Below are 122,093 nucleotides of genomic sequence, written 5' to 3' on the forward strand. Positions count from 1 at the left end.
GTGGCACACTCCTAGCACATGGGAGGTTGGGGCAGGAGGAGCTGGAGTTCAAAGTCCTCTTGTGCTGCATGTCAAGTGCAAGCTCATCCCAAGCTACGTAAGACCGTGTGAACTTACACATATATATTTATATACATAAGTGCATACATAAATGCACACACGTATGCATCTATATACTAATCCATTGTGGTACCCGCTCCTTCACTGATGGCCTTCCTTTCTTTCCTCATCACTTCATACTTTTTTGCCCAGCAACACCTCAGTCCTATTTAAACCCCACTTTCCACTTGCACCCAGACAGCCATAGAAATAGGATGGGGAAAAGGTGGGATCATGCTTGTAGACTAATTGTACCTCACATTCATGATCTGAATTGTGTCTTTAAAATTAGCTGCCAGTGTAATCATACTACAATAATATATGTGTATAAAAATGTCATAACAAGTTCGTTGTTTTATATGCTAACTAAAAATAATAAAAAGGAAGAAATACCTATTGTTCTTCATAGCACCTTTTCCTGTGCTCTTTCCTATTTCACTGAGAAAATATATTTACAGGGCAAAAACAGTCATAAAAGAATGTCCACAGGTGATCACCATGTCTAACTTCCATTTGCATGGGTAGGCTGTGCCAGAGCCTGACCAGCGTTTTTGCCTGGGCACTAGCTTCCAGCCCTGTAACTCTCCAGTGATTCCTTCCCCTCTCCCACACCGTCAGCTTTTCTGCTCAAACACTGCTTGAGACCAGATCTCACTTTGCTGCCCAGACAGGCCTTGAATTCTTGATCTTCCTGCCTCTGCCCCCCAAGGACTGGGATTACAGAGGCATACCACCATGCTCTCCTCAATATCGTTCGTCTTTTTAGAAAATATGTTTGTATGTATATGTGGGGGTCAGGAAGGCATGCATGTGGTGTCAAATTCCCCCAGACCTGGGGTTTCAAGTGTTTACAAGCCACACATGGATGTTGGGAACCCAGCTTGGGTCCTCTGCAAAAGCAATATATACTCTTAACCACTGAGCCATCTCTCCAGTCCTTCATCTTAAAATAACCATTTCTTGGCTGTAGATTCCTTTATTCCTGCAGCCTAGAACCTCAAATGAGTGGCCTGGACTTGATGTCTTCAGTTTTCTGTTTTGTCCTCTACTCTCTCAAGCAAGTTCATGCAACAAGTGTGTTACCAAAGCCTCTGCCTGGGGTCACCCCAAGTTTCCACTGGGCCAAATCCAGCAGACAACTTTGCGCAAAGAAGAAAGCATTAGGGCCACTACAAAGCTTTATAAAATGTGATCTTTGTCTCTTGAGACAAGGTCTCACGTAGCCTAGACTGGCCTCAAACTCACCTTGTAGCTGAGGATGACTTGCCTGTCTAATCCTCCGCCTCCACCTCAGTAAACTTAAAACAGATGATGCTGCTGTTAGGACACCCTCTCCTTCTCTCCGTCCTTTCCCAGCCCCCAACCTACTCAAGCCCAAGGGTGGGGCCATCAGTGTGTCCCCACTCTGGCATGCAGTGTCCAGAAGCCTACAAGAGGGCAACACCCTTCACGACATAAACTCTTGCACGTAATAAGAACAGGGGCCATGGCTTGGGGTTGTACAACCGTATGGTATGTCTTTGCCTCTATTTCCTGGGTTAAAAGTGAGAAGTACCAGAGTTTTGTCTACAGTCCTGTTGAATGAGGTAGAGCTTTGTTCTTCACTATAAGCCCAGTGGGGATCATGGGAAGGCCCACGACAAGCCAATGGGTCCCGAGTTTGAAACAGAGGAGGGGGGCACCCTGGTAACATATAAATCTGTCACCAATCAAACTGTAAAATATATGCTGCTATAGGGCATTATGTAATTTCAAAGGAAAAGTTTGACAGAATAAAGCCCAGTGCCAACCACCTGGAATTCCTAAGTTTTCAGCATCTATCAACTGAGAAAACCCCTCAGCACCACCTGTGAATCTCCAAAGCTCTTCCTGTTCTGGGGACCTCCTAGGAGAGCCTTCTGGATACAGGCACACCCCAGCATGGTCTCTTGTAGAACTCAAGCCAGTCCTATGCAGGCAAGTGTACAGCAATAACTACAGTCAGATCAACAGGTGTTATTAAAAGGAATTTAATAATCTTAATTAAAAATCCATAACAGCGAATTCCGTCACAGGCCTTGGCAGCTGAAAGTAACTCCAGGGGCACAGGCCCCTTGGGGATATGGTCAGACTCCATCTTGGAGACATGGCGCTACTTCAGTACAATATCAAAGATCCATGAGAATTTTTTTTAAAAAAAAGTTTTAAATATATTAGACTCTTTTGATTGCCATTTTTACACAAAGCTGCTGATACAGTATACAGAGTTTTAACTTTTTTCACATAAAATACATTTTTTAAGTGTTCTCTGTACATCAGTGGCTTCTGGTCTGGTGAGTTATTGCGGAGGGCTGGGGGTCTGCAGACTTTTCCTGGGTGTGCAGAGCCAGGCCCCGCACAGTGGCACTTGAAAGCGCCCACAAGAAGCAGGCCCTCTGGCCAACAAGGGACTCCTGTGGAGGAGAGGCCAAAGGGTTTTCTAGGAAAGTGGTGGGTCACTTCAGTGGAGTTGTCCCCTGGCCATGTGACCCTTGGCTTTTCTGTGCCCTGGGGAAGGGGAGGCTATCACCAGGCTACAAACAGTGAGGGTTCAGACAGTCCTGGTGTCATGGAAGGATGGCCCCTCTGGAAAGCATTCTGATACCCTGCTTTGGGAGAGCAGTAGGAGAGAAAGCTCAGGATCCAAGAGTATCAGACACTAAGAACCAAGAATCTCACACTGTTACAAAGTGCGCTAGGTCAACCAGGAAGTCATATTTTACTTTTATTTATTTGATTTTTTTGAGACAAGATTTCTCTGTAGAGCCCTAACTGGCCTGGAACTCACTGTGCAGACCAGGCTGGTCTTGAATTCAGAAATACATTGCCTGCCTCTGTCTCTCTAGTACTGTGATTAAAGGTGTGTGCCACTATGTCCAGCTGGGTGCCACACTCTGGCAACCCTTCCAAGCATCTAAACATTCAGCGAATAATGCCAAGAAGCTTCATTAATGCTGAATATTTGATAAAGAATTATATCCCCAAAGTCTTCAGTAGACCTGGGCTTAAGAATCATTTCAATTCCCTGAGCTACTGGCCAGAAACTCACAATCTGGTGATAGCTACCAATTTCTAATTGTTTAGGGAGAATAGGGTGGGTGCAAATAGCACATTTCACAGGGAACCGCAGGGCACCAGTTTGGAAATAGATGTCTGCAGTTTGCCAAGAATGACTACTAAGACACGGGTTCCTAGTAGGAGTGGGACATCTGGTCAACCTTGCCAAGCTTCCCCTAGCCCCTGGATCCACACTTTTCAGGGAGAGAGGCTGACACACAGGAAAAGGTTTGCTATGAAAAGGAAAAAGTAGTTGTTCTCACTCCCAATATGCATTGGTTGGGTAGGAGAAAAGACTATATGATTTATGAGCAAAAATGAGCAAGAGATGACTGTAAAAGCTACGGATGCGTTTGACAGCAAATTGCAGGCTTCTAATTCTTCCAGGCTCTGACCTCAGACTGCCGTTATATTGTCCTCCAGGGATGCTGGCCTTAAGGTTACCTCTGAAGGCTCTAGATGGACTGGTGTGGTGTGTCTGCCTGGAACCCGAAATCTAGCATCTGCGCTTAGTAGCAAATGTTATCTTGGTGTGGTCATAAAGTTGCACCCCAGCTAAAGAGATTCACACTATGAACTGCAGGATCTGCAAAGCACAGGGGCACTGGTCTGGGATGCAGGCGCTCTTATCAGAATAATGGATGCGTCTGGGGATGCCCACAGTCCTCAAGGGATCCAAGTCCTTGCTGCCTGGCTGGTCCATTATCTGCAGAAACTACCACCACTATGTCTGGTGTGTCTCAGCACCTCAACAGGTTACATGAGTGAATGAGTGGGTGGCCCTGGCTCATGCACTGGAGGTTATTCCTCATCGTGACTCTCAATATTCCAAAGAGTCACAGGGAAAGTGCCCTGGGGACTGGGAGCCCAAACAAGGAACGTCTGTTTGTCCCTGGTGGATAACATGAACAAAATCTCATGAATCCACACTGTTTGAGACTAGCTCCCATGGAAGAGGCAGCTAAGTTTCCCATCCCTCAAGTAGACAGAAATGGCCCAGAGGGCAGGAAGAAGTGCTGGGGGTGAAGGAAGAATGGCCTGAATGGCTCAGAGAGGGCAATAAAGGCCTTCACTCTCTGGCCCCTGAGCAAAGAGCTCCATAACCCTGGGCAGCTGACTCCTGAGAGTATGTGGCTGGCTGCCTGGGCACTGCCCACCTTGTGGCTAAAGTCAGCTTCAGAAGCATCTCAGTGTCTGTCAGAGCCAAATACTAGTTTAAAGCCACACATGTGTGTTTTGATCATCCTCTTTCAGCCATGGGCTGCAGAACCTAGCTAAGGCCCCAGGGATTCAAGAAACTGACTTTGGTCTCCTATGTTGCCCCACCATGCCAGATTGCATTTGTCCTGGAGTTGGGGTGGGGGTGACCACCTTCTGCATCCAGCTCCCTCCCCATACCTCTGATCCTGATAAAGCATTACCCTGACCCAGTTAGGTCCTAACTCATCTCTAGCCTCCTGAGGTCCCAAGGCCACAGTGGGGACAGAGACCAATGGCAAGACTGACTACTAAGGTTTTGGCACAAGGGGCCATTACAACATGGGTATCTGTCCCTTAAATCTGAATCTAGACTTAGGGATCCTCTCAGGGCTCTAAGGAGGTAGTTTAAGGACAAATAAAAGGAGCACAGAGCAAGGAACAAACTTATAGCTTGCTAGTTACACCAGAAGATTAGAAGATTTTGGTGGAGCCTGTGTGTGGCACCCAAGGTATGGCACACAATTTCGGTGAGTTTGTGGGAGAGTGTGGTGGTGAAATGGTGTGGGCTTCCTTCCCCAACATCAGGGAGACTTGGGCAGCAAACCTGTACAGCTGGAAGGCAAGTCAACTCCAGCCATGCCACCCCTCTCCTGGACGTAGCACAGGACAGTGGTCACGGACACCTCCGTTTGCAGTTTTGAGCATTACTGCTCCAGCGAAAGTGGGCTGGGAGCTTTTAGACCTCCTGGCAGGAGCCAACAAGTGACCGTTGGCAAACAGGTCTTACATAGCAGTACAGAAAAGGCGAAGCGTGGAGGGGCGTGGGCCCGACAGTCACTCTGCACACTTGGCTGTGTAAGGCGGGAGGGTAGTGCACAGGCAAGCTGCAACTGCTCACTCAGACTGAGAAGAACTAGCTGAGATGGGCTGAACCCAAACAGCCCGGAAACCATAAGAGCCGGGGTGCTGTGTCCTATCAGTGTTAACCAGGGTGTCCTCAGCAATGCACTCACCCTTCCCCTCGGAGGCCCCCACAGACGCTCCTGATAAAATTCACTGACGATAAAACCCAGTTGTGACTCTGTCTCGGGAGAAGGCAAATTCAGTTGCCTCCCACCTGGAATTTTACAGCCTCAAAGAAGATTTCAACCAAACACAGTTTGGAAAATACCAATGTGTGGCACCCTACCCCACTCCTGTGCTTCCCCAGAAGACCAAAACAAGATTTGGTTTCTTCTAAGAGTGGATGGCCTGTTCTCAAGCGTGGCCCTTGAACAGTCAGACACCAGCCTATCGACATGTGCAAGACAGTGGCTCTCAGTGAGGCTGCTGGGAGCAGGCCTAGACCCACTGATCTGACCCATATTGATTCCTGGATCCCATGAAAACAGAGGAAGACTTCCTGTCCCTCCTAGGTGTGGGTGGTGGCCCAGCCTGATGTGACTCTAAGCAGAACTGTGCTCAGCTGAGCAGGTCAGAACCCCATGGAAGCCAAGTGGTGTGCCAAGACTTTCTTGAACTCATTCTTCTGGGAATACAAATTCTCAGCCCCACCAAGAGCTCAGGTGTAACATTCCCACACACTAAAGTGAAAAGTGTGTGTGAAGCCTTTTTAAAGTACAGAACTGAGATCCCAAGCTCAGCTTCCCTGAATCAGAGTGAGCTGGGGCCGCTATGCTTCAGATGCAGGCATTGAGGCGGGAAAGCAGCATGGAGGGGAATAGGGATGCTATGGGCAGCTGGGCATGAGGTGAGGTCAGCACTCCTCTGGAAAGCAGCTCCCACCTCTCCCTGGCTGCCCTCTGACACCTCCCCAGCCAGGGCTGGCGTGGATTCCAAGGGCACATCTCCGAGGCAGCTCTCTCCTCTAGCTCCCAGACACTAGGAGATCCGGCAACAGCCATGGACTTTCTCCTCCATCTCCTCCATGGGGGCCTTGAATTTCAAGAGCGGGGGATCTCCGCTGGTCACCGTGTAATACACCGAGGTCCCGTTGCTGCTGTAGGGGGAAGTTCTGCCTCCGATCAAGGGGGCCTTGCCTTCGCTGCTACTCTCCCCTGACCTGGCCACACTGCTGCCCAGGTGGGTACTTAAGAAAGGATGGCTGAGCAGCTTGGCTGCGGCCCGCTGCCTCTTCAGCTCCAGGAGCGTTTGGGGGCTCTGCTCCTTGAAGCCGCTCCAGGGCGGGGGGACATCAGCCACACCGGGGTTGCCATAGGCCATGCTGTAATCAGGCATCTCGTGCATCTTCCATATGTCCCCATTGGCCAGTGCGTACTGGTAGGTGCTGACAGGAGCCCGGAGGCCGTTCTCCACAGGCCCATCCAGTTCTCCCCGGGAAATCTTAGTAGAGAATTCTGAGAGTAGCACTGGCTTCTCCAACCTGGGGTTCTGGAGGGAGGGACGGAGGGAGAGAGGACAATGTCAGCATCACCCCTCAGCTAGAGGGCCTGCACCCACCAGTCACCTGCACCTCTCCCGAGGGACTTAAGTGCTGAAACCCATCCTGCATATGTTTCCCTACCTCTACTCAGTTTTGGGGCATCTAGGCCTGAGTTCTGGCAGGGCAGACCAAAGCCCACCCCAACCCCAGGGCTGAATCTAATGAACATATTTTATTGCCAGTGTCCTGGGATGAGTTAATATACAGGGCATCCGTGAAACTCAACTTTGAGAGTTTTGCTAGAACAACTGGAAAGACGTTCTGTAAGAACTACAATTGGTAAAGATGCTGCAAGCTGTGGGCTGCAGAAGCACAGAGTCAAAGGTGTCCTTTCTGCTTGTAAGAGAAGCTGACATCAAGGAACACTGATCACAGAGAGACTAACCTCCCTGTGTCTTCTGAACCCCTGCCATGAACACCAAGCAACACCTGCAAGTAATGTTACTTTAAAAGACTACGGATTAGACAATTACAGCTACATGACTGAAGTGAGAACCTAATTAGTGGGACACAGGATATTCATGTTTCATGACACGTAAAAGTGGCGTCCACAGACGGCGCAACACAGAACAAAGTCAGGTGTGACGTGTGCATCAGTACTGGCTCATTGGTGACAGCATAGGCAGTACACAAGTGCAAGACGGTAATGAAATAGAACCTAAGGGCAGTTTTCTACCTATTTTTTTGTATGAGTGTGTGTACAAGTATGGGTAGGGGTGTGTGTGTGTGTGTGTGTGTGTTGAGGTAGAGGTCTCTCCCTGAACCTGAAGCTTGTCAATTCAGCTAGAATGACTGACCAGAGAGTCCCAGCGGTCCTCCTGTCTCCATCTCCAAGGCACTAGGATTATAGGTATGTATATCATACCCAACTCTTTTTTTTAAAACAGAGTCCCACCATGTAGCTCTGGCTATCCTTTAGTTCAGTTTATAGACCAGGCTGGCCTTGTAGTCACAGAGATCCCTCTGCCTCTCTGCCTCTCTGCCTCTCTGCCTCTGCCTCCTGGGTTCTGGGATCAAAAGTGTGCACCACCACCCCTGGTTGGCTTTTTTTCCAGTGTGTGTGCTGGAGACCCACACTCATGTCCTCATTTTGCATGGCAAACACTTGACTGGCTGAGTCATCTCCCAACCACTCCACTTATTCTTCTATAAATATAAAACTGCTTCAAGTCTCAAAGTCTATTATCAAGAGGGCAGAAATATGTATTCAGTGTCTGCGTCCATTGATTCTCTTTGTAACTGTCATTAAATTAAGATGAGGGCTCTTTCCCTGCTATTGCTGATGCTTGGTGAATCCAAGATTCAGCTTCACCCCTGCCCCATCACCACGGCCAGGGAAGATGTTCCCAGCTGGAAGTGTAATAGATGTCAGTACTAAGGGTGCCGAAGACTGCTCTTATCCACAATGGCCCAGCCTGTGAAATTCAAGAAGCTGCCAAAGCCTTGGACAAGTGCCCAGGCCATCTTTATGTGCTTACACCGTCTGTGATGAGCTTACCTATGTAAGCACAGAGAGGCTCTTGTGCTGAGCACCAAACCAACCTGATTAGTGTTGGTGACAGGAAGAAACTGTAAGAACGGGCAAGCCTGTGCAAAACCCATCCAGATGTGAAGTCCTGTGGAGTGGTTGGCTACAGTTAGATAGTTACATTGTGGTTAGAGACTACTGAATAGAGTCAGAGCAGAGGTCACTGAAGAGTGCTTCAAATGCAAGCAATAAAATAATTTGACTCAAAAGTAACTATAAGAGTATATTAGATTGGGATGGGCCCTCAGCTAATGACTAGGGCCCTTAGAAGAAAAACAAAGGGGTCAGAAAAATGGCTTGGTTGATAAGAGTTAAGACCTGAGTTTGGACTCCCAGCATGCACTCAAAAATCTGAGTGTGGTCATTCATGTCTGCAATGCTAATGCAGAGTGGGCAGCGACCGGTGGACCTCTAGAGCTCATTGGCCAGCCAGTTTAGCTAATCAGTGAGCGTCAGGTTCAGTAAGAGAACCTGTCTCAAAAGAAATGGTGGAAGTGAGTGGTGGATATCACAGACATTGGCCTCTGGCCTACACAATACATGTACACTCACATGTATGTGCCCACATCTGTAAATACAATATAAACAAAAGTATGTTTTAAATTTAAAAAGTGGAAGTGTACACATACACAAGGAAGAAGGCTTGTGAAGACAGAGGCGAAGATCAAAGTCACACTAAAGGTGAAGGGACACCCAAGCCACTAGAAGCCTCAGCACAGATCTCTCTTTCAGAAGCACCAAGAGAAACAAAACCTGTCAACATCTTCATTTTAGACTTCTGGACTTCAGACCCCTAAGTATCTGCTATCTTTTTTTTAATGATGTATTTATTTATCATGTATACAGTGTTCTGCCTGCATGTATGCATGCAGGCCAGAAGAGGGCACCAGATTGCATCATAGATGGTTGTGAGCCGCCATGTGGTTGCTGGGAACTGACTCAGGACTTCTGCTCTTAACCTCTGAGCCATCTCTCCAGCCCCAGTGTCCGCCATCAAAAGTCCCCAGCATGACTTCTGGTACCACAGATGAAGAAGAAGACTATATATACCCCATCTTCTGAGAGTGCCTAGAACCCAGGGCCACTAGCTGCTGCTGGAGCAGCTTCTCAGAGACTGTCCCAGAGTCCTGCTACAGTTTTCAGAATACCCCCCTTCAACCAGACGGCATCTTGATAAATACCATTCTCAAACCTTACGTGCCTGCAAGAGAAGGTCTTAGCCCTTAGCTCCTAGGGTAACTATCATGCTGAGCCTCTCTTGTAGGGGATTCAGGATCAGATCTATTGGGGGACGAGCAGACCTATTACAGTCATTCTATCCCTGCTAAATACACCCAAGGGTCACCTCCTTAACAATATCAGCCACCACCCTCAGACAGGAGCCAGCTGTTTAAGGGTGCCACTCAGCTATTTCCTCAGATGAGGAGGTGGGTAGGACCAGGCTGGGCCCTGTACTCTTCGCAAGGCAGTGGCCAACACTGAAGGAAGGCAGGAGGTCCCTCACTGGGTCCTTGTTCTCCTGGTCTGTCCTGGTCTCCCTGATGTCTCCGTTGTAGGTGGAGGTACGCTGGTCCTCTGCTGCACTCCGCTGCTGCCACAGGATGGCCTCTCCCTCATACTCTTTCCGGTACAGGTTGGTTCTGTCTGACAGGCTGGCTCGACGCACCACCTTCCTGAGGGGGACAGAGGAGGTGCTGGGAAGCTGTGGCCAGGAGCCACAGGCAGGCAGGAGCAGGGGCCCCCAATTGCACCATACCACTCACCCACGGCTGCCTGCACTGGACGTCCTGCGGCTCAGGGATGACTTGTGCCTCAGCTGGGACTTCATGATGACGTCATGCTTGTGTTTAAGCTCCAACAGCAGGACCTTGAACTCCTCCTCCTCACACAGGTCTGAAGGAGTACAAGAGTCAGTTGCAGAAGGCAAGTTAGGGGCTCCATACCACAGGAGCCACCATGGGTACATACCAAAAACTCTGAGAACCTTCTGGGGCATACAGGGAGGGGAGAAAACAACCCCTGCTTATTTCCTCAGAAGAGGGTGGAAATGGGAGACCTGGGCCTCTGAACTCCTGAAGTTCCCAGCTAAGAAGACTGAGGAACTCATACTGTGCTGGTAGGCTTTGTCAACTTGACACAAACTTAGGCATATTTGGGAAGAGGGAATCTCAACTAAGGGCTTGCCTCTATCAGACTGTCCTGTGAGCAAGTCTGTGGGAGCATTTTCTTGATTAAGCTGGGAAAGGCCATGATGTGGGAGGTGTTGTATGCTGGGAATATGTTTTATTGTCATTGGTTAATAAAGAAGCTGCTTTCGGCCAATGGCTTAACAGAGTAGAGCCAGGCTGAAAGAAATATATAGAGAGAGTAGGTGGAGTCAGAGAGAAGCCATGTAGCTGCTAGAGGAGACAGATGCCTCCACCTGAGCCTGCCGAAACTTTGCTGGTAGGCCACAAATTCATGGTGATGCACAGATTAATGGAGATGGTTTAGTTTAGGATATAAGAGCTAGCTAGAAATACGCTTAAGCTATTGGTCAAACAGTATTGCAATTGATACATATTTCTATGTGATCATTTTGGTTCTGGGCAGCCTGGAATGCACAAGCAGCCTACGACTACAGGGTCAGCCCACTGTTGGTTGTGCCACCCTGAGCATGAAAGCCTGGGTTGAATAGCAAAGCAGAGGGAGCAAGCCAGTAAGCAGCATCCTTCCAGGGCTTCTCCTTCAGCTCCTGCTTTGAGTTTCCTCAATGAAGGACTATGACGTGGAAGTGTAAGTCAAATAAACTCATTCTTTCCCAAGTTGATTTTGGTCAGTGTTTTATCACAGCAACAGAAAGGAAACCAGGACACATAACCCTTGATGGTCTCTGGGAGAGTCATAGAGTCTCCCTGATGTGAGCATTGAGAGAAACAAGCAGAGCCCTCAAGAAGGAAATGAAGCAATGATGCTGAGAACTCCCCCTGACCCCACCAGCCATTCTACTGAGTCTATCAACTTGTCCATCTTCTGGATAACCTGGTCATCTGTCCATAGGTTCATCATCCTTAGCCCACCCATCTACTTATCTATCCATTCATCATTACATTACACATCACATTACCTGTCCACCCTATTCATCCATTCACCCATTGATCCTCTATCAATCCATTTATCCGTCCATCTATCTGTCTGTCTTTCTGTCTGTCTGTCTATCATCTATCTATCTATCTATCTATCTATCTCTATCATCTACTTGCCTACTTTCAGTATGCAGCCATATGTTCAACCATATGTCTATTCAGCATCAAAAAGCTGGTAAGTATGTACATACAAAGTACGAAGCTGTCTTACCTATTGGCATCTCATCCATGGACGTCCTGGCACTGAGACTAGCTCCATGGGACACTAACAGCTCTGCCATTGGCATCTGCAACACAGGAAGAAGTTCATGTTCCCCATACCCAGGCTTCAAGAAGCCCAGAAGCTGGATGTGACCCAAAGAATGGTGGAGGAAAGTTGCTACATGCTGTAGCCATGAGAGAGCCCTCTCAAATTTGACGGACTTGGCACCTTCTCCCAGCATGCCTGGGTTACTACAAGAAGGAGAAGCAGGAGGAGGAGGAATCAATTACGATGCCACAACTGTTGGGTGTCTATGGGTGGCTGCACAGGCTGCAATCAGATTTAGGAAAACACATTCTACAGAAACCATGCAAAGCAGAAATCAAGGGAATTTTCTATTGGGCAAATCTAAGTGTTTGCAACCTCCTTGAGTCTTCTCATCTCCCATACTTACTGTAGCCAGTGCCTTAAGTGGGTCCTTGTTCACTTACATCATTTGCCAGCCCAAAGGACTTTACATGGAGTGGGAAGTACCTGTCCCCAGAAGGCTGCTGCATGCAGAGGCTCCCAGCCATCCCAGTCCTTCACATCCACACGCACTCCATGGTCCAGGAGGAGTTCAGCTGCCCGCAGGTATCCGTTGGCCCCAGCTATGTGTAGCTGGAGGAAAGAAAAGAAGTGAGAATTCCGCGGGCGGTGGTAGCATACACCTGTAATCCCAGCACTCAGGAGGCAGAGACAGGCGGATCTCTGTGAGTTCAAGGCCAGCCTGGTCTACAGAGCAAGTTCCAGGGCCTTCCTCCTAAAAGAAGTGAGCTTTCCTAAAGGGATTGGTTCCACATTTGGAGGCAGGTGTCCTTTCTCACCCCCCAAGCCTCAGAGCATCCTCAGGGCCAGAGAATGGAACAGAATGAGGTTGTGATACCAGCCAGGAAGGTTGCAGGGGATTACTAAGTGTGAAATAGAAAAGGACAAGGGGAGGCAGAGATGAGCTCTTCACCTGAACCCTGGAGAAGGAGTCTCAGAGGTTCAATGCGGCAATTTGAAAATATACCTACCTAGTATTTGACACATCTTCTTTTAAAATCTGGAATCTGATTGCTCTGCCTTTGACTATAGACCACATCAAATGGCTCACTTGTAACCAAGAGGACATTATCAAGGGGCAGGATATGATTAAGAGATTGGGGCATGAGAGGCATTGCTGCTTCTACTTTATGCTTTCTTGGATCCATGGGGAGGAAGTAGCCGTCTCCTGGAGCCCCGAAGAGAAATAAGAAGGCAAGAAACAAGCCGGGCACGGTTACACACACCTTTAAGCTCAGCACTCAGGAGGCAGAGGCAGGTGGATCTCTGTGGGTTTGAGGCCAGTCTGGTCTACAGAGTGAGTTCCAGGACAGCTAAGGATACACAGTCTAAAAACACTGCCCCTACCCTCTCCAAAAGAAGAAGGCAAGAAACAGGCCTTCCGCTAACTGCCAATACTAACATCAGCTGTGCGAGGGAACCACAGGAAGAAGACCCACTTCAGACGTGACTACAACCCAGGTTACCCTCAGGGGAAATGCCAGGTCAGTCACCCAGCTAAGCAATTCCTAATTCCCTACTGCATAGAAATGCTGTGTTTACTATAAAGATTACCCTGGAGGGTCGATTGTCAGTGGTAGGTAACTGACACCCATCAGGAAGACTCACGCTGCCCTTGTTGAGGTCCCAACTAGTTTGTTTACTTATTTAGTTAGCTAATGAGAAAGGGTCTCATTCCGTAGCCCAAGACAGCCTCAACTTGCAACAGTCCTCCTGCACAAGTGCTGGGATTACCTGGGGTTACCGGCATGAGCCACCGCTGAGGCTGAGGCCCTAACTCTTCTCTTCAGCACCATTCAAGGCTGCCTGTCATGGCTGCCCCCTAAGCAGGCCTCAGTTGTTCCACTCGTCCAGTCACCCAGAAAAGGAAGTGCTTAGCGCTGGGTGGAAAGCATGACAGCAAGGTGTGTCATGAGAGTGAGGGAAGGAGGGGGCTGGAGAGATGGCTCAGAGGTTACGAGCACTGGCTGTTCTTTCCAGAGGTCCTGAGTTCAAGTCCCAACAACCACATGGTGGCTCACAGCCATCTGTAATGAGATCTGGTGCCCTCTTCTGGCGTGTGGGCACATATGCCAGGGGAATATTGTATGCATAATAAGTTTTAAAAAGAGAAAAAGAAAAGAATGAGTGAAGGAGAGAGAAGGAAGTGAGGCAAAGAAAAACTCCTGTTCAACCACAGAAGGGGACAGAAGTGACAGTCTCTAGAGCAGGCTGAAGACTGACTGGGAATGATGCAGAGGATGGAAAGGGTTTGGGATCCATGATGAGAGTCACGGGCACAGGTAAGTCACGGCTCAGGTTTGAATGGGACTCTGACGATCACTTGTTTGGTCACGTGTTTCCTCCGTGAGGAGGTTGCTCTGAGGTCTGATAAGGGCAGGTTTTCTTTGCTTCTTTAACTTTTCGGAATAAATCTAGGGTATGGTGTGAGTAAGTAGCACATGCAGATTAGCATAATCATGGGTTTTATACATCTGAAGCTTGTCAGCCGTGGAAAATGAAACCTGGCTGGCTAGCCAGATCCCTCAAAGTGCAGGGTCACAGGAGGTCCTTAACCAGGGAATAAAAAGCATAATTCATATCGGGATATTGCTAGTGAGGAGGAGGGTTGTCAGAGCCAGCATGGTGGCACTTGCCTGGAGTCCCATCACTTGGGAGTCCGAGGCAGGATCGTGGGCTCAATGTCAGTTTGAACTGGATTGCAAGACCCTGTCTCAAAGATAAATAAGTAAGCACTGGGGATATATCTCAGAAGTATAGCATTTGCATAGCGTGCATGAAGAGACACAGAGACAGAGATAGGGAGGAGATTATTATCAGTATATCCTGAGTTTTCAGACTGTGCTCAATGCCCTCTGAATGTCGTTCAGTCCTCCCAGCTGCCCTGTGAGGAAGACACCATTACCTCCAGTGTACTAGGAGGACTTAGTACATGCCTGGCACAGGCGGCTGGGGTCACCGTAAAGCCAGCAGCATTCAGTATCCCTACCTGACCCCATTCTTCAATGCTGAGCTGAGCAGAAGATCTGAGCAAGGACCTGTCATGACACTACATGTCATGTAGTGGACATGAAGCAGAGGTCAGAGCTCAAGAGTAAATGAGAGAAGCCCCATCAACAAATCTGAGGCCCGAAATCAGCATTAAGAGCAATGAGGTAAGCCTAATAATAGTGCTTAAGTCTGCTGAGCAACCATTGGGTCCCTGGATGCCCAAGACCTGCAAGGAGCCTAAACCTAGGACAGTGCCAAGACCTTGAAGAGGGGACTTCCATACCATATTTCAGTGTTCAGCTTAGAGACTGCAGAAGCAGACCCTCCCCTAGTACTGAGCCTGTGCTGTTGAGGGGCTGGAGGAGGGGCCAAGGTGTCCTCTCAAGCTACTGACAGTGACAGCTGAGTTACAAGGACCAGTGGAGGTAACTAGGTGGCTCTGAGAAAGAGCCATTTTGTCTCTCCAAGGACTAGTAAAGCATAGGGCACAGAGGTAGTCCTTATAACTGTGTGTTAACTGGATGGACAGACAGATGGATAAATGGGCAGAAAGATGGACAAAGCGATGGATGGATGGATGGATGGATGGATGGATGGATGGATGGATGGACGGACGGACTGATGGAGTGGCGGAGAGAATCTGTTACAGTAACCTCAGGGAGAGCTGAATAAGGAAGGCTGCGGTTTTCAAGGGCATAGCAGGCAGGGACTGGATGATACAATGCAAGACTGTGTGGGTGAGCGGGCGAAGGGCAGTCCTGAGGAGAGTGTAGGTGCTGCCATGGAGACAGAGCAGATGGGCATCAGAGCCCAGTCCCAGAGCTCCTGACTCCCAGCCCAGGTGAGAATGGCCAGGGTCAGAAGGAGGCTGGACCCCAGCCTTAATTGTCTATATTCGAGGAGCAGCGGGGGGTCCAGAGGAAGCCCAAGGACACAAATGTATAGGTTTTCACCATTGCTACGAACCAGACCCAATTCAGTCAGCCCCAGTTGGTCCTGGTTCTGGTACCTGCCTCCCACCCACACCAGCCTGACCTATCTCCTCACCAGCGTGGCCCCCTGGGCATCTATCCAGTCAAGGTCCTGGCCGGCAGCAATCATGCAGTGAATGTCCGCTATCATCTTCTGCTCAGGAGCTGCCCGCATCTCGTTGATTTTCTCCTGGGTGATTCCTGCAGGGGTGTGAGAGATTGGTTATTCAACTGCATCAGGCCTGGGTCCCAAGCAGTCAGGGAAGACATGGCTTCTGCTCCCCAAAGTCTGCCAGTCACCCAGCACAAAGATCATTGTCCCAGGCCTGTTGAACACAAACACCATGGGTTACCTCACAGGACAAGGGCCATTCCTTCCTGGCACCTAGAAGGCTCCTTATTGACATCACTCACTTTCTGCTTGCTGTTCTCCCTGATAGGCCGGAGCACCTGCCTGCTCACCTCCTGCTGCCCCAATTGCTACTCTGCCTTATTCTTTGGGTGTTAAGCTACGTCACCTCCCCAACTATTGCCCACTGGCCACCCTTTCTGACCAGAGTCTGTTGGTTTCCTTTCTCTTGTATACTACTGTGTTTTCAGCACCAAATGCAACAGTTAAGACATTTTTTGTTGTTGTAAGAATATCTAAATCAATGAATACATTACTTTCAAATAGAAAGTTGAGTAAGGCCCAGAAAGGCTTTCGTGTTTTGTTTTCTGAAACAGAGTCTCACTTTGTAGCTAGCCTCAGACTCGTGACAATTCTCCTGCCTCAGCCTCCCATATGCTAGCGGGCACAAGCCATTCTAGTTCCAGAAAGGCATGTTATAGCCCATATATTTCTCTGGCTAACAAAACTGTGCCTGTCACTGGTGCCTACTGATTAAAGAAGAGAACACAATGTCCCACTAAAAGAACAAAAACAAACCAATGGAATCAACTATCCTTGAGTACAATTCGGGGCAATCTGCAAACTTGACGGGAGGGGAAAAAAAAGGCTACATGCTTATGTTGCCTAGCCCTCACCTAAGTTAGTACTTCCCACCATCAGACCAATTATCTGTGCCTATGAGCCTATGGCCAAGAGAAACTCGGGGTAATTTCATACCCCAACATCTGATCATCAAAAGAATTCATGGTTTCTATGCAGCACATTTTAAAATATTTTCGCAGCTATATTGAAAGATGACCCAGATGGCTTCCTTCATACTCTGGCGACTTTATAACTCCATTGGGGAGTCTCTAGCTTCAGGTTGGTTGGCATAAAAATTATTAAAAACTTTCTATAGGAAATTAGTGGGGGAAATGCAGGTACCAGGAAATACAAAAGCCAAGTCAACAGGGGCCACAGAGAAGAGAGGTGAGGACCTGGCAGGACCTTGGGTGGCAGGACCTAGGGCTGCAGCTACAGGTCTGGATTTAAGACCCCTTTTACTAGAGAGTGCCCGCAGGCATACACGTAGGGAACTGGGACTGGCAGGTGTCTCTCGCTGTTACACATGCTTCCCTCTGAAGCTCACTGCGAGCCGAGAACAGCCCACATCTTGTTTATCTGGGCCCCTGGCAGCCAGCTTGGTGCCTGGCACCAAGCAGCACCCGCAAATGTTCTTGACTTCTTACCATGTTCCCAAATGGGGACACATCTTTATGGTGAGTGTTGTCTGAACTGGATTGTCACAGCTGACAAACAGAAGAGGAGGCCAGCTGAGGCCGCCTGCGTGTGTGGGTGACAGGGAGAACAATATCTCCCTCTACACGGCATGTGTTCCAAGGCTCTTTCATGTCCCTATCTTTTAATCAGACGGATGACAATAATAACAAGGACCTGTCCCAGTTATTGGGAGCTAAGCACGAGGCTGGCAGGTACAAAGCCAGCCATTCCCATCCATTGAAACCATGTTTGCTGCACTGTGCCCACGGTGTAACATGCTGCCCCCCCTTGCCTTGGTATGCCATGCAGGTCTCAATGACATCCAGGGTGGGTTCATCCTCGCAGAGGTCATATGGCATGTTCCCATCAGAGTTGACAGCAAGCAAGTCAGCCCCACTGCAGAGAGAGGGTCAGAATGAGAGCCAAGAAGGTGTGTCTGGATCGGTCTAGCTGTCTCCATCCTCTGGTTTTCCATCCACAGCCTCCTCCAGCAGCCATGACCCCACCTAGGTGCATCCTAGCTAAGCATTGCCCTTCCTTTCCCACCACATCCCAGGAATGCAGTGTTTCCACATCTCAGGGTCCCATCAGGAAGGGACCAAGGTCTCAGATGAGCTCCATCAGCGGATGGATGCCTCCAGGCAGATGTCAAAGCCCTCTCCGACAGCAATAATAAAAAAGGATGTAAACAGAAGCAGAACATCTCACCTTCTACCTGCTTGAAGCCAGGCTAGATAAAAGTCCTTTGCACACACTACCTTAAGGACTCTCCCACAAGGGGTACTACTGGGGGCCTCAGCTCACTCAAGAGGAGACAACGACTCAGAAAGGCTCAATCATGTGTCTCAGGCCACACAGTTTGGATATGACAGGATCAAGATCCAAGCCCAGGTCTCTCCTGTGTCAGCCCTTTTTACTCCATTCTCCCTATGACAACCTTCACCAATATGCATATTCATCCTCTTCAGTCCCTTATTCAAAGAACTGACCAGGACATGGGCATAACAGAGCCTTGGGGCCCCATGGGAGAACTCACCCTCCAGGCCAATAGAGCCTGTGAAGGGTAATTCTAATCTGACATAACCGAAAATTGCCTGGGAAGAATCTCAACGAAGCCTTGGCTAGGAAAGGTTGATTTGTAGGCATGTCTACGGGGGATTGTCTTGGTTGTTTTAACTATGTGGAAACACCCAGTTTAAAAGTGAGCAGTACCATTTTGGGGTTTTGGGCCCTGGATCATGTAAAGATAGAGAAAGCTAACTGAGTGCTAAGCGATATGTACAGTCATTTTTCTCTGCCCTTGACTGTGTAACTAGCTGCTTCAAGTTCTTGCCTTGATTTCCCCACAATGAGGGACTGAAACCAGAACGGAAAGTCATCAAATAGATCCTTTCTCCCCTAAGTTGTGTTCTGTTTTGATCACAGTGACAGAGACTAGAGCCGTATCCAGGTGTGGCTGTGGTATACTCTATGACAGAAAAATGAAATGTGGCTCCATGCATTCTTCCCACTACCCCCAAAGAACATGGGGGGGTGTGCTGGAAACATGTATTTTGCGCTCATGCCTCAGGTGCTTCCAATACAGACCAGCAGGAAAGTACATGAAGCCAGGTTGGCACCACTCCAACCTCAGGGCCCTCCTGGAAGGCACCTAATGGGGCTCTGATGCTCTGCCAGTACCTGTGTGATGGTTGCCTGCTCTTCATCTCTCCTCCTGACTCCCTGCGTCAGATACTGTCAGTCTCTAGGACCCCACCCACTGGTCTTGCTTTCCTGTCCCATGTGCCCAGGACCTATCGGTCAACATGTGAAATGGAAGGGGAATTGGGAAAGCAGTAAATAAATCCCTTTAAAACAGGAAACACACAGAGAAAGGGACTTTAGGGGAGGAAGACAGAGAAAAGGAAATTGATGGGGGGGGGAAGGAGATGGAGGGGAAATGGAAAGGCATGAAGGGGGGGAAGGAAGACTGAGGCACATGGGAAAGGCCATCTGTGGAGGGGGAGGGCAGGCTGCCCTGGAGAGGGAGGGGCACGTACTACTGAACGAGGATCTTCACCAGGTTGATGTGGCCGCAGGTGGCTGCAGCGTGCAGGGGTGTCCACAGCTCGTTGTCCTTGGCGTTCACATTTGCACCATGGGAAAGCAGCAGCTTGACGATTTCTTCAAAGTTGTCAATGCAGCACTGGGAGGGATACAGAGGTGGCAGAGTAAGGCCAGGCATGGCCTAGGACCCTGGTGGGGACACACTACGCTCCCCACAACAGACCATGAGAATGACAGTGGAGACAGACAGCTTGAGTTCGAATCCAGCTCTGTAACTTTGGGAAAGGCACTCTGCATCTTAGAATCTGTCTCCTTATTGAGAAGAAGAGAAGCTGATAATGTGCAAGATAAGAACAACCTCCGCAAACAGCCCCAGTCGGCTATAAAGGGTTTTTACTAGTGTTAGTGGAGCTGCATTCAACTTGAATGAGCTTTTAAGATCCCAGATGGCTTTCTCCAGGCAGCAACCTAAGGGGAACTCTTAAATCACCCCTCAGCTCAAGCAGGATTGCTCAGGTGTGTTTGGGTCCCTGCCCACACCCTCCTTTGGGGTAGTGGCCTCCAAAGTATCACCCTGCATGGCCGTTTGAAACTTTTAATGTGACCTGGGAATGCAAACCCTGCAGAGATTCCCAAGTGACTAAGACTCCTCCCAGCAGGTTCTGGGGCTCCTGGCACGGTCACTTCAAGGAGATAGACTGTTGGTGCTCCTACCTGGATGGAGTTGTGGGCATAGGTGGGTGAGGCTAAGTGAGGTGGGAGGGTCCAATTCTGCAGCTCCCCCAAGAGAACACAGGTCCCAGGGCCAAGGAGTGAAAGATTCCCCAAGGGACACAGCCTCACTCAGAGAGAATAGAGGTGGGGACTGAGGATGGTGTCAGTGGTCACTCTGTGGTATACTGGGGGACATGAGCTCACTCTTTTATCCAAGTAAACCAGGTTTGGTCTTCAGAGCAACGGGAGACAGGGGTGAGCTGCACTCATAAAGCTAGCACAACCTGACTTGTTTATTAAAAAACAAAGCCAAAATACATTTCACTCTTCTGGTTCCATGGGGGGGGGGAGACAGTGTATATGTGTGTGAGTGTGTGTGTGTGTCTATGTATCTGTGTGTGTCCGTGTATGCGCACGCACACTGGGAGGGACCGAAAGAAGCCATTTTGAAGTCACCTAGTTTAGGGATGGTGGTGGCCTAGCCAACATAAGCAAATGCATGAACACACAAAGAAGAGCATAGAGACCTGCAGAAGAATCGGAGGCATCTATGTGAGCTCATGACCCCAGATGGTTGTGGAGTGGGACACCACCATAGCTCCCAGCATCTCCAGCCAGGACACTACACCAGAAGAACACACAGGAAAGGAGCAGCCGTGTGCACAGATGGTGCTAGAGAGCCAGTGCTTTCTGCCAGCTGGTCTAGCATGTCTGGCTCCAAAGGTACTTTTCTGGACAGACAGGGAAAGAAAGGCACAGCCCATGGGGCTGTACTGTCTTAGGAGGGCAGGCGAACCATGCAGTGGCAGAACACAGTCAGTAGAGGGAGACACAGGCACTGGGGCCAGGCATAGGTAAGAAAGAAAGACTTGTGTGGGCAACCCTCTACAGGAAGGAGACAGGAGGACCAGGAGATTGACTGCATACCCAGAGCTGTGGAGTTGTGTGAGACCAATCCTAGGGCTGGCGCAGGGGCGCACATGCCAAGTGGTGTTGGAGGGGGGTAGGGGAGAGAACGGACGCAGGGAAGCAGGCCCTGTAGTCACTATAGAGCCACAGTGGGAAGTGGCACCTGCAGTGGCACCTGACTCCTCCTGCCTCTTCTCTTCCAATACAGAGCCAGCTGAGTGTTTGTCTTCCAAGTGTTTGTCCCCATCCCTGCCGCCCAGGGCGTACTGCCTCAGTTCCACCTCCAGATGCTCTCTGCTTCACTGTATCTAGCCTTGCAGCTTGATGTGTGCAAACCTCAGAAGCTTCCCCATGTCCAAGAGAAGCAGACCTGCTCTCCTTGGCTAGCCTTGGGAGGCTCTGCGGGTGCGCCAGCCTTCCCTGTTGCAGGCAACAATAATACACAGCTGGGTGATCCCAGCATGTCACCTCCTTATTAACAGAAGGAGCTGATACTTTCAGAACACATAGTAGAGTTGGGCACTAAGATTCGCTTTGGCCATTCACTGCAGCATTTAACCCTCAAAACGGGCCTGAGTGTCCTCTCTCCACCACTGGCCCAGAGAAGCAGAAAGCCACACACAGAGTAAGAAATAGATGCACTTAAGTTTGCAATCCAGCAACACCCAATTACTCAGTACTAACTAGGGATCATTGGTTCGAGACTAGCCTCAGCTGCACAGTAAGAGCCTACAAACTTTAAATAAATAAAAACACAAGGTGCCCACACAATAACAAAACCAATCTACAGTGTTTGATTAGAAGTCAAACGTCTGTCTCCAAGGGTCCTGTTCTTAGCCCGGCCAGTCCTGTCTCCTGCTATGCCTTCTAACTACTCCCTCCAAGTCACACAGGAAAGGGTGGGCTGTTCCCTCATGCCTCTGTGGGTGCTGCCTCTGCTCTCATGCTGTTCCTTTTCTTTCTGGAAAATTCTTTCTCACACTCATACATGCAAACTCTTACTTCAAGCCCGAGTGCAGGTATCCTTCCTCTTCGGAGCGTGTCTCAGTTCTCCTCTGAGGCAAGCCACCAGCCTCCCAGCTCCAAGCTGTCCAGAGACCTCTGCTCCCCCCCCCCCGCGTGAACGCTGACCACACTGTGTTACCTCGGTTGTGTGTTTCTGTGCCTGTGGCCACATCACACCACATAGTCTGTAAGCACAGACACGTCCTAACTCTGTGTCCCTAGCAGAGCATCAGACACAAGAGCAGGTGAGCAAAGAGGAATTGCTGGATGAGCGAGAATGAAGGTCTTTGGGCCAGTGGGGACCGGCGCCTACTAAGGACCATCCCACAATGGAGCCGGAGGCAAGTGGGGGGTGGTGGTAGAGCTGGGTAAGTTCTACACAGTTAGGCTCAGACCCTGGAGAGTTTTTCCCTCCTGACGTACTCAGAGGCCCAGTGGCCCCTAGGAGAAGCTAGACCTGAGGAAGTCATGTGATCAACAGGAAGAAGAGGAGGTGGAGTGTTGAGAAATGGAAGGAACCCCAAGCCCAAGGGAGGGCCCCACAAAAGAAGTTTAAGGAGGCAAGAATAGCACCTAGAGGGGGCCCCTGGGACTCTGCTGACCACTGTATCCAGAGAGTCAAGGCTGCTGATGTTAACCCTCGCTCAGTCACGGTTCACTGTTTGACTTAGAGCCCAGAGATTTCACATCTAACACAGCCAATCTGTATTTAAATTCACTAAAATTAAATAAGAGTTAGAATCCAATTCTTGTCACATTAGTCACATAACTCTGTGTCCACAAAGACACGTGGAACATTCATTCTCATCTTTGTGGAAAGTTCTACAGAATAGAACTGCCCCTGAGCCTCAGTTTTTTGAGATGTAAAATGGAAACACCAATGTTTTAGAGGGTCATTATGAGGATCAAAATGAGATAGACCACTGAAGTAGCCACGTGATAAACTGTAATCATAACTCAAATCTTTTTTTAAAAGATTATTGAAAATCTTTAATTATGTGTATGTGTAGGTATGTGCATGTAGGAGCTCGTGGAGGCCAGCAGAGGGAGCCAGATCACCCAGACTGGAGTTACATACAGGTCTGACACAGGAGCTGGGATTTGAACTCGGGTCCTCTGCAAGAGCAGTATGTGCTCTTAGCAGCAGCACCTTCTCTCCAACCCCATGACTGCATATTCTGTGCTGCTTACAGAGGGTTTCCAGATGATCATTTAATCCTCTCTACAACACAAGCAGTTGGATACTGTTTCTTTCTCACAAGTGAGGAATCTAAGGCACAGAGAGCTTAAGGAACTTGTCCAAGGTCACCTGTTAGTGAATGACAGTTCCAGGCCTCACATCTGACTCTATTCTGACGGCCATCCTATCCTTATGCCCCTAGCGAATGCTGCCCAGCCTCAGAAGTTGCCTTCCAGGTCTCAAATCTGGGGTGGACTGAGGGTCTTGCCTGTGGAGCAGCCTCAGCATTCCAGAGTGAATGAAGCTGGGGTTTGGGTGATTTCCATGAGATTACAGAAGCAGTGGCTTAAGTAGGGGTGCCTGAGGCCCTGGAGGACAGTGAGGGTGAAGAGCCCATGCAGACAGCCCTGAGGCTCAGAGCTGCAGGCTGTGGGCAAGGCCTTGTCCCAGATCTTATGGGCAGAGGACATGTGGCTTGTCTCTGTCCGTGGAGCTCCCGTTGCCTGGCTGCTCCCCACCAGGCTGCACTCAAGTCAATCTGTTCCCGGTGACGGCACAGGGGAGCTTCAGTGCGGCCATTCACCGACTTCAACGTGCACACGCTAAGTGCTACTGTACGTGAGCACAGAAAGACACACCGGAACACAACAGAGAGAAGAGGCAGGCTCATGAGGCGACCTCAGAGTGCCATCCTAGTGCCAAATGATTAGAGAGGAGGAGTTGTTGTAAAACAGCAGAGAGAGACTTTGGTGGGCCGAGGGGCCACATAGAGAGTCCACGGGAGGTGAGGGACAGACACGCCATGCAGGCAGAGCTTGTGTGAGAGTTTATTAAGATAAAGGGGGTGGTGGAGGGGAGAGAGAGATACAGAGAGAAAGAAGAGGCAAGGACCAGCCTACCTCTTCAGAAAAGCAGTGGGAAAAAGAGAGCGGGAATGGGTGGAGATTGTCTCTTAAAGGGACCTTTTGCCCCTGTGTACATACATAGTGGCATAGCAGCCACAGGACCCTGAGCTGGCCAGGATACTGCCTGGGTTCATCCTGCCAGGTGACAGGGACCAGCATAAGCCTGAGTCCTCACAGTGGTCACTTGGAAGACTAGAGAGCCTCTGTCACAGCCCAGCTCTCAAGCTCTTCCTGGGGACAAGAGCTAATAAGTGAACACACAGAGCAACATAAAACAAATGGTGGGGAGGAGACCACAGTGTGGGACAAGGCAGTGACTGGCCCTGGGAGCTGGGGGAGGCGCAGGGCCAGGACAGGGCAGGCCTTAAGGGTCCTGTGCAGAATAGCCAAGGTTTTTCCTTTTCCCTCAGGGTTAGGAAGAAGATACTAGAGAGCTCTGAACTTTCAGTCTTTGGAGAAGAAATTATGGCAGGACTCAGCTGAACATTGGGGCCAGTTAGGAGGCCGTGGAAGGCAAAGCTTCCGTGTGGGTGGGGCCAGCCAGGGAGCGCTGTCACCACACTCCTTTGGAATGAACATGCGTGCATTTGACAGCACGTGCTTCCTGGCCAAAGGTCTTGGCCACGTGACCTTAGACAACAGAAATCACTCAGCTTTGTCCTCAGGGTGAGTGGGATGTCCTGGTGGCTGTGAATGCACTCTGTCAGTTTTCAACTTCGACACAAATTTTCTCAGCTGGCTGTGAGGACACAGAGAACAAAGAACCCCTGTCCTCAGAGCCTGTCGCTGTACACGTGTGTACGTGCACCAGAGGCTCTAAGGGCCTGTTTGTGACAGACACACACATCTCCAAAGGACAAAAGCCTTTCAGCTGGGTTCTCTGTGCCTTTCTCTCATTGTCCCCTCTTCCCTGAGGATTTGGGGCACCAGTTACCAGGGAACAGAGAGGCCAGGGGACCCCAGAGTGGCCTACTTACCTGGTGCAAGGCTGTGAGGCCATCCTCGTTACACAAATCAGGGCTGACCTTGTTCTTCAGGAAGTAGCGTACTGCAAAAGGAAGGGACAGGAGTAAGGTTCCTGTCACACATATGTGGGAACCCAGCAAGACGCCCTCCCCTACACCCCAACACAAATGGTCTTGTTTACTCCCAACAGAAGGATAACAGGATGTCAACGGTGCCCCCATTTCACAGATGAGGAAACTGGCACAGAACCTAGGTCTTCGGTTGTCTGTCTTATCCTGGGTCACACATACTAGGGCTGACAACTGCCATGTCTTCCTTTGGGCCAGTCATTGATCTGAGCTGTTGGGGGCTTTGTTCTTGGCAGTGCTGGAGATGAGGCCTCGTGCATGCTAAGCAAATACTCTACCACTGAGCTACATCTCTGGCCTTGTTGTTGTTGTTGTTGTTGTTGTTGTTTTGAGAGAAAATCTTGCTAAATAGCCCATGCTAGTCTGGAACTTGCTATGCAGCCCAAGGAGGTCTCAAATTTACAATTCTTAGCTTCCATCCAGAAGAGTTGGAACACAAGAGGTACACTACTCCTGGCTGAGATGAAAAGCTGGCATGGGTTGTCAATAGGGAGCAATTTTTTGTCCCCAAAGCCACACCCTGGAGTCTTCCTGACAGGGCAAGCATGGTCAACACACATTCCTCTCCTGTAAGTGGAACGATGCTTACTCTACCTCTCACGGAATTACATGACATCGATTAAGCTATGTCAGGGACTTAGCATAGTGGCCAGCTCATGGTTTGTAGGTATTTCTGGCTATGCCTGGTTTTATTACCATAGCTGTATCCTGCCTGCACCCTTGATGGCTTGCCAATGGGGTGTCAAATGCCTTCTTTGGCTCCACTGAGCCTTGGGGAGGGATGGTAGAGGTTTAACTATCTCTGTCCTAGACTTTAGGTGCCCATATGCCCATCACATGCATGTGTATATGTATGTATTTGTGTGTGTGTGTGTGTGTGTGTGTGTGTGTCCAGAGGTGGTGGGTGCATCTGGGAAGTGAGGAAAACCAGAGTATACACATGGTATTAGAGAGCCCCCCCTCCCCTCCCTTCAGTGTCCTTTATCTTTGTCTTGTCCCACCCAGGATCTCAATATCAGCTAGAAGCCATGTGCAAAGGATAAAAAGGAGAGGCTGGCCTGCCTGCCTGCCTGCCTGCCTGCCTGCCTGTCTGTCTGTCTGTCTGCGGCTGCTTCCCAGGCTCAGCAATGAGGGCTTCACCCTGCTTAGCACAGAGGGATTCCCTCATTCCAGGCTTCAGCTATGTCTCTCTCCACGGAAGAAGCTGCTCATGAGGTGAACAGCAGAGTCCACTGGGATCCACAGCTCTCTCTTCTAGACTTTCTAAAATACTAAGTGGCCCTAGCCAGCAGGGCTGCCCCAGCTCCTCCCTGGACCCAGCTTCCCTGGTGGAAGTGAGTAGGAAATTGTGATTCTGGGCCAGAGGGCCAGACAAGGGGCAGCTCACATAGATGAGCTGTATATGCAAGCTGCTTTAGGGGAAATGCCACGGTCATGATGCTAAAGAAGAAGGGGCATGCGACCCTGCAAGAGAGAGGAGCAGGCTGGCCATGCCCTGCTGAACCTCCTCCCACCCATAGTAACAACGAGACAAGGCCACACACCAAATACCTAAGGGAGCCAGTGTCACTAGTCAGTGTTCATGCAGCCAGGTAGGGCTAAGGAAGTCTCTTCAATAATGTGCCTCTGGAGGAGGAAGCATGTTTAGGAGAAAGCTGTGGCATTCTTTAGGACAACTGTCAATCAACAGCCTCAAAGGTGCCAGGAAAAAGACAGGGATAGACACCAGGGCAGTCTTCAAGTCTTCAAGGAGCAGGGGGTGAGGTAGCTACTTAGCTCCATCCTCAAAGACCCTGCACCTAGACCACAGCCCACTGCACTCTGGCCTCAGAGTGGACAGAGAGGCCTATGTGAAGGGGAAGTTAAGGCTCAACCCAGCAAGAAAATGTCTCCAGCAGACTCGCCCAAGAATCACTGCACAGGTGTAACAGGACTTCTCCTGGTCCCAGACGGATCCTTCAGCTGCACTGCCCCCTACGGAGCCACGAGCCACATCAGGCCATGGCGGCTATTTCAATCGGAATTAACAAGCACATAAAAGCCAGTGTCCACCACTCTGCTCAGCAGCCACATGGGGTACAAAGTAGAAAGAATAGAAGTCATGCGTGCCTATCTTCATAGAAAGTTCTAGGGGGCAGCACTTTCTGAAATGCTTTCAGGCATTGCAAATGGAAAACAGTTTCATCACAAAATGCTCAAACCTTTCTCTGTCTCCCCTCCCCCACTGCTCTGAGACTAGCACCCTCGAGCCCTGCCTTGGATGCGAGGTCTTCAAGATACAATCCCTGCTTCAGGTCACTGCCTTGCCCAATTTCACGGGATGCCATTCATATTGTGGTTTGGAGACTTGCTCCTCCCGAAGCTGTGCAGCGAAGGGCTTGTGAGCTAATCCTGCCCATCTGCCTCTCCACCTTCATTTCTTGAACTCCTAACATTTTCTGCAACAGTAGTTCGTGTCAGCTACAATAACCACTCTTCCTCTGACTGCTGTGCTCCTGCATAGCCTATTCTGGTTACCTGGAAGACTCAACTACCTCTGCATCCTTGCATATATCCACCAATTCAGGCATGCATGCATGCATGCATGCATACATCTATGCACCATAATCTAGGCACCTCCCTAACATGCATCTGAGCACATGTGCAATGGTATACATACACGCATACACGTGTACACATATGTGCCCCATTCCTCATCCTTTAGGTCTTCACTCAAACTCTCTGGTCCCTTCCTGCTATACATACTCATGGATCCCAGCATCTCATGGACAACCATATCCCAGCCACATCTGTATAATCGGGAACTTACAGGTTTTGTATCTGTCTGCCTACTGAACACTAGGCCCAAGAAAGCAGGAATGTAACCTGGTGTTTATGACTCTCTTCCTAAAGCCTGACACACAGTGAACCTTGGAGAACTCCTCTAGGACTTTGACATCCTTGGCAGTTCCCTAGCTCAGTTCAAAGACAGTCTTGGGGTTGGAGAGATGGCTCAGTGATTAAAAAGCATTTGCTGCCCTTGCAGAGGATCCAGGTTCAGTTCCCAGCACCCACGAGGCCGCTCATAGCCATCTGTATTTCCAGTTCCAGGGGATCCAATGCTCTTCTAACCTTCTCAGATACCACGTACACATATGGTACACAGAGATACTTGTAGTCAAAATACTCACATAAAACATACATACATACATACATAAATAAATAAATAAATAAATAAATAAATAAATAAATAAATAGTAAGAAAATACAGGCTCTCCATCTGAGACCATCTTGAGTGCTAACCCCAGGGGGCAGACATTTGCTACAACGGGAAGCTTTGCCCACATGCAGGTGCCTCCTACAGAGCTTGGCAGAACCACTTAGTAGGTGGTTCTCGCCCAGGGCTACTTGAGGAGACAACGGCAAAGCCAGCTGAGATAGTTCTCTCCATTGCTGCCTAGAATCACCATGGACAGGCCGATGAGGACATTTCTAGAGATGTTTAACTGAAGTGGGAAGGACTAAGTGTGAATGAAGACAGCACTATCTCTTAGGCCGGGGGCCTGGACTGAATAAAACGGAGAAAGAGCTGAGGACCAGGGTTCATCACTCTGCCTCCTGGCTGCGGATGCGATGTGACCAGCCACCTTTCTCTCCGGCCATGCCTTCCCTTCCATGATAGACTGTACCCTGGAAGCCAACCCTTCTTTCCCTAAGGGGCTTAGTCAGACGTTTTCATCACAGTGATAAGAAATTACTAACACAGCCACTGACCACTCCAGGCCCAGCTTGTATCTGGGCTGGCAATGGTGTCCTGAGCCTAACAGGTGGTTCTGGGGAGAGAAGCGGCCTTTAATGACCCTGTCGGGGAAGTGTTTCTAGAAGGTTCTGCTCACATGAGCAGATTCAGGATGTCTAGAGTAGTTGATGGCTCAGAAGACTCTCTGAGGCAGGAAGTAGGCATCAGCCGCCAACAGCAGCATTTGCACAGTAATTATCGGGGGGCTCTCTGTACTGTGTGGGAGCCCAAGCCATGTAATTACCCTCAAGTCGGGCAGTTATTTTCATCCTAAGAAGTGGGACAAATCATCTCCAGCTCTAAGAAACCCTTAATACCCACGAGCCAAGGCTGCCTTGGCAGCTCTCACTAGGAGGCCAGAGCCTGGCTCTGAGCCCAGCTCTCTGGAGCAAAACCCCACTACCCTGCACACAGCCAGCTCCCCATTCTCTGTGCTCAGCAAGAAGAGGGACTCTGGGCTTGTCTGCTCAGTGGTTTTCTTGTTATTTTTTGAGGTGCTGGGATTAGAAGCCACGGTTCTACTCAGATCCATGAACCAAGCTGATGGTTGCCATGGGGAGGAGGGGATGCTTCTGAGGCCAGCTGAACATCAGATAACCCCTCTGCCTCCTAGACAACCGGGTTCCCATCCCCATAAGCAGGACAGAAGAAACGCAGCCTGGTGATGGGTCACTTACCCTGTGTTCATCCCAGAGCGGCAGAGCTGAGCGTCACAATAGACTGTGGAGCACCCATTGCCTGTGACATGTCCTGCGGCAAGGTCTGCAGAGGCTTAGCTTTCAAGGGCCTACAGAGTGTGGCCCCACATAGGGCTCTCGTCCCAACCAACTCAGAGGCCAGATTATTATTTTCATCATAGTCTGTGTGAATGGCATGCTTTAAAATTGCACATGGCCTGTTCCGCCATCTGAGATCTTCCATTTACCTCTCTGGGTTCATGTCTTACTCTAGGAGCATCCTGAACAATGTGGGAAGGCAGACTGGGGTCTTAGGGACGTGCTTTCTCCTCCAGCCAGGAGTGCCAGCTTCTCTCCTGCTTGCTGCACCTTGCTGCCCCCTGCCCAGCTTTCAGGCTTGGTCATCAGTTTATCAGAGTGAACCATCTGTTCTCAAGTACAAGTTTAGCTGTGGCCTTCAGCCTTCAGGTCCTTAGCTATATAAAGTGGGGGTCAAATGAGGGTTTCTTGTAAGGTGCTATGAGGATTTAGTAAGAGCAGGCCTAAGCACTACTGTGATCAGTTACTAAGAGAACAAACACTGTAACTGGTGAGCTACACCTGGTCCTACCCTGGCTGGGCACTGGGTACTGGGGCTGTTCCCATGGGCACTGAGAATCACCCACAAGCTTTCAAACCGTCCTCCCAGACGGAAGCAGCCTCTCTCGAGGGAGTTCTAACAAATGCAGGTTGAAGACCACAGAGAGGCCTTGGAGGACATCCCTGTTCCCCAGTGGGCAGAACATCAAGGAGATGGCAAGAGGTGGCTCCTGCTCCCCCCCCCCCCCATATCTTGCTCCTGGCACCCCGCTGCACTCCACCCACACCTCCCAGGCAATCTGGCTGGAATCTGGGCCAGAGGGACCATCTGCTCTTTCCCTTCTCCAGCTGCAGCTCAGGGCCGCATGGGGGCCTTCTCCGGAGGAAGCCGGGAGCAGCTGCCTTTGCAGGCAAAAAGCCTCACAGATTGCGAGATTGCGCTTTCCTTTGACTACTGACCCACCTTGTCCCCTAGAACTCACGGCTTGACCGCGAGCTGGCGAGTGACCTGCAAGCTCAGGGGTGAATCCTACTCCTGCACCTGAGGACTGATGCATGCGAGGAGACAGCAGGGTTTGCCCACAGCGGGTGGACCTTGGGCAAGATGCATCTCGCCAGGGTGCCCAGGCCCACCTGCTGCCATCTGACCTAACCAGATGGCTTGAAAAGGAGGATGCTCATGGTCACCATCTCCTCTCCCCCATGGCTTCTTTTCCACTGCCTCATGGTGCTGCATGGACCAGTCTTCACTTTACCCTCCGGATCCTACCTGTTTCTTCCCCCACTGCCTGCTGATCTACTGCCCCGGCTTCTGTCATTTTTCAAAGCAACCAAAGCCGGACTCCCAGGCCCCAGGCTCCACATGGAATCACCTGCATCTGAAGCCTTTTTCTTTCTACCCTGGGCCAGCAAATCCTTCTTTGTCCTTCAGATTGCAGTCAAATGTCACCTCTCTATGGCACCCTGCCCTTCCATACTGCAGGAGCCTCTACTTTATGCCTCACACAGACGCTTGCTCCTGAGCCCCGAGGATTATTTCTCATGTTGTCTTACAGACATGACCAAAAAAAAAAAAAAAAGAAGCAACAATTAGGGGTTAACAGACAGCAAGTGCCCTTCCACTGGCTTCCTTTATCCATGGGCGGGGGCGGTGGTCGGAAGGCTGGCCTCAGGAGTCATCAGCCTCAGCTCACATGGTCTCTACTTCAGCTGGAGATAGGTCATGTCATTTCTGCTCCCCGAAACAATACTTCTCTCTCTCTCTGACCCTGTGCCCTTACACACTCTTTATGTAATTCAGTGCTATAACAGTTATCTAAATTATCCTATTATTAATAAAAGCTTGGGAGTCAGATAGTAGGGTATGGACCTGGTAGATCCAAAAGAATCATGGAAAAAAGCCCAGCTGACCCTCCTCTATGCTTTTCCAAGATCCAAAATGGTCTGTGAAACCTCTAAGCCCCCTTTCTTCCTCCCTGTGTCCCTCTCGCTCCATCTGAGTCTTCTAAAAATTCTATGGTTTATTCTAGTCATCTGAGCATGGACTTCATCCTCTGAATCAAGGTTCAGTTTATTGACAGTTTCGGGGGATACAACGAACAAAAAACTCCTGCAACACAGAACCAGCTGTGCAGAGCCTTGTGCTCACTGTGTGTTTTCCAGGTATCATATCAACCAGTCCTCACAAGTCCAGTCAGGACGTTTTGTGACCCATGGCTACTGTATAGATGGGAAACAGACTAGGATTTGGGCATGTCAGATGATTTGCCCAAGAGTAGCAGGGAGGAGCGAAAGGCTTGATATTGAAAAGATCATTTTCTTCATTGTTATTATTATTATTGTGTGTGTGTGTGTGTGTGTGTGTGTGTGTGTGTGAAGGGAGAGGGCATGAATTCACCACAACATGCATGTGGAGGTCAGAGGACAACTCTGTGAGTTGGTCCTCTCCTTCTACCTTTACATGGGTTCCAGGGGTCCACCTCAGATTGTCAGGCTTGCGTTGCGAGCACCTCTACCCCCTAAGCAATCCTGCCATCCCAAGGCTTGGGAGTTGAACCAGACTTGTTCGACTCCAAAGCCTGCACACTGAACCACTGTGCCAAAACACTGCCAAATTAAAGCCATGGAATAGATGGCAAAAAAAGTGCAAGGAAAGGTTAAAACTGCTGCCAACAGCGCTTGGTGTTCTAGAACATCACGTGGGAAAGAAGACAGTAATGATGACAGCAGTCACTGCAATAGCCTTGTTATTACCATTTGCAAATGAGGTCCCCAGGCACAGAGGCTGACATTTAGCCTGAGGTCACATGGCAAAGGAGAGGCAGCTTCGCAAGGAGCTCCAACACACAGTGCATCCTCTTCTTGTTTTAGCCTGGTCAGACCCCACACAACCCCTAATCCCAAGCACCTTGGTGTCCTTCCTCCAGCTGTCACCTGCCGCCCTTAAGGACTTCACCTCCTCTGTGGAAAATCCTACCCAAAGCGATCCTGTTTTCCTTCCTCCACATGCTGACAGGATTGCAGTGGGTCCAGGCCTCAGCCCAGGACACTCAGAAAGCAAAGATACCCTAGTCTTTATTTTACTCTGCTTTTCAAAATCACTCCACTGAGCAATTTCAACTTCCCACCCACCATCGCTCATCCCTGGAGCAGAAATAGCCAGAAATAGTTGCTTCCAGGGAAGCATGGCTTCCGCAGGCTCCGGGCAGAGACTCAGTCAAGTGTAACGGTGGCTTCTCAGTGAGAGATTCAGTACAGCCTCTTTTGGCAGTTTCCCGGGGTCCTGGGTGATGAGTCAGTCTTAGTGCCAAGTAGCCCAATGTCTTAGGGATCCGACTGCTGTGAAGAGGCACCATGACTATGACAACTTTATTTTAAAAAGATTTGTGTATTTATTATGCATACAGTCTCCTGCCTGCAAGCGTGCATACACACTAGAAGAGGGCACCAGATCTCGTTATAGATGGCTGTGAGCCACCATGCGGTTGCTGGGAATCAAACTCAAACCTCTAGAAGAGCAGCCAAAGCTGTTAATCTCTGAACCATCTCTTCAGCCTGCCCATGGCAACTCTTATGAAGGAAAACATTTAACTGGATGGCTTACAGTTCAGAAGTTCAGCCCATGATCATGCAGATAGACACGGTGATGGAAAGAAGCTGAGAAGTCTACATCTTGACTCCAAGGCAACAGGAAGTGATCGAAGACATTGGGTATGGCTTGAGCATATATGAGATCTCAAAGCCCGCCCACACAGTGACACACTTCCTCCAACAAAGTGACATACCACAGTGCCATACCAACTCCAACAAAGTCGCACCTCCTAACAGGGCCATTCCTTATAGCTTATAGGGACCAATTACATTCAAACTGCTACACCTAGGAAGATTCTGGCTTCCCTCAGAGTCACATCCCTAGGCCCAGAAGCTAGCTCCTCTTCTCCCCAGACATCAGTCGTTCAAGGAGAGGAGATACCAGCGAACAGGTATCAGTGATTATATAGGGTGAATACAGCAGCTACTGGTGGGATGGGATAGGGTATGGCTGCTTTGGAATAAATATCAAATAGCTATGTGACCATATGACCCAACAACTATGCTCAGCGAAATGACCTTGTGTGTTCACACAGAAACTCACAGATATAGGCAAGGTGAAGCAACGACGTTCCAGTAACACCAGAATTCAGTCCGGGCCAGCCAGGACTACACACTGGAAGCCTATCTCAAACACCCCAAACAAGACAAACTTACACACCCACGTCTACAGCAGCAGTGTTCATACCAATCCCAAAGTGTGAATAACCTGCATGGCCACCAACAAATGAGGGGATACATGGAATCCCAGGCGACGGAATAGGATTCTGTCGCAAAAGGAATTCCGAAAGCATCATGGTAGACCACAAAAGCTGGACAGAAAAGACGTCATGTTACACAATGGTCCTGTGTCCATGTTGGGAGATGTCTGGAGCAGGCAGGGGTACAGAGGTGTGGCAGGATTGTGGGGCAGAAGGCAGAATGAAGCAACTGCTGGAGGCCAGAGTCTCCCTTGGAGATGATGCGCACAAACCAGAATTAGACAGTAATGACAGCTGTGGAAGGCCTTGTACTAGAGACCGCAGGAGCACACACTTCAAAAAGTCTGCCTTCGATGGTATATGAGCCATGCATCGGCTTGAAGACAAGAGGCAGGGGCTCCAAGTCAGGCCTGGGAGTTCGGTGAGATCTCAGTAGCATCTGTTCCCCTCATTATTGTACCCAGATGGCCAAGAAAGGCCCAGTCCACAATGTACTTGGTCCCCCCCGCCCCAAGCCTCCAAGATCTGGCCTCTGTCTGCATCTCCCAACATCATCCCGCCAACCACCATGGGCACCTTTCAGGACCATCCAGGCCCCACCATCTCTGGGCACCTCTGGGCCCTCAGGTGCTGTTCCCTCAACTTGCCTTTATTAACTTCCCTTAACTTTGTTAGTCATCGCTTAGCCTCCATGTACCAACATCTTAAATGTCACTGTCTTTGTGAGGACTCTGCCACTCCCTCCTCCCACCCCCTGGGTCCTGGGCTAGCCAGGTGACTTTCCAGTGTGCTGTTTCTGTCCAGTCCTTAGAAAACAATGCTAGAAGATACTGTGTATGGGTCCTTGTCTTTGCTAGGTTGTTAACTCCGGAGGTGGGCGGGGCAGGACAGCACTGGAGGCGGACAGGTAGGAGAGTCACCTTTTGCTACTGTAATGCAGTTCAGGCTCCCAGTCAGTAACTGAGCCTGCAAGAAGAAAGGCCCATGTAGTTTCTGCTCACGTTGCAGAACTGACTGGAAGCTGTTTTTAGGCTATTCTGCCTTCCCCGTGGGTCAGTAGTACCCCCCCAAAAAGGACCCAGACTCTTCCATCTCAGAGAGAATTTTCATCCCCTGACTTGTGCCAAGAGGGCTGTTTCTCTCTTAGCATCTCTGATACTGACTATATAATCAGGACAAGACAGCTAGGACCACACCAGGCACATAGCTACAATCTATTTTCTAGAACTTGCATGTCCAGGATATGTGGCTATTCTGAACAAAGGGTGTTGACAGACATTGATATTGGCTGCCAGAAAACTCTCCCCATGTGTGTCAGGGGTGTGCAAGGAAAGCATCCAAAGCCCCTGTAAGAAGTGATCTGGTCTATCTTCTGCTAGTGATCGATCAATTAATTGATTAAAACAGACTCTTGCTTTGTCTCCCAGACTAGTTTTGAACTCATTTTGTAGACTGAACTGGCTTTGAACTACTAATCCTTCCCCTCCCACGAGCTCAGATAATAGGTGTGCACTATGGCGCCACCCTTTGTTATATGGAGAACTAGCTTGTGGGGCTAAGGGCTCAGAAACACTTGTTGAGTTGAACAAATAAAATTCAATTTCTTTCTCAAAAAGGAAAGAAAAAGAAAAAGAAAAAAAGCACAGATGAAGATTTCCAGAACGCGGGAGTGCAAAGTTTGCAGTTCATCCTTCTTGGACATAGACATTCTCTCTGAAGTCCAGGATGGGGCAGCAGGGGAGATGGCAATGTGTGAACAGCCTGCACCAGCTCTCCTTAAGTGTGAGAACTGCATCCAGAAACTCAATAGACATGCAGAGCAGAGCTGTGAGTATGGCCTGTGCCCCCTTCCTCTCCCTTCCCCTCTCCCCCATCCCCCCCTGCTCCCTCACATTCTATCCATTGACTCCTCCCCACCCCCCCACCCCTGTAGATATCTCGCTCCCTACAGCACTTAATCTCCAAGAGGGAGCCATGAGTCCTCCAACACAAGCCCGAGGCTTTCCCCCGTCCCTACAGGAACACAGCCAACTTCAGCATCGCCAGCTCCTCACTGATTCCAGCCCCAGATTCCCACCCCCTCCCACAAGCAGCTGCTCAGCAGAAAACCTTTCTGCCCCAAGCCTGGTCTGCAGAACCTCCAGTCAGCAGCCAGGGAACTCTCCAAGGTTCTGCACTTGCTCAGCTCCCTTCTCTCGGGAGGCACCCACAGCAAATCCTCTTTCCTTGCTCCCTTTCGCTCTCCCAGTCCCATCTCTCTAGCACATGTCTCCTTCCATCTCTCCTGGACTTTTATTAAGTGATCCAATTATTTCATTTCTCCAGGCAAGGACTGGATAAAAATATCCTCTACCTTCCAGGTAGGAGATACATACATATAGATCCCTCTATGACCTTTGGCCACCATAACAACATCTAACACAGGCTGAGGACGTTCAGAGCATGAGACACCATGCTAAAATGCTATTACCCCAATCAGTCTCCAACATGGCCCCATGCATAGACTCTGCAATCAGCCCATCAGCAGAGGACTGGCATGATGTGTCCCAGCTTATTTTGCCAGGAAGTGTTGAGACTCGTTTTTCGTCTGGCCAACTCTATTGTCAATAGTGCCAATCTCCAAAACCCCAGGGGAAAAGCCAGGCACTGGGGCTGCGGAGATGGCTCGGCAATTAAGGGCACTTGCTATTCTTCTAGCCATCCGTGTCAGGGTTTAAGTGTAGGAAGCCACTGGCTTCTGAAGGGAGCCCCTTCTCCAGCTCCCATTGTCCACATGGAGTCGTGGCTCCGATTCCATTCTGCCATCCCCCTTGACATCTAGTCAGGCCCTCTTTGCTGTCTTTATGGACCTTAACTGTGTTCACTGCCTTGCATATCCATATTAGCACTGTGTTACGTGATCCACAAGCAGATCCCGCCCTGGGCTTCCACCTGTCTGGCTGAGAAATATAATTTCTAAAACCATTTAAAGTTAACCACACGAGGAATTGAAATCAAGATTTGTATCTTCCTTGTTACTTACAGAAAAGGTGAAAATAAAGAGCACAGAATCTGGCAAGGGGGATGTCTCAGCATGAGGGCCTGAGTTCATCCTTTAAAACCTACGTGGAAAAGCCAAGCACTGGGGCTGCAGGGACACTCTAGTGATCAAGAATACTTGCTACACATCCAGGGAGCTCAAGTTTGGTGGCCAGCACTTATGTGGGATAGCTCATGGCTGCCTGTAACTCTATGTCCAGTGGACCTGAAGCCCTCTTTTGGAGGACCCCCCCTCCACACACACACATACATGAGAGGGGGGATTTTAATTTTTAAAAATCTAAGCATGGTGGCATATACTTATAATCTCAAAACAGGAAAAACAGAGACAAGTAGATCTCTGGTGCATACTAGCCAGCCAGTCCAGTCAAAACCTGTTCGCCCCAGACCAGTGAGGGACCCTGTCTCAAAAATATGGTGGAAGGGGCCTGAGAGGTGGCTCAGCAGTGAAGGTCACTTGTTCTTTCAGAGGACTAGGTTCAATTCCCAGAACTTACATGGCCACGATGGTGGGGGATCTGACACCTTCTTCTAGTTCCTGTGGGCACTAGGCACGCACACATATATACATGGAGGCAAAACATTGGTACACATAATATATAAATATAAAACAAACAAGCAAAAGCCAAGGTGGCCAACTCACACACACATACACACAAGCACACAAGCACACACATACATCATAGACTTCACTGAAATCACAAAAAGAAAGAAGTAACAAAGAAACCCAAACACATCAAAGCATGGGCCATGATGACTCCAATTCAAATGTTCATATTAGCATAAATGAAGCAATCTTTCCTCCCCTCTGCTCTAAAGACAGTAGAGATTTGCTTACTGAGAAGGAAAATCGTTCAGCGTGTGCTGGTAACAAAGAGCAATGGCATAAACACAACAGAGGGGCTAAAAATAAAGGGATGTTCCAGTATAGAACAGGCGGCCACACACAGAGAAGGAGGGGGTGGCAACATTACTATGATGCAGAATGGAATTCTGGGAAAATAAGGAGGATATGAACTTGAGGTTGATCAAAACAGACACCACAAGGTGAGAGAGTCTCCCCTTGTGCTCCATGAGGCCAAGTTAAGTATAAACCAGAAAGCAGATCAAGGGCTGCCTGGGGCCACGGGTGGGGAAATGAGTCCTATCAGTTAGGAGATTCTGGGACTTGAACAGTCAGCCCATACACCAGAAGACAGCAAGGCAGAAATTGTGAGTGGTCAAGAGCAGGGCTATAGACACACACCCTGAAGAAAAGGTTAGAGAATGGGACTAGAGAAATGGCCTGGCTGTTAAGAGTAGGGGACCCAAGGTCAGTTTCAAGCAGTCAGGTCAGATAGCTCACAGCCTTCTGAAATCCCAGCTCTGAGGGATTTGACGCCCTCTTCTGGACTCTGCACGCATCTGCACATGTGTACATACCTACACACAAATACGCAAAATTAAAAATAAAAATAAGACCTTTAAGAATATAAAGTAGCAAGATTAGAGAATAGCCAGCTATGGGGCCAGTAAGACGACTTTGTGGATTAGGGAACTTGCCACCAAGCCTGATGACAGCTTTGATCCTGGGACCCACATGGTACAATGATGAAACTGACTGAGGAATGTTGTGCCCTGACCTCCGCATGTCCATGGCGTATTTATACACACTCCACAGATAACAGATAAATGCATAAGTGTATATGTAAATATAAAGAAAATCGTCAGAGCTGGACTGAAACAGCTGCTTACAGCTCTGACTGCTGTTTGCCTACATTGTTTATGATCAAGGCATCTTGGAAGCAACCTACATGTCTAAACAATTGGACACTGATGCCACAGCGTTTGGAACATCATGCGTTGGGATGTTCCAAGTTGATATCTGAGAGGTTTTTAATGGCCTAGGAAGATGTTGACACAGAATGGGAGAACGGGAATTCAAATACACACAGCACGGTCTCCGCTGGAGAAGCGGCATGTGTCTCGCACATTCACACATTCATCACTGGAAAAGATGAAGACACCAAGTCCTCGGTGACGTGTGTGCGACGGTTGCCAGTGTTTGGCTGAGCATTTTGAGATCTGTGGAGGTGCCCTTTAGAGTCAGAAACATTCATTTTCATGATGAATGACGAAAACCTTCACAGGATAGGCAAGAGCTCAGGACCGCTGCCGTCCTTACACATCGCTAGAGTAGAAACGACATTTCACGCTGACTGATCCCTCGGAGGAAGAGACAGAGCTGAGACTTCTGTGTTGGGCAGGAAACCCAACAGCGATGATAAAAGAACAGTAACAAAACCCTAATATGTCTGTACAGTGCAGGGGTCAGCAAACTGCTATTGCAAACTCAGGGCCTGGGAAGTTATGCTTTGCACCAACTGAAAAGTTAAGAATGAGGACCCCAGAGAGTTTAGCGGAACACTCAAGAGACTAGGGAAGAGGACTAGGAGTTGGAGGTCGGCCTGGGCTATGTGGTGACTTCAAGACCAATGAACCTACACAGGGAAGCCCCGTCTGAAATAAAACAGAGGAAAAATGAAAAATGACTTCCATTTGTATATCCATCTGTTTGTGCATGTGTGTTAGCCAGAGGACAACCTCAACTGTCATCCCTTTTGTTTTATTGAAACAGGGTCTCTTGCTGGCCTGGGCCTCTCCCATTAAGCTAGGTTGTCTGTTCAGAGAGCCCCAGGGATCTGCCTGTCTCTGCGAATGCCAGGCTTATGAGTGCATGCTACCATGGCCAGCACTTTTTAAGGGGGTTCTGGTGATAAAATTCAGGTCCTCCTGTTTGCAAGGCAAGTGACTGAGCTATCTCCCTGTCCCGGGTTGCTACTTTTGAAGTGGTTGAAAACATCAGAGTGCTGTGTGACATATGAGCAGTCTGTGAAAGTCACTGTGGTGAGCTAGCTGGAGCTAGGGCTGTAGGTTCTCACTGCCTTCCGTGGCTCTTCTGCCCCAGCAGCAGGCAGGGCTCAGGTAAACAGACACCGCATGGCACACACAGCCTAAAAGATTTCTTTTTTTTTTTTTTATTTTTTATTTTTCGAGACAAGGTTTCTCTATAGCTTTGAAACCTGTCCTGGAACTTGCTCTGTAGACCAGGCTGGCCTCGAACTCACAGAGTGCTGGGATTAAAGGAGTGTGCGACCACTGCCCAGCTTCTAAAAGATTCATCTGACCCTTTAGAAGAACTTGGTTGGTTCCAAGTGTAATGCTTCACGAGTAACAAAATAAGTTCAAAGCTATGGTCTAAGCTCTCAAGTACAACAATAGTCTCCCAGTTGCCAGTAGCGGGGAGAGAAATTGGCTACCTGTCCCGGATGAACCCAAGAGGGAAGGCAGGCAGGCACAGGAGGACCAGCCTTATTTCTTCACCTGCTAGGGAGAGCTGGGTTTGAGGGCCTCTGCTGTCACTTGCCTTTGTCACCCATCTCTCTACCCCAGGGCCCCTTAGCCGCCTCTCACCTCTGCAGCAGCCGCATTTCCTGTCAAGAGCATGGTTTTCTGACAGCTAGTGGCTCAGCTGCAGCTGCAGAGGACGGTATTTTTATCCGGCCTCTGTTTCCTGTTTGTCGGCTGGGGGGTTTTGTTTGCTGGGGTTAGGTTTAGCCATTTCTGATAAAGACTGGGCTTTCTTGTCACATCAGAACTGAGAAGTTGGCCTCCTAATCGAATCTGCTGCCAGCTCCCCGGGTCCCTGGCCCACGCATCTCCCCTCCTGCCACACAACCTCCTGTGGCTCTGAGACAGCCATGTCAGCCTGTGCAGGAGTAGAAACCAGGGCAGCTGGTGGGCAGAGGGGAAACCGGGGCATCTCTGCTGCAGGAAGTGGAAAAATCCACTCTTATCAGACAGGAACAGCTAAAGAGACACAGCAGCCTGGGGGTGCTGCTGCTGCCTTGGGGGGGTGAGCCGGGGGGGGGGCAGCCTGCAGTTTTCTGAGCTGCTGAATTCCATTGTCCTCAGCCTACCCTAGCTCAGAGACAACAGGAACCAAGATGCAGGCATAGTCAAGTGCAGGTCTTGGATGGGGTCTGAGAATGCCCTGAGCTCTGGAACCTGGAGGGTCTTTTGGGTGCTCCCAGCAACAAAGATGGCAGAGATCTCAGCCTTCGTGTCCTCACAGCACAGGCAGATGCGGAGACAAAGACAGAAACAGCAATGACTAACAAGAACCCACATTCATTGAGCACTTTCTGCAAGCTCAACCCCATGTCTAGCACATGGAGGGATGGTCTGCTTTAGTCCCTTCATCAACCTCAGGCAGGAGCTAGGCAGGAGCGAGGCAGGAGAGAGGCAGGTGTAGAATGTATCCCTGTTTTTAAGCAGGGAAACTGAGGCACAGGGAATCTAATTCACTTATTCCGATTTACTATCTAGCAGGAAACTCCAGCAACCCCCGCAGGGCTTAGAGCCCCAGACACCCCTGACTTTCTCCTTGCCCACAGTTTCCCGAATGGCCTTTAACTGGGAAATTCTTCTCTGAAGGCTCCAGCTGACTCAGGGTTTGTTTCCACCCACAAGGCTGAGTTGTCCACACTGCACCAGTGTCTTTCTGGTTTCAGCAGGATACCTCAGGTTTCCTACCCTCCTGAGCTTGGGGTCACTCTGGCCTGGCCTGAGAGAGAATGTCAGCAACTCGTAAGAGTTCCTGAAATCACAAGCCTGGCACATTTCTCTCCTGTCTAAATGCCCCTCGCAGCGTGTGTGGCGGGGGATGTCTCAGTGGGTAAAGGTACTTGCTGCCAAGCCTGACACACTGAGTTGGACCCCCAGAGCCCACAATGTAGAAGAAGAGAACTGACTTCTAAAAGTTGTCCTGACCTCGATACCCACACCATAGTACATGCGTGTATGCAAGTAGGTACACACACACATGCACACCAATAAACAAACAAACAAACAAATAAATAAGAAAAAACAGTTCGCGACTGCCTCTCCCTGCCCTGGGCTAGCTTTGGTAGTTCATACACAGATCATTTGTTTATGCCTTTGGGTGTTTTGCCTGCACACATGTGTACCACGTATGTGCCTGGTGCTCGAGGAGGCCAGAAGATGGCACTGGATCCCTAAAACTAGGGTTACAGACAGCATTAGCCCCGATGTGTGCTAGGACTTGAACCTGCGTCCTCTGCAGGGGCAGTAAGTGCTCTTAATGGCTGGGGCATCTCTCCAGGCCCTAACCTGTTAGTTCTTAAAACGGGGTCATTGGACCAGCAGCAGCAGCAGCATTTGGGAATTTGTTAGAAATACAAACCCTATGGTCCCACTCGAAACCATGAGCCAGGAACTCTTGAGGTGGGTCTACACTCAAGGTGAAGCCCTCGGTGATCTCATGCCATCAAGTCTAAGGACAATGGCCCTGCCTCTGCACTAACCAGTCCCCTCTGAGGGGCCCTCCTCCTCTTCACCTAGGAAGACCCTTCACCTCTCAGTGCAGCAGCCATTCAAACCACATCCGCTGGACATTAGGCAAGCGAGCGAGTAAATGGACGCACTCACGCACACCTCACACAATAAATATTCCTTGATCCTGACCTAGCACCCTCAGCCGGCAGGGTCCGGCTCATGTAGCACCTGTCACCCTCCACAGCATTGCCAAGACCCTGTGGGGCCACAGTGTGCTAGCTAAACATGATCCCCACAGGGATGGGCTGGGGGATTAAGCCTGTGCGGGACTTTGAAGATTTGCTACAGAAATAAATCAGTGCAGTGTGTGTCATTTACAGTCGTTCTCTGGCTGTGTGGGCCAGTTCCCTTTTCCCCACAGCCTGCCTGGCTAAGGCCAACTTTAAAGTTCCATATGAGGCCGATGCCACTTTTCTATTGGCCAGAGCTGAGCCAGAGGGTCACTTGATTTCGGGCACAACTACAGACTGGGTGAGGCCTCTCTGGCCTTCATCTGTCCCTCTTTCTGCCATCCCTCCCCTCCTTTCCGGTTCCCTTGCTCCCTCCTTCCTTCCTGTCCTCCTTCCCTTTCCTCCTCCTTTCTTTCCTCCCTTCCCCTCTTCCTTCCTGTCAACATTCAGTGGACAACTGCTCATGAACCCAGCAGCAGGCTGAGCGCAGAACAGATGCCAGCAGGGTTTGCTGAATGAATCAACCAACGCTCAGGATGCAGACTGACCCAGAAGCCACCTGAAGGTACTGCTTTCCTCTCCAGTTCTACCTGCCTGCCTGTTTGGATATCCTTTCCCCATTTTAGCTCAAAAGGAGCCAAGTTCCAGAGACACCTTATGTAACTCAGAAGTGGGGTCAGTTTTCTTCCTGTGCCCCGGGCCAGGTGCACTCATGTCCTGGGGCCTGGGCACTGTGGTAGAACACCTTGTTCTCCTAGAGCCAAGAGGTGGGCCAGGAAACTAGATGTGAACTCCATGCCCTGGGGCTAAGCTCTGCAGTGAGGAGGGACACCAGGCCCAGCCTGGGAAGAGGAGGCTCCAAAGATAACGGCTAAGGCTACGGGCCTCAGAGAGCACCTTAGGATAGACAAGAGCAACATCAGAGTCACACTGTATCCTGTGCTCTCTGAGACAACTGGCCCTGACCCACTCTCCAACCTTAGCTCTCAAGACTAAGATGCAACAAGATCCTGAGAGGAGCCACCCTGTCCCGGCCTGGCTGTCCCTCAGAGCTCTAGAGGCAACAAGGGAGTTGGTCTGGCATCCGTATATCCTAGGTTCCCTTGTGGCTCCCTGCCCGCTAGAGTCGCGCCTCCCAGACTAGTAAGGAATCACCAGGGACTCTCTCTACCCCAGGCCCTAACATGTGCCATTTATCTTCACGTCTGGACCCTTCTCTTTCTGCAGGAGCTCACATCACTCATGTGTCACTTCCTCAGAGGGGTCTGCTCTAACCTATGTCAGTCTCTTCGTTATTGACTGTTTTTTTTTTCCTTTAATGTCATGCTGGGGATCAAACTCAGAGCCTCCGGAATGCTGGGCACCTGTCCCAGTCCCCAATCACCTCTCAGTTCCTTACAGGCTATCAATTGTCCTACTGGTGATCAGCCAAAGTGACTCTGACTGTACACCCACAGGATGGTTATAGTAATCCTTTAAGGGCGACAAGCCAAGCATGGTACCATACACACACAATCCAGCACTAAGGAGGAAGAGGCAGGAGGATCAGCAGTTCAAGCTCCTTAGGTCTACAGTAGGTTTGAGGCCAGCCTGGGCTACATGAGACCCTAGAGAGAAGGGGTTAGGGGAGACTAATCAATCACAAGTGCTGATGAGGATGTGGGGAAACTGAAACTTTGGGTGTCTGGGTAAGAACAGATGGTGCGGCGTTCCCCCAGGTTAATAGGAAAGCCGCCACAGTGGCGAGAAACAGGGGCTCAGGCAAACACCTGGGTACCCAACCACAACCCTGCACAGCCACCAAGGACAGAGACAACGTGAGTCCCACAGTGACCACGGTCCTGGGTGAGATCAGTACACAGTGTGGCAGATGCAGGCCCAATTTTGGAGGGAAATGCCGACTGACAGCAGATGGTGACATGACTTGGAAGCTGTCTCTTTTTTAAATATTTATTTATTTATTATGTATACAATATTCTGTCTGTGTGTATATCTGCAGGCCATTACAGATGGTTGTGAGCCACCATGTGGTTGCTAGGAATTGAACTCAGGACCTTTGGAAGAGCAGGCAATGCTCTTCCATCTCTCCAGCCCTGGAAGCTGTCTTTCTGCCAAAAATTACTCTAGAGCAGAGCCTCCCTGAGTTCCGGTAGACCCCTTCCCAAAACAGGGAAACTGAGGCCAGAATGATCTTTTTGAGAGGTCACCAGGTGGAGCTGGGACTGTAGCTCAAATGGTCTCGCTCCAGAGCCCAGGCTCTGAACCATGTACCGTGGTGATTCCTGGGTGGACCCACAGGAAGCTGGTTTTTAGTACACGGGTAGATCTTTAACCAGCCCATCCCCCAGGGCCACACCCTCGCTCAGCCTCATCAGCCATGTATCTACATGTTAATGGCTGAGGAAGGCAGAGGAGCCAAGTACTGTGCCCTTTAGAAACATCATTTTGAACTGAGTAGACAGTTCTTAAAAAATACAAGTGCAGAGCCAGGAAGTGGTAGCGTACACCTTTTATCCCAGCAATCAGGAGGCAGAGGCAGGTGGATGTTTGTGAGTTCCAGGCCAGCTTGGTCTACACAGAGTTCCAGGCTAGCTAGTTCTAAATAGTGAAACCCTGTCAAAAAAAAAAAAAAACCCGCAAAAAACAAAACCAAAAAGTAAATGCTTCATCTCCGAGAAAACCAGAGACACTGCACCTTGGACCCAGAAGGTCCCTCCTCATACCCTCCACTTCCATAGTGAGAAAAAGTTGGTAGACTTGCAGAAGCCACTCACTCACTAAGGCCAAGATACCTTCTGTAGCATCCCAACCACCCCTCCCGAGAATGTCCCAGGACCCCAGTTCTAAGGGCTCAGCAAGCAAATGGTGGGGCCCACACATGTGCACTCTGCTGAAAGGATGGTACATTCGGACTTGAGGGACCCCTCTGTACAACGGGGGCCCATAACCTCTAATCACCTTCCTTCGAAAACCAGGAGCAAGAAGCAAACCTTACAGGCTTCTGAAAACCAGGCAAGATATGGTACCCTCACGATTGTGCCAGCATCCAGGAGCCCCGTAGGTCAAAGCCTGGTCTGTCACTTGCAGTCTGGGACCTGCCAGTGAGTGATGACCACAGCTATGAAGCTGCATTAGGAATGCAAGGTGACACACACACAAACAAGGTGTGGGTTTGGTCTGTGCCAGGCTCTGTGCTGAGGCCATGCACACTTTGGTGGAGCCTTGCAGGTGGGTCCCTCACAGCCCAGGGCCATCTCATGCTTGCCTTGCTCCACCCTGAATTTCTTGGGCTGGAAAGCAGGTAAAGTTGGCCTCCTGCTCCATGGTGGAAACTCAAGTCATTCTGAATAGCGACCCACTAAGGGGACAGAGCCCAAGAGGCAGACAGTCCTTAGAGACAGGAGCTGAGGCCACTGACACGGTTGCCGGGTGACCTAGCCCATTTAACGGTATCTTCTCAGGCAGAAGCAGGCCATACTAATTAAGTGGAAACCATCTTTCTGCAAATCGATTTCTGCAGTCTGACAGAAACCCTCAAACTGGGTCAGAGATGTCATCAGGACATGCCCACTTCTGGTCAACAGCTCAAAACCCAGCTCTCTGTGGGTTCACCGGTTCACCCTCCCCATCCCAGGCTAGCCAGGACAACCCTAAGAAGGGGGGACTAACAGTTGGCCTTTCTAGACTGAGGAGATTTCATGGCCCCCTTGGTCATGCCCAAAGTACAACTTTCCAGCTCTTGCAGTGGGGTGACTCTCTGCCTGTTAAACATTGGGTGACTCAGGACAGTGCTTCTCCTCTCTGGGCTTGTGTGCTGCAAACTGTCTAACTAACCACTCCTCATTCTCTTCCTTTCCCTGCTCCCTAAGTCACTGCTAATTTATTTTCTGATTTTCATAGTCTTGAAATACGTAAATTAAAATATAATCATTTACTAAGTGACCTTTCATGTCTGTCACGAAGCCAGGCTCAGACTCACTGTAGCATGTGTCAATACTTCATTATTTGCACGGTAGAATAATATTCCGTTGTCTGGATATACCACATTCATCGGCTGATAAGCATTTGGATTGGAGTTACCATGAAAAATGCAGATAAGTTTGCATATGGATATAAGTTATGGAAATAGCTGACAGCAAGACTGTTGGTTCATTATGCATTTGTTTAATAGTGGATCCTCATCCCTTCTCTCTTGCTGTAGGTGAGTGGCTGCTTCAAGCAGGCTTATGAAGTCATGGTTTTATCAAAATGGCTATAACCGATACCATCACCGCCACCACAAAAAAAAAAAAAAGCTGAGGTCCAGGGAGGCAAAGCTGATGTGAGAGGTGCCAAGAAACAAGCCAGCAAAGGTCCTTCTTCTTTCTGTTATCACCCTAGAGTCAGAGGGACAAGGCTGTAGCCAAGGATAAAGGAGGGAACAGAATTACGGGGACCCTAGTACTCCTCTGCTCTAGAGGCAAGGACTCATCTCTGCTCAGTCACAGGGGAGTTTAGCCTGTGACAGGAACATGGGAATGAGATAGCGTGACCACCAAGTTCATGCTTTGCAGACAGGAGAGGAAGTCAGAGGCACCAGGTCTCTGTGGTCAGACAAAGTGATCTAACCACTCCCCCACCCCATCCCCCATGCAAGCCACTGCTGGAAACACCCCCTCTGCACACCTTTGCCTTCCTGAGGTGTAAGTGCAGAGAAGCAGCTAGCATCAGAGAACAAGCTGATTGCTGGGCAGTGTGCCTCTGAGGGTCACCATGTCCTGAGCTGGCAGAGCACAGCAAGGCCCTCTGCATCAAGCTCCCGGGTACCAGTGAAAGCTCTTCGATCTGTCCACACTGAAGCTGGCTCCTCTCAGACCAGAAGGTCCCGCTTATCTTCCGCCCCTCTGAGCATCAGCCTGTCTGCAGCCATAGGGATGGATGGCAGGGCCTGGGTGAATGGCAGTGGGGCTGCTACTCAGGCTGCCTGAGATGGCAGCAGAGGAAGAAACCCTGAGCTCTCCACTCCGAAGGCAGACATAGCCCTGGCCTGGCCCCAGCCAGTCAGCTCCTCCCAGCCCCTCTTTATCAGACTGGTCATTTCTGAAGTTTGTTTAATCTTGCCTAGACCCAGAAGAAACCTTCACGATACCTAAGGACGGTCAGGGTCATCCATTGTGCTGGAATCTTCTGCACAAAGGTGCTAGACTCTTCTGTATTTCATGCCCCCAGCCTTGTGGGCTCTTCCCTGTGCCTCCTGGCACCAGGTCCGTTCACTGTGCTGGCTGTCAGTGTGTCCTTCCACTCTCTGCAGGGTGCTGGGCTGCACTGCAGTTATGAGTACAGACTTGGTACTCCTCAGACTTTAGGCCCAAATCCAACTTGAGCGAGAAGCCCCAGGTAGGTCTTTGCGCCTCTCTGTGCCCCGCTCTCTCCTGCAGCATCCCAGGATTTACCATCTGCCTCCTCCTTCTCACTGTGTCCCACCCAGTTCCACATCCAATCTCCCACTCATCTGTGTGGGGACTGGCTGAGGGTCAGTGGTCACCTGACATCCATTTTTCACTCCTCGTATAACTTTTCTGGGTGCTCTCAGGCTGCCAACCCAGCCCATGTGGTCCTGATGGGGCCAGGAGAGGGAGGCAGCAAGGTGGGGCTCTGCTCCAGCACAAACTGCATTTTAGCTTCCCTGCAGGAGTCCTGGGCTCAGTAGAGCTGGTATTGGCTTCCCAGGGTCCAGTACAAGACCTGGAGGGGCAGGGGGCAAGTGCAGATAGAAGGAGACCAGAGGCCACTGTCCTGTTGGGTGGGCAGAGACTGGTGGGAAGGGGAAGTTAAGCCCAGAATCATGGGTCTCATCAGAGCCAAGCTGGGCTTCTTCCAAGCAAACTCCCCAGCTAGGCAGTTAACCCTGGCTCTGAATGAGGCCATTGCGCTGGAGACACTCAGTTATGGGCCTGTGCCCACCTTCATCAGTGGGCATAGTCTGGCCTTTTAGCATCTACCCAGGTCAGGACTATCTCAAATAGCAATAGACTTTAGCCTGCAGCTGGACAGAAGAGACACGGGCACAGGCCACCATCCTCCAATAGCTCTGATTATCCCTACAAAGAAGAGGCTAGAGTCCAGGGAGGTCGAGTGACTTGCCCCAAGTCACACAACAGTCAATGAGTAGAACTTAGGCTTGAACCCTAGTCCAATGCTCTTCACCATGCCCCACCTATGCCATAAGAGCAGGGAGCAGCAACAGAGATACAAAGAATTGCAGAGAGGTGAGAGAAGGGTGGAGTGATGGCCTGGTGGGAGAAAGAAGCAAGACTGTTCAGCCACAGAGGACCACACGGTGTCATCCCCTGCCTTGAAGAGTCTTCCAGCTTATTCAACATTGTAGGAAGCCCTAGCCAGAGGTCATCAAGGAAGCCAGTGTTTGGACCAGCAGCATACTTGCTGAGACCTGTCTCTCCCAAAATCACATTTTAAGGTCCTAGCCCCCAGTATGATGGTATTCAGAGACATGTCTTTGCAAAGTGTTAGGTTTGGATTCAGAACGGATTTGTTTGTGGATCCCAAAGAGCTCACCCACCCACTCCTCATTTCATCAGCTAAACCATTCACTTCAGGAAGCTAGCGACTGGCAAAACTGTTTTAACTAAGAGAGTCTTAAGGTAAGCACTGATTAATGGAAGGGGGTTGGACCGGATGTAGGGGGTTGGACTCCCTAAAATGGGATTATCATCCCTGGTGGAAGAGATGCCAGAAGCTCTCTCTCCTGGCCATGCAAACACACCACAAGTAAGTGATAAGGCAGGAAAAGAGGCTTCCCCAGAAATTGCCTGAGACCCTGACTGTGAACGTGTAGCTTCTAGAACTTACAGAAAGACAATGTCTGTCACAGTACTCAGACTACAGCAGTTCCAGCTGACACAGACAGTGCCCAGATGCCTTAGCAGGTGCCTTAGCCAAATCCACCCAAAGACTGATAGACTCAAACCCCCTGGGGATGCTGGCTCCTGTTGGCTACGTCCTGAGGACACCCAGGTCAAGGCCATGATAGCCACCCAGTGCCATGACTCAGAAGCTACAGACTAGCTGGAGCACACTAAGACCAGAATATACTTGCCAAAAATGGAACTTTAAGGCATCGACAGAGTTGTGTGGGTTTTAAGGATGTATTTTCAGCTGCAGAGGCAAGGAGGGTGCGTGTGGCTCGTCCCCAAACCTACCTACTCGCTCTGTTTACATCCGGTCCAACCTCCTTCCATTAATCAGTGCTTAACCTTAAGACTCTCTTAGTTAAAACAGTTTTGCCAGTCGCTAGCTTCCTGAAGTGGATGGTTTAGCTGATGAAATGAGGAGTGGGTGGGTGGGCTCTTTGGGATCCACAAACAAATCCGTTCTGAATTAACATGCTTTGCTAAGGCCTGGGATTATTCTTATACAATGATTCCCAGAACCTGGTGTCTGAAGATGATATTTTGTTTTGTTTGAGACAGGGTCTCACGTAACCCAGGCTGGCTACATAGCCAAGGATAACTCTGAACTTCTGATCTTCCTGCCTCAGCCTGCCCAGTGTTGAGATTACAGGTCTGAACCATTACACCAGATTTATGCCACCCTGAGGATGGAATCCAAGGTTCATGCATGCTGGGCAATTGCTCTACCAATTGAGCTACATCTCAGCAGGAGATGATGGGGTTCAGCAGCCCAGGCCGGCCTCCAATTTGTGATCCCTCTGCCATAGACTCCCCAGGGCTGGAATTACAGTTGTGTGCCACAAAGACTGACTGAAGATGATTTTGAAAACGTCAGCTGAATGTGACCTTTGACATAGCATTCGTCTCGAGATGTTCGGAAGGACAATGTCAGACAGAAGGGAGATTGCCATCTCTCGGCTTCTGGTGATGGAAAGTCACCCAAGATTATAAACATCTCCATGCAAATGAGGTCTGAGGGAAGCCTGGCCAGAAACTGTGACTCTATGTGACAGGCCTCCCTGGGGATGGGTCTGGGTCAGTGGGGTCAGACCAGTGGGGCCAGATGACCGCACCTCTGGGCAGATGGGAGCCAGGACTGGGCTTGTTCCTCAGGCTCCTTACTTAGGCAAGAGGTTCATGCTGAGCCCTTACTAGTGGAGAGCTCGCCAAGTGCAGTGACTTAGAGAGGAGGGACGCTGGGCTTTAAAGAGTGAGAAATGTCCCATGTGGATATGACCAGAGCTGCAGTATTAGACTTAGCACAGACCCCAACAGCGGGTGTCTCCCAGCCTTAGTCTGTCCATCTGGAAAGTGGGGCCATCAGTGGGGTTTAGAGAGTTGCTAAGAGCATCAGTAGGCTAGTGTGCAGTGAAGTGCCCGGCCCTGGAACACCCAATAGACACTGGTACCTGGGTCTGGGAAGAAGCCCAGGGACAGAGTACTCGCCTGGCATCATGAACTCAAGGGTTCGATCACTAACACTACAAAATTCAGACACAGTGGCGCACACCTATAAAAACCAGTGGACGCAGGAGGATCATCCTGACTACTAGAGAGTTCAAGGCCAGTTTGTGCTAGTATCTTATCAAAAATAGATAGATAGATAGATAGATAGATAGATAGATAGATAGATAGATAGATGATAGATAGAGATAGATAGATAGATAAAATGGGACCAGATGTGGTACTGCACGCCTTTAATCCCAGTACTCAGGAGGCAGAGGCAGGAGGATCTCTGTGAGTTCAAGGCTGGACTGGTCTGCTCGTAGAGCCGAGCGAGTTCCAGGCCAGCCAGGCTGTGTAATGACCCTTGTCTCAAAAATAAATAAATAAATAAAGATAAAGGAAGAGGGAAGGAGGGAGGGGTCAAGGGAATGTTGAAGAAGTGAAGGTCATGACTGAACTGGAGGTGGTGCCAGGTCTTCAGAGCGCCTTCCCCAAGATGAGAGCCTCACCCAGGCACAACACATCCACTTTCCACAGCCACAATGCAGCCTGGGCCAGGAGAGCTGTACACCATAGACAGGTAGCACACTGGGTCCTGGGCACCAACTTTGATCCAGCAGTCAACCCTACAAAAGGAGGCCAATACACAAAACAGAGTAGCCTCGCTACCTGGGCTTTCTTCAGCCACCTTAGTTCACACTTAGCCATTCTCAAGTTACTCCCTCTCCCTAGCTATTCCCTTTCCCTAGCTACTCCCTCTTCCCTAGCTACTCCCCCAGCTACTCCCTCTTCGCCAGCTACTCCATCTCCCCAGCTCTTCTCCTCACCTTGTCTGTTCTTTCAGTGGCCAGTGCTATCACGTACCCCCACTGTCACTCATCAGCTACTCTGTCACCTCTAACTTTTCTTACCTGGGGCAGTTACCTTCTAGTTGAATGTGGCTTTGGAAGAACCAAATGAATCCTGCCTTTAGTGGGGACAAACATGTCCTAGTCTCTCCCTGTGTGGACAACATTGGCTCCTCCCCCCTGAGCCGCTGGTGTGAAGGGACATAATGTCCTGTCTGCTGTCTCTGAGGCCTTCAAGCTAGGTTACAGGGAGACCCACGTAGCATAGGCCACAAAACACCTGCAGGCCATCAGGGTCTGATTCAGGGCAGGAAGAGGCCCAGAGCTCCGGCAAGGCACCAGCTGTGGTGCTCTGACAGGGGGCTCCTCCCCCTTGCCAGGCCCCACCTCGAGGCAGCCCTTCAAGCTCTATAGGATTCCTCCAGAGATATGGAAAAGCTTTGCCACGGCTCTGATTAAATCAGAAGGAAGCTCTCATTTCAGGCTTGCGGGAAAACAAGCTACTTTCAGTAGCGTGGGTAGCAAGTGGAGAAGGAAGCCGTGAACCGGAAAGAGTGACTGCAGACGCGGAGCCCATCCAGGCAGCAGTGACCGCCACGCCCCCTCGACAACACACTAGATGCCAAGCGACTTGGGAGGAACTTTTATAGAACCGTCCAGGGTTGAGGGCTCTTTGATAATAAGAAAGCAGATAGCATTGGCTCCATAAGGTTCGAGAGACCAATTTAGAGATGCTAATTAGGGGCCTACCGAAGAACTTTTCTAATTAGGATAGGTTTTAAACATCTACACCGCTGGCCAAGCCAACCCAAACAGCCCCAACGAGCTCGACAGATCGGAAGAGTTCTATAGCATCAGTCAGAAGTAAGCTAAGGTGTGGGTCTTTTCACTTTGGGGACTCTGGAAGGACTCCAAGGTAAGCACATTTTAAGTGACATATTGAGGGGAAGGAATAGGGGGATCAAATCCTTTAACTTCTTTCATGTTTACAATGTAAACTGCTACAAAACAAAACAAAAGCTGCCTTTCACACCAACATGAAAATGACTATCATAAGAGTCCTTTCAACGTGAATGACTGGCAGGCAGTCGAGAGCAATAGATAGAGTAGCCACAGCGAGAAGGTGAACAGCAAAAGGAGGAGGGAGAGATGCTAATTGGCTTCAGGGCTCGAGTGACAGGGGCCAGCAGCGAAGAGCAGCCATAACTACCTTGACTATGCTTGCTACCCAGCCTTTGACTCTCAGCGTTTACAATGTCTCAGCATCTCTCTCTGGCGAGCAGAGGAATCTTGAATCCAAAAGAGGTGAGGTAAAATTTGCCCAGGGCCACAGAATAGATATTAAAACATAGATCCTCACGATTCCACAGTCTTGGCCAGATAGGCTACCCATGTGTGGCATTGCCCTCCCTTGCTGCAGGCCCTTCTGTGTTCACTTTCTGTCATCCCGTTCCTTGGAAGCTGCTTTGATTACCATGCGAATGGCATCTGTGAACTAATAACCCTTTCCATCTGGCTGTGGATTACTGCTTGGTCCTGTCTGTTTCATGCTGACCCAGCCTTTGACCCCAGATATTGCATGTTCAGTATAATAAATCTCTCCCTCAGTACCATAAATCACTACCCTGCTCTGCAACTAATAAGCAAGAAAATCAAATAAGTACGCGGCCCTGTTCAGTGCCGAGTCCTGACTGCCTCATGGTTTTAGATTGCATGTCATTTGTTCCCAACTTGGGATCATGGCGTTCAGATCACCCAGGAGATCCCAGACCTTCAGAGGCATCCGTGGTAGAGCACACCATTCGGCCAACTTGACCTCCAGAAGGATTCCAGTTGGAAGAAAAGCCACCAGTCTCCTTAGACTCAGCCTAGCTGTCCATCAAGGGAACCGACTGAGAAAGTGTCAGAAATGCACAGTGGAGATTGCTCAGCCATGAGAAGAACGAAGGCTGGGGAGATGGCTGGGCAGCTAAGAGCATTTGCTGCTCTTTCGGGGGATCTGAGATCAGTTCCCAGCATGCACATGGTGGCTCACAACTGTCTCTAACTCCTCACATGCATAAACACAAATATTAGATGAATAAATAAACTTTAAAAATAATTTAAACATTTCAAACAGAAGAAGAAAGTTATAGCATTTGCAGAAAAATAGGCTGAATTAGAGATTATCATGGTAAGCAAAACAAACCAGACCCAGAAAAACAAATAGTACATGTTTTCTCTCACATGTGTATATGTATATACATATACACATCTATACATATGCTTATGATATGAAAATATAAGGGCAACTATTTGGGAAGAGGGTGAAAGAGGCAGAAGAAGGGGACAGAGCAAGAATATGGTCAGAGTACATGACACATTTGAATAAAAATGCCATTATGAAGCCCATCACTCTGTATAAAACAAATATACACTAATAAGATCTTTTAAAGTCTAGGATGAATGGAGGATTATAACAATGATGGTCACCAGTGAATGATGCCTTTCAGCATATGTGAAATATCGAGACTCCTCCCATATTGGTGCTGAGCTTGGCCATGTGACCCATTCTGCCGAGGACATCAGCAGGCGTGATATAGACAAAGGCTGGGTAGACACTTGTGCACCAGGATTTGCCTTCTTAGAACCCTAAGAGCACCATGTTAAATGAAAACCACATGGAAGAAGAGGTCAAGTCATCCTAGCTGAGCCCAGAGCACAATGGTCCTGCAGCTAACTATAGCCAAGGCAAGTTGTGTGAATCAATGTTCCATTGCTATGAAAAAAATACCAGAGGGAAAAAAGTTAAAGAGGAAAGGGGTTAGCAAGATGGCTCAGTGTGTAAAGGGTAGCTTTTGCCAAGCCTCATGACCTGAGTTCAATCCCTGTAACTCACATGATAGACGAAGAAAATCAGCTCCTGTAAATTGTTTTCTGGCCTCTCTACATGTGTGTACGTGTGTGTGTGTGTGTGTGTGTGTGTGTGTACGCGCACACACACACATACACTAAACATGAATGTAATAATCTTTTTTAAGAAAGGAGCAAAGATCAACCTTGACTCATGTTCCATATTTGGCTGTTTCCATTGTGCCTGGGCCTGTGGTGAAGCCGAACATCATGGCAGATGGGTATGGTAGGACCAACCTGCTTACCTCATGCCTGCCAGAAAGCATCGAGAGGGACAGACAGATGAGCTTGTGTGAGAGCACAGAGGGTCAAGATCCTTTAAAAGCTCACCCCCCACAATGACCTACTTCCTCCAACAAGACTTTGCCTCCTACACTCTCCACTGCTTCTGAGAAGTCCATTCAACTATGAACCCACCTGTAAATTATTCTATCAATGAGATCAGAGCCCTCATGATCCAGCTACTTCCCCAAAGTCCCACCTCTAAACTATATCAAGTACTAAGCCTTCAGCATATGAGCCTTTGGGAGATGTGCCAAATCAAACCAAACCACAAGAACTGTTCAAGGAGTCGTCGAGCACCAAGAAACAGAGTTGGGGGAGGAACTGCTTGCACCAAGGGGTGACTCACCTGCAGCACTGCCATGACTACCTTTGTGGGGTCCAGGGCACTTACAGTACCTCAGCTAAAAAACCTGTGTGCAGAGTTTCTCTTGAGGCACTGGAGTCCTGGAGTCCTGTCCATCAGGGTGTGGAGTTTGATCTCGTTGTTTCTGGGTCTGTGAGAAGGGGCATTTCCCCTCCCTCCATCCTCAGCCATTTTTTCTTCTACATCCTTTCTCAGTCCTCACCATGGCTCTAGATGCAACTGCGTTCGCTAGACAGAGGACAGGTGGGGCCCAGCTCTGCTGACAAATATAAGTAGGATGGTTGTGCTGATGGTGGATACTCTAAGAGGAATCTAGAATATTCTTCTGTATTCTAAATCCTAGCTTTGCTTATTTTAAAAGTCTATGAGGGGCTTGACGGTGGGTGGAGTCAGCAGCCTCCTCTAGGGGTCACGCTCAGCATGAGGCACGGGGCCAACAGAGGCCCAAAGCAGCAGGACCCACTGACTGTGGATGGAAATCTCTGAAACTCAGGGGCCAAAATGAACATTTTCTCCTTTCAACCTGACTGTCTAAGATATTTTGTCATGGTAATGGAATGTCAACACAGGAACTATCTGGACTCTGTGTGCATGTGACAAGCCTTACACATGTGTCCTGGCTAACACCTGGGAGCAGGTGCTGGCTGTGGGTGGGGGGTCACAGTGATTTGAGTCTGAAACAGTACCAAGGAAGTTCCATTGGTTCAGTCTCCCCAAGGACCCGAGACATTACCTTGGTAACTGACTATGGTTTGTCAGATCACTGAAAGTGACTTCTTTTCCCATGAATAGCCTCCTATCACCCGGGGATGAGAGGCCACAGCACAGCACAAGGCCGGCATCACAGAAGGATGGGAATGACCTTGTGCACAGAAACTCATCCAAGCACAGTCAACCCACTCTGTGTGGGCAGAGCCGGCCAAGGGAACAAATCATAATCAGAAGGTTGCAGGGAGGTCCGTGTGCACCTTCGTGGAAGTGGCACAGAGCCAAGAAAGGCAGAAGGCTCCTTTCTCCAGTGAGCCTGTGCCTAGCAACAGGATGGACATCTTCAGAGGTGCTGGTCACAGCGTCCTCTCCTCTGGAAAGCACGCAGATGGCACTGCTCATGCGTAGCCTGCTGGCTTCCTTTCCCTGGGTGTCTGTTCCTGACAAGGTTCTCTACAACACCTCCATCCACAGGAAAGCATGTGGGTGCTTTATTCCGTTCAAGGTGACTCTGCTGGATGCTTAGCTCTAAAGGCTGGCACAGCTCACCACCAATGCGGCAGGGCCAGTTTGGTAACAGCCACAGAGTCCTTCTGTCCTGATGCTGTCAGCATACTGAACCCCTAGAGGGAACATGCCTGAGCTTTGGCCGGGAAGGAAGGGTCTTTTCAAAGTAGGATCTCTTGCTGTCTTCTCCATATATACCAGCTGCCAGTTGCTGACAGCATGCATGACAGCAGAAGACAGGCCACACACTGCCACTGCCACAGACTGAGCAGCTCCGGTCAACTGGCCTTCCCCACCAGCATTGACCGTGAGTCACACTAAGCCCTCGAGCCCTTAAAGGTGTTGCTGTCAGGTACTCTGATGCAGCAATGAGGAAATTAACTAACACAATATGCCGCTGTAGCCTGCTCGGCATCCACGTCTCTTCCTCGCTTCCAGACACAGCATCTCATTTTCTTGGCTTAGACATACCAGAGCCCTGATGTTAGTCCAGTACAGGAAGAATGGATGCCAGGGTTAGGCATATGGCTTAGACAGGGACAATCACAGCATTGCCATGATGAAATACTTTAGACAATCAGGTTGAAGGGAGAAAACGTTCATTTGGGCCCGTTTCGAAGATTTCCATGCATGGTCAGATGGCCCTGTTGCTTTGGGCCTATGTTGGCCCTGTGCCTCATGCAGGCAGTGACCCTAGAGGAGGCTGCTGACTCCATCCACCACCGAGACCCTTATAGGCTTTTAGTCTAGCCACTTGATTGGCCCAAAGACCACCCTAGCCAATGAGATTCGATTCTGGGATTTGCTGAGCCCAGGACAGTATGATAGCTGACTGGGCAGGATCTATACTTCTCGGGCTGCTGGGTCCATCTTCACTGACAGGGTTTGGTAATCCCATCTCCACGTGGCCCAAAATTGTGATCTTCATGAGCTTTTTGGTGACGTGAGCCCATTCTGCCTCTGTTGATTTGAGCTTTTGTCACTGGTGACACGGAAGTCTTAATTTATCATTCAATCTGAAATTATCTGAGCAGGTGGATAATGGGCTCAGAACTCAACAAGACAAATTTAGAGTCTTGACTTCAGTGTCAGAAATCAGGTGCACCCAGGAAGGTCTCTGGGTGCTTGTGTCACGGTGCTTAGCATATGAAAGCAGTCGGTCCATGCTTGCTTCCTGCATGAAAGGATCACTCACAGCTGGTTCTTAGAAAATCAGGATGGGAGGATGCTGAACTAATGGGAAACCAACTTGGAGGCGTATTCTGCTATAATTTAGAAGTCAACAGTAGCTATGAAAGAAGTAAGGAGTGGAGATGGAAGGGAAAGGAGGAAGGGGAGAGACAGAGGAAAGAGGGAGGGAGGAAGGGAGAGAGGGAGGGAGGGAGGGAGGAAGGGAGGGAGGGAGAGAGGGAGGGAGGGACTTATATAGGTCAGTCCTGGTGGCTCAGTCTCTATAGTCGCAGCTATTAGAGAGGCTGAGGAAGGGGGACTGCAAGTTCAAGGCCAGCCTGGGCATCAGTGAGTTCAAAGACAGATTAGGCAATTAAGCAAGACCCAGTCTCAAAATTAAAAAGTAAAGAGACAAAAAGTGCTTGCCTCATTTATATGAGCCATGCACACGCCTCTCTCTCTCTCTTCCTCTCTCTTCCTCTCTCTCTCTCTCTCTCTCTCTCTCTCTCTCTCACACACACACACACACACACACACACACAGGATGGGGGTAGAGAGAAGGGAACAGAGAGAGAGAAATATACCCCATCCTAAGAGACAACACACACATACATATAAATACATTTACACACACACACAAGGGGGGTAAGGAGGGGAGAGAGAGAGAGAGAAATATACACCATACTAAGAGACAAAGTCAACCAGAAAGAGAAAGGTGTCTATCACTCACTCCAAGGACAGCCAGATTAGATTCTGGGGAGGACACAGTCAGTAGAGGATATTCACAAGTCTCAAAGCCACATGTTCCTAAATATGTATGAATATCCTTATTAATTCAAATATATGAAAGTCAATATATTTACCATATACATAAGCAGGAGGAACAGAAGTCTGAGAAGAAGAGAAAGCCAATGGATATAGACTGGGCAGACTGTCTCCTGATCAAACAAGGTGATCAGACCTTACTGGCAAAGAATATTTTTTTTCTACATAGAAAACCCTGGGAAAATCTGGAAAAAAAAAAGAAAAAACCAAGATGGAGACAAGGGAACTTGATGTGACATTAATATACAAAGTCCAAAAGCTCTCCTTTCCGGAAGAAAATGATATTTCTACAAAAAAAAAGAAAGAAAAGAAAAAGAGAGAAAAAGAAGACCCTCTCTCCAGAATTCCTAACGAACACCTAGTGTTTCCAAGAGAGAAGTAGTCTTGCTTTCTTCCCTTACCCCACCCCTAGATCTATTTAGAAAACCTTACCATGGCAAACATGGGAGTTTGGTCCAAATTAAATTTATTGGTTATTATAGCACCAATAGATACCTTCAAATGTTTGATGTTTGGAGAGAAAGTTCACCAAAGAGTCCTAATGATTATATGAATGCCCAACAAGAACCAAGAGCTTTTTGAAAGAGACGACAGGAGAAGGACTAATGTGTCCATCAAGCAAGTTCTCTGAGACCTGTTTAAGGGACTGAAAGCAAAGGATAAGATAATGAGGGAACAAGGCAAGCATTCACAGATTTGCGACATAAAAATCAAAATTCTGAATCATGAAGACAAACTCCGCCATAACCATAACTTGGGATGTGGCTGAGTGGGAGAACCCCAGAACCCTTGCCTAGCATGTCCAAAGCCCTGGATTCGAGTTCCGGCACTGAAAGAATTTAACTGTACTATTAACCAGTTTTAAAGAGCACACAAATCAAGCATCATGCCGCAATGTAGAACTCCGGGGCTTGAATAATGAGCTTGGCAGGCTCCCATGTTTGCAGAGAAGGCCCTGGGACACAAAAGCGGTGTCATAATCCTGAGGAAAAGCAGGGGATGCTGGGGAATGGATAACTCTTGGGGAAGAAAATAGAGACAGATTTTCATTTACTACTTTATACTAAAATGAACTCCAGCAGCATCGCACATTTGATTTATTTAAAGAAGGTCACAGAGACCTAGAAGAAAGCACAAAGGTATTTCAAGATGAAGAGATGCTTTGTACTTGATTGGCATTTCCTAGGAAGGTCAAGAGATGAGTAAATAGTCTCATCTTTGTCAGTCATATGGTTTCAGCTACAGATTCAACTGTGTGACGGCAGCCACAGATGAGACGCAAGTGAGCGGTTGTGGCTGTGCTCCAACAAAACTCTGTGCTGGGAGAACTGGCCTTCAACTCAGTTTCTGAACTTCCCCTCCCTTCTAAAGATTTGTCTATTTTCTGTTTCATGTGTATGAGTATTTTGCCTACATGTATAGACATGTACCATGTGTGTACCTGTTGCTCAGGGAGATTCGAAGAGAGTGTTAAGATTCCTCAGAACTGGAGTTACAGATGATCATAAGCCACCAGGTGGATACTGGGAAACAAACTAGGATCCTCTGGAAGAGCCACAAGTACTCATAGCTTTTGAGCCAATTCTCCTGCTCCAAACCCCTGCTTTAAGTATGGTATAAAAGCAAAGAATAAAATAATAAGAGAATAAGGCAAGCAGTCAGGTTTTATTACATAAAATTAAGAACTTCGAGGCATAAACAAAATCTTTACCATAAGCACGACTTAGGGTGTGGCTTGGTGGAGGAGCCAATGCCTAACATGTACAAATCTCTGGCTTCAAGCTCTGGCACTGTGAAAAATAAACACCCTATGAACACAGTTTTAAAGTGAGCATACAAATGTATACTCTGCAGAAAATACATGAGCTATGCATGACAGCAGAAGGCTGGCATCCCCCCTTTACTGTTACTGACCGTCTTTCCCTTCCCAAACATCAACAGTCACTGAACCCAATCAAAGAAAAAACATGTTAGTAAAAAATATGAACAAAAAATAGGCAATTCAGAGAATCTAGGTAATTGGTATGATTAAGAATAGTTTCTCGACATTAAATAGGTTTTACAGCAGGATGAGCAAATTCCTACAGGTGAAGAAGGTCTTGGTTACTTTTCTATTGCTATGAAGAGAAACCATGGCCAAGGCAACTTATAGAACACAGAGTTGATTGGGGAGTACAGAGTCAGAGGGCTGGAGTCTGTGACCATCATGGCAGGGAGCATGGCAAGAAGCGGGCATGGCACCGGAGCAGTAGCTGAGAGCTCACATATTGATCCACAAGCACAAGGCAGAGAGAACTAACTAGAAAATAGCATCAACTTTTGAACCCCCAAAGCCTACCCCTACTGACACACTATCTCCAATGAGGTCACACTTTCTAATCCTTCCCAAACAGTTCCACCAAAAGAGGACCAGGAATTCAGACAGATGAGCCTCTGGGGGTCATTGTCATTCAAACCACTGTTGTGTTTGGTGGCTAACCACTGAGGATTTGCAAGGTAGAGCACAAGACAGGCCTGGCAGAGCATGGAAGGAAGACTTCACCAGAGAGAGACCCCATTGGAAACCTCACAGGATTTTACATCCTCACAGTCAATAAACCTATAAGAATCCACCCTAATTAATAACCCAAGCTGTGGCCAAATACTTCCATACATGATAGCATGTGTGGTTTACATTAGGAAAATAATCTGAGGGATAACTCAGAAGGCAGTAACAAGGGAGACTGTACTGACGATGTTACACTCAGGCCCCCCAGACAGAGGTCGGCACTAAAAATCTGTTTGCTGGAGGATGGGCTCAAAATTTATTATGTACATTTAAGAAGAAAAGCCCAAAAGTGGTAACTGGGGGAAGCTGGGCAGGGCTTGGCCTGTAAATCTCATTATGCTGACCACTAGAAAAAAAAAAGTCAATCCATTAAAAATCTGTTTTCAAAGACTCCATACAGACAAAACAGTATCTGACCACATCACTCAAGAGCATTTGGCTTAGATAATGACTTTTCCTTTTTAGAAAGGCCTCCACCTCCAGCTTCTAGAATGCTGATTTTATTCGCATCCCCGTGGCCATTCTTAGTCTGCCTTTGAATCTCCCTTAGGTAGAGTTTCTATTGCTGTGAAGAGACACCATGACCATAGCAACTCTTATAAAGGAGAACATTTAATTGGGGCTGGCTTACAGTTTCAGAGGTGTGGTCCATTATCGTCATGGTGAGAAGCATGGCAGTGGCATGCAGGCCCTCATAGTGCTGAGGAAGGAGCTGCGAGTTCTACATCTGAAGGCAGCAGGGGGAGACTGCCACACTAAGCCTAGTTTGAGCATAGATCTCAAAGCCCACTTTCACAGTGGCAAACTTCCTCCAACAGGGCCACGCCTCCTGTTAGTGCCACCCTCTATGGGCCTATGGGGAATCATTTTTTTCCAAACCACCACAGATCTCTTATTCACGCTGGGCTTAGGAGGCACCCTATTGAGGTGCCCTCAGCTTCCTCGCAGGCCGGTCCCTTGCTGTCTATTATGGCTGTATGGCTTTAGAAACGTCTTGCTGGGCACTAACATATAGTAACCCATGATTACTCTGCTGAGTGCCAGGCTTCCTTGCTCATCCGTCTCCCTAAGAACTTCCCTTGAGTAATGAGAGAACCCATCTCAGACGGTCCTCTAGAAGCCCTGGCTCTCTCCAAATCCAAGCCTCCCCTCTACCCCAGCCAGCCTCCCCTCTACCCCAGCCAGCCTCCCCCTACCCCAGCCAGCCTCCCCTCTACCCCAGCCAGACTCCCCTCTACCCCAGCCAGACTCCCCTCTACCCCAGCCAGCCTCCCCTTGTGGTGATATCTCCCTCTCAGAGGCACTACCACAGGGCACTACCAGCTATGTATGGTACACCTGTAATCACAACACTCAGGAGGCTGAGGCAGGAGGATTGCGAGTTTGAAGCCAGCTTGGACTACATAGCACAACCCTAAGTCCAGAGTAAACAAACTAAGCAAGAAAACAGCACTGCCATCCACTTGGACGCCACAGAACCAGGACTGAGTGGCTTAACTTAAGGTCCTACGGCTGGGGGCTTCTCCTCGCTACAGCGGCTATACTGTTGAAGCTAGCCAGCCTGGGTGACTGTGGCAGCTTCCTGTGAGGCCCCACTGCCCTCGTGCATACCCCTCTATCTCCGGGTCTTATTGGTGAGCTATAACCTCAACCACAATTTCTAGTTTCAGAATTTACATGGCCTGAGCCTGCAGTTTCTTAGGACCCGAACTTTCTGAAACGATTCACGCTGACGTCCTCAAATGTCCATCTAACAGAGTGAGATGTATTAACATCAGGAACCTGAGGACCAGGGCTTTGTAACAGATCAAGATGTGATGTCTTAAAAAAGTACACTTGGGTAAAGAGCCATTCAAGATGCAGGGCAGACCAACAAATTTAAAAATAAAAATGGTTTAAAAAAAAAAGAGAAGAAGAAGAAGAAATTGAAATTGAAATGGCTTCCAATTTCACCAACCAGGAAGTAGCCACCACTGATGGGTATAGATGCCACACTCCTTCAGAAGAGCAGTGCAAATACTTCACCCATTTTCCAAGGCTACCCCCCTGTAAAGTAAGATCTTCTGCGCTAACTTCACCTAGGAAAAAGGAGGCCATGTGAGCTGCGTCTTCAAGTGGATCTTCCAACCCCAGGTGAACCTCATAGTGACCACACCCTAAGGAAGGTTTTGGCCAGAACAGCCCAGGTAAGCTGGTCCTGGGTGCCCATGGAAGGTGCAGACACTTTTAGACAGGTAGGTGGTGGGATGCTATTGTGCAAAAGAAACAGAAAAACCAACAGGTACAGCTCTGACTTAATGACCAAAGAAATGACCTCTAAGTTTTAATTTCTTCATTTGTCTCAGATTTAGTTTCCTTTATTTTTTAATTACGTGTATCTCTCTGTGCGGGTAAGTACACATGAACAGAGGTGTTCAAAGGAGTCCCCGGAGAGGATGTTGGGTCCCCTGGAACTAGAGTTAATCTGACATGGGTGCGAAGAACTGAACTCAGGTCCTCTGCAAGAGCAGTCGGCACTCTTAACTGGTGGGCCATCTTTCCTTCCCATCTGTTTGTTTTTGAGCCAGGATCTCATTATATAGCCTAGGCTGGCCTCAAACTCATAATCCTTTAGTCCCAGACTTCCAGCACACTGGGATGGCAGGAGTATGCCTAATCTATAACGCAGTAGATAGTCATTAGCAGACTCCAGCTAAACACAAGCTCTTAGGGGTCTCAGCTTTTAAGAAAACAAAGAAACTCTGAGATCTTGGCCCCAAGCCCTTCATGTTCCACCCCTCACTTAAACTTTCCTCCAATCACCCCATGAGAAAGCAGCATGTAGCTCCTAGATAAAAGACCAGAACATTACCTGGGGCTGTCAGTAGTCATTGCAAGTGTGGATTTTATCTTCTTAGTGTTTTTGCTTTCTATAGTTTTGGAATATTCTACGAGGAGGCATTATTTTATTTTATTTTATTTTTTTGGTTTTTCGAGACAGAGTTTCTCTGTGGCTTTGGAGCCTGTCCTGGAACTAGCTCTTGTAGACCAGGCTGGCCTCGAACTCACAGAGATCCGTCTGCCTCTGCCTCCCGAGTGCTGGGATTAAAGGCGTGCGCCACCACCGCCCGGCTAAGGAGGCATTATTTTTAGAAGGAGAGGAAAAGAAACTTTCCTGTTCAGAAGTCACCAAAACTGAAAGTCAGAGCTATTTCCTTTAGATAAAGCCAGGACCCTGTGCGGTGCCTCACAGAGATGCTGAACAGGAGATGTTGACAGGGCTGAGTGGATGAGGGTCCTGCACCTCCAGCTAACTTATGCTAGACAGCCTTTTTTTTTTATCGTTGTTGTTACTGTCACATTATGGAGTGTGTGTGTGTGTGTGTGTGTGTGTGTGTGCTGTGTCATGGTCTATATGGGGAGGTCAGCTTGTGGATGCTGGTTCTTTCTTCCACCACGTGGGATCTGGAGATCAAACCCAGGCCATGAGGCTTGGCGACAAGTGCCCTCACCCTCTGAGCCAGTTTGCTGCCCCTGGCACAGAGCTTGTAACTATTTTACACATTTCTACATATCGTTTCATTGAATTGAGTTTCCGTTGCCTTGGTGGGTTGGAAAGCAGCTGAGCCGAGGCCATACAAGAAAGCACTTCAGGCTGAAGCAAAGGAGCAAGCACTCTCTTAAGCTGCAACCCGATGGTTCTCTAAAGCAGAGGCTGTATCATTATCTTCCCAAGCCCATTACAGGGCAGCTTTGGAAGAGGTTAAGTCACATGCAAGGCTTCATGGGACTCTCATGACAGACCCAGGACTCAGTTCAGTCTCTAAAGCCCACACCTTTAGCCACCAGACTGACCTGTACCTCTTGCTTTGGGTTTTTCCTATAAAACAGACTGACTTATCTGTGGTTGTGATCTGTGCTTCTCTGAGCTGTCTGGACCCTGGTGTTTCTGTTGTCCTTAGGGTCTTGACTTTTGGGGTCCCAAGATAGATCCCTTATCCCTAGCCATGATGGTTTTACCTGTTCTGAAACCTTTAGAAAGCCATTATTCTGTTTCTTTTTTTTTCTTTTTTTCTTTTTTTGGTTTTTCGAGACAGGGTTTCCCTGTAGTTTCTAGAACCTGTCCTGGAACTAGCTCTTGTAGACCAGGCTGGCCTCGAACTCAGAGATCCGCCTGCCTCTGCCTCCCGAGTGCTGGGATTAAAGGCATGCACCACCACCACCCGGCCATTATTCTGTTTCTTAGTAAGTTACATAGAAACATTCCATGTGACACAGCAACCCCATTCCTGAATAACTGCACCAAAATGACGGACAAATGTCCACATCAGGACTCAGACATCTGTTCTTAGCAGCATTGATCATCAATCCAAAAGGGCAAAGATCTACATGCTCAGCCCATGGTGAGTAGAAACGACTGTGGTACAGCCTTACAGTGGAGCACTAGAAGGCTGGAACAAGGGAGCAAGAGCTCACACACGCTACAACCTGGCTAAGCTCAAAACTGCCCTCCAGGATAAAAGAAGATGATCGCGAAGCTCACACACTGCATGATTTCAGATGGCGGAAACATCCAGAAAAGGCAGAAGGAGACTCGTGGTTACCTGAGACTGGGATTGGGGCCTGGGGATGATTTTGCAGGAGCAAGAGGTGATGAACAAGTTCTAAAACTAGACTGTGAAGATGGGCACACAGCTCTGGGGTTTGGTGGGAAACTCCTGAACAGTTAAAAAAAAAAGGGGGGGGGGCAGATCTTAGGATATGCAAATGAAGCTCCAAGTTACTTTTCCAAAATAGGGTTTGACTATCCCAACTTCAGCTTCTGAGAGTCACTGTAAGGATTAGATGAGATGGCGTATGCAAAGCAGCTGCCTGGTACCCGGTACCTGATAAATAATCATGAAGGTGAGAGTCAGAATATATAACAGGGAGAGCTTGCGCAAATGTGGAATAATAGATAGCACAGAAATAACAGCTTCTGCCTCTTCCCCACTTCTTACCACACGTCTTCAGCATTTACCAAGTCAAGTCAGCCCCTCGACTTTACATGGTAGGTGTATTAACATGCTCAAGTGAGGAAACTGAGGTCTGGGAAAGGTAGGTTACTGTCCCCACAATGCACAGGTAGTCAATGGTAGAGCTGAGCTCTCAACTCAGGGGGATGAACTGCAGTCTGCACGCCAACCCCCTGGCTCTCTGCAGCCTCTCAGGAAACAGTGAGGTGCACTGTTTCTATGCTAGTGATGGCTGAGGTGCCCAGAGGCCTGTGGAGAGCTCTCCTTGGGAACCTGAAGAGTTAGAGAAAGTGTGTCAGGTGAGGGAAGCATGCACCCAGAGGTGCCAAGGAGGCCAGAGAACTTAGGGGCCATGAGGAGAGCCTAGATGCTGAGGAGTGGTGAGGGAGGGGCTCAGGCAGGTCCTAGGTCAAGGACATTAGCCAGATCATCTTCCTCTGGGAACAAGTCTCACCCACCCCCACTGCAGGTGGGGAGGTTGACTCAGGATGCTGTGAGCTCAAGGGAGTGGGGAGCTGCCACCCATGCTCCCTCGCCACTGTGAGCTAACACCCCGGCAGCCTCCCAAACAGCAGCTCAGCCAGCAAGCAGAAGCCGTTCTCAGTCAGCCAGGCACAGGCGGGCTCTGTCAGGCTGCCAGGAAGCTGAGCAGAGATCAGCAAGTTCAAGGGCTGACGGACGGCAACCTCAAACACATACACCCTTGGACCCCAGGGTCCCCTTCACAAGGCCCCCACAGCTTTTCACAATGACACCAATCCAGAGGTCTTTCTTAATGACTTCCATCCAGCTCTCAAACATGTTTCCACATTTGTCCAAGATAAATACTTAGACATGTGCCCAAAAGTTCACTGTGCACAAAGAAAAACTACTGTGGAAATTGTATAGATCCTGGTGACACCAGCTATAAAACATTACACAGCGAACCATGCAAGTCGGCTGTGCTGCGTGTGGTTGGCACACGTAACTCCGAGATTTCATACTGGGGAGGGGGAGTGAACACTGGAGTCACGTGCCTGGGATCCCAAGATGCCTTTCCTTGCATAAAAGCTTAAGGAAATATGAAGGTCTATGTGCCTCCCGGTCCACAGAGAAAAGAGAAAAATTACTAGAAGGAAAGACAAGCAGGGACTAGAAGTGGGGGAAGGAAGAGAAGAAGGGACTTGTTATTCTGTACAACGCTATATCATTTGATTTAATAAGAATTATATTTTCTTAAACATTAAAGTCGTTTTATCTGGAGAACTATTTAAATCACTGCTGTTCTGCCACGGGGTTCAGGGTAACTTTCAAAGGTCTAGGATGTTTTTCTCTTCTCATGTAGCCCAGGCTGGGGCCTTGAACTCAGTATGTAGCTAAGGATGACACAGAATTTCTGACCTCCCTGCCTCAGGTACTGGGATCACAGGTGTGGGATATTATACCCAGTTTACATAGCACTGCAGACCAAATGCAGGGCCTCACAGGTGCTAGGCAACCCCTCTACCAGCTGAACTACATAAATCCAGAACCAATTCTAACTCCTGCCACACTCTCTCGAACCCAAGCCCTCCATGCTCCGTGATGAGGATTTTAATTGAAATTTAATTTCAATTTTAATTGAAAACAGAGAGGAAAAACAAATTGTTCAAGGTCAAAGGCTAGGGATGGGGTGGAGGAGCACCCTTGAATGGATGGGGTAGAGGACCACCCTTAAACTCTTAGGCTAGGGATGGAGTGGAGGAGCACCCTTGAACTCCTAGGCTAGGGATGGGGTGGAGGAGCACCCTTGAACTCCTAGGCTAGGGATGGAGTGGAGGAGCACCCTTGAACTCCTAGGCTAGGGATGGGGTGGAGGAGCACCCTTGAACTCCTAGGCTAGGGATGGGGTGGAGGAGCACCCTTGAACTCCTAGGCTAGGGATGGGGTGGAGGAGCACCCTTGAACGGATGGGGTGGAGGAGAACCCTTGAACTCCAAGCCGTGTTTCTTCTAAGCAGCGCACTTGACAGTCAACAAGAGATGATATTTGGGTAGCGGGCTGGGTAGGTGCCATCCACTGTTCCAAAACACACAACCAACTCTCAGAGCCTGCAGAGCCCCTTGGGAGGGGAAATGGGGTTCTCCAGAGAAGAAGAGCACAATTGACACGTGGAGAGAGAGGAGTTAGTGAACTGCCACCTCCACCAAAAATTAGACCTCGTCATGAGCCTGCCAGCCACCCCCTGAGTGGGATGGGGCCGCCACGTCACCCAGCACACCAAATCACACGTGGGAAGGAGCCTCGGGGCCACATCCCCAGCCTGAGCCATCATGCCTTTCAGGGGTTCACCCCAGCTCTCACCTGAGCCGTTTGAAACTCAGTGGATCTGGGAGCCTGTCCCTGCTCATGTCCTAGGACCCTGTATTAACCGGGATCAATGGTATGGTGCTTTGGGGGCAGTCCAGAAGTTGGAGGGTCAGAGGAGCAAAGATTTATATCTCTGATCTGAAAGGCTTGCGATGAGGTGTGTCTGACGTACTGAAATACGATGATAGCTCGAGGACAGAATGCAAGTGAATGTAAGTTCACTTCTGTGTCCTGCATACTACTGCAAGCAGCTTGGGTGTCATTTCTAGCCCACCCGTGCTTTACGACCCATCCCATGAGGTCAGGCGTGTTCGTTTCTATATGGGACATCTATGTAGGTGCCCCAAATGTTTCAGATTTCCATGATTAGGGATACTCGGCCTATGAACGTCCATGGTCTCTTACGTTCTCAGTGCCCCCAGCCCTCAGCTCTCACTAACTGTTCTAGTGCCTAATACCAGGAGAGGGTCCAGAGGGATCCAGGGGACATGCCAGGCTTCTCAATACCAGGAGAGGGTCCGTAGGGATCCTGGAGACATGCCAGGCTTCTCAATACCAGGAGAGGGTCCGTAGGGATCCTGGAGACATGCCAGGCTTCTCCAGGGGTAGTGCAGATGCTCCTGAGGGGTCAAAGGGCACGTGCACAAACTGCCGCTATAATGAGCAGACGTGAGTATATGCACACTGAGGGAGCATGGTCAAAGCCATTCTAGCTGTAGAAAGCAAACCTGAAAAGCCATGGGGTAGTATGCTACCTAGGGTTTCTGATCCTGTTATCCTACCTGAGTCAAAATTCTGAATCTCTCTGAATACAATATCCCTATCCTTTAAGTGGACGTTATTGAATGTAAGCAGTACAGGGTAACCTTGCAACCCAGAAACCATATGAACATGCATTCATTTATTTACACAGTTCAGAGAGTAAAACCATCCTGGACAACGTGGTGTATACTTGTCTCTGCTTCCAGACTTATGGAATCCATGACAATATGAACTACACATTGAAAGAAATAAAAGGTAGCAATATAATAAAACATGCTGATACATCAGCTGTGGGGGTTCATACCTGCCATCCTAGAATTTGGGAGGTGGAGGCAGAAGGATCAAGAATTCATGGTCATCTTCAACTACATAGACACTAGCTTGGGCTATCTGAGAGCCTGTCTCAAAAGTCAGAAAGCGAAATTTAAAAACAATCATAAGGATATAGTTAACATGAGGGCCATGTCCAAGATACTTCACGGGTATTACTCAACTGAATGCTCAGAAGGCCTTCATGAGGGTGCTACGGTCTCCCCATTTTGGACAAGTAAAGTCTAAGGACAGAAAAAAAAGAAGTTCTCTGTGTCACGGTCATATAGGGACCTGCACATCCAGTTTTAGACCCAGCTTCCACCTCCAGGGTCTAGATACACAAAAAAGTTATCACTTTATTTTATGTGTATGGGTGTTTTGCCTACATGCATGTGTATGCATCACTTTATGTCCGTGCATCCCATATGTGTGGTACCTGGAAGACCAGAAGAGTGGGTCAGATTCCCTGGAACTGGAGTTAACTGGAGCTGATTGTGAGCTGCTATGTGGGTACTAGGAATCAAACCCGGGTCCTCTGGAAGGACGGTTGGTGTTCTTAACCTCCGAGCTTAGCCACCAGCCTCCAGGGTCTAGCTCTTCATCACCCTCCAGCATGGATGTGGCAGTAATTCAGGGATATGGGCTCTGGAGAGAGTGCTGGATCCGTTTATAAGACCCTGAGTTCCCTCCCAGCATGAAAAAGAAGACCAGCATGCCACAGGCTGAGTAAGGACCAGAGAAAAGGATTCCAGAAATGCAACATCCTAGAGTAGCCAGCTTGGGTGGGTGGGGGGACAGGGGACACGGGATACCACGTGTTCATCATTCTGCACGGAGTGCCAGTGCCGCAGGAAGCAGGCTGTCAGTAAATATTTGTGGGAGGGAAGGGAAATTGTTATTGTATTCCTTAGCCAAAAGCTGGACTCATTGTCTCCAGCAATGAAAATAGCCGTCTAAGATAAAGCCAAGACTGGGGGTGGGAAGGGATGCACGATGGCACAGGCCAGCAATCCCCAGCTCCTGGGAAGTAGAGGCAGGAGGGTCAGAAGTTAAAGATCATACTCAGTTGTATGACAAGTGGAGGTCTCCCTGGGCTACATGAGACTGTCTCAGGAGTGGGGAAGAAGTCTTTCCTAGGGCCGTCTTCTTCCTAATGCGGACTGATGGGGTGGCCCACACATGACCTCAGGAGCAGCTCAGAATTTTCCTGACCCTGTACAGTCCGGGTTCTGGAGCTGGGGGGGGGGGGGGGCCTTACCTTCTTCGGCATCGTTCCTCAGTGAGGCCTCGAGCAGCGCCACACTGGCCTCAAAGGACACCTTCTTGCGACGGCCACCTGTGCTGCGCTTCCGCTCATGCTTGCGCTTACGATGAAGCAGGTCCTGTTCATACTGTGCCCACTTCTTCAGCTGCTGAGCCCGGCGCTTCTGGGCTGCGCGCAGGCGCTCTAACGTAGGTACCTTCTCCAGCAGCTGCAGCTCGGTGAGCAGGTCCACGTGGCTGGCCATGGCCCCCGCGCCTGCCCTTGCCCTCCTGGGGCTAGCACGGTGTGCCCGGGGCCAGGGGAGCGCAGGGGCTCCCGAGAGGCTGGGGCCTCATGGTGGGGCCTGAAGAGGGAAGACAGACACACAGATAGACTGATCAGCCCTGAGAATACACATCGTATAGTATAGAAACTCACCCAACCACCCTGCCCAGAGTTCAGAGATCCCTTGAGGTTTTCTTTCCATTTGTGCCAAGAGCAAAGTGCAGCTTCTTAAGAGTAGAGAGTGGGTCCCAGCAAGGCCTGGCTCTGCTGTGAGCCAGCGTTTGAATTAAAGGAAAACAGTGCGCTTTCATAGTCACATCTACGTGCACACTTCCTAGTGGTTCCCACGCTGGATACCCAAATAGAGACCATTCCATTACTCCTGAAAGTTCTGCTGCATGATGGTGCTTGCCCGCCTCTCAAGCCACAGTCAGCTAACAGAAGCCTGCCCTTTGCAGCAAGCATTCTTGTGCAAAGGTATCCTACTTCAAGAGGTAAGTCACATGCAGGGCGTTGGTGGCGCTCTCCTTTAATCCCAGCACTTGGGAGGCAGAGGCAGGCGGATCTCTGAGTTCGAGGCCAGCCTGGTCTACAAGAGCTAGTTCCAGGACAGACTCTACAAAATACAGGGAAACCCTGTCTCGAAAAACCAAAAAAAAAAAAAAAAAAAAAAAAGTAAGTCACGTGACAGTGGACCTAGGGGGTATCTTGGGGCTCAGGACAACATGGGGGCAACCAAACCCAGGAAACCCCAGGTTGTGCAGCATTCAAATAAAAGCCCTGGGGACTGAGAATAGGGTTCAGCTGGCTCCTTCCTTGCCTGGTGGGAACCAAGTCCGGGTTCCATCCACAGCACCCTATGACTAGGGTATGGAAGTGAACGCCTGTGATCTGAGCACTGAGGACGTTCAGGCAGGAGGATCAAAAGTTTGAGGTCATCCTTGGCTACATAGTGAGTTTGAGGCTAACCTGAGCCGGCAGAGAGGGAGAGGGAGAGGGGGAGGGGGAGGGGGAGTGGAGGGAAGGGGGAGGGGATGGGAGGGGAGGGGAGGGGAGGGGAGGGGGAGGGAGGTTACAAATAGAAGCCCAGTCCTCCAACACACGGATGCCAGGCACTTAAGCTCCCCACATTTTGCTCATTATGACACGCATGCTGCAGTGAGGATGGACAAACTAGGCTTGAAGGAAATAAGAGGATGTAAGGTTGCTTCTCAAAGTGTGGCCCGGGCACCCTGTGAAGGGACCCGCTGAGGCCCTTTCAAGGCACCCACAAAGTCAGAACTGTTTGCAGAAATGGAGAAGACACTGCTAACCTTTCCCACTCTCGTTTTGCTCCTAGTGCAAGCGTCCTAACGCTACACAACAGGTGACTTCTGTCACTCGGGTAAAGCCCAGCAGAGGGCCAGACTTACACAGCAACTCTCTTTCTCACTTTTTCTGTTTGTTTTAGGACAGTTATTTCTTTCTCATCAAAATATCCAGCAGAGTTATAACACATGATAGGTTTCTATTTTCCTTTTACATTTTATTTCTTTTGGGCTGTGGCACACAGCACCATGATGCACATGTGTAGGTCAAAGGGTAACCTGCAGGAGTCAATTCTCTCTTCCCATGATATTCTGGTTTCTGGAAATCAAACCCAGGTCATCAGACTTGGCAAGCACATTTATCACCTTGAGGCCAGCCTGGGCTATACAGTGAGACTGTGTCATAAAATCAAAGACAGTAAAAATAAACAATTTGCATAAACAAAGTACCTTTAGGATCCTGAATTTCAAGGGTTAAAGTGCCCCCCAACCCCAAAAGTTTATTAACTGCTGAACTATTAGACCTGGAATCTTTGGGCTGAAGTCCTCCCACATATACACCTTGGAGAACCTTCAAAGGAAAAGGACATACATCTGCTCTCAGAGATTGAAGCCAAGTGGGTTTCACATCGGCACAGACCCTGGGGGCTCTAAGACAGAGGAAAGGGGTCTTTGGACAATCACTTGAACCTCCCGAAGATTATATTCCCATCTGCAAAATGCTCTGTCACCTTCCAGAATTTCCAGGGTACTCAAGGAATAAAGGAGCTGGCTACGGTTGCACATCTACTAGCAAAGAAGGAGGCGTGAAGGCAGAGCACCCTCGACCCACCAGGCAAGGCTGTCTTCGGTTGCTGGGAAACATGGAAGGATGGGTGGGTCCACATTTGTGGGATGAAAAAAAGTTGCCTTCTTGGGGAATCAAGTCTGAACTTTAGGAAGACATTGCTATCTCCTGTGGCCTGTGCTTCAATGTCCTCCCTCCAGACTGCCTTTCCTTCAGAGGCTGACCATCAGGGATCCCAAGTCCAGCCCCTTAGGAGCCAAGGGGGGGCATGAAATGGGCCCATCTCCCTCAATCCCTGAATCCAGAAGACAAGCCAGCAGCAGAGGGGACTGACAGTGCCACAGGGCCAACTCCAGGGGTCTGAGCGGGTCCATCTCAGTGGTCGATAAATCAAGAGCAAGACACAATAGGAAACATGCAGCTTGGCTTTCACATTCTTTGGTTTGGTTTGGTTTTGGTTTTAAGTAACTCAGAGTTTCTGGGCCTGGTGGCAGCCTGTCATCCCAGCTGCTTGGGAGGTGGAGGCAGAAGGATTTCAAGTTCCAATCCTGTCTGAGCTAGAGTGAGTTCAAGGCCAGCCTAAGTCACTTATTGAGAGCCTGTCTCCAAATTAAACAAGCAGCAAACAACAGCATAAAGAAAGAAAGAGAGGAAGGGAGGGAGGGAGAGAGGAAAAGAGGGAAGAAGGAAGGAAGGAAGGAAGGAAGGAAGGAAGGAAGGAAGGAAGGAAGGAAGGAAAAGAGCTAGTATGGTGGCACACACCTTTAATCCCAGCACTGGGGAGGCAGAGGCAGGTGGATCTCTGAGTTTGAGGCCAGCCTGATCTACAGAGTGAGTTCCAGGGCATCCAGGGCTACACTGAGAAACTCTGTCTTGAAAAACCAAAAGGCGGAGGAGAAGAAAAAAAAAAAAGAAACCCTGGGGCTCTAGCTCGGGAGTAGAAGGCTTGTCAGGCATGCGTGGAACCTGGGTTCAATGCATAATATAACATGTTTAAAAAGTCTTGCAATCCTTTTGTAGTTAACTTTTTATTTTGAAAACAGGGACGTTACCAACTGTAACCCATACTCCCCAGATACAGTTCTAAAGTAATTTCACCAGTGCATAACACCACAGTAAAATATCAACCACTCCTCAGCTACAAGCACCCCTCCCGGCAACTTCCCAAGGGCTCCCCTATGCACCCCCAAACCCACCCACATCCCAGTCCTTGGCACTGATCTGCTCCCTGCCTCTAGGCTTTTGTTCAAACAACACTACAGAAACGAGTAGAAAGCAAGTAAAAACTGAGGGCTTTCTTCACACAGATCATTCCGTCGAGGTTCATCCCAATCACCATACGTGTCAATAGTTCATTCCTTTTTATTCTTATCTAGTATTCCATTGCGCATTCATTTGTCTCCCCATCCACCTACTGGAAAAGATCTGGGTTGCTTCCAGTTTGTGGCTTTTAAATCCATGGACAGGTTTTTGTGCAAGCATAAGTTTTCATTTCTCATGACGAATGTGCCCTCAAAGCACAGCTGTCGGGGTGATCTGGTAATTACCCCGGTTAGTTTGAAAGAAATCGCCAACCATGTGCTTGTGAGTCTACATAATAAATAAATCAGTCTTTAAAAGAAAAAGAAAGAAACCGCCACTCTCCTCTCCAGAGGGCTTGCACCTGTTTTCCCTCCCTGCAGCTAGGCCCAGTGAGACAGGCTCCCTGGCAGCTCCCAGTATTGTCCCCACTTTGTACTGCAGCCACGGAGACAGATACTGTGGCTGGGTGGTTTTGAGTGTATAGGATGGAGCTGGATGTCCTAACACGGTGCTATGATGGTCTCACTAGAGCTGGACAACCAGATGTTAGTTCTCCTTCTTCATGTGAACACCTGTGTCGTGTGAAACAGAGATGGATGGGAGACTAGCTCTCCTTTCTGGAAGGTTACTGCCTGTCAATTAAAAACCCACCCAATCCTCCCAGCAACTTAGAGAAGCAGGCACTATCATGTTTGTCTTGCAAGTAAAGAAAAAAGATGAAGTCATTTAACCAACATCACGGCTTAAAAAATAGAGGAGCTGTGGTCTAGGGATGTAGCTCAGTTGTTGGGCTGTTTGATAACATACATGAAGCCCTGGGTTTACACACACACACACACACACACACACACACACACACACACACACCCCACACCCTCTGGAGAGAACAGGGCTTCCCAGGCTGAAGAAATCAAGAACATCTAAGATCTGTAAGGTATGCTTTTGGACTACAGGCCAAACTTAATCAGCAAACCTCCTGTATTAGTCCATTCACGTTTACCAGTCTGCTTAGGTTTAGCCTATACTATCCTCAACATCTTAATTATGTACTCACATTTAAAACTTGGAGTTTTTATGTCCAGTATCAGATATAGAACATCTCAAGATCTGGCCACATGGACTCACGCGGCAGCCACCAAAAGGTGCAGAGAAAGGCTGTACCCTCTCGTGGAGCACACACCTTCTAATTTACCCCAGTCCCTACCAACATCCTACCCCACCTGACCTATGTTTGTGTCACCGACCACTAGCTCCTGTGGTCACTGAGTTTGGAGCCCTGTAGGAGGCAGAGGGACACAGCAGCATCCAAGCATCAGCGATCCAGTCAGCACAGAAAAGGAAGACTGTCCTGGAATCTCCATGACACGGAGCAGGGCACAGCCGTTTACACCTCATAGCATGCACAGGCCTGCAAGCTGCCCAGCAAGCCCTCAGCTAAGGTGTTTAGATTCCAGGGACTGGCAGTGGCCAGCATGCTCACATCACGCCCTGGAGGAAGAGTGTCGCCTGGCGTCCAGCTCACCTAAGTGTCCAATGTCTTACATCGCTCTGGCTGCACACACATCCCCTGGTCACACACTGGGTAGAGTGGCCCCAAGACACGCCAAGTGACGTCATGCCAGGCAGCTGCATGCCAACACGCTTTCCACTTCCCGAACACCTTCCTAGCGGAGGATGGTAGCTCAGGCCTGTGATCCAGCACTGGAGAGGCTGAGACACGCCGGCTCCAGTGAGTATGAGGCCAACCTGGGCTACACAGCAAGTTCCAAGGTTGTCTGGGCTAACAGTATTAGACCATGTGTCAAAGAAAAAATAAAAACCAAAAGAGAAACACTCCTCAGCCATCATTTCTACCAGGAGTTCTAAGCATGGAAAGAGAAATGACGCGAACGAAAGTCACTACTTTGTACATTTAACGCACACTAATAAAAAATTATTGAAACCAAACCTGGTAATACAGGCCTGTAGTCTCCTCCCCTCCCCTCTCTCCTCTTCTCTTCCCCTCCTCTCCTCTCCTCTCTCCTCCTCTCTCCTCCTCTCCCTCTTATCCCCTTCTCTGCCCTCCCCTCCCTTCCTCTCCCCTCCTCTCCCTCTTATCCCCTTCTCTGCCCTCCCCTCCCTTCCTCTCCCCTCCTCTCCCTCTTATCCCCTTCTCTGCCCTCCCCTCCCTTCCTCTCCCCTCCTCTCCCTCTTATCCCCTTCTCTCTCCCTCCCCTCCCTTCCTCTCCCCTCCTCTCCCTCTTATCCCCTTCTCTGCCCTCCCCTCCCTTCCTCTCCCCTCCTCTCCCTCTTACTCCCCTTCTCTGCCCTCCCCTCCCTTCCTCTCCCCTCCTCTCCCTCTTATCCCCTTCTCTGCCCTCCCCCTCCCTTCCTCTCCCCTCCTCTCCCCTTCTCTGCCCTCCCCTCCCTTCCTCTCCCCTCCTCTCCCCTTCTCTGCCCTCCCCTCCCTTCCTCTCCCCTCCTCTCCCCTTCTCTGCCCTCCCCTCCCTTCCTCTCCCCTCCTCAGTCTGATGCTCATAGATGGTAACATTAGAACCATGCCAGTCTCCCTTGTAAACCTACAGACAGTCGTCACACCCCCCACCCCAGGTTCCCAGCCTGGGGGAAGGGACAGCAGTGGTATTTAGATTAAAATGTAAAAACATCATTTGGTTTTCTGTAGATTTGTTTTCACAGCTACTGTTTATTTATGGAAGTGACATGAAATTTCCTTTTTTTATATAACTCCATTTCAATCTACAACTAGTAGCTTGGTAGTAAAGAAAAATGAAATAATGACAGAATTCAGTGTTGGCAGAATATGTAAGTCACTGACATTTGGGGAAGCCGCCTCACAATGACAACTGGTTCTCATGACAACAGTCTTAGAACGACTCACATGGGCTTTTTGCGAGGCGGGGGGTGGTGGTTTAGTTTTAGTGCTGGGGAGGGAACTCAAGGCTTTGCCTATGCTCAGCAGGGGCTCTACCACTGAGTTGCAGCCCCAGCCCCAGAAGCATCCATATGCACTCAACAAACACTTCTCAACATTTGCCACATGCCAGAACTGTGCTAAGGGATGAGGGCAAGACAGATGTGGCCCCTGCCCAGCTGATGGACGACAAAACAGGCAAGGGAGCACAAGATGGGTGACAGCTTGGTGGCAAGAGCCGGACTCCCCAACCCCCAAACTCCAGACAGACAGACAGACAGACCGTGCCACTGCTCTGCCCTCTTTGCTCTAGGCCAAGAAATTAAGAACAATCGCCCAGCCCCCAGAGAAAGATAAGGACACCATCTCCCCAGAGCCAGTAAAAGGGGCCAGGGCATATTTTCTGTGACTTTGCCTATCAGCCCCTCCTATCTCACCCCTTGGGTTCCCTGGAGCAGGGCCCCAGGACAGCTCCCTCCTGACTGCTAGTTTTCAGGTGACCTAGTTTCCCCCAATAGACCCACACACCTCCTCCGCCCCCATCTGAGAAAACCCTGCTCAGGCTAATTAAAGAATTGCCTGGTGCGGCCAGCAGCAGCCAGGCAGGCCCCCCGGGAAGGGCACTGGCCTGGGTGCTGGGAGAACCCAGGAATCCAGGACTCCACTGAGCTGGGAAGTAGCTTCTTCAAGAGATTCTTGCATCCCAAACCACACTTGGACAATGGAAACAGTGCAGGATAGCAGGCCCTGGGAGAATGATAGTCTCGGTACCTTAAGGGGATCTCCCAAGGAAGCCAGGCCTGGAGGTAAACCCATGGTGGAATAGAAATATTGAGAGTCCCAATGGACTATCTGCTCAAAAAGGGTCTGGGCTGGGGGTACAAGCTTGGGAGGAGTCTGCACAAGTCAAGGCAATGAAGTCATCCAGAAAGTATGTTGAGTGTGAGAAGAATCTGAGGCCAGGGGAAGTAGGGTGGGACATTGAATTTCCCCAACATCTGGGCCATGTACCAAAATAGTTCTATTGTGACCAACAGGAAGTTAAAGGCCAAGGCATTGGGCCCTGGGAGAAGCAGGAAAAGGCCACTAAAGTGTTATCACCTTGCCCCTCAAGACCTTGAGCTTGCCTGTCATCTAGCAGAGTCTAAACCTGGTTCTTCTTTGTGCACTTACTCAACATTGCTGCCCCGAGTACAAGGGACCAGTGTGTGAATCTAGGCTCCCACAGACCGGGCACCACGAGCCAGACCAATAAGGCAAAGGGCAAGAAAGTTGACCAGGGTCCTGAGGGGAGGTAGAGCTATAGGATGACAGGAAGCTCCTCGGGCGAAAGGCAATGTATGATGGGTTTGCTGCTGGGAATGACTGTACCCCTAGAGAAGAGAAGATTCATGGGGTCAGAGACCTCCTCCATCATCTCAGGCCCTGATTGGTCAGAGCTCTTCGTAAGCGCCTGAGCCCAAACACAGAGATTGGTTCTAGGGTAGGCACACATCCTAAGGAAGCCCAACCAGAAACCTTTCCTTCCCACTGAGCCAGAAACCAAAGGGAAGGTGCTGCTGAAGGCAATCTCCAGATGAAGCCAACAGCTGGATGGCACAGGAGATGAAGGGGGTCCTTAATCACTGAGTCTCTGGACTCCAACTGGCCAAGTCAACAAACTCCATTCATTATGTAAGGCAGTTACGATAACCCAGAACATCCTAACACTTGGCAAGGATATTTTTAAAGATGCAGGGTTAGTGAGCCGGGAAGGGTGGAGGTCTCTTGCAGGAGGCTACTACAGACATTACCATACTTTCTTCTACAACAGCCACTTCTGGTTCAACAGGTCTAAGTGGAAGGCTAGCCCTGAAGGAGGGCAGAAGGTCAAGGCTGGGTTCCTACAGTAGTCAGGGCTGTTGACTTGGGAGGGAGGACCCCCAACACACACACACACACAGGAGCAACTGATTGACATATCTTTGGAATCCAGCCTACTGGTTTGAGAAAAACAGCACGAGGTAAGGTGGATTTAAATTGAAGAGACTTTCAAACATGAGTCAGAGAGAAGAGAGTTTCAAAGTTCACACTGTTAAAGAAAATGTTCTGCATTTTTTCCCCCGGCTCCTCGGCTATTCTTCTCCACCGTCTTGGCAGCTCCGGAGGAAGGGCCATGAGCGCTTTTCTCCCATGTTTCCTGCACTGCTGAGCATAAGGGGAAAAGGAAAACAAAACAAACAGCCCTGGTGCCTCCTCCCAGCTCTCACCCAGGACTTGCTTTTTCTCTTAAAGGATGCACACCCCCGCCCACCCACAATCCTTCTGAATAACAGCATCAATAGAGAGGCTCCACTCGTGAGCAAAGAGACTTCTGGGCCCTGGGTGCTCCAGATAGCTGAGTTAGAAATTACCCCTGTCCTTCCGGCCCCATTTTCAGGGGACTTGGTACACTGATTGTCCTACTCCAGTAGGGATGACCCTTTTAGACTCTGGGCACAGTAACCATACACAGGCCTCTTGGTTCTAAATCTGATGAGGGACTAGGGCCCTCATGAGTCTGCTCCTTGACTCCCTTTCTCCCAGATACATTCCTTCATTCACATCTCTGCACTGTGGCCCTGACCCCTTTGCCTGAAGCCCATTTACAGGCTTTCAAATTTATGAGCAGGATCCATAATCCATAGGAATGAAGAGTGGCCAGACAATCCATGAATCGAGCTCGCTTGGGAAACAAAGCATGGTAACCCTGAGGCACTAATGACCTTCATCTGGACCCCTGAGGGAGGATCCTGGCTGCTCCAGCTTCAGGCAGAGTCAGGCTCGTGGAAAGGCAGTGGAAGGAAGCAGCTTCAGTTTGGCATAAGGAGAAAACCTTCTAATGCAAAAACACAGGCCAGCCCTGGAACAATGCCGGGGGCCCCCGGGAACTCAATAAGCACCCATCAGACTGCAAAGAGACAAGACACAGTGGGGTGGCAGACAGTTGCCCAGGAACCCCAACCCTGGCTGGACTGGGAAACCATCCCATCAGGAGAAAGAATTCTGCTGAGCGTGTCTGGAGCCCCACAGGTGGCAACACAACCTGCCAGGTCCATTTCAAGCAGATGACTCTTCGATGCTTGGAGCTGGTTCTCATGTAAAGGTGACAAGGCCTCCTTAGGCTTCCAAAACAACTTCAAAGGGGTCAATGAACACAGGAAGCCCATGAACATATCAATCTTCCACACTGAGCTTCTCAGTAGACACTTGAACCCAGAGGAGCCAGACCACTTGTACATAAGAATGCCAGTGTGGGGAGGGGCTCAGAGGACAGACACAAAAGTACAAAGGCAGGGGACACACAGACCTAATATAATGCCCGCAACATCCCGTGTGGCCCTGTCAACCACAGTCACCAGTTTCCCAAAGAAGCTTATATAATAGCTAAGTACAGGGAAATGGGAGTCATATTACAAACACAGTTCCTCCAGGATTGGGGGTGTGGAACCCCCACCCCTGTGCAGGAACAGAAAAACTCCCTCGAAGCTAGAGGGATCATTTTCAAAGCAGGCCACCCGTGGCCACAGAACATCCTCCTGGATCACGGATCATTAAGCAAGGGATGGCTGTTAGTCTTGTCTCGATCATCTCCTCTGCGCCTCTCTCCCTTTCCCTCCCCTACTTAAGACCGTAGTCCTCAGTGTGGGGACATGGCTGAGGGAGCAACACACTCTCTGCACAAGCATACCAGAGTTCTGATCCCTAGAACTCACATAAACAGCACTCTGGAGGGGAAGACAGGAAGACAGGGGACCCCCCTATATCAAATTGACAAGATACCGGAAAGCTCAAAGTTCAAGAGGCCCTGTCTCCATATATGAAGTGGAGGATGACAGAGGAAGACACTCAGCACCAACCTCTAGCTTCCACTTGCACCCACATACACATTAGCATGCGTGCACACACATGCGTGCACACATATACATGCAAAACCAGTTTAATCCTCTAGCCTTAAACACAAATGTCCAGAATGTTATCAAACCAGACAGAAGGGCCTCTCGGACCCCAGGACATCACTTGAACAACACAGAATCGCTGTCACTTCAGAGACGGACAAGAACCAAAGGTATCTGCAGCTCATCTACCCCTGGTGGTAGATGGACCTAGGCTCCATCGTGCTAAGGTGTTGAAGGCCAGGTTCAAGAAAGTGACATCTTGAGCCAGCTATAGCAAAATGGCAGTGTGTACAGCTGTCTGTCCCCTCTCCCTGTACTGTCCCAGAGACACAGTATGTTGTTGAGGGCCCACCTGCACCTGAATCCCTCCTCCATCTGGATACAGAGATTCCTGATTTGTCCATCCCCGGCACTGAGGGCAGCACAGACTTTCTAGCAAAGAGAAAGAGCATTCCAATCACTAACAGGACTCGTCTCTCCACCGCAGACTTCTGAGAAACAGCCCTAGTGAGCTGTGACACCCCCACTTCCCCTGCAGCCAGGGGCAGGCTCAGCCAGTTAGGAAGTTGCCGGGATGGCGATTTTACAAGACTTTCCATATGAACCATTTGCTGAGGTGTTAGAATAACGCTAAGGAAGCAACTGAGTTTAAAGATGGCCCTACCTGGAGGACAGGGTGAAAGAGGGTGGGGCCAGAGTGAATCCTAGTGATTCCAGCTCTCTGCCAGCCAGTGGCCTATCTGGGATTAAAATGCAAGGTTTATGCACAAAAAAACAACAGAAGAAGAACAGAGGAGAGACTCCCAAAGCACCCTAAGGGTTTTTAAAAGCTCTTCCACGGGAAGAGTCTACAGCGTTAGCAAAGAGACAACTAAGAAGACATATTGGATAAGAAAGCAGACAGACCAATTCGCAGGAGAGAAGGTAACTGTCAAGATCCTTACAGAGCAAAACACAGCAAAACACGCGCTTAGCTCAGCTAAAGGGAAGCCTTTCAGGGCCTGTTATCTGCGCCCATGAAGCAAACCCAGGGAGAAAGCGTGCCAAGAAACAATAGCAGTCTCTCAAATTAGCACCTCTTCCCCCATCAAGCTCCACTGTAATATCTCCTGCGGGTAGTGCCACAGTTCTGAAGATGTAGCTATTGTCTCCATTCCGAAGAGGAGAGGACTAGGCTGCCCCATAGCACAGTTGGTAGAGCATTTGCCTAGCATGTGTGGGACCCTGGGTTTGATCCCCCGCACCTGAGAAACTGGGAATGGTGAGGCACACCTGTAACCCTAGCACACTGGAGGTAGAAGCAGGTGGACTGCGAGTTCAGAGTCATCCTTGGCTCTCTATCAAATCTGGGACAAGCCTGGAGTATATGAGACACTGTCTCCAAACAAAACAAAAACAGAAAACAGACTCAGAGAGGTTAGGGCACTTGTAAGTAGGGCAGTGGTCCAGCTATTCCTTGTTGGCATCTCTTTATCAGCTTGCCATCTGCTTGATGGGTCGGTGCCTAAACCATTTGCTTGGTATGTTTAATATCTCTCCTACTAGAAAATAAAAAGGGGGAAAAGCAGGCAAAGAAGATGAGCTCTGAAGTCTGACTGAAGAGGAATTCTTGTTTGTTTATTGGTTTTCGTTTTGTTCTGGCTTTTGGTTTTGTTTCAAGTCAGACTGACCAGGAACTAACTATGTAGCCAAAGGTGACCTGGAACTCCTGATTTTCCCGCCTCCACTCCCCAAGTGCTGGGATTTCAGGCTGTGCTGTGACGCTGGCTGGAAGAAGTACTGTTAAGGGAATAAATGAAACCCACGCAGATAAGAAGTAGCTGACTCGGGTCAGAACTTCGCTGAGTGTCAGAACAGACTTCAGACGTAGGCTTGGCCAGGACAAAGCTGTACCTCATTCGAACCTTCACTTACTGTCTCCATGGCCAGACATCCCCTTTCTGGTGAGCAAGTTTTCATTCTCTTTTCTCGGAGCAACTCCCAACCCAGAGTCACCACAGCAACTGTCTGGTCCTCTCCTGCTCAGGGCATGAAAGAGGAAGTTACCAGTTTGATGAACAGTTTTTTTTTTTTTTTTAATTCAAAATGCAGGTTTTGAAGTTTCCCGGTAAGGCACCTGTGACCTCCTGGGTTACCGTGCAGAGATGCACGCTGTGGGCTGTGGCAGACTGCATGACAATGCTTCTGTCACTGCCCTGTGATCTGCAGCCAGAGTTCCTCCCTTTGATTCCCTCCTCCTGGGCGTGCAGAACTCTGAGCAGACTCCGGCTTCTCTGTTCCCTTTGAACCTGAAAGTCCCATTGCAGGAAGCCGTGTTACTATAGCAATAGAATTCAGTTTCCTGAGTCAAAACCCGAGGCTCACTCTATTAACCATGGTGCTTTGCACTTAGATGTCTGGGACGCTCTCATTTCCTCTCAAATGATGGCAACTCTCTCTAGTTCATATTTCAGGCCATTAACAAGTAACTAGTTTGGAAGGGTTCTTTGTGTGTGTGTGTGTGTGTGTGTGTGTGTGTGTGTGTACATGCTCATGCCCCCACACACATGTAGACATGTAGATGTATGGGGGAAAGGACAGAGGTCAGAGGTTGATGTCTGGTGTCTTCCACCATCACTCTCCACTTTATTTTTTGAGAAAAAGTCTTTCATTGTGCCTGGAACTCACCAACTTGGCTAGACTGGCCAGCTAGCCAATGAATTCCAGGGGTTCACCCACCTCTGCCTCTCCAGCACTGGGGTTACAGGTATGTGCCTCCATGACCAGCTTCCACACAGGTCCGGGGTTCCAAAATCGGATTCTCACACTTGTGTACAAGCGCTTTACCAACTGATCCATCGCCGTAGCCCTAATTTGGGCTTTTCTTCTGGCAATTTTCTCTACCAAGTCCCTTTTATTTTCCATGCGAAGCCTTCTTTACTTAGTCAGCAAATGAGTATTCATTTTCACCTGCTGCCCCAGAAGCAGGAAGGTGGGTGGTTCTGAGGGCTCCTCCACGGACAAAGCCGCCGTTCAGCAAGATTCTACAGCTAGCGAGGGCAGAGCGCTCCTGCAGGGCCAACCCTCCTGCCTACATACAACTGGGAACTCCAGACACTGCCCATCCACCCTCCAAAGAAGACCTGCTGGGAATCACCAAAAACCAAGCAGAAGCTCCAGGGGACTCAACGGCTAAAAGACAAAAGCAGGGCAAGGCGACTTGTATTTTTTCTAGCTTCTGAATGTGGGGGAATTTCCCTCCATCAGACCTGTTATGTGGCAGAGATTTCTCCCTCGTGACTTGAACAATTAAAGGGCAAAATTCAGTCAGTGGCAGCTGGAAAGTGAAGAAAGGTATCTTCCCTCCCCCTCCACCACCACCAAAAGATAAAGTTACAGGACAGTAACTAAACATGGAGTAGTAAATGACATCTGGTCAAAGCAGAAAGGGTGCTGGGAGAGAAGCAGGGTGGGAGACTGTACCCCCACATTGCCTGGATGCTACATACCCTGGAAAGATGCCAAGTAGTGTAAAACAGCCTTAAAGAAGTGCTCAAGATCTCGGCCATTGCACACTGTGCTGGCTCATCTTAGGTCAACGTGACACAGGCTAGAGTCACTTGAGAGGAGAGAAACTCAGTTGAGAAAAATGCCTCCCTAAGACAGGCTGTAGGCAGGCCTTAGTGCATTCCTTAATTAACAATCAATGTGGAAAGACTCAGCCCATGGTGGGTGGTACCACGCTGGGCTGGTGGTTCTGGGTTCTATAAGAAAGGAGGCCGAGCAAGCCATAAGGAGCAAGCCAGTAAGCAGCACTCCTCCATGGCTTCTGCATCAGCTCCTGCCTCCAGGTTCCCGCCTGCCCTGTTTGAGTTGCTGCCTTGGTTTCCCTCAATGGACTGTGACTTAGGATACATAAGCCAAATAAACCTTTTCCTCCTCAAGCTGCTTTTAGTCACAGTGTTTCATCATAGCAATAGCAACCCTAGCTATAGCGCCTGCCCAGGGAATGCTGTTTGGAGTTGGAGACTGGGCGAGCTAGTAGCCAGTTATTTAAAATCTTTCATTTCTGAGAAACACAAGAGAATCCAGACTCTCTCCAAATCTTTCCAACACGTGGGGTGTAATCTAATATACTATAAAAGGGCTGGAGAGACAGCTCAGCAGTTAACTGCATTTGCTGTTCTTCTAGAAGACCCAGCTTTGGTTCCCAGCATCCACATGGAGGCTACCATAGTAACACTAGCTCCAGGGGGATCTGACGCCCTCTTCTGGCCTTTGCGGGCACCAGGCATGGTGCACATATGTACATGCAGGCAGAATCCTCATACACATAAAATAAAATTTAAATGACTTTTTTTTTCTGAGACAAGTTCTCACTATGTAGCCCTGGCTGACCTAGAATTTGCTGCATAGACCACACTAGCCTCAAACTCACAGAGATCTACCTACTTCTGTCTCCCAAGTGCTGGGATAAAAGGCATGCACCACTATGCCTAGCCAAACACGGTTCAAAAATAAATAAAAATAAAATAAAACTGATATAAAATAAAAAAATGTTAAAAACTGAAAAAACATGACCCAAACTCAAGAAAAAAGCAACCAATGGCATCTTCTTAAAATGAAATAGACGTTGAAATCAACAGGGATAAGGATCCTTAAAGCAAATATCCCAGCTTTGCCCAAGGATGCAAAAAAAAAAAAAAATGAACACTTGCAAAAAAACAAACAGATCAGAAATATTAGGTGTACTGAGTAGGCAATGGTAGCCCAGGTCTGGTGTTCTGCTCTGGGGAGGAAGAACAGGATTGTGAATTGAAGATCATTCTGAGTTAGATAATGAGGCCTTGCCTCAGAAAGAATGAAAGGAAGAAGGGGAGGGAGAAAGAAGGAAAGAAGAGAGGGAGGGAAAGAGGGAGGAAGGGAGGAAAAAAGAGAGAGGGAGGGAGGAAAAAAGGAAGGGAAGGAAAAAGAAGAAGGATGATCAAGAGGAGGAGGAAGATTCGACAAAGCCAACATTATTAGCTCCTCCAGCTCCGTTCTCCTTTGCACCTATGCGAGATGTGGTCCTCGCTAAGGGCACTTAGCAGTTCTGATACTGACTTACCTTTTCCAGGGTCTTCCTAGTGCCTGGCTCTAGGTAAGCTTTGACGAGCAAATCTACAATGTGACCCTCAAGCCAGACCCCCTGACGGCATCTAGACACACTACTAGTTACCTACCTATCGTCTTCCCAGCCCACTCAGGCCTTAACAGGAAGAGACTCGAGTCTTTCTTCCTCTTCCCAGAGCTTCACAGGACTCCAGCTCAGTCTCCTGAGCCATCTCCATGAGTCATGTGCACACAAAGCACACTCCTGAACATTGCCCTCCTTTGCAAAATGCCCTCCTCTGGGGAACTCCAGGCCAGGCCCATAACAGGCTCCTGCCACAGGCATCCATGCAGCCCTACCTCGTTCCCACTAACACTTTTCAAACCAAGTGCAGCTCTGCCTGAATCACACGGAGATGGTGGGAATACACACCTAAGCCCACAGAGTAAGACCACAGCAAACAGCAACGGTTCAGCACGGATTCCCATGCCCTGAGTGGGTTATGCCTTGGTTCAAGGCCATTCTTAAAGCCACTCAACAATAGCTTTTTTTTAAAATATTTATTTATTTATTATGTATACAATATTCTGTCTACATGTATGTCTGCAGGCCAGAAGAGGGCACCAGATCTCATTACAGATGGTTGTGAGCCACCATGTGGTTGCTGGGAATTGAACTCAGGACCTTTGGAAGAGCAGGCAATGCTCTTAACCTCTGAGCCATCTCTCCAGCCCAACAATAGCTTATAAATGTGGGCAAACACACTTCTTAATCCAGCAATTCCATCCCCTAGAACGGATGCAACAGAAGGTCCACGTGACAGAATTGTTTGTAATAAACCCAAAATATAAACAATGAGGCTGGAGAAACAGACAGTTAAGAGCACTGGCTGCTCTTCCAGAGGACCTGGGTTTGATTCCCAGCAACCGTGTGTCTGCTCACAACTGACTGCAACTTCAGTTTCAGGGGAATCTGGTGCCTGCTTCTGGCCTTCGAGCGCTCTGCACACATGTGGTACATACTCGTGCATGCAGACAGAACATTCATACATTAAAAAATAATAAATAAATAAATAAATAAATAAATAGCATAAATAATAGTTCAAAGTGCCCAGCAACAATAGCATGGTGGGTGAGTGCTGCATCCCTATAATCGAATATTATACAGCCATGGGAATGAGCAATATCCAGCCATCAAGAATAAGGGTGAGTCACAGGAACAATGTTAACCAATATTTTTCAAACACATGAAGAATGCCTAGTGTATGATTCCCCTTTTGTAAAATTCAACAAGAAGAAATAACTGTTAGCAGCATGAAGGTAGAGTCAAGGAAGCAGTGACTGGACAGGGATTCTGGAGTCCCAGGAATGTTCTGTGTCTTGAATAAGAAATGAATAACATAGTCAACACTTAAAATGTATATATTTTATAGAGATGAAATGGGTATTAAAATATATTTTTTATGAACTCAGATCCTCATCATTCATGTTTTTAAAAAAAAAAAAAACAATTTAAAAAGCTTAAAGCCAGCGCTGGGCAGGTAGAGACCAGCAGATCTGAGGAGATCACTAGTCGTCCAGACTAGCCGAAACCATGCGCTTCAGACTCAGCAAGAGACCCTGCCTCAGAAAGCATAAAGACAGCTGGATATGTGGCCTCCACACACATCCACAAACATGTGCACGAATGCACACCTACAGACAGACAGACAGACAGACAGACACAAACACACACACACCACCACAGGTTTGTTGTTGTTGCTGGGGTTTTGTTTGCTTGTTTTGTTTTGTTTTTGCTGTATTTCTTCTCTTTGTTTTAAAAAGAAACCCAAAAAGATGGCTCAATGGGTAAGGGTACTTGCCACACAAGTCTGGGGATCCAATTCCAATCCTTGGAACCCAGGCAAAGGAGAGAAGCCACACCACAAAGCCATGTGTATCTTCTGCATTGCTTTTTTTTTTTCATAAGGAATCATTACGAGTTTAAAATGAGCCCTGGTGTGTGAGAGGGCCCCCTTGGCACGGTCTAGGCTACAGGTCTGAGGTACAGCCAAGATCTGGTAGGTTTAAACGTTCCCCAGGTGGGCGTGCTGTGCCTCCAAGAACCTCCGTGTCAGGACCTGGCAACCATCCCTGCTGTTTCTTGGAGCAGAAAGTTCTAACTCCCGAGAAGGTCTAAAGCAAGACATTTCTGTAGAACATGAAGCGCGCCAGAGGATGCTAATACGCTCAAAATGGAAAACAGGCACCATGATGAAATGATGTCCTTGTCTATTGCAATTATCACCAGCTGCATTCCTGACTCCTAGCTGAGTGCTTATCTTCTCCATCAGCTTTAGTGCTTATAACAGGCCTCGGAGAAAGGTATGGGGGGGGGGGGGGCGGTATACACATGCATGCAAGCATACCCAAACACGGGGCAGCAGGGGAATGCATTGAGTATCCTGCTTGATCACTCTCTACCACATCACTCGAGACAGGGTCTCTCACTGATCCTGAAGCTAGGCTGGTACCAGCAAGTGCCAATAACCCTGCCTCTCCCTCACAGCGCCAGGCTTACGAGTATGCAGGGCCATGCCTGGCTGGAAACTCAAACTCAACACCTTATTCTTAGACAGTCAACACTCTTACCTCCGAGTCTTCATCACAGCCTGTATGTTTGTTTGTTTTTTTGTGAGACATGGTCTCACTATGTAGCCCTGGCTGGCCTGAAACTTGCCAGGTAGACCAGGCTGGCCTCCAGTTCATAGAAATCTACCTGTCTCTGCCTACCAAGTGCTAGAATTAAAGGTGTTTGCCACCTCTCCCACTTTCTTCATAACCAATGCTCAAGCCGCCTCTGCCGTTGGGGCTTAACTGCAGGACTCGGAACCAGGACCCTCATCTTCTTCTCAGTCTCGGTGCTTCACCGTGAGCTCTGCCTCATGAGCCAGGCAGCACCATAAAACAAAAAATGGTCCCTTTCCAGCTGACGTCCTCCACTGCTCACTGCCTTGAGTTGGCCCAGGGGAGTGAGTAGATCCCTGGAACAGGGAAATGTCTAGGGCCGGCGTTGCTGCCTGTGAGTGGGCGAGAGCCCCCAGCTAGACAGGCCTCTTCTTTTTGCACAGGAGGCCCCTTCACAAGCCCCAGGGAGATCTCTGCTGCTCACTACCTCACTGAAGAGCACTCTGTGCGTCTGATGCACCACAGCCAAGCCTATCACCCACATCCAACCTTCGTGAACGCCAAGAGTGTGAGTTTTGAAAGACAGCCCTCTGCTTCCTTGAGCTCTCTCTGTCTTTCTGGGCTAGCCTATGACTTCCCCCACATGGGAGGGCTAAGAAACCATTGCAGGCTTCAGATTTACCTGCAAACACTTCCTCAAATGAACCTTATTAGTCAACGTGGAAACCACCAAAAAGCCTAGTTTGGAATTGTCCCTTCCTAACTTCCTGCCTCTTCTGCTGCTCCCCTGGTAGCTGCAATATTTTTTGGATTCTCATCGAGAGCCCCCAGACCCCCACCCCTTCCCTACTTCCCAGGGAGCTTGAGACAGAGTCATGGTAGATAGCCCAGGCTGGCCTTGAACTCATGATCCTTCTCAAGTGCAGGCACTATTCAGGCACACACCACCATGCCTGGCTTCAAGTTGTTTTGAATGAGATGAGAGTATCCGTCACCTCATTCGGGACACGGTCCATGCTATGTCTGATGAGCTCACCTGTGCCAACCATGAAGCTAGGGGTTGATGAATAGCAGCTGGCTTAGCACACGCCAACCTGTGGTGCAGCCTGAACCACAATGTTTTGCTCTTGCTTTATTCTACCACTTCTGCCAGCCATGGATGAGATCAACCTAAGGGCAGACGCTGGCTTAATTTAATTTTATATTTAATCTGAAGCATAAGGCCAAGCAGAATGAAGTTAACAGCTTTTATAAAGGCATCATCCAATGGTCAAAAAAAAAAAAAATCCGAATCACTGCAAAACCTGGCCCAGGTTATTTTACAGGTTGAGCAACCAAATATCCAAAATCCAAACCGCTCCAAGATCTAAAGTTTTTTGAGATCTGCCACGAAACCATACATGGATAGTTTTACCCTTGACCCGCGACAGGCTACCGTCAAACCCAGCATACTAACAGTATTATAATACATTACCTTCCGGCTTTGTATCACAGCATATATAAAGACAAACAAATGTGAAGCCAGACACAATGGTACAGGCCTGTCCTCCCAACTACTCAGGAGGTTGAGGCAGAAGAGCCACAAGTTTAAAACCATCTAGGCTACTTATCAAAACCTTGTTACAAAATAAAAAGACGTCTAATGGGGTGCTCGGGGGGCTGAGAAGATGTCTCAGTGGGTAAAGCGTTTGCTGCCCAAGCGTGAGGACCCGAGCTCGATCAAAGGGGAGGTAGATATAGTTCAGTAAGTAGTAAGTGCTTGCCTATGTTCGTGAACCCTAGATTTAATCCCAGTGCAGAAGAGAAAGGGGGAAGAGAAAGAGGGGGAGGGGAAGAAAGGAGAGAGAGAGAGAGGAGGAGATGACAAATGAGTTCAGGTTTGGACTTGGGTTCCATCTGTAAGGCATGTCATTGCGTATCTGAAAATATTCCAAAATCTGGGGGGAAATGCAAAACATCCCTGGCCCCGGGCACTCCAATAAAGCCTCCTCAGCTGGTACCTATAAAGAAGTAAAGCCCTTCATATCCATGTGGGAGAAGGCAAAGGCAGCATCCACACCAGAGAAAAGCAAGTCAGCGAGAGCTGGCCCAGTTCTAGCGGCAACATTTGGTTCTGGGTGAACTCGGAGTGGTGCGCAAAGACAAAACCTGTAGAAACCAAGGTGGCACATTATTCTCTTGCTGCAGGAAAAGAAAAAAAAAAGCCGTTTCTAAAGATTCATGTGTATTCATGTCTGTCTGTGTGTGTGAATATGTGCCAAGTATATGCTGAGTGTGGGCAGGTACTGGGGGAGCCAGGGAGCCCAGTCCCTTGGAGCTGGAAGTTGTGAGCCATCATGTGGATGCTGGGAATCGAACCCAGGTCCTCAAGAACAGTGTGCATTCTTACCCACTGAGCTATATCTCTCCAGTCCCTAGAAGAAATTTTAACCATGAACAAGGAACAACAAAATAAATGAGGGTGGATTTTTATCAATGAGATTCCTCCTAACCTTAAAGACCCAGACATACATTTATGTGTTGGGCATGTGCTCAGACAAGTTAGTTGAAAAAGAAAATCTCAGAAGAGTGTTACCTAGATGTGTGGAGAAGAAAGAAAGATAAACATGTAAATGAATATGAGTTTGTGTGTGCATCAAAAATGTACAGAAAGCTAGGCACCTGGGGATTCCTTCCGGAGAAGGGGAGGAGAGTCTAGGGAGGACAGTGGAAAAATTTTACTTTACATTTTCCACATCTCTGTAGTGTTGGGGTTTTTATGATGTGTTTGTGTCCTTTCTATAATTAAAAAGCATAAAACACAGCAATAAGAAAAAATATTATACATCAAGGGGAAAAATCAAATGGAAACTTGGTGAAAATCATTCCTATTCCATCACAAGGCAAGAGGCTGTGTCCATCATGCAGCCTTCACTCTCTGTCCTGTCCACAGGACGGCTGAGGATGTTAGTGATTCTAGAAAGCAACCAAGAATGGTCAGGGGTGCTGGAGAGAGTGTGCATTAGCATGAGTTGCTTTTACTCGCAACTGGATGACAAGAAACAGAGCCAGCTCTGATGGGGACACTGAGCTGAGGGCTCACTGGGCTGCCACAGACCCTGGGGCCTCAACAGTACAAGAATCATGGGCGCAGGGGCTATGGGTGTTGAAGGGAAGCCACAGCCATCCAGCAACCTGGTGAAGACTATGAAGAAGCCAGTCCCTGGGACATAACAGCACAGTGCTCTGCTCCCTGTCCCTCTGCTCTACAGTCATCCAGGACTGTAGAATGCAGGAATAATTTATCTATCCATACATCCTGTTGCTGGGCAGACTCGGGATTTAATCATTACATCACATATTAGTGCTATGCTTTCTTTACACATAGGGAAACTGAGGCTCAGCCATCCGAGACAAACAAGCAACGTGCTCAAGATCATAGTAGGTGGTGGAGGCAGGTGTGCCACCAAAGCCAGCCAAGGCCACTGCTAGCTTCCCCTGTGTGAAGAAAGACTAGAAGACACTCACCTGGAGTGGGATGACCCCACAGAGAGAAGAAAGCATTTTTACACAACAAAAGCCAGAGAGTGGGAGCTGGGGACCTGGCTCAGTGGGTACAGTATTTGCCATGTCAGTGTGAGAAACAGAGTTTAGATTCCTCAGAACCCATTGGAAGATGTACACAGGATCAAGTGTCTGGAATTCTACCATTCCTAGCCAAAGACTAGACAAGAGAATCTTCAGAGGCTTCTCAGCCAGCTAGCCCGGAGTACACATTGGAGAGAGAGAGAGAGAGAGAGAGAGAGAGAGAGAGAGAGAGAGAGAGAGAGAGAGAGAGAGAGAGAGAGACTTTTTTTTAAAGTCAGCACATGTGGTAATGAAGGACAAGGGCTTTGAAGCCAGATGAATTAGATTCAAATCCACTTTGCCACTTATCGGTAATGTGACCTTGAGGTTGTCATTGACCCTCTCTGTGCTTCACTTTCCTGAGCAGTAGAGTCAGGGCTGCTAATACTGCCACCACTCAGAGCCGATGGAGGACTAAAGAGTTAGAGGCATGCTCATAAGAACCGCATGCCCATGATCAATTAAGAAACAGGTGTCCTTCCCTCTAGACGGAGGCAATCCGGCAGGGCACAGGGCTTGGGAACAAGCACAAGCTGGACTTAGGCACTCCTTTTAGCCAGGAGCCACTGGGCTATACACAGCCCTGCAGCAGAATCCAAGCCCTGCTGGGTACCTACACAGGGTACTCGTCCCCTGCTCTCCCCTGCTTCCCTCCAGCTGTGACTCAGAATCTCCTGGCCTATTTTAAAACATACAGATTCCCAGGGGCCCCCAGGAATGGTGCATCCCTAGACAAGTGCTGTCGGAAGCCCCGTAAACTCAACCACACCAGTTCTGGCCACTTGAGCTGTTCCCTGAGCCCAGGCATCCTGTCACTTGCATCTGGTCCCAGGCCTGGGCATACTTAACATCTGTGACTCTGAAAGCAGCCAGCAGAGCAGATGGCTGTGCAAACAGGCACGGGCTGAACTGTCTTTTGTGCTTGAGTGGTCTGCACCAGGAACCCTCACCTGTAGACTTGGGGTTCCCCAGATGCTTGCTACTCAGGAACGTTTGCAAACCAGTAGTGAGGTGCACACCCCCTCCGAGCACACCCCCTCCCAGGAGCCCATTAGACACAGCTGCTGAAGCCTGAGCCCTGCCAAATTACAGTCTAGACTCTAACCCTAACCCAATCAGTGTGAGGCACACACCCGGCAACCCTCCCCCTACCTGAATTAAGTTCTAATTTCTACTTTGAGGCAGAGAGAGGCTGGACGGCGGGGGTGGGGGTATCCTCTCTATGGTCCAGATTTCCACTCAGCAACCTGTGTGACTCAAAGTGAATCTTTGCTTTAACAAGCTGGTTATTTCAAAGTCCACATTAAAATAAGCCTTACCAATAAATTAGAAAAAGAGACAATGCCAGGCTCTACAGTTGCAGCCCATAAAATGTGTCCTTCTTTTGAGCAGTCATAACCCCTGTTTCCTGCCCAAAGCCATCCAGAAACATCAAACAGCCCAAAGACAACGAGAGTGTCTTCCTGCTGGCCAGGCTTCAAGTTATCAGGCAGGTTTCACACTGTAGCTTGACCTCATTAATCCAAGGCCTATCACATTGCTGTAAATGTCAGTGGAAAAACAGCCATTCGGTGGGTTTCCTTCATTCCACCAGAAAGGGGAAAAACAGGAAGCTAACAGCAGCTGCGCCCCAGCCTGGCAGATCCCAGGGCTCAGCTGACAGGGCGTTTCTTGTTAGCACCTATGGCCCCTTTTCCCAGCCCACTCGAGAATCAAGATGGGCCTTGTGTCTGGCACAAGCAACTGCAGCAGTAACACAGCCATGAGACTGTGTTAATTCAGGCCTCTGTGCACCTGCTCAAGGGGAAATCGCGTGAGCGATCTGACAGCCTTTGGACTGAATGACCGAGCGGCTGTTCATCATGCAGGTTCATCTAAATCTCTCCTGCCCATTCAAAAAGTCCTGTAAGCCAAACCCCGGGGACTCCAGGATACATGAGGCCTTCCAAGTCTTCATTCACTCCTCTAATGCATATGGATCATCTCCCAGGCTCTGAGCATCACACTGGGCACCTGGGGACACAGCTGAATGAATCAGATACAGTCACCGACCTCGGAGGACATAGGTCTAGTGTAGCCAATCTCAGCCTTGACACTATTAACATCTGGGAGCCATTCTAGGCCTTCCTAGTCTCTGTGCACTAGATGTCAGCTACTCCCCTTCTTGCTTCTCTCCTAGCTGGCCCTAACAAACAAAGACATCTCTAGACACTAGCCAAGACCCTCCGTGATGCCTACAGGTCTAGTGGCTAAAGCAGAAGGCTAGGAGCTGGAGAGGTGGCTTGTCTGCTCTTGAAGAGGATCCAGGTTTGATTCCCATCACCCACCTGGGGGCTCACACAACTGTCTGTAACTCCAGTTCTCAGGGATCAGACACCTACTTCTGCCTTCTGTGGGCACCAGACATGCATGTGGTACAGACACAGGCAAAACACTCATACATACAAAATCAAGTAAATAAATCTAAAAGGGAAAATTTTTAAATAATTTAAAAAGAAGACTAAATAATAATGATCATTACATACTCTAAGTATGGTTACGGACAAAGTCATGGAAGAAAATTTAGTAGAGATTATACCAATATCGTGTGCAGTTTTAAGAAGGCACACAAGGTTTAGAGGTACACCCTATACAACTCCAGCACTCAGGCTGAACTAGGAGGACGGAGAGTTCAAGGCTAGCCTCAGCATATAGTGAGACTCCCTGCAAAAAGCTTGGAAGCCATTTACTTTACATAGGATTAAAATCCTTAGAAGGACTCAGAATTCCTTATATGTGTGTTGTGTATACAGTATATGTGGTCTGTATTTTCAGATGAAGATATCGGAGTGCAAGGAAACAGAACCATTGCCCAAGGTCCAAAAACTGGTGGAAAGCAGAATCATAATTCGAACCCTGAACTCTATTATCGACGGGAAAGGAACAGTTAAGCATTTGTTTGGATGTCTTCTGTCTATAGGCAGGATCACATGATATTCTGGGCAGTCATCCTAACAGACTCATTCCTCCCTGGGGCCACCTTGGGACTTGGTCACCACCTGCCCCATCAATCAAGCTACAAACTGCCCTAGTCAAGGCATATTTGTGGGACTCTGGTGGAATGCCTCTCCTGAGATATCCAGAAACACATCCCCCCAGTCACCGCACTCAGGCACATTTGTGGGATTCCGGTGGAATGCCTATCCTGAGATATCCAGAAACACATCCCCCACAGTCACTTGCACTCGGAAATTTCCCAAAAGCCAGGGCAGATTCCTACGGTGACCAACCATTAGGAGCCTACTGTCCAGCAACAAGGGGCACACAAAGTCAGAGAAATTAGACTCTGTGCAGCCAACTTAGATATTTACAAAGCATTTAGGAGAGCGCTTGACATCCTTTTTTTTTTTTTTTTTTCTTTCAGGGTCTCACAAATTCAGGCCGTCCCTGAATTTTCTCTCCTTCTGCCTCAACCTCCTGAGTGCTGAGATTACATACATATCCCACCATGCCCAGCTGGCCCATAGCATCTTTGAAGACTATGTATGGCACGGGGCAACATGTCAGACAAGGGAAGGTCAGCTCTGTGCTTTCCATAAGGGACCCAAAAGGAATAGAGAGGAGAATGCTGCCATACCAAAGCCCAGCCCAGCCCTTCCTCCCATGCAGAAATTAATCCTGATCTTCCTTGGATACTACAGTCAGACAACCTTTCCCAGAGAGCCTCCACCTGACAAGGCTGTGGCGTGCTGCTTCAGGTCAGTGAGCATTTAACCAGGCACAGCCCCTGGCAGGATGACCTCTGACTCCTTCCCTGGTCTTCCTACCAAGACCTGCATCACACTCTGTTGACTGGGCTCCAGCAGCAGCCCCCACCCACAGCTCGCCAAAGCCATCCGGAGCTTTCCAGCCTGTACGCTCTATCTAACACACGCAGTTCTCCGTGCATGGGTACCCACCCCTCCATTACCCACCGCCTGGAAAATTGCCACTGAAGAGATCAAATGTGCTCCCACAGTAAATCCAGCCCACCTGTTATTGGCAATAATAGACTAATAATAATAGTAACTAGCATCTGTGAACACTTATTCATACAGGGATAGCCCCGAGCTAAGGCTTTACCCACAGTATCTCTTTTCTGCTTGCTCTACCGCCTTTAGCGGGCAGCTTACCTGCATAAGATATAAGGAGTCTATGGGCACCCACTGACTCAGAGTGTGAGGACTCAAACCTGCCCTCAGTTCCCACTTCTTACCGTGGGAGCTCTGACCCCACCAGGCCCTCTGTCTGAAAGCCTGCCTCTTCCCTGAGATGAGGACCCCCAGTGCTGTTTTGATTATGGAAACCCTTTGCTAAGCACAAGGTATGGACGAGGAACTCTGGGGAAGGGGTCATGCAAAAGCCCAATTCCCAGGACAGCACCCACTTCCCAGGAGGCAGGAGGAGGCTTTCTCTGTCCCAAGAACTGTGGGAAGAGGCACTATTTCCTTATAGCAGGGGAGGAGGCAGGATCCATGAGGGTCCAAGGAAAGGAAGAAACAGGTGCTGGTGACAAGAGTCACTTCCTGACTGCCTACCAGTACTCCACGAAGTGCTTCTATGTTCTATTATCTCACACAGTCCTTGAAGCTCTCATGAAGATGACAATTACGGGATTCACATTACGGGGGGAGGAGGGCTGGAGAGAGATTTACATAGAATCCCAAGGCTTTTTAAGCTTAGAGCTGTTGTTCCAACTAGACTCACACGGCTTCCTCTATTTGCAATACTTTCACACTTTGATCGCTTTCTGTGATACATTTATGCATGCTTCCCCCTCCCCCAGGGTTGATCTCTAAGATGCGTTGAGACAAGGGCTGTCCTGGTCTGGGACAGGAGGGGGGGTGTCAGTTGGGACCCACTGTCTACAATTGCTACAAGCCCCCTGGAGGCTGGGAGCACAGGGTGCTAGGGTGGGAGAAGAGGCAAGGTCAACAGCAGAGGATGTCGTGAGTCCAAACCCACCCCTTGAATCCAGCTGCCTTTGCAATCTGCTGGCCCAAGTTCGCTCAGTTGCTGTTCGTCAGGGCAAGTTCTCTGAGGCGTTAGAATTGGGTTTTCACAAGACAGGATGGGTGGTTAGCTCAAAGGAGCCCCACAGGAAACCAATTCCCGGCCCCAGCTTCTCCTCCCTGGCCCTGGGACTGGCGCTCATGAAAACACAGAACAGCAAGATTAGAATTTAACCTCCGCTCCTCTGGCTCCCTGGTTCTCTGAACACGAAGTGCAAAGTCTGTGTGGGCACCAAACACTGGCCTTGCTCACCTGGTACTTCTAGAACAGGAAACATCCCATCACAAGGGGACTTCCCAGGGAGCGTCTGCCACCTGAGCCACAAATGAGGACCAGCTAGAAACCAAGAAATCTTCTGAAAGGAAGCCATTCCAAAGGCTGAGAAGAACCGGAGTGGTCGGGGAAAGACTGTTAGGGGAGACAGTTGACAGTCTAGCTGGCATCTTGCCCACAGCATCCCAGCGACTGGGCAGAGAAGATGAGATTTGGGTGACAGGTGGGAGAGAAGGTGGTGGGAACGTGTGTGGGAAAGGCCTTGCAAGCAGGCAGCTCGCTGGAAGGAGTCACCGGTCCCCACCGCCTCCTGCAAGCTGGTTCTTTGTGACATAACTGAGGGAGGAAAAGTGGAACCCCACCCCCACCCCAGCCCCTGCAGAACCACCCACCAGGGCTCCACTTCTGCACCTGGCTAGGGGACACACCCCGCTCAAACCCTTACTGAAGGCGTGTTTGCCTAGTAGGGTCATCCATGATGCTCCACTGCACCAAGAGCGTCACTCGAGGCCTCTCTGTTACCCTATCGCGACCATTCGCCCCACTTCTTACAGATCGGTGCTGCTGGGGAACCGAGTGCAGGGCCCGCCCGCAGGCAGACAGCTAGTCTCTAGCTGAGCTGGGCTGAGCTCAGTTTGGAAGGAGAGCTCATTCCCCACGGAGGTTGTTTCACAAGATAGGGCACACATGGAAGTCCCCCCACAGCACCCCCGAGGGCCCGGGGCTACCACCAACCCCTTCCCCATAGAGCTTGGAGGGGAACGGCGCCTGGCACTGTCGGGATCTGGGTCCTCCACAGAGGGCGATTCACAGGCCGCACCTGGTGCTCCCGACCGCCGGGAAGCTGGTGGGCGCTTCTGACAGCAAGAACAGGAGCCCTTTATGAACAGTGTAATCACATGGGCGCGCAAGCACTGGCTTTCGATTCTGGGAAGCGCTGTGTAGCTGCATCTCTGTTCCTCCGCTCTCCAGGTTCCAGGGAGCAAGGGCTCCCAGGCCCTGCTCGTGGTGGCAGCGCCCCGCTGGCTTGCCCGGAGGACCGGAGTCACAGCTCACCTAGATCCGATTATCCGCCCGGGACTGGGAGCTGCAGCAGCAGCATCTTCCGTAAAGCAGGAGGCTGGGCTGGGAGGGGAGCGCAGAGGAAGAGAATCCGCATCCGCCAAGAAGGCGGGTAGGAGCACCTCCCGCTCCTCGTTCCCACCCGGGGCGATCTGGGCGCTCCGTGTGACCTTGTGGGAGACCCCTCAGTCGACCTCTGGGGTAGGGCTGCGCCGTTTCTGAGCGTCCAGAGCGCTCGGGGGCGCTGCTCCCTAGGGGAGCAGATGCGCGGGACTCGAGAGGAGTGGAGCGCTCCGGGAACCGGCGACCCGCAGCTCTCACCCACGCCGGCCAGCCGACCGAGAGGCCCGGCGCGTCCCTTCTGGGAACCACCACGCCGGGGCTGCCGAACTGACCGCCGCGCTCTAGGTGTGGGGATCCCGCACTGGGTCAGTTTTGCCCGCCGGGACGCCTGCCCCCGGGACTTTTTCCACTCCCTGCGCGCTGCCGTTGCCTGCCCAGACCAAGCGCCGCCACACGAGGGGGCGGCGCCCCCATGCCCGACTCGTAGACCGCGCGTCCCGGGCGTCTAGTGTTCTATGGCTCAGCCACTCAGCCTTGTAACCCCTGGCAGACGGTAGCCCAGACAGACCACGAACCTCATATCGCCCCTAAGATCCAGCCATCACAGCTCCAACCAACAACCTGCCAATGCACCCCCTACACCAGCCTCTTCATCCGAAAACTAGACATGGGAAAATGTCCCCACTGTGGCCCAACTCCCAGGCTCCGCACCCTTGGTACCCGCCTTTCCAGCACATCCCACCACCCCAATTATCTTAAGCCACCTGCCTTTGGTCAAGGCGCCCCTCTCCGCCAGCCAGACTGGCAGAGGCCGAGACCACCTGCCCGCCCGCCCCGCAGAGCGCAAAGGAACACAGCGCCTTTCTACTCACCCGCTCTCTCGAGCCCTGCCCCGGGCGGCTCCCGGCCCCGACTGGTCTGCAGGTCCCAGAGCCGCAGCTGGTGGTGCGGCGACAGAGCCAGCTCTGCTGGGTCGCGAGCCACCGCGCCGCCTCTTGGCTCCGCCCCTAGGGCGGGGCCTAAGCTCCAGGGAAAGGGTTGGGCGGGCGCAGTCCCAAGGGGCTTGCCACCATGCGCGTGCGCGCGGGCGCGCGCCCAGCCAAATCTAGATCTTAGAACCCTAGGGATAGGGACCCCTTTTCTGAGCTACAGGAAATTGGAAGCTGCTGAGACACAACCAGGCTTCAAAATAGTTCTCCTGGACTTTGCCCCACCCCTAACCTTTAGTACCGACAGAGAGAAGCCCGGACGGTATTTCTGTCCCCATTTGACAGCTATATCTAGTGAGGCCCAGAGAGGGGTAGTAACCTAGGGTCTCACAGGATGGGGCCAGTGCCCAAAAGTCAATTTCTCACCTTAAGGCCCTGGTCAGCTTGAGTGAGAAATCTCCCTAGATACCTGGAGCCAGGCCAGGCCTTTTCCGGGGGACAGGGCTGTATGGATAATCTTCCAGCTGAAAAAAAAAAAAAAAAAAAAAAACAACAGGCAGTGGCCTGTGATGTGGACTCACGTTGCTTCTTCCATCTGGAAAGAGGAGAGGCGAAGCGAAGGAGGAAGGAAGTGGTCATGCTTAGGTTAATGTCTGCCACCGGCTCAGATGCAGAGGATCTAGACCAACTGGCTTCCTTGAGGTTTCACGCTAAGAACAAGCCCCAAACACCCTGAGCTTCTATCATATAACGGAAGCGGCTTCTGAACAAAAGGCCCTGCAGTGTGTGCCTTCCCTCGAGGGCAATGGGTTTAACAGTGTTTAAGTTCATTTTCAAAGTTGCTCCTTTAAATTGTTTCCCCCAGGGAAAAGAGAGAAAGTCGACAAAGAGAAAAACCCCATCCCAAACATTCTCTGAAGCCCACATTCCCTGAGCACAGACCTTAGAACAATAGGGTTCTCTTCTCCACAATGGGCTTTGTTCCCTGCTCTTTCCCAGCCTCCAGACTAGAGCCAGAAGTACCCCAGAGCTAAGACACTGGGGAAGCAGATAAGACTCATAGTTTAGGATCTCAGCAATCTTCGGGAAACCTGTTTGCAGCACTCAGGCTATAAGTCAGGACCCCAGAAACATGGCCTAAGTGTGCTGATTTCCTTTTTATCTTCTTTTAAGACAGAGTCTCACTATACAGCCCTAGCTGACCTGGAGCTCGTTCATTGTGTAGACCAGGCTGGCCTTCAACTCACAGAGATTCATCTGCCTCTGCCTCCTGAGTGCTGGGATTAAAAGCCACACCCAGCCCCTGATTTCCTATTTGCTGAACAAACTCAGTTACTTTTCTTGGAGGAGTAAACCTGTGGGTTGATTTGGGGATGTAGCTCAGCGGGTAGTGCTTGCCTAACAGGCCCCAAAACTCAAGGTTCAGCCCCCAGCACCACATCTGTCAAGTGCAGTAGCAAACACATGAATTCCAGCACTCAGGGCAATATATATGAATTTGAGGCCAGCCTGTGATACATGAAACCTTGTCTCAAAATCGACAACAACAAAACCTATCACAGGTTGCATTTTCCCAAGCCTTCCCAAGTCTAAAGTCCCCTTTCATTTTGCCTGGGGCTCCTCCTTGGTTCATTAATAATCCAGCTGTGAGTGATACTGTTTCTGGTGCAATTAGTGACAGCAGAGCAGGTGGGGAAGACTGAGAATGATATTTAAAATAACCCATGGGGGCCATTGTCTTCTGCAGAATGTTTCCATTGATTTATAATGAAGAGCTGGGGGCTGAATGACCATCTCTCTAGGCATGCATTGAACTTAGAGCCTGTGTCTCGGAGATGAAGTCTTTACCAGGGTCAAGGGGCACCAAATCTCCGTGGTGTTCACACCTCTCATGGTGCGAGACACCAAAGGGAAAGTATACTGCCCTGGCCTCTTGCTTCCTCATTTCAAACTTAGCAGCAAGCTACAGCAATCAGGACAAAATGGCAAAGCTTTAAGGACAAACATACAGATGAAGGGGCAAAACTGAAAATCCAGATGTAAGTCCTTGCATCTGCAGCCAGCCCCCTTTTCAACAAGAGTGTCAAGGCAGCTTCATGAGGAAGGAATGGTCTTTAGTAAACGGTGCTGAGAAAGCTGGAGAGCCACATGCCAAAGAATGAGGCTGACCCCTACCTCACACCACAGGCAGAACCCGAAATGGATTAGAATCCAATGTAAAAGCTCTAAACTCTAAAACTAACTTACTTGCTTCTGGAGTTTTTGCTTTCTTTTTAAGTCAGGGTTTCTCTGTGTGGCTTTGCTGTCCTGGAACTCACTCTGTAGACCAGGCTAGCCTTGAACTCAGAAATCCATCTGCCTCTGCCTCCCAAGTACTGGGATTCAAGCCATGGGCCACCACTGCCTGGCCCTACTTCTGGAGTTTTTGAGACACAGTTTTACTCTATAGCTCGGGATATCCTGACATGCTACCTGGGCAAGGCTAGTCTTGAATGCCTGAACCTCCTTCCTGATCTTCAAATGCTAGGGTACAGGCATGCACCACTACTTTTGGCTTCCAACCCCACCAACTTACATCTCAGACTGCAGCCTACAGAACCAAGAAAAATAAATCTCTGTTGTTGACGCCACAAGTCTGTGGTATTTTGTTATGGCAACCTTTTTTAAAGATTTATTTATTTATTATGTATACAGTGTTCTGCCTGCATGTATGCCTGCATGCCAGAAGAGGGCACGAGAACACATTATAGATGGCAGTGAGCCACCATGTGGTTGCTAGGAATTGAACTCAGGACCTCTGGAAGAGCAGCCAGGGTTCTCAACCTCTGAGCTATCTCTCCATCCTTATTATGACAATCTTAAGAGAACCAAAAATGACCTACAGAATGGGAAGGAATATTTGTATCTATATCAGATAGGGGAGTTTTAGCTATAATATATAAGGGACTCGTAGAGCTCAATAATAAAAAGAGAACTTTATTAAAAATAGGGCAAGGAGGCAGCACGTTGTGCCACATGCTTAGAATCTCAGCATTTGAGAGATGGAGGCAGGAGAATCATGAGTGAAGGTCATCTTCCACAGAAATCAGTAAAATCAGAAGCCAGTCTGGGCTACCTAAAAGCCTGCCTCCAAAAAAAAAGAGAAAAGCCTAGACATGTCGGTAGATGGTCCATGGAGTCCGCTTGTGTGTGAGCTGGAGAGACATGAAGTAAACGTCATCACTAATATTGACAGATATTCATATTATCTTTATCCATGACAGCCAACAAGCAGTACAAAAGCAAAAGCCCATCACTTGACTGCTAGATAATAAGATATGATCTACCTAAACAATGCAATAGTATCTTAGAATCAAAATGGATAAAATGGGAGTGGAGAGATGGATCAGCAGCTGGGAGCACTTGGTGTACAATGACAAGGACTGGAGTCCAGACTCCAGCATTCAAGGAACAAGCCAGGGGACCTGCAAATTCTTGGGGATGGAGGTGAGGGTGTAGAGTCTTTTCTAGTTGGAAGTCACTGGTATGGAGAAAAACTTCAAACTCACAGAAGTACTGCTGTCAGTCACTGGCAGATTAGCCTCTGGGCTCCAGGTTCCTTTTCTGTAGCAGGTACATAGGAGTAGCACCTGTGCTCTGTATCAAAGCTGTTCTCGGGTCAATTTTATGTATGAATGTATGCATATATGTATGTATGCATGTATTTTATTTATTCTTATAAATATAAACATTACATCCCAACCTCAGTTTCTCTTCCCTCCAATCCTCCCAAAACTCCTGACACTCTCTTCACACACACACACACACACACACACATACACACCACGCACACATGTAGATGCACGTGCAAACATTCATATGTAAAATAAATATTTTTAAAGGGAAGAAAGGTGCTAGAGCAGAGGTTCTCAATCCGTGGGTCATGACCCCTTTGGGGGCTGCATATCAGATATTTACATTATAATTCATAGCAGTAGAAGATGACAGGTATGAGGTAACAATGAGATAATTTCATGGTTAGGAGTGACCACAGCATGAGGAACTGTATTAAAGGGTCACAGTGTCAGGAAGGTTGAGAGCCACTAGACTAGAGAGATGGCTCAGCAGTAAAGAGCACTCAGCGCTCTTCCAGAAGACTCTAGTTCATTTCCAGCCACATACACTGAACGGCTCCCAACCACCTGTACCTCCAGCTCCAGGAGAGCCAGTGCCCTCTGCTGGCCTCCAGGGCACATGCACACCTGTGTCCCTGCACCTGAAGTATACACAAGAGGATTATGTAAATAAAAAAATTAAATATTTTTTTCTTAAAAGGTTGGGGACTAAAGTGTTGGACATGCCACTACATAAGTAAGGTTTTAAGATTTTATCTCTTATCTTTTGATGTTAAAATTATATCATTTCCCCCTTCCCTTTCCTCTCTCTTAACCCTCCAGTGTACTCCTTCTTGCTCTCTCTTTCAGATTCATGGCCTCTTTTTCATTAACTGTGGTTACATGCATATATGTCTATCCATCTATTTCCTACATACATACATAGTCCTAATACATAAATACAACCTGCTGAGTCTGTATAATGTCATTTGTATGTCTTTTCAGGGCTGACCGTTTGGTATTGTATAACCAAACTGGTGTGCTCTTCCCTGGGGAGATACTCCATCTCCCCACTTCAGCTAAATGGTCTTTAGTTCCCTGTGTGGAGTTGAGGCCTTACGGACTTTTCCCCACCCATGTTGCCATGTCTTTTGTTACTGCCTTTGCTCAGCTCAAGTCTGAGCCGTCACATTGGTAAGACATAGGTGAGTTTTTGAAAGCACACTTCTCTATTAAAAAAAAAAAAGAAACGTGCAAGGTCACATCCCACATGATTCTGTTGAAGATGTCCAGAACAGAGAAACCCTGGCTAGAGACAGCTCATTTGGTAGATTGCCTGCTTGACATACACAAGGCCCTGGGTTTGATCCCCAGCACTGTGTAAATTAGGTGTGGTGCAATCCCAACATGCAAGCGGATCAGAAGTTCAAGCTCATCCTCAGCTACACAGTGAGTTCAATGCCAGCCAGGGATACGTGAGACCGTGACTGAAGATACAAAAAGAAAGAAAACAACAAAGCAGACTCACTGAGACAAGAAAATGGACTGGTGCTCGTCCAAGCTAGGGGCAGTTGAGGCACAGAGGCGCATGCCTTTAATCTCAGCCACTTGGGAGGCAGAGGCAGGCAGATCTCTGAGTTCAAGGCCAGCCTGGTCTACAGAAAGAGTTCTAGGACAGCTAGGGCTACATAGAAAAACCACATCTTGAAAAAACAAACAAAGATAAAGGATCAAATGCTCTTCAGCGGATGCTGTGATGACCACACCACAGGGATTTACTGAAAAGTCCTTCAAATGGGTGAATTACATGGCAGGTGAATCAGAACTCAATAAAGCTTTTTTTTTCCCTTAAAGCAGCTCTTGGATGCAGAATGCTGGTGTCCTCTAAAGTGCTCTCTTTGTCCCTAGGCTGGAGCACCCTAGCCATTCACTCCAAGGTCTTCTGTGGACTGTTTAGAAAGCGTTAGTGCTCAAGGCCAGCACGCGTTGTGAGAAGCTACAGAACTGTCTGAAGAACTGAAAACAAATGAATTGTCTCCCACACGTAAAACCTGAAACACTGATGGCTTATAAAGACTTAAGCAGCTACAGGATGTTAGCTCCCTTGCGCAACCAGAACTGAGTCAGTTGGAGGTAGCAAAGGTGTTGTATAGTCCCGACGTTATGTAAATTCCCCATTATAACTCGGGGAGTGAACAGGTTATTTCCATGTGAAGTGAGTCCTAGAGGCCACAGGATCTGCAAAAGGACTTAATTCCAGTCCCCAAAAGGATTCACGCTACAGGTAATCTGATCGACTAGCCCTCAGTGCCAGCCAGAAGGTAGGTGCTGGCCTGGCCTGTTTATTTACTCTGTCATACACAGTCCAGTCCAGGAGGCAGCCTAACGGGAGCCTGCCTGCCTAGGTGGCTCCTGTTCCTCATGCTGATGACACTGGAGATGATCCTGGCCCCAGGCCAGGCCCAAAAAACCACAGAAGCATAGAAAGTCCAGATGCCACGTGGTCTGAAGCAACGGAGGGGGTTGGAGAAAGGCATCCCTGCGGTGCCCCTGCGGTGCCCCTGCTTTGGCAGAAGCCGACTGGGCAGTCCTTTCCTCTTCCCCAGGCCCATTTCCTGCTCTGTAAAACTCCAATTGCACAATATGTGTGTGCGTGTGTGTGTGTGTGTGTATGTGTTTCCCACGCCCTCGTGCTTCTGAGGGAAGTGACCTTTCCTCTACCTCTTGGGCCTGCTCCCTAAAGCCATTTCCACAAGGTCAGATTGTAGCTGGTGTGGACGGCTAATTAGGCCACTACCTATGCTGTAAGTCAGTGGTCACTAAGGGTCAAGGTGAACTGCTATTTGTATTTTCCCCTAGGTTTGTTTGTTTTATTTTCTGGGGGAGGAAAAATAAAGTTTCTTACAGGTGTGGTCGCACACACTTATAATCCCAGCACTCGAAGCTGAGGCAGGAGGATTACTGCAAGTTCAAGACCAGCAGGACTATATCATGGAGACACTATAAAAAAAAAAAAAAAAAAAAAAAAAAAACAAAAGGAGAAATGCTCTCGTTATGTAATCCAGGTAAGCCTTGAACCTGCAATCCTCCCACCTCAGCTTCCCCGATGCTGGGGTTACAGATGTGTCCAGATGTGTCAGCAAACTGGCAGTTGCAGGCTGCCGTGCTCAGGCTATGTTGCAGACCACCACAATTAGAATCATTGGGTGCTGAGTTTTCAAGTCCACACACTGATTTTTAAAACCTCAGATAGGCTGCAAATGCGATGTCACTTCAGGAGCCAGGGGTCAGTATCGCTGCCTGAGTCCCTTTTATCTCACACTTGGCTGAGCACAGAACGGCTCAGGGGAGGGCAGGCAGGCCTGGCCTTAGCAATGCTCCCTCCTTTAGTGCCTACGGAAATCCATTTAATCAAGTCTAATAAACAACATATCTTAGCTAATGCCTTTGGTGCCTTGATAGCAACACTTCAGAGCCCCCCACATTCCCACAGGTGAAAACCCATGTGTAGTGGTTTGAATAGGTATGACCTTCTAGACGTGTGTGTGTGTGTGTGTGTGTGTGTGTGTGTGTGTGTGTGTGTGAATGCTTGTCCCATAAGGAGTGGCACTATTAGGAAGTGTGACCTTGTTGGAGTAGGTGTGGTTTTGTTGGAGGAAGTGTGTCACTGTGGAGGTGGGATTTGAGGTTTTATACACTCATGTTAGGCCTAGTATGGCAATCTCTCCCTGCTGCCTTCAGATCAAGATGTAGATAGAACTCCCAACTCCTTCTCCAGCACCATCTCTGCCTGCATGCCACCACGCTTCCCACCTAACAATAATGGACTATTATTGTATTATTACTGTAAACCAGCCCCAATTAAATGTCTTCCTTTTTAAGAGTTGCTGTGGTCCATACTCGGTAACAAAACAAGGCTCAACAGACACACAAAAAAATTGGAATAACCCCATGTATTTTATCAGATCATCATGGCTTAAAACTAGAATTCAACAGCAATACTGATTTCAAAAAGCCCACAAACACAAGGAAATTAAACAATGCTCGCCTGAATCATCAACGGATCAAGGAAGAAATGAAGGGAGAAATTAAAGACTTCCTAAAATTCAATGAAAAGGACCTCACAACATATCCAAATTTATGGGACACAATGAAAGAAGTGTTAAAAGGAAAGTTCATAGCACTAAATGCCTACATAAAGAAGCTGGAAAAATCCTACACTAGTGAATTAACAGAACATTTGAAAACTTTAGAACAAAAAGAAGCAAGCTCATTCAAGAGAACTAGACGGCAGGAAATAATCAAATTGAGAGCTGAAATTAACAAAATAGAAACAAAAAAAAACAATACAAAGAATCAATTAGACAAAGAGTTGGTTCGTAGAGAAAAATCAACAAAATAGACAAATCTTTATCCAAACTAATCAAAAGATAGAGAGAGAATATCCAAATTAACAAAATCAGAAATGAAAGGGGGGATATAACAACAGACATAGAGGAAATCCAGAGAATCATCAGTCATATTTCAAAAACCTGTACTCCACAAAATTGGAAAACTTAAAGGAAACGGAAATTTTTCTGGATAAATATCACTTACCAAAATTAAATCAAGACCAGATAAGCAAATTAAGCAGACCTATAACTGCTGAAGAAATAGAAACAGTCATCAAAAGTTTCCCAATCAAAAAAAGCCTAGGACCAGGTGGTTTCAGCTCAGAATTCTACAAGATTTTCAAAGAAGAACTAATACCAATACTCCTCAAATTGTTCCACACAATAGAAACAGAAGGAACATTGACAAACTCTTTTTATGAGGCTACAATTACCCTGATACCTGAAACGAAACACATAAAGACATTACTAAGAAAGAGAATTACAGACCAATCTCACTCATGAACATTGATGCAAAAATACTAAATAAAGGGGGCTGGAGAGATGGCTCAGAGGGTAAGAGCACTGCCTGCTCTTCCAAAGGCCCTGAGTTCAATTCCCGGCAACCACATGGTGGCTCACAACCATCTGTAATGGGGTCTGGTGCCCTCTTCTGGCCTGCAGGCATACATACAGACAGAATATTGTATACATAATAAATAAATAAATATTTTAAAAAAATACTAAATAAAATACTGGCAAATCAAATCCAAGAATGCATCAGAACCATCATTCATCATGATCAAGTTGGCTTTATTCCAGAGATGCAGGGATAGTTCAACATACGAAAAGCTGTCAATGTAATCCACCATATTAACAAACTGAAAAATAGAAACCACATGATCATCTCATTAGATGCTGAAAAAGCTTTCAACAAAATACAATATCCCTTCGTGATAAAGGTCTTGAGGAGAGCAGGGACACAAGGCAGATACCTAAACATAATTAAGGCAATAAACAGTTAGGGTTTCTATATTTCCTATGAAACAGCAGGACCAAAACGCAAGTTGAGGAAGAAAGGAATGGTTTGGCTTATACTCCCACAGCACTGTTCATCAGGGAAGGAAGTCAGAACAGGAACTCAAACAGGGCAGGAACCTGGAGGCAGGAGCTGATGCAGAGGCCTGGGAGGGTTGCTGCTTACTGGCTTGCTTCCCCATGGCTTGCTCAGACTGCTTTCTTATAGATCAGGGACCATTAGCCCAGAGATGGCCCCACCCACAATGGGCTGGGTCGTCCCCTAGCAATCAATCACTAATTAAGAAAACGCCTTACAGCTGGATTTTATGGCGACATTTTCTCAACTGAGGTTCCCTCCTCTCAGACGAGTCTAGCTTATGTCAAGTCGACAAAAAAACAGCCAGCATATCCCCCACAGATTATTTGCTAATTTAAAAGGGGACACAAGCACCTTCACAATAAAAAGATGTATCTGTCTCCCCCTGAGGCTCAACTTCAGTGTCACTCAGAGAGGGACAGTGTGACATTGTTTGCTCTCTGACATGGTGCAGAGACTACCCACCATCTTCAATGTCATTTTCTTGCCAAAAATACTTAACCTGATTTTAATCATGAGGAAAATTTAGATGAATCTAGAATGTGGGACATTCTACAAGCCTGGAATCACTTAAAAGTTAGTAGCCTTTGTTAAAGGTGGGAGTCCTTCTAGGTTAAAAGAAACTAAAGAAACATTACTCACTCTTTCTTGTGTGTGTGTGTGTGTGTGTGTGTGTGTGTGTGTAAATGTATACATCTTTATTAGATCCTGGACAGGAAAAGGAAACAGCTAAGAAAGAAAAGTAAGAAGCTAGGAATTCATATATTCTCTGTACCCAAGGTGATGGCCAACCCTGTTCTGCTTTGGTTTTGGTTAGGGTTTTATTTTGTTTTGATTTTGATTTTATGTGTATGAGTGTTTGTCCGCATGTATATGCATCACGTGTATGTATGTACATGATGTATGTATATCATCATGTATGTGTGTGTGCCTGGTGCCTGAGGAGGCCAGAAGAAGGCATCAGATCCTTTGGAGCTAGCATGTTAAGAAGTTAGGAGCCACCTGATGTGGGGACTGAAGCTGGGTCCTCTGGAAGAACCGTGAGTGCTCTTAATGTTGAGGCATCTCTCCCGCCCCGCTTCCTTCTTTCTTTAATGTCTCTGGAGCTGTGGGATGAGAAAATGGGAGGTCTATGGCCCTGGAGTGAGGTCTAGGATTTGCGGTCCTAAAAGGTGCTCAGATGAGTGGCTTCTGGAACAGGGCACCACCACCTCCAAAGTCATCTTAGATGTCCCTAAGCCAGATGCTCAACCCAACAATGCCATCTCATGGCATTCTCTCCCCTCTGCCTGGCTCACTATCCCACCCTTCTTTCAAATCCAGGTTCAAATGTCTTCCTCAGGGAGACCTTAAAGGGCACTCCCAGAGACCGGAGAGATGGCTCAGTGGTTATGAGCACTGGGTGCCCCTCCAGAGGACCTAAATTTGATTCCCACCAGCCACATGGCAGTTCACAGGCATACATTGGGACAAAACACCCATATACAGGAAATAACATTTTACTTTAAAAAAAAAAATAACAAACTCGCTGGGCGGCGGTGGCGCACGCCTTTAATCCCAGCACTCGGGAGGCAGAGGCAGGCGGATCTCTGTGAGTTCGAGACCAGCCTGGTCTACAAGAGCTAGTTCCAGGACAGGCTCTAAAGCTACAGAGAAACCCTGTCTCGAAAAACCAAAAAAAAAAAAAAAAAAAAAAAAAAAAAAACAAACTCACTCAAAGAAAGCCCCAGGAACTGGGCTGTAGTTTTACATCCAGTTGTAAGTATTGAATTAATATTCTCCTCTCCCTTCAGACAGTGTCGTGGCTGAACAGTGTCCGCCCAACCTGCATTCCAAGGCATATGATGAAGTCTTCACCCTCAGCTCCTCAGGATGCGGCTTATGTCTGGAAAGAGGGTCTTTGCTGCGGCTTGAATATATGTGTGTCCCCTGCCAAAGGACAACTTGTTAAACACATGGGTCCCCTGGATGACACCACTGGGAGTCTTTACGTCACTGGGTCATGTCCTCAAAGGGGACCGTGGGAGCCTGGGCTCTTTCTCATTGATGTTCCTTCCTGATTCTTTACTCTTAAAATAAAATGTATGCACGTGTGTGTGCACATGTACGTGCGAATGCACACACACGTGTGTGTGTGTGTTTAACCTGCATATGTATCTACACCACATGTGTGTCTTATGCCTGCCAGAAGAGGGTACCAGAGCCCCTGGAACTAGAGTTACTGGCATATAGCAAGCCGCCGCATGGGTTCTGGGAATCAAAGAGCAAAGCCCTCTCTAGAAGAGCAACAAGTGCTCTTAATCTCTGTACCATCTCTCCAACCCAGTCTCTCTCTCTCAGTCTCTCACGGATCTAGAGTTTATTGTTCTGACTGGTCTCAACAGTAGGGTTGTGGATGCATGCTACCACCTAACTTCTTCCTGGGTGCTGGGGATCTGAACTTGGATCCTCATGCTTACACAGTAAGCACCTAACTCACTGAGCCATCTCCCGAGCCCTCGTGATTTCCTTTCATTCTATTTAAAATTTGAAAAGAGCAATGCTCCCTCATCTTAAATGACAGGGGCCAAACGGGCTTTGGAAGTGTGGGGATTTTAAATTCTGTGCTAGGTGAGCATGGATGAGCATCACGCAGAGGACTGTGGGAGCATCAGTGGCTGGAGACATGGGGGAGAGACTAAGAATTACTATTTCTCACCAGATACTGAATGACTTGGAGACACTCCCTCTCCCTCCGGCTCTCTCTCTCTCCAGGATGTAGCCCTTCTGGGAACAGCACCTCCAAACAAAGCATTAATATCACCCCGTGAAATGGATCACCTCACTCACCCACATTAATGTCTTTCCGTGAACTCTTTCCACTCCCAGAGAACTTTGGATTTGGAAGAGTATGGATTATAGAACCTCATGGTCATAGACAAAAGCTCACAAGAGCCGGTCCTTGGTAGTTGTTCATTTGAGACAGGTCACACCAGACTGGCTGGTCTCAATCCTCCTGCCTCTGGCTTGTCAAGTGCTGGAATTACGGCCGTGCATACAAACTTGACTACAGTATACCTTTTTATTGTCTGCATCCAAACAAAACATTAGTCTAACTTGTTTTCATTTTTGTATGAGTAGTTAGGAATGTGTTAGTGTGTGTGTGTGTGTGTGTGTGTGTGTGTGTGTGTGTGTGTGTGTGTAGACCACAGGCCAACATCTCGGATATTCTTTATACTTTCTGCATATTATATGATCTTTAAAAATATTTAGTTTTATTTTATGAGTATGAGTGCTTGCCTACATGTATGTATGTGCACCATGTGTATGACTGGTGCCTGTAGAGACCAGAACACTTCAGATCCCCTGGAGCAGAAGTTACAGATCTGCAATAGCAGCAAATTTTTTTAACCACTGAGCCATCTCTCCAGGCCCATGATGTGTTTTTTTTTTTTTTAATAACACTTAACCCACCACAGCGACAGACTGTGAAAGTCTGTGGATGGAATTAATGAGCGACTGTAAAGCTTTGGAAACCAGCTGTTCTTGCAGATCCTGTTGGCCACCAGGTGGCAGCATCCACTCTCTGTCAAAGCAGGGCATGTTCCACAGAGGTTGCTGAGCTGAGTGAGGGCTTTGCTGTGCTGCCTGGGCTAGCCTTGAACTCCCACCCTTCTGCCTCAGTTCCCAATGCTGGGATAACAGGCAAGTGCCACTATATCCCGTCTTTTTTTCCTGGTTTTATAAGACAGAGCCAGGTTAGTGGGAGCTGCTTCCGGAGTGCCCTGGGGAGGGAGTCACACTGCTGAGAACCTGGTGGAATGAAGCAACCCTTTTATTCTGCTCATGATTTCTAGGGGTCCAAATTTAGGAAGGCAGCGTCAGGGGCACCCTGGCTCTGTCCCACACATCTGGGCACCAGCTCAAAAGATTCCATCATTGGGGAGGGAATCACCTGGAGGCATCTTCACCCAAGTGTCAGGTGATTAACTTTGATTACGAGAGGACCAAGGATCTTTCAGGATGGCCCACTGAGATAGGTTAACAAATGCTTCCTACTGCAGGGCAGCTAGGCTCAAGTGTAGCTTCAAAATCAGGAGTCATGGTGCACACCTTGAATCCCAGAACTCAGGAGGAAGAGGCAAGTGGATTTCTGTGAGTTCCAGGCCAGCCAGGGGTACATAGTGAGATAATATAGAAATATAATATATTAAATATACTATACTATAATAAATAAATAATATAGTATAGTATAATAAATTTATTATATAAATAAATAATATAATAAACATGTAATAATAATAATCCAACAAACAAAAAAAGCATGGGCTTCCAAGGGAGAAAACACAGAGCCCCTCTGGGTCACCATGTCACTCGATAAGGTTGGCATGACTATCTTGACTATCACAGGCAGGCTGATTTTTCTGGTTCTGGATGTTAGAAATCCAAGTTCATTGTAGCAAACCTCGAGCCCACTTTCTTCTGAGGCCTCTCTTCTGGGCTTGCAGATGGCACCTCCTTGGCACATACTCACATGACCTTCCCTCTGTGCACACGTGCCACATGACCTTCCCTCTGCACACACGTGCCATGGCACATCCTCATATGGCCTTCCCTCTGTGCACACGTGCCATGGCATGTCCTCACATGATCGTCCCTCTGTGCACATGTGCCACATGACCATCCCTCTGCACACACGTGTCATGGCACATCCTCACATGGCTTTCCCTCTGTGCACACGTGTCATGGCATGTCTTCACATGAACTTCCCTCTGTGCACATGCACTACGGCGTCTCTGTGTTCAAGTTTTCTCTTACACAAACAGCAGTCAGGATGGATTAAGGCCACTCCAACAGCCTCATTTTAATTTAATCACCTCTTTGAGGCTCCTGTCTCCAAAAATAACTCCATGTTGATGGGATCCCCGGGCTCCAGGCTCCAGCACCTGAACTGTGCCCATTGTAGTCATGGTGGATGATCATAGAGGATTGGACACCTTCATCTTGGGGAAATGTAATCTGTCCTGGTATTCTCATCCACTGCCAAATGGTTACGTACATTGCTACTCTGAACAATGCCTCAACGCCTGCTCTCCTAGATCAAGGGTGGTCCAGCAGGAGGCTGGCAGGCGGGAGCAATACCCACTTGTTCAGTCATCACGAGCCCCTGTTCTCTGATCCTCCCCAATGCCTGTCCTAGGCTTCACTGGCCACTGCCATCTTAAGTCCCTCTTGTTACACCAGCCATGCTTGCTGCCACTTGCAGACTGCTTCCCTCTGCCAGGAGAAGCTCTTGCTCATTCATTTAATTCTCAAAACCTTGCAAGGTCAGTTGCACAGATGAAAAAACCAACCGTGAGGATGTGGAGGCTCCTGGCCACAGAGCTGGTGAGCGGCGGAGGGACCCAGCTCCACCTGGTTCTCGGGCCTGTGTTTGTGAGCTCTTGCCACTGAGTCTCTGGGAGCACAGGCATTAGCTAACCCCTCCTCTGTGTGGCCCTTCCCCTGATCAGTCCTCCCATCAAAGCCTAGGCTTCAGTAGCTCAGTCTGCACTGATCTGGCCCCACGTGTTTGGGTTTAATCTGCCTAAAGAAGCTCCCTCCATCCCCAAGTCTGGGGCTTATGAGCAGTGTGCATGTCTCTGTGTGTATATGTGTGATGAGTGTGTGTGAGTATATGTGTGAGTATATGTGTGTATGTGACTGTGTGTATGTATGCAGGTATGGTAGTGAGTGTGTGTGTAGGCCATAGGCCAACATCTCATCGGTTCTTTATTTGTTCCACATATTATATGATCTTTAAAAATATTTAGTTTCATTTTATGGGTATGAGTGCTGTCTACATGTATGTATGTGTGCCACGTGCATGCCTGGTGCCTGCAATACCAACGCTAGGGAGGCAAGAGCACCAGGTAGCCATGGTCCAAAGCTAGCCTGAGCTATATAACAAATATGAGACCAGAGCTTTACAGGGAGAAGAGAGTCTGCTGAGAATGACCCAGTTAATCCCTTTGTCCCAGGAACCCTAGCCAAGATTCCAGACATGAGTGAGGTCACCTGGACCACCTGCCCCAGTCAGATCCTATGGCTGTAGATACTGCAGAGACTTCTGACTAGACTAGTGACCCTCCCAGTGGGACCCAGCAGGAACTGCAGACCTGTGGGACACTGAGCAAAGGCAACAGTCCTTAGGTAACCAGAACGTGGGAGCTCAAGGTCACTTGTCACTTGTTACACTTCACTCAGAGCCCACCATCTGAGAAGACAGCAGACTAACATCCTAAAAGACGGTCTTCCAACTCACCTCCCAGCCGGCAGATTCTACGGAGAGAAGCCGGCAGTTAATCATTCTTCCCTCATTCTCTGGACATCCGGGCTTGGGCACTTCTTGGAAGGCTGTTTAGTTAAGTGTCTGCTGGGTACTAACCCTGTGCTCCTCTAAAGGACCCTGGGCTTCTGGGAGGAGATAAACTCAAAACAAAGCAGCAACAGCGTCCAGCGGTAGCACACCCACGCTGCCTCTTTGTTACAATATGTAGCCGAGACCGCTCTGCTACACGACTGGAACACGACTGCCCTATCACTTGCTTTAAGGCACTGCACAAGGGTGGTTTGTTCTGCAGCAATAACTGGCCTCTCATTGTCGCCCATGGCTCAGGTGCCCTCATCGAAGCTTCCAGAGCCGACTCCCTGCTGCCACTGGAGTTCGCTAGAAAAGCATTCAAGTCGTCAGTATGTGAGGGGCCAATTTCCCACCAGTTCGCTTGTCTCCTGGGGCCTGACAACCACACTTTTTTGTGGCTCAGGTCTCAAAGAACTCTGCTTAGAAACCCTTTCTGGCATGGCTGGATCCAGAGCTGCCCAGTTGAGATCATTGAAGCTCTCTGCTCATTGTGTTCCCTGTAAACAGCCACGGCCCTCAGGGGCTTCCATACCCTGGCTTGGCTGTGTGCAGTGCAGGTGTTTGCGGGGCTGTGGGATACTTTGATCATACTCTAAGACTGCCAATAGAGTTTACCTCGAATCAGAGGGCGGAGCTAGCTACTAGCTGACCAGAATTAGCAATAGAGGTTTTGAAGGACCCAGGATACATAGAGAGACTTGGAAGTAATAGGAGGAGCATAGTAAGATTCATGGACCCGTTTGGATCGAGGAAGGAGAGAGACAGGTCACTGGTCGCTTCTCTGATCAATCAGGTTTTCACCTTGATAACTGACTCTCAAATATAGGTAATCACTTCAGTCGGTTGTCCACAGCAGAGGAGAAAGATGTGGAGCTAAAACTCCACAGAGTCATAGTGGCAGCATGGTCACTTGTGGCCTCTAGCCAGGGGACAGACAAGAAGTGATGCCCAATTGAGACCAGTGTAAGAATGTGGTTATGGTCATTTCTTTTCTTGCTGTGATCCCCTCCTCAATACCAAGCCCAGGACCCACATTAGCTTGTGCCAGCATGGTCCCTGAGTTTATCCTCAGCTTCACTGATGTTTGCATGGTAACACACTGTTCTTCGATCTGCTGATTTCTTCATATTAGCATAGCCTTTATCTTTACTTGATTTGGGTTTTTGTGGGTTTGCTTGTTTGTTGGAGGGCAAGGAGACAGGTCTTTCTAGAGAGCCCAGACTGGTCTAGAACTCACTCTGTATCCCAGGCTAGCCTCAACTTTCTAATCCTCCTGCCTCGGCCTCCTAAGTGTTGAGAATGACAAGTACCCACCACCCCTGGCTTGTTTGCTTGCTTCCTTCTTTCCTTCCTTTCTTTGAAACAGGGTGTCACTATCCACCCCAGGCTGGCCTCAAAGCTGTGACCCATCAGCCTCAGCCTTTGCAGTGCTGGGATTGCATGCAGGCACCACCATACCTGGCTTTATTATTCAAATTGTCAACCCGGCAATTCCATTTGTAGTAACACCATCCCCGATCACACACCCGCATGCATATTTGTGCCGGGATATTTTTTTTTTTTTTGCAGCACTATTTATAATGGAGTAAATTTGGAAGCATTTATTCAAATGCCAGCCAAAGGTGGAGTGATTGAAGTGAAGCATGATGGGATACGGTCCAAGTGCTAAAACGAGTGAGAGGCTTTGGGAGAACTGTGGGGGGGGGGCGGGACCTGGTAAGCCGTCCCTCTAAACTATGCGATGTGAGACCAAGGCCTGGCTGCGGAGAACTGACACATTCCGCCGAGGGACAGGAGAGTCAATAGGGGAAAGATGCTGCCTTCTCTCTGAATCTATAATAAGATGCAAATAAGCATGCTCACAGGATTATTTTGGAACCTGACAAATTATTTCCAAAAACACCCCAGAGGGAAAGCCAATAATAAAAATTAAATAAGGGAGTGGGAGGATGGCTCAGTCAGCAAAGTGCTTGCTGCACAAGCAAGGAGCCTCTTCTGGGGTCCTCAGCACCCATGCAAACAGCCAGGCATGGTGGCATACACCTGTCATCTCAGCACTAGGGACATAAAGATGAGCAGATCCCTGAAGCCTGTTGGCCAGCCTGTCTAGACAATCTGCTGGCTCCAAGTTCACTGAGAGTTCCTATCCCAAAAACAAGGTAGGAAATCAATTGAGGGAGATTACCACAATGTCAGCCTCTGGTCTCCACACCTGTCTTCACAGAGGAAGACAACTGTATACACACCTGCACACCTGTCTTCACAGAGGAATACAACTGTATACACACCTGCACACTGGAGGGTGTATACACACACACACACAAAGGTAGAGAATAACCAAGAAGACATCTAATATCAATCTCTGGTTTCCACATGCACATATACATAGGTGCATGCATACACAAACATATACACACACAAATAAGGTAAATTGTAGAAGGAAACTAAAAACAGTATTGAGGACAGAGAAGAGGGAATAGGAGAAAAGAGGAAGAGGAAGAATTAGGGAAAGATACAGAAAGGTGTGCTGTGGAACAATCTTTGTATACTGTAAATATGTATTACACTCATTGGTTAATAAGAGAGATGGCTGGCTAATAGCTGGTCAGGTAGAGGAAGACGAAGGAAGGAGTCTCAGGAGTCACAAGAGATGCAGAGAGAGGAGCAAGATGAAGGTGCCATGTTGAAAGAAGGTACTGCCACATGGCAGAGGGTAGATAAGAACTAAGGGTTAATTTAAAATGTCAGAGCTAGTTAGTAACAAGCTATTGGTCGATCATTCCTTTATAATTACTAATAAGTCTCTATGTGGTTACACAGGAGTCAGTGGTCCCAATGAACAACTCTGCCTGCAAAGGTCTGGGGAAAATACTGTTTAAGATAGGGTTTCTCAGTATAGCCCAGGCTGGCCTTGAATTCTGGATCCTCCTGCCTCAGCTTCCAGAGTCCTAAGGATACAGGCTTGTGCCACCACATATATAAAGTGACCATGATGAAATTTCTTGGTGAGTTCAGAATAAAGAGAGATGAGGGGAACAGACAAGTAAGCCTGAAAATGGACCCGGAAACGGAAGGCCTTTGAAAACAACGCAACTGGGGCTTACAGCAGGGCAGGGGAGACAGGCCGCCCAGTAGATGGTTGGTCCAGCTGGCTAGTCCTCTGAGAAGACATCCCCCCACCACAATCCCACACCAAGACAAACACCATCTGGATCGGTAAATAATGCTACACACAGGCAATGAAACACCACACAGAAGCAGATGGGAGAGAGAAGAGAGTTAGACCCTTTAACCCATGTAAAGATAAGGACGAGCAAACCAGAGCCAAGGCAACAGGATCTTCTTGGCAATGCTGGGGATGGAATCCAGGGACTCACATGGTGTACCAGCTACTTGTCTCACTCCTAGGACAAAATATCCAACAAAAGCAACTTAAGAAAGAATTCATTTTGGCTTAGTTCCAGGAGGAAACAGTCCGCCATTGTGGGGAAACCGTGGGAGCCTGAGGCATCTGGTCACATTGTGTCCAGTCAGAAAGCATCGTGAGGAAGGCTGGGTTCGGTTTGCTCTCTAAGACCCCACCCACATTTGGGGTGGATTTCCCGCCTCCGTTTATCTACTCCAGATAATCTGTTGTAAACGTGAACCCAGAACTGTTTCCATGGTGATCCTAAATCCCATCAAATTGACAACCAAAATTAAACACCATGGGCTGAGGGAATGGCTCAGAGTGCTTGTTGACAGCCTGAGGACCCAAGTCTGGATCCCCAGCACCCACATAAGCAGCTGGGCAGGTATGATGGCCCAGCTGCAACTCCAGTGGTCAGGTGGCAGAGGTGGGGATTTCCAGAGCAAGCAGCTAACTGGACCAGCCAAGTCGATGAGCCCCAAGATGAGTGAGAGATTCTACCTCAGTAGATAAGTTAGCAACCTCTAGCCTCCAAATGCATGCAAAACACACATGTAAACACACATGTACACATTACACATACACAGTGAGCACACATTCTAAACAGGTTCGATACCACTGAGCCACACTCAGCCCAACATGAAAACTCTTAAATGATTTAGAAGCACCTATGCTTTGATTTGGATCTTGGATGTCCCCAAAGGACATGTAAAAGCCGTGATACTCAGCTTCATGTTACTGGGAGGTGGTCAAAACTTTTAAGAGGTGGGGCCTATCAGGAAGGCAAAGGATATTGATAGCACGTCCTTAAGGAGATAGGAAAACCGCAGTCCCTCTTCTCCCATCTTCACTCTCTGGGCATCCGGTGACATCTCTGCCTCCCTCCCAGCATCCCCATGACCCCATGTTCTCCTGTACTGTGGACCATGAACTGAAAACTGCAAGGCTGTGAGTTGAAAGAGGCCTTAGGGAGCTGCATCCTAAGCTGGCCTCGCACCAGTTCTGCAGCCTAGGGTGACCTTGAACTCCTGACCCTTCTGAGTGCTGGAATTTACAAGCATGCACCACGCTATCCAGCTTGAAACTAGCGCTTTTGTTTTTAAATCGTATCATCATGTACATGCATGCATGTGTTCATCACAGCTTAAGTGTGGAAATCTGGAGCTCTCATTCCACCTTGATGTGGGTGTGAGGACTCAAACTCAGGCTGTATGGCTTCGCAGATAAGTGACTTTACCCACTGAGCCATCCTGCCAGCCTGACACTAGTATTTTTGAAGAAAAGAGACATCATGTGTTCATATCAGGATCTGCAATTCTAATTTAGAGTACCCAAAGTTTCTTTCATTTGATTATACATTTTTACATCCTATCACACTGAAATGTTTGGCTCTTAACATTAGAATATTTATTTGAATATAGACATATATTGATCCTCAGAATAACCATATTGTGCTATTATTAACATAATTATGAAAAGATTCCTTTGCCATTTCTTTCTGTTTTAGAACACATCCCACTAAAGATACACATTCAACTATTTTTTCCCTCAACAACTGTGAAAGTCACTTAAAAATAAAGTGATCTACTTAAAGTCATTTAAAATAAAACCTTCTGTGTAAGCCACCAGTTACATAATTGGGCTGCCTGGCTTCTGCCTGGCTTCCCTTTGGATTTATGGATTGTGCCCTGATTGGGCTGGTTTGTCACAAAACAAGACTTCAACTCTACTGCACAAGGCACATGTAGGTCCATTTCGTTTCCGAGACTGGGGACGGAACTCTGAGTCTTGCATATGGGGCAAGGGCTTCATTCCTGAGATGAACTAAACTGGCACCCTAAAACACAGATTCTTTTGCTGTGGTTTTTAAGACAGGATCTTGCTATGTAGCAGGCTGGTCTTTTGATCAACAGATCCTTCAGTCTCCTGAGTACTGTGACCATAGGCACGTGCTGCCACACCTAGACAGAAAATGAGACCTAAGGAGCTGGGGAGAAGGCTCTGTTGTTAAAACAGCCAGGCAATGGTAGCTCACACCTTTAATCCCAGCACTTGGGAGACTGAGGCGGGCAGATCTCTGAGTTCAAGGCCAGCCGAGTCTACAGGGAGAGTTCCAGGGCAGCTAGAGCGGTTACACAAGAGAATATCTTGAAAAACCAACCAACCAACCAAACAACAACAAACAAACCACCCCATCCCACCCCCCTCCTCCCGACAAAAAAACAAAACAAAACAGGGCTTCGTTTCCAAAAGCAAAGGTACACACAGGGAAGTTATTACCAGGGTGGAATATAACCAAGCCACAGAAACAATTTAAGCGGCTGTTTTCTTTTTATGGAGATGGAGTCTCAGGCTGGCCTCAAACTCATTACGTACCATGGATGACTCTTCTGCCTCCTCCTCCCAAGTGCTGGGACTGTGAAACCACACCATGCCTATACTGTGCTGGTGATCAAACCCAGGGCTTTGCGCGTGCTAGGCAAGCATTCTACCAAGCCACGTGCTCAGACCCCAAACACTTTAAAAACAAGACAACAAACTGAACATGGTTTACACATAAACCCAGGTGGCTTAAATGATTGTTTTTTGTCACATAGCCTTTCAAACAGACTCAAAATCAAAACATGAGAATCAGAGCTTTCCATACAAGAACTCACCCAGGAGCTAAGGGCAAAGCTGGATTGCGAGCCACCTCCACTTACGGCTTCGTCACCCCAGGCTCCTGGACCCATCTTCAAGATGCTCTCGGGAGCACTGCTTTCTCAAGCTTGCAGGGAGAAAGGGAACGTCGCTCCCTTGCCAGCCAGCAGGCTCTGCTTTCTGGAAGCCACATGCAAGAATCCCACAGGAAGTAGAGAGCAAAAGGGACAGGATGGGAGCTGAGACTGTGGAAGAAAAGTAGCAGCTTGACCGTCAGAAACATGTTTGCACTTTTTTTCTCCTGACAGGACCTTGTATAGCCTCTTATTCAAGTCTCTTACCCTCCCGTAAGCTGTCCTCCAACTCTTCCCTTCCTGGACCTCCATTTCCCAATTGTGGGATTACAGGCTTGGGTCATCACACCTACTTGAAATTCTCCTTGAAGAATCTTCTGCCTCGGTGCCAAAACACACCTGTCCCAGAATGCACCTGTGCTCTCAGTCTCCTCACCCAGTGCCTAGGGCAGCTCTTTCA

General features: G+C 48.8%; 1 protein-coding gene across 1 annotated transcript; it reads right to left on the bottom strand.

The window, feature by feature from the left end:
• Nucleotides 1-2,092: 2,092 nt before the first annotated feature.
• Nucleotides 2,093-100,101, bottom strand: Ppp1r16b (protein phosphatase 1 regulatory subunit 16B). The gene is made up of 11 exons (XM_038331670.1): nucleotides 99,992-100,101; nucleotides 70,854-71,202; nucleotides 25,109-25,179; nucleotides 19,412-19,557; nucleotides 17,665-17,768; nucleotides 15,798-15,922; nucleotides 12,207-12,332; nucleotides 11,682-11,757; nucleotides 10,109-10,238; nucleotides 9,850-10,018; nucleotides 2,093-6,765 (listed from the first exon to the last, which is right to left on the bottom strand). Exons 2-11 carry the CDS (start codon nucleotides 71,101-71,103, stop codon nucleotides 6,256-6,258), a joined length of 1,707 nt encoding a protein of 568 aa, XP_038187598.1. The 5' UTR covers nucleotides 71,104-71,202; nucleotides 99,992-100,101; the 3' UTR covers nucleotides 2,093-6,255.
• Nucleotides 100,102-122,093: the final 21,992 nt, after the last annotated feature.

Source organism: Arvicola amphibius, chromosome 5, assembly GCF_903992535.2.
Source record: "Arvicola amphibius chromosome 5, mArvAmp1.2, whole genome shotgun sequence".
NCBI classification, from domain to species: domain Eukaryota; kingdom Metazoa; phylum Chordata; class Mammalia; order Rodentia; family Cricetidae; genus Arvicola; species Arvicola amphibius.

What these genes read in the sequence shown, in the direction of transcription:
- Ppp1r16b (XM_038331670.1), bottom strand. Translation starts at nt 71,103, where the DNA reads ATGGCCAGCCACGTGGACCTGCTCACCGAGCTGCAGCTGCTGGAGAAG. An exon ending in GCCTCACAGCCTTGCACCAG is followed by an intron (nt 19,558 to 25,108) that starts GTAAGTAGGCCA and finishes TATCCCTCCCAG; the next exon opens with TGCTGCATTGACAACTTTGA. An exon ending in GACCTGCATGGCATACCAAG is followed by an intron (nt 15,923 to 17,664) that starts GCAAGGGGGGGC and finishes ACACCCCTGCAG; the next exon opens with GAATCACCCAGGAGAAAATC.